Below are 139,404 nucleotides of genomic sequence, written 5' to 3'. Positions count from 1 at the left end.
GCCTCCGTGGGCAGCTGGTGGGATGGGCCGTCACCGCCTCCCTGGAGAGCCGAGAATCCAGGGAGACACCCAACGTGAGGACAATGGTGACATCCCGATGACAGTGAAGACCAGCCCTGCGGCCACCGCTCCAGCGACGGAAGCCAGGGACCCCCCCACCTCCATCCAAGCCTTTCAGACGAGATTGGGTTGACTTGAGGCTGTGGCAAGGGGGTGTTTTCCTGGCTGATATGACAACCCTTTGCACAGAGCAACCCCCAGGAATCGCCCCACAACTCCCGAGACCCACCGGCTCGTGCCTTTGGGGGCTCAGGAGAAGAGAGGCCCCCGGCACTCCGTTCACACGTGTGCGATGAGACACACCTGCCCCCCCCGCCCCCCGCGTGGCTTCTAAACACGATGCTGCAGCCCCTGAGAGGGTGCACCTGCTAGCAGCACCACCTCTGTCCCCACTGGAGTTTTCTCTGCATGCGGATGTGGCTTTCATCTGCCCGGAACCCTCAGTACCGTCCCCAGCGGTCACCTAAGGCTCATCGGATGCAGGCGGGAAAGACATAAGCCCCAGAGGTGTTTTCCCTGTTTTCTTTCTCTCACCCAGGCTGGAGTGCAGTGGTGCTATCTCAGCTCACTGCAACCTCTGCCTCCCGGGTTCAAGCGATTCTCCTGCCTCAGCCTCTCGAGTAGCTGGGACTACATGCACCTGCCACCATGCCCAGCTAATTTTTTGTATTTTTAGCAGGGGGAGGGGGTTGCACCATGTTGGCCAGGCTGGTCTTGAACTCTTGACCTCAGGTGATCCACCCGCCTTGTCCTCCCAAAGTGCTGGGATGACAGGCGTGAACCACCACACCCGGCCCCTCCCAGGTATTTATGCACCCACCGCACCCACCGTCGACAGCCCTTGGTTGAGAGAGACTCTGGAGGGTGCGGTTAATTCTGTGGTTCTCCCAACCTACCACTCGGGAGGGCTCCATCACCCAGAGAGGCCCCTACGCACACAAAGGAAGGTGGACTCGAGGTCTCCATGCTCTGAGCAAGAAAGAGAGCGGAGACACAGCTGCATACAGACCTTGCCATCCTCCTCTCCACCCTAAGCCTGCCTCCCTGTCTCGGTTCTCGGAATACACAGAGGTTTTTCCCAGCTCAGAGTCTTTGCAGACGCTGATGCTTCTTCCTGCATTGCTTTTCCCTGCGCACAGCCAGCTCCTCCTTCTTGCTTCTTTTCAGCACCTTTTTTTTTTGGAGATGGAGTCTCACTCTGTCGCCCAGGCTGGAGTACGGTGGCGCGATCTCGGCTCACTGCAACCTCCGCCTCCCGGGTTCAAGCGATTCTCCTGCCTCAGCCTCCCGAGTAGCTGGGACTACAGGCGCCTGCCACCACGCCCGGCTAATTTTTTGTATTTTTAGCAGAGAGGGGGTTGCACCATGTTGGCCAGGATGGTCTCGATCTCTTGACCTCAGGTGATCCACCCGCCTTGTCCTCCCAAAGTGCTGGGATGACTGGTGTGAGCCACCGCACGTGGCCTGCTTGTGATGAATTCTTCTGGAGAAATGAATTCACGGGGTGCTGAGATGGGGAATAACACGGGTACCAACTTTGGCTGCTCCTGGAGGTGTCTTTGAAGGGGTAATGATATTTTTAAAATGCTGAAGGGGCCAGGCACGGTGGCTCACGCCTGTAATCCCAGCACTTTGGGAGGACAAGGCGGGTGGATCACCTGAGGTCAAGAGTTCGAGACCAGCCTGACTAACATAGTGAAACCCCATCTCTACTAAAAATATAAAATTAGCCAGGCGTGGTGGCGGGTGCCTGTAATTCCAGCTACTCGGGAGGCTGAGGCAGGAGGATCACTTGAACCCGGGAGGCAGAGGTTGCAGTGAGCCGAGTTCGCCCACTGCAGTCCAGCCTGGGCAATAAGAGCAAGACCATCTCAAAAAAAAAAAAAAAAAAAAAAAGGCCAGACATAGTGGCTCACGCCTGTAATCCCAGCACTTTGGGAGGCTGAGGCGGGCGGATCACCTGAGGTCAGGAGTTCGAGACCAGCCTGACTAAGATAGTGAAACCCAGTCTCTACTAAAAATACAAAATTACCCAGGCATAGTGACACATGCCTGTAATCCCAGCTACTCAGGAGGCTGAGGCAGGAGGATGCCTTGAACCCCGGAGCAGAGGTTGCAGTGAGCCGAGTTCGCCCACTGCACTCCAGCCTAGACAGTAAGAGCAAGACTCTGTCTCAAAAAAAAAAAAAAAAAAAAATAGGCCAGGTGCGGTGGCTCATGCCTGTCATCCCAGCACTTTGGGAGGCTGAGGCGGGCAGGTCATGAGGTCGGGAGTTCAAGACCAGCCTAACTACGATAGTGAAACCGGGTCTCTACTAAAAATACAAAATTAGCCGGGCGTGGTGGTGCACACGTGTAATCCCAGCTACTCGGGAGGCTGAGGCAGGAGGATCGCTTGAACCCGGGAGGCAGAAGTTGCAGTGAGCCAAGATTGCACCATTGCACTCCAGCCTGGGCAATGAGAGCAAGACCATCTCAAAAAAAAAAAAAAAGGCCAGACATGGTAGCTCACGCCTGTAATCCCAGCACTTTGGGAGGCCGAGGCGGGCGGATCACCTGAGGTCAGGAGTTCAAGACCAGCCTAACTAAGATAGTGAAACCCAGTCTCTACTAAAAATACAAAATTAGCCGGGCGTGGTGGCAGGTGCCTGTCGTCCCAGCTACTCGGGAGGCTGAGGCAGGAGGATGCCTTGAACCTGGAAGCAGAGGTTGCCGTGAGCCAAGATCACGCCATTGCTCTCCAGCCTGGGTAACAAGAGCAAGACTCTGTCTCAACAAAAAAAAAACAAAAAGCAACTCATCACAAGCAGCAGTTAGATGCTATTTTCTTTGTCTACTCACTGCTGATCTCTGCAGTAGAGAGGAGGGAACCTCACACACCCCACCACGTACCCAGCACCCGGAACAGCATTCACAGCTCCGTGGACACTCAACAAGCGTTCACTGAAAGCCCCACTCAGCCAGGACAGGGCCGGGAGGCTGTGACAGAAAGGAGAAACAAGACGCGCATTTGGGGACAGCTCCCCAGGGGCCCATCCGTCAGCCAGGACCACTTCCAGGCTGTGTTTTTCTTCCCCGTCTCCGAGGCCGAGCAGGTGATAAATCTTTCACCGAAGCCGGGGCTTTGCAGGACGGAGCCGGCTGCCACCTACGTGGTGTGGCCCTAGGGACCCCAGGAACTCCCCACACGCTGTCCGCGTCCAGAAATCCCCCTGCCCCGCCCCAACCCGGCCGCAGGTGCCTCAAAGTCCTTCCTTTCTTCCTCAGGGTAAGAAATTAACGGCAGCTGTGAAAACACCCATTTTATCTGGGTGGCGAAATACATTAGACAGGTGCCTGCCGTTAACACCTTCGCCCCAACGAGTTTATCCGGATTCCCGTCAGGACCTGGGAGGTCTGGACAGAGAAGGCTCCGGGGTCCCAAGAACCAGGACAGACGGGAGGCGGGAGCAGGTGGGGGCTCTGAGAGTTTGCAGAGCGAAAGTTCTCTCACATGGAGGCTGCTGGTGCAGGACCTCCAGCCAGGAATGCAGGGACGCCCCTTAGACGTTCTCCGATGGCCCCTCACGAGACCCTGACATACTGGCCTGTGTGCTGTCTGCAGCATGAAAACAGTTGTTTCTATGATTATTATTATTATTATTATTATTATTATTAAGACAGACTTTTTGCTCTTGTTGCCCAGGCTGGAGTGCAATGACGTGATCTCGGCTCACTGCAACCTCCGCCTCCCGGGTTCAAGCAATTCTCCTGCCTCAGCCTCCCGAGGAGCTGGGATTGCAGGCACCTGCCACCACCACACCCAGCAAATTTTGTATTTTTAGTAGAGACAGGGTTTCTCCATGTTGGTCAGGCTGGTCTCGAGCTCCCGACCTCATGATCCACCCACCTCGGCCTCCCGAAGTGCTGGGATGACAGGCGTGAGCCACTGCGCCCGGCCTTGTTTTTATTATTTCTGAGATGGCATCCTGCTCTGTCGCCCAGGCTGGAGTGTGGTGGTGAGATCACAGCTTGCTACAGCCTCCAACTCCTGGGCTAAAGCGATCCTCCCACCTCAGCCTCCTCAGGAGCCCGGGCAACAGGCACCCGTGTCACTACGCCCAGCTAATCTGTCTTTTATGATTTTTAGAGACACGGTCTCGTTATGTTACCCAGGCTGGGGGACTCAAACTCCTGGCCTCCAGCGACCCTCGTGCCTCGGCCTCCCGTAGAGCTGGGATTGCAGGTGTGAGCCACCACGCCTGGCCCAAAACAAAATTTACAGAGCAGGACAAGCGCGGTGGCTCACGCCTGTCATCCCAGCTCTACGGGAGGCCAAGGCACGAGGGTCACTGGAGGTCAGGAGCTTGAAACCAGCCTGGCCGATGTGGTGAAACCTCATGTGTACCTAAAAAACACAAAAATTAGCCGGGTGTGGTGGTGGGCACCTGTAGTCCCATCTACTCAGGAGGCTGAGGCAGGAGAATCACTTGAACCTGGGAGGTGGAGGTTGCAGTGAGCCGAGATCACACCACTGCACTCCAGCCTGGGCGACAGAGTGAGACTACATCTCAAAAAGAAAAGGAAAAGGAAAAAGAAAGAAGGAAGGAAAGGAAGGGAAGGAAGGAAGGAAGGAAGGAAGGGAAGGAAGGGAGGGAAGGAGGGAAGGAAGGAAGGGAAGGAAGGAAGGAAGGGAAGGAAGGAAGGAAGGGAAGGAAGGAAGGAAGGGAAGGAAGGAAAGGAAGGAAAGGAAGGAAGGGAAGGAAGGGGGGAAGGGAGGGAAGGAAGGAAGGAAAGGAAGGAAGGAAGAGAAGGAAGGAAGGGAGGGAAGGAAGGAAAGGAAGGGAAGGAAAGGGAAGGAAGAGAAGGAAGGAAGGAAGGGAGGCAGGGGAGGGAAGGGAGGGAAGGAGGGAAGGAAGGGAGGGAAGGAAGGGAGGGAAGGAGGGAAGGAAGGAAGGGAAGGAAGGAAGGAAGGGAAGGAAGGAAGGAAGAGAAGGAAGGAAGGGAGGGAAGGAAGGAAGGGAAGGGAAGGAAAGGGAAGGAAGAGAAGGAAGGAAGGAAGGGAGGCAGGGGAGGGAAGGGAGGGAAGGAGGGAAGGAAGGGAGGGAAGGAAGGGAGGGAAGGAAGGGAGGGAAGGAGGGAAGGAAGGAAGGGAAGGAAGGAAGGGAGGGAAGGAAGGAAGGGAAGGAAAGGGAAGGAAGAGAAGGAAGGAAGGGAGGCAGGGGAGGGAAGGGAGGGAAGGAGGGAAGGAAGGGAGGGAAGGAAGGGAAGGAAGGGAGGGAAGGAGGGAAGGAAGGAAGGGAAGGAAGGAAGGAAGGGAAGGAAGGAAGGAAGAGAAGGAAGGAAGGGAGGGAAGGAAGGAAGGGAAGGGAAGGAAAGGGAAGGAAGAGAAGGAAGGAAGGAAGGGAGGCAGGGGAGGGAAGGGAGGGAAGGAGGGAAGGAAGGGAGGGAAGGAAGGGAGGGAAGGAAGGGAGGGAAGGAGGGAAGGAAGGAAGGGAAGGAAGGAAGGGAGGGAAGGAAGGAAGGGAAGGAAAGGGAAGGAAGAGAAGGAAGGAAGGAAGGGAGGCAGGGGAGGGAAGGGAGGGAAGGAAGGGAGGGAAGGAAGGGAGGGAAGGAAGGGAGGGAAGGAGGGAAGGAAGGAAGAGAAGGAAGGAAGGGAGGGAAGGAAGGAAGGGAAGGAAAGGGAAGGAAGAGAAGGAAGGAAGGAAGGGAGGCAGGGGAGGGAAGGGAGGGAAGGAAGGGAGGGAAGGAAGGGAGGGAAGGAAGGGAGGGAAGGAGGGAAGGAAGGAAGAGAAGGAAGGAAGGGAGGGAGGCAGGGGAGGGAAGGGAGGGAAGGAAGGGAGGGAAGGAAGGGAGGGAAGGAAGGGAGGGAAGGAAGGAAGGAAGGAAGGAAGGGAAGGAAGGGAGGGAAGGAAGGGAAGGAAGGAAGGAAAGGAAGGAAGGAAGAGAAGGAAGGAAGGGAGGGAAGGAAGGAAAGGAAGGGAAGGAAAGGGAAGGAAGAGAAGGAAGGAAGGAAGGGAGGCAGGGGAGGGAAGGGAGGGAAGGAGGGAAGGAAGGGAGGGAAGGAAGGGAAGGAAGGGAGGGAAGGAGGGAAGGAAGGAAGGGAAGGAAGGAAGGAAGGGAAGGAAGGAAGGAAGAGAAGGAAGGAAGGGAGGGAAGGAAGGAAGGGAAGGGAAGGAAAGGGAAGGAAGAGAAGGAAGGAAGGAAGGGAGGCAGGGGAGGGAAGGGAGGGAAGGAGGGAAGGAAGGGAGGGAAGGAAGGGAGGGAAGGAAGGGAGGGAAGGAGGGAAGGAAGGAAGGGAAGGAAGGAAGGGAGGGAAGGAAGGAAGGGAAGGAAAGGGAAGGAAGAGAAGGAAGGAAGGAAGGGAGGCAGGGGAGGGAAGGGAGGGAAGGAAGGGAGGGAAGGAAGGGAGGGAAGGAAGGGAGGGAAGGAGGGAAGGAAGGAAGAGAAGGAAGGAAGGGAGGGAAGGAAGGAAGGGAAGGAAAGGGAAGGAAGAGAAGGAAGGAAGGAAGGGAGGCAGGGGAGGGAAGGGAGGGAAGGAAGGGAGGGAAGGAAGGGAGGGAAGGAGGGAAGGAAGGAAGAGAAGGAAGGAAGGGAGGGAAGGAAGGAAGGGAAGGAAAGGGAAGGAAGAGAAGGAAGGAAGGAAGGGAGGCAGGGGAGGGAAGGGAGGGAAGGAAGGGAGGGAAGGAAGGGAGGGAAGGAAGGGAGGGAAGGAGGGAAGGAAGGAAGGGAAGGAAGGGAGGGAAGGAAGGAAGGGAAGGAAGGAAGGAAGAGAAGGAAGGAAGGGAGGGAAGGAAGGAAAGGAAGGGAAGGAAAGGGAAGGAAGAGAAGGAAGGAAGGAAGGGAGGCAGGGGAGGGAAGGGAGGGAAGGAGGGAAGGAAGGGAGGGAAGGAAGGGAGGGAAGGAGGGAAGGAAGGAAGGGAAGGAAGGGAGGGAAGGAGGGAAGGAAGGAAGGGAAGGAAGGAAGGGAAGGAAGGAAGGAAGGAAGAGAAGGAAGGAAGGGAGGGAAGGAAGGAAAGGAAGGGAAGGAAGGAAGGGAGGGAAGGAAGGAAGGAAGGGAGGCAGGGGAGGGAAGGGAGGGAAGGAGGGAAGGAAGGGAGGGAAGGAAGGGAGGGAAGGAGGGAAGGAAGGAAGGGAAGGAAGGAAGGGAAGGAAGGAAGGAAGAGAAGGAAGGAAGAGAAGGAAGGAAGGAAGGGAAGGAAGGGAAGGAAGGAAGAGAAGGAAGGAAGGAAGGGAGGGAAGGGAGGGAAGGAAGGAAGGGAGGCAGGGGAGGGAAGGGAGGGAAGGGAAGGAAGGAAGGAAAGAAGGAAGGAAAGGAAGGAAGGGAGGGAAGGGAAGGAAGGAAGGAAAGAAGGAAGGAAGAAGGGCTGTTTCCAAAGAGTTTTCCTGGCAAGAGAAATGCCTGTGCCACAATTTAAGTGGACAAAATTCTATCTAGAGAAGCACATCGTGTGAATAAGTTGGGATTCCCAATTTAGTAAACCTGTGAGTGTGGTCTCTCTTCTCAGGGCCGGTCATAGCGGCTTATAAAAAGAACAGAGGGGCCGGGCGCGGTGGCTCCCACCCATAATCCCAGCACTTTGGGAGGCTGAGGCAGGCGGATCACCTGAGGTCAGGAGTTCAAGACCAGCCTGGCCAACACGGTGAAACCCCGTCTCTAGTAAATATACAAAAATTAGCCGGGCGTGGTGGCAGGTGCCTGTAATCTCAGCTATTGGGAGGCTGAGGCAGGAGAATCACTTGAACCCGGGAGACGGAGGTTGTAGTGAGCTGAGATCGCACCATTGCACTCCAGCCTCGGCAACAGAGAGAGACTCATCTCAAAAAATAAAAATAAAAGTTCCATGGGGAAATGAGCCAGAATGTGTATCCCCAACTGTTCTCTAAAGACTGAGGGTATTTGTGCTGTTAGGTGTCTCAAAGTTTTCTCGAATTAATTAATTTTTTTCCTTTATCATCTTCCAGAACTTTCTGCCAGCAGCCTGTGTGCATTTCTTTTGCAAGCAGAAAGCAGCCCTTTTTTTTTAATGTTAAAATCAAAGAGCCGGTTTCTTTCTGTCTTTGTCAGGACGATGCGGTACGGTGACCGGCCCCAGGGCTGCACGGACCCCGTTTTGTGGGGACACACGTGGGCAGAGTGGCTGAGATAGGAGGGGAACAGGTGCCCTCCCTGCTGCGGTGGGCACGGGGCCTCGGGCTGGGGCTGGGAGAAGGCACTGCCACACAACGCCCTGATTATTCTATTCTGTCGCAGAGCCGTGGGCAGGACCCCCTCAGGCAGGTGACAGCCCCAGGTGAGCCCCCGTGCCTCACCTGGCATGTAGGCCGGGGAGGTGACCCCACCCGCAGGTCACAGACACGGGTGTTCTTACGGGAAGCCCAGAGCGTCCTGTGTGGCGAGGTGCCCGGGGAGGCAGCGGTGGGGGTTGGATCGGCAGAAACAAGTTGTTTTCTGAGACGCAGCCCCTGTGATGTGGGAGCCGGGCGCCCGGGGTTTGCAGACGTTTCTCGGTAATATTTGTCCAGAAGCAAGATTGAGCTCTTGGCTGGAGACCGTGAGGCCACTAAAGAGAGACCACGGATTCTGGCTGCCGGCAACGTGGCAATTAGCAGGATTTATGGTGTTTGCACGGCTCCCTGGGGTGGGATCCTCTTGGAGGCGGCCCTGGGGAGCAGCGTGGGGTCCAGATGGTGTCTCCGGCCCGGCTTCAGAACAAGCCACGTGGCGTCCGGGGGGACCCGTTGTCAGAGGCGAATGAACCAGAGTGACTCCATCTTGACTGACGGCTGATTCCTCGCCTGCAGACGTTTACGTTTAAGGGAACGAATTACGCCGGGCGTGGTGGCTCACGCCTGGAATCCCAGCGCTTTGGGAGGCCGAGGCGGGTAGATGGCTTGAGGTCAGGAGTTCGAGACCAGCCTGACCAACACGGTGAAACCCCGTCTCTACTAAAAACACAAAAATTAGCCAGGCGTGGTGGCAGGTGCCTGTAATCCCAGCTGCTCAGGAGGCTGAGGCAGGAGAATCACTTGAACCCAGGAGGTGGAGGTTGCAGTGAGCAGAGATGGCACCACTGCACTCCAGCCTGGGGACAGAGTGAGACTCCATCTCAGAAAAAAAAAAAAAAGGAAGAAAATGATCATGTTTACTGGCACGGTGGCTCACGCCTGTCATCCCAGCACTTTGGGAGGCCGAGGCGGGCGGATCACCTGAGGTTGGCAGTTCGAGGCCAGCCTGACCAACACGGAGAAACCCCGTCTCTCCTAAAAAAATACAAAATTAGCTGGGTGTGGTGGTGGGCACCTGTCATCCCAGCTACTCGGGAGGCTGAGGCAGGAGAATTGCTTGAACCCGGGAGGCGGAGGTTGAGGTGAGCTGAGATCGCACCACTGCACTCCAGCCTGGGCAACAAGAGCGAAACTCCATCTCAAAAAAAAAAAAAAGTATTTACTAAACAGACCCAGACTCAGGAGTGTCCAGGTATCTTAATATCTGGACAACAAAGGCATTTTCCTAATTTTGCTCTAAACATAATACCAATTCTCGGCCGGGCACGGTGGCTCACGCCTGTCATCCCAGCAGTTTGGGAGGCCGAGGCGGGCGGATCAGGAAGTCAGGAGTTCGAGACCAGCCTGGCCAATATGGTAAAACCTGTCTCTATTAAAAGTACAACGATTAGCCGGGTGTGGTGGCAGGTGCCTGTAGTCCCAGCTACTCAGAGGAGGCTGAGGCAGGAGAATCGCTTGAACCCGGGAGGTGGAGGTTGCAGTGAGCTGAGATCATGCCACTGCACTCCAGCCTGGGTGACAGAGCGAGACTCCGTCTCAAAAAATAATAACAATAATACTGATTCTTGCAAAGTATAGTAATTAAGAAAATTAATCCTTTATCACAAACCTTTGTAGCAGAGCACGTGTACCCATATAGACAATTCTTTCTTTTTTTTTGAGACAGAGTCTCGCTCTGTTGCCCAGGCTGGAGTGTAATGGCACGATCTCAGCTCACTGCAACCTCCGCCTCCCGGGTTCAAGTGATTCTCCTGCCTCAGTCTCCCGAGTAGCTGGGATTACAGGTGCCCACCACCACGTCCGGCTACTTTTTTGTATTTTTAGTAGAGATGGGGTTTCGCCGTGCTGGCCAGGCTGGTCTCGATCTCCTGACCTCGTGATCCACCCGCCGTGGCCTCCCAAAGTGCTGGGATGACAGGCGTGAAACACCGCGCCCGGCCCCATTTTACTTTCTAAATCAACTTGCTTTTATTTTGCACTGCAAACTTGCCGTGAATTCTTTCTTGCGCGAGATCCAGGAACCCTCTCTTGGGGTCTCAATCCGGAGACCCCAAGATGGCCTTGGCTGCCTGGTGGTCAGGGACTCAGGGGTCCACACGGGCTTTTCTGTGGCAAAAGGGGGATACGGAAGGGACGTCGTCCCTGTCAGCCTCCTGGACAGCTCAGCGTGGGCGCCTGGGGAGCCCAGAGCCCCAGCCCCACACCCACCTCCCCGCCCACCAGCTCCCTACATGCTCAGAAGCAGGAGGACGTGAGTTTGAATTTGGTGACCTATCACCCACTTGTTCTCCAAGCCCATCATCAGGGCTGGGAGCCGTAGTGCACACCTGTAATCCCAGCATTTTGGGAGGCTGTGAGTTTGAATTTGGCGACGTTATCACCCTCTTGTTCTCCAAGCCCATCATCAGGGCTGGGAGCCGTAGTGCACACCTGTAATCCCAGCACTTTGGGAGGCCGAGATGGGAGGATCGCTGGAGCCCAGAGTTTCAGAGCAGCGTGGGCAACATAGGGAGACCCTATCTCTACAGAAAATACAAAATGAGGCTGGCACGGTGGTGCATGCCTGTGGTCCCAGCCACTCGGGAGGCTGAGGCAGGAGGATCAGTTAAGCCCGAGAATTGGAGGCTGCAGTGAGCCAAGATCATGCCACTGCACCCCAGCCTGGGCAGCATAGGGAGACCCTATCTCTACAGAAAATACAAAATGAGGCTGGCACGGTGGTGCGTGCCTGTGGGCCCAGCCACTCGGGAGGCTGAGGCAGGAGGATCGCTTGAGCCCAAGGATTGGAGGCTGCAGTGAGCCAAGATCATGCCACTGCACCCCAGCCTGGGCAGCATAGGGAGACCCTATCTCTACAGAAAATACAAAATGAGGCTGGCACGGTGGTGCGTGCCTGTGGTCCCAGCCACTCGGGAGGCTGAGGCAGGAGGATCGCTTGAGCCCAAGGATTGGAGGCTGCAGTGAGCCAAGATCATGCCACTGCACCCCAGCCTGGGCAGCATAGGGAGACCCTATCTCTACAGAAAATACAAAATGAGGCTGGCACGGTGGTGCGTGCCTGTGGTCCCAGCTACTCCGGAGGCTGAGGCAGGAGGATCGCTTGAGCCCAAGGATTGGAGGCTGCAGTGAGCCAAGATCATGCCACTGCACCCCAGCCTGGGCAGCATAGGGAGACCCTATCTCTACAGAAAATACAAAATGAGGCTGGCATGGTGGTGCGTGCCTGTGGTCCCAGCCACTCGGGAGGCTGAGGCAGGAGGATCGCTTGAGCCCAAGGATTGGAGGCTGCAGTGAGCCAAGATCATGCCACTGCACCCCAGCCTGGGCAGCATAGGGAGACCCTATCTCTACAGAAAATACAAAATGAGGCTGGCACGGTGGTGCGTGCCTGTGGTCCCAGCTACTCCGGAGGCTGAGGCAGGAGGATCGCTTGAGCCCAAGGATTGGAGGCTGCAGTGAGCCAAGATCATGCCACTGCACCCCAGCCTGGGCAGCATAGGGAGACCCTATCTCTACAGAAAATACAAAATGAGGCTGGCATGGTGGTGCATGCCTGTGGTCCCAGCCACTCGGGAGGCTGAGGCAGGAGGATCGCTTGAGCCCAAGGATTGGAGGCTGCAGTGAGCCAAGATCATGCCACTGCACCCCAGCCTGGGCAGCATAGGGAGACCCTATCTCTACAGAAAATACAAAATGAGGCTGGCACGGTGGTGCGTGCCTGTGGTCCCAGCTACTCCAGAGGCTGAGGCAGGAGGATCGCTTGAGCCCAAGGATTGGAGGCTGCAGTGAGCCAAGATCATGCCACTGCACCCCAGCCTGGGCAACAGACCAAGATCCTGCCTCGAAAAAAAAGAAAAGAAAAACCACATCCTTGAAGGTGCCAGGAGGGACGTTTATTTGGACCTCAGGGAACGCTCTCTCGTCTTGGGGATCTGGGGGTGAACACGGGGGTGGGGGGATGGCTTCAGCGTGCACCTCCGTGCCAGACGCAGCCCCGGGCACACGGTGAACAGTTCCTAGTGGGTTGGTGATGAAGGCCTTTCACCAGGCCCCGTTAGTTCCTCTGAGAAGTCTCCGGGGCCCCAGGGGCAGGAACAGGCTTGAAATATTTGTGGGCTTATAACCACCTCCACGTAGCAGTCACGGCCGCCTCCCCTCCTCACCCCTCCGGCAACTCCAAATCCCTGGATTATGGAAAACAGTGTGGGTGATCTCGACTCGGAGATCTGTTAGAAATACACACATTTGGGAAGAGAGGTCAGAAAGGCAGATTTAAGAATAAAGACCTTCCCTGGGGCGGGCGGGGGTGGGGGCGGTGTAAGTGAAAGGCGGGATTTGGGCGGGCAGATACATCAAGCCCAGGTGTTCAAGATCACCATGGGCAACAGAGCAAGAGTCTGTCCCTACAAAAAAATTTAAAAATTAGCTGGGAGTGGTGGCACCTGTCTGTAGTCCCAGCTCCTGAGGAAGCTGAGGCAGGAGGATCACCTGAGCCAGGGAGGTTGAGGCTGCAGTGAGCTGAGATTGCACCACTGCACTCCAGCCTGGGCCACAGAGCAAGAGCCTGTCCCTACAAAAAAAAATTAAATATTAGCCAGGTGCGATGGTGTATGTCTGTAGTCCCAGCTCCTCAGGAGGCTGAGTTGGGAGGATCACCTGAGCCAGGGAGGTTGAGGATGCAGTAAGCTGAGATTGCACCACTGCTCTCCAGCCTGGGCCACAGAGCAAGAACCTGTCCCTACAACAAAATTAAATATTAGCCAGGTGCGATGGTGTATGTCTGTAGTCCCAGCTCCTGAGGAGGCTGAGGAGGCTGAGGTGGGAGGATCACCTGAGCCCAGGAGGTGGAGACTGCAGTGAGCTGAGATTGCACCACTGCACTCCAGCCTGGGCCACAGAGCAAGAGCCTGTCCCTACAACAAAATTAAATATTAGCCAGGTGCGATGGTGTATGTCTGTAGTCCCAGCTCCTCAGGAGGCTGAGTTGGGAGGATCACCTGAGCCAGGGAGGTTGAGGATGCAGTAAGCTGAGATTGCACCACTGCACTCCAGCCTGGGCCACAGAGCAAGAGCCTGTCCCTACAACAAAATTAAATATTAGCCAGGTGCGATGGTGTATGTCTGTAGTCCCAGCTCCTGAGGAGGCTGAGGAGGCTGAGGTGGGAGGATCACCTGAGCCCAGGAGGTGGAGACTGCAGTGAGCTGAGATTGCACCACTGCACTCCAGCCTGGGCCACAGAGCAAGAGCCTGTCCCTACAACAAAATTAAATATTAGCCAGGTGCGATGGTGTATGTCTGTAGTCCCAGCTCCTCAGGAGGCTGAGTTGGGAGGATCACCTGAGCCAGGGAGGTTGAGGCTGCAGTGAGCTGAGATTGCACCACTGCACTCCAGCCTGGGCCACAGAGCAAGAGCCTGTCCCTACAACAAAATTAAATATTAGCCAGGTGCGATGGTGTATGTCTGTAGTCCCAGCTCCTCAGGAGGCTGAGTTGGGAGGATCACCTGAGCCCGGGAGGTTGAGGATGCAGTGAGCTGAGATTGCACCACTGCACTCCAGCCTGGGCCACAGAGCAAGAGCCTGTCCCTACAACAAAATTAAATATTAGCCAGGTGCGATGGTGTATGTCTGTAGTCCCAGCTCCTCAGGAGGCTGAGTTGGGAGGATCACCTGAGCCCGGGAGGTTGAGGATGCAGTAAGCTGAGATTGCACCACTGCACTCCAGCCTGGGCCACAGAGCAAGAGCCTGTCTCTACAAAAAAAATTAAATATCGGCCAGGTGTGATGCTGTATGTCTGTAGTCCCAGCTCCTCAGGAGGCTGAGGTGGGAGGATCACCTGAGCCCAGGAGGTGGAGGCTGCAGTGAGCTGAGATTGCACCGCTGCACTCCAGCCTGGGCCACAGAGCAAGACCCTCTCTCTACAAAAAAAATTAAATATTGGCCAGGTGTGATGCTGTATGTCTGTAGTCCCAGCTCCTCAGGAGGCTGAGGTGGGAGGATCACCTGAGCCCAGGAGGTGGAGGCTGCAGTGAGCTGAGATGGCACCACTGCACTCCAGCCTGGGCCACAGAGCAAGACCCTGTCCCTACAAAAAAAATTAAATATTGGCCAGGTGTGATGCTGTATGTCTGTAGTCCCAGCTTCTCAGGAGGCTGACGTGGGAGGATCACCTGAGCCCAGGAGGTGGGGGCTGCAGTGAGCTGAGATGGCACCACTGCACTCCAGCCTGGGCCACAGAGCAAGAGCCTGTCTCTCAAAACAAGGAAGAGAAAAAGGAGGACACTGAAGGATGCTCATGCCGGGGACAAGCCCAGAACTTTGGGAGGCCGAGGCGGGCGGATCACGAGGTCAGGAGATCGAGACCATCCTGGCTAACACGGTGAAACCCCGTCTCTACTAAAAATGCAAAAAATTAGCCGGGCGTGGTGGCGGGCGCCTGTCATCCCAGCACTTTGGGAGGCCGAGGTGGGCGGATCACGAGGTCAGGAGTTCAAGACCAGCCTGGCCAACATGGTGAAACCCTGTGTCTACTAAAAATACAAAAAATTAGGCAGGCGTGGTGGTGGGCGCCTGTCATCCCAGCTACTCAGAAGGCTGAGGCAGGAGAATGGCTTGAACCAGGAGGTGGAGCTTGCAGTGATCCGAGATCACGCCACTGCACTCCAGCCTGGGCGACAGAGCGAGACTCCGTCTCAAAAACAAACTAACAAACAAAAATGGCTCACACGGTGAATTTTATGTTCTGTACATCTTACGTACCACGGTAAACGAACAGGAAAACAAGACTCGGAAAGCAGTCATCAGCCACCACGTGAAAACCACCCCTTGATCCATTTTTATAATTAATTTCAGACAGTCAGGTATTTGGTTTAAGAGCTGTGGGAGTCCACGCTACTTGGGGTGCTCGGACGCTTCATTGCAAAATAATTAGAGAAAATTGGTGACTGCTTTCATCTCTGTTTCATCTTTCAGGGTGAAAAGTGAAAATCTAGATGCTTCTGGTTCTATTCTAATGATGTTCCATATGCGGCCCCCAAGGCACAAAGCAAGCTGACTGTTTTGTACCATTTGGACTTGACTTTTTCTAAATGTCATAAGGGAAATTTAATTCCTTTTAATTAAATGTCTTTAAAAGCCCGTCCCTTTAGTCTCTGAGCTCCTCTTCTCGGTCTCTTCCCACGCTGTGGAGGGTACTTCCATTTTCAATAAATGCCTTCATTCCTTCCTTGCAAAAAATAAAAATAAAATAGGGCCAGGTGCGGTGGCTCACACCTGTCATCCCAGCACTTTGGGAGGCTGAGGCGGGCGGATCACCTGAGGTCAGGAGTTCGAGACCAGCCTGGCCAACATGGTGAAACCCCCTCTCTACTAAAAATACAAAAATTAGCCGGATGTGGTCATGCATGCCTGTAATCCCCGCTATTCAGGAGGCTGAGGCAGGAGAATTGTTTGAACTCAGGAGGTGGAGGTTGCAGTGAGCCGAGATTGCGCCATTGCACTCCAGCCTGGGCAACAGAGCGAGACTCTGTCTCAAAAAAAAAAAAAAAAAAAAAAAAAAAAAAAAAAAAGGAAAGAAAAAAGAAAAAAGGAAGAAAAGAAAATAGGGTCTTTGCAGATATAATTAACTCAAGGATCTTGAGATGAGATGATCATGAATGAGGGTGTACCCTAAATGCAATGACAGGTGACTTTCTGAGAGACAGAAGAGGAGACACAGACACAGAGGAGGAGGCCACGTGGAGACGGAGGCAGAGACTGGAGTGACGCGGCCACAAGCCCAGGGACACCTGGAGCCCCCAGGAGCTGGGAGAGGCAGGAAGGACCCTCCCCTAGAGCCTCTGGAGGGAGCGCGGCCCTGAGACACCTGCACCTCAGACTTCTGGCCTCCAGGATGGGGAGAGGATATGTTCCTGTTGCTTTGGGCCACCCTCCTGGTAGGGGCCACCCTCCTGGTAGTTCTTTGTTACAGGAGCGCCAGGAATTGAATTCCGCTGCGTTTTGCAATTGGTTAATTATTGATCTTTCTTCAAAGACTGTGATAGCTGGATTACGGAGGTGGAGCAGTTCACAAAAGACCCCCAGGCCCTGGGGGCCACCAGACACAGTATCATCCCAAGACTCTGTCTCCAGAAACAGAAGACACACACAGAAAAAATACCCACAATAGTGTACCCAGAGTCATCCCTCTCCCGAGTGCTGCATTATCCATAAATGTGTGGTTTTGAAAATTGAAGGCGGAACCGGCTGGGCACGGTGGCTCACACCTGTAATCCCAGCACTCTGGGAGGCAGAGGAGGGTGGATCACCTGAGGTCAGGAGTTCGAGACCAGCCTGACCAACATGGAGAAACCCCATTAGCCGAGCATGGTGGCACATGCCTGTAATCTCAGCACTTTGGGAGACTGAGGCAGGAGAATCACTTGAACCCGGGAGACGGAGGTTGCAATGAGCCGAGATCCCGCCACTGCACTCCAGCCTGGGCAACAAGAGTGAAACTCCGCCTCAAAAATATTAATAATAAAATAAATAAAAAATAGGCCGGGCGCGGTGGCTCACGCCTGTCATCCCAGCACTTTGGGAGGCCGAGGCGGGTGGATCACCTGAGGTCAGGAGTTCAAGAACAGCCTGGCCGACACGGCGAGACCCCATCTCCACTAAAAATACAAAAATTAGCCAGGCGTGGTGTGGGCACCTGTCATCCCAGCTACTCGGGAGGCTGAGGCAGGAGAATCCCTTGAACCCAGGAGGCGGAGGTTGCAGTGAGCCGAGATCGCACCATTGCACTCCAGCCTAGGTAACAAGAGCGAAACTCCATCTCAAAAATGATAATCATCATAATAAAATAAAAAATAAAAGGTGCCATTTCCCCTGCTCCTTTTATTTTTGACATGCTTTTCAGCATGACTGTGTGCAGCAGCCGGCCCTTGCCCTGGAGTCCAGCTGCACCTGCTCCTGCCCCAGCCCCGGCTGACCGAGGTCTGTTTATGTCTCCCCAGTATCACCCAGCAACGGGGACCTAAACACAGCTGAGCAGCAAAGACAAGGGCCCCCGGGTGGTAAACACGCAGGTCCTCTTTCCGCAGATGGCCCTGAAAAAGACCCTATGCCCCAAGGACCCGGGGTGGTGGGGGGGGTTTCTCCTCTGCTCTGCACCCCACATCCCGAGCTCTCGGGCAGCTCCGAGCTCAGCCGTGGGTCCTGGAGGAAGGAGGGAGACGCTGTGTTATGGTTCCCCGCGGGTGGGAACCAGTGCCCTTCTAATTCGGAAGGTGGCACATTCCCCAGGCCTGAAGTCATGCTGGCCTGGAGGGGGGCTTCCATCCTGTCCGGGGGGCCTGGCTGGTTTTGGAAGGGCAGGCATTGTGGAGGCTGGGACTCCCGGCTTCTCCCCAGCTTCCTTCCTCCCTGACCAGCCCATCGGAAAAGCAATTCCTCCTGCAGACCTCAGAGCTCCAGCGTCTCCGGCATCCACCCACCCCGGGCCTTTGCAAGCCACCCTGACCGCCGATGCCAAGCGGGATGTCTAAATCGGGCGCGTGCATTCCTGCCACTAAGCGTGACCCTCGGTTAATCCCTGGCAGGGGGCGGCTGTCTTGGTCGTGGAATGTGTGGACGGAATGTTGGGGCCAGGTGAGCTGTTGAAAGCTCGTCCCCGGCCCCCACCCGGACTCCGCAGCTCCATGGAGACTATTTCCAGGATGGGGGAGCGGACACAGCCCCTTTCAACCTTCGGAATTCCTGGCGGGGCCTCCCAGCTGTGCTCGCCATGCTTATTTAAATCTCGCTGATTTAAAAGAAAATCCTTTTCCATCTTCTTCTGGGTGGCTTGAGGCTGTGCCTAGGGGGGTCCATGGTCACCAGCTCTATTTTCACAAAGCATTGATTTTTTTTTTCTTTTTGAGACAGACTTTTGCTGTCACCCACGATCTCAGCTCACTGCAACCTCCGCCTCCCAGGTTCAAGCAATTCTCCTGCCTTACTCTCCCGAGTAGCTGGGATAACAGGCACACACCATCACACCTGGCTAATTTTTTTTTTTTTTGTATTTTTTTTTTAGTAGAGATGAGGTTTTGCCATACTGGCAAGGCTGGTCTTGAACTCCTGGGCTCAAGCAATCCACCGGCCTCGGCCTCCCAAAGTGCTGGGATTACAGGCAAGAGCCACTGCACCTGGCCTCTACAAACAATTTAAAAATAAAATTAGCCGAGAAGGGTGGCTCACACTCGTAGTCCCAACCACTCAGGAGGCCGATATGAGAGCATCGCTTGAGGCCAGGAGTTTGAAACCAGCCTGGACAATATTGCAAGACCCCCATCTCTCAAAAAACAAATTTAAAATTGGCCAGGCATGGTGGCGCACACCTGTAGTCCCAGCTACTCGGGAGGCTGATGCAGGAGGATTGGTGGAGCCCAGAGGGTTGACGCTGCAAGGAGCTGAGATCCCAACACTGCACTCCAGCCTGGGCAACAGAGCAAGACCTCAGCCGAAAAAATAAAGATGAGTTTGATACCGACAGTGACAGCTGTGCTCAAATTTGTGGGTTCCTAGCCCTGGAGCAGGGTTTCCATTTTTTTCTTTGAGACAGTCTCAAAAAACCAAAGAAATAAAAAAAACCTCTGAGATGGTTATATTTCAATTTCTCTGAGATACAGGGTGTATTACCTTGGAACACTATTGTTGCCAACTTGATCTCCCACCTACGGTGAACAAAACTTTGCGTTTGAATCCAAAAACAGGCTAGGCAAGTATATTGAGACATTCATAAAAGCTCTCTGAATCGGCAATGGGAGTCATTGCAACTTTATTTATTTATTTTTTTTGGAGACGGAGTCTCGCTCTGTTGCCCAGGCTGGAGTGCAGTGGTGCGATCACAGCTAACTGCAGCCTCGACCTCCTAGGCTCAGGCAATCCTCCTGCCTCAGCCTCCTGAGTGGCTGGGACTATAGGTGTGCACCGCCACAGCTGGCTAATTTTTAAGTTTTTTTTTTTTTTGAGACGGAGTCTTGCTCTGTCGCCCAGGCTGGAGTGCAGTGGTGCCATCTCAGCTCACTGCAAGCTCCGCCTCCCGGGTTCACCCCATTCTCCTGCCTCAGCCTCCTGAGTAGCTGGGACTATAGGTGTGCACCACCACAGCTGGCTAATTTTTAAGGTTTTTTTTGTTTGTTTGCTTGTTTCTTTGTTTTGAGATGGAGTCTCGCTCTGTCGTCCAGGCTGGAGTGCAGTGGCGTGATCTCGGGTCACTGCAAGCTCCGCCTCCTGGGTTCACCCCATTCTCCTGCCTCAGCCTCCCGAGTAGCTGGGACTACAGGCACCCGCCACCACGCCCAGCTAATTTTTTTTGTATTTTTAGTAGAGACGGGGTTTCACTATGTTAGCCAGGATGGTCTTGATCTCCTGACCTCGTGATCCACCCGCCTGGGCCTCCCAAAGTGCTGGGATGACAGGTGTGAGCCACCGCGCCTGGTCCCAAATTATTTATTTATTTATTTATTTATTTAGACACAGTCTCACTCTGCCACCGAGGCTGGAGTGCAATGGTGCGATCTCGGCTCACTGCAACCTCTGCCTCCAGGGTTCAAGCAATTCTCCTGCCTCAGCCTCCCGAGTAGCTGGAATTACAGGCGCCCACCACCGTGACCAGGTGATTTTTGTATTGTTAGTAGAGACGGGGTTTCACCATGTTGGCCAGGCTGGTCTCAAACTCCTGACCTCAGGTGATCCGCCCACCTCGGCCTCTCAAAGCGCTGGGATGACAGGCGTGAGCCAACATGCCTGGCCTAAAAGTAGCCGCTTTTAACACTGTAACTAAAGCAAGCTGCTTTGGGGCAGACATCAGCAACATTCTTTTTTTTTTTTTTTTGAGTCGGAGTTTCAGTCTTTGTCCCCCAGGCTGGAGTGAAATGACGCGATCTCAGCTCATTGCCACCTCGGCCTCTCGGGTTCAAGCGATTCTCCTGCCTCAGCCTCCTGAGTAGCTGGGATTACAGGCACCCGCCACCATGCCCAGGTGATTTTTGTATTTTTAGTAGAGACAGGGTTTCGCCATGTTGGCCAGGCTGGTCTCGAACTCCTGACCTCAGGTGATCTGCCCGCCTCAGCCTCCCAAAGTGCTGGGATTACAGGCACCTGCCACCATGCCCAGCTCATTTTTGTATTTTTAGTAGAGACGGGGTTTCTCCATGTTGGCCAGGCTGGTCTCGAACTCCTGACCTCAGGTGATCCGCCCGCCTCAGCCTCCCAAAGTGCTGGGATTACAGGCGTGAGCCACGGTGCTCGGCCTAAAAGTAGCTGCTTTTACCACTATGAGTAAAGCAGTTGGGCAAGTGTGGTCAGCAGATTCCCAGACATAAAATCCAGGACCCAGGCTCTTTTCCACAGCTCACCGTGGAGCCCATCGCAATGCCTGGGATCCACCTGGCCACCAGGTCCTTGCACCCCACAGTCACGACAGCTGCCCTGGGTCCCCGGGGCCGTGGAATTCTCCAGATCTGCCAGTCTCGCCTGAATTGGAGTAGCTCTTCCCAGAAAACCTCTGCAAACCCCAGCCGAGGCTCAACAGCCCGGCTGCCACGGGTGCCGAGAACCAGGCGTGCCCACGGAGGTGAGCAGGTGGGAGACAGAGCTGATGCTTGGATAGGACCCACACGTTCCTCCCGCTGAGATGTCCGAAGGCAGCCGGGTGCGGTGACTCACGCCTGTCATCCCAGCACTTTGGGAGGCCGAGGCGGGTGGATCACCCGAGGTCAGGAGTTCAAGACCAGCCTGGCCAACATGGAGAAACCCCGTTTCTACTAAAAATACAAAATTACCCAGGCATGGTGGTGGGCACCTGTAATCCCGGCTACTCAGGAGGCTGAGGCAGGAGAATCGTTTGAACCCGGGAGGCGGAGGTTGCAGTGACCCGAGATCAGGCCACTGCACTCCAGCCTGGGTGACAGAGCGAGACTCCATCTCAAAAAAAAAAAAAAAAAAAGCCTCAAGGCTCCCACTGAGTGTCCTGCTTTCAAGTTAGCTGCACCCCAGCCTGCTGCGGTGGCTCACGCCTGTCATCCCAGCACTATGGGAGGCGAAGGCGGGTGGATCACTTGAGGTCAGGAGTTTGAGACCAGACTGGCCAACATGGTGAAACCCCATCTCTACTAAAAATACAAAAATTAGCCCGGGCATGGTGGCAGGTGCCTGTCATCCCAGCTACTCAGGACGCTGAGGCAGGAGAATCGCTTGAATCGGGAGGCGGAGGTTGCAGTGAGCCAAGATCACACAGGTGCGCTCCAAGCTGGGCAACAGAAGGAGACCCTGTCTCTAAAATAAAATAAAATAAAATAAATAAAATGAAATAAAATAAATAATAATAAATTTAAATAAATTTAAATAAATAATATCTAAATGAATATATAAGTAATAAATAAATTTAAATTACAAAATTTTATTTATTATATTTATTATATATTATTTATTAAATTTATTAAATAAATTTAAATCATTTTTTAAATTAAATTATGATTTCCCTCATGACATTTAAATTTAAATGAAAATGTCATGAGGGAAATTATAACTATATTTCATTTAAAATACGTTAACAAAGCAAATGTTATCACAGAGTATTTACAACAAAGCACTTTTGGTGACTTTAAAAGCAGATTACACAAACAATATCACAGTGTTTTAGATCAAATGGGGACTACAAATGTCCGTTAAGGGTTTTGTGGGTTTTTTTTTTTTTTTCGGTACGACATTAAAACAGATTTTGTCAAGAATTATTATCTCCTCGAACAAAAAGCACATTGTCGTCTCAGGGAAAAAAAAAAAAAAACCACAATTATGCTATTCAGTTTGTGGCTACAAAGATATACTGTCATATAAAGTAATAAAAACGGGGAAAACAACATAAAATAGCAGTTAGACGGATTAAACGAGTTCATAGGAACCTGAGGAAAAGGAAGCAAAGTCCCTTTACTGAGAGCGCTTTTAGGGACGCATAATCAATACTAAAGTTTATACATCCTGCCTCAGGACTTGATTTAAAAATTCTTCTATTTATTAAATAAGTTGACGTTGTTTTGAGATGTAATGAAATGGCCGCAGCAGGTGCGGAGGCCGATTTTTGAGTGGGGCAGGTGGAGCACGGCTGGCCTTGTGCAGCCCTCTGCTGAGTGTGCGTGATTTCTACTGCAAATGCTCACTGTCAAGACACGAACCATTCCCGTTTATCTCAAAGAGGACTTATTTAATAACTCCAACATCGTGTCCTTTCGTACAATTCCAGCATTGTGTTCTTTCGTTGAAAGAAAGGACACAAAGAAGTGCAGAGGTGGCCGGGTGCGGTGGCTTATGCCTATAATCCCAGCACTTTGGGACACCGAGGTGGGTGCATCACCTGAGGTCAGGAGATCGAGACCATCCTGGGTAACACGTTGAAACCCTGTCTCTACTAAAAATACAAAAAATTAGCCAGGCATGGTGGCTGGCGTGCACCTGTAGTCCCAGCCACTCGGGAGGCTGAGGCAGGAGGATGGCGTGAACCCGGGAGGCGGAGGTTGCAGTGAGCCGAGATTGCACCACTGCACTCCAGCCTGGGCGACAGAGCGGGACTCCGCCTCAAAACACAAACAAACAAAAAAGAATACACGGTTCCATTAAACAAGCCAGCCTCTCTGAGACTCCCGGAGGTCAGCTTTGCAGGATGCTAATTTAATACAGAAGAAGGGTGAAGGGCTTATGTTTTTATAAAATATAATTTTATATATTTTCATGTTTTAAAACTTTTTATAAAATACAATTTTACATATTGTCATATGTGTAAAAATGTTTTTACAAACTATAATTTTGTTTCTATATTTTAAAATTTTTTATAAAACATAATTTTATAAACTATATTTTTTAAAAAATTTATATTGTATTTTATATATATACACACATATACACACATATATATACAGACACACATATATATACACACACACATATACACACACATACACACACACACACACACATCTGCACCCAAATTTCCCCGTTCTTTAACGATAGAAGACATGGTGGTGAGCACCTGTAATCCCAGCTACTTGGGAGACTGAGGCAGGAGAATGGCTTGAACCTGGGAGGCGGAGGTTGCAGTGAGCCAAGATCGCACCACTGCCCTCCAGCCTGGGTGATAAGAGTGAAACTCCGTCTCTTTAATATATATTAAAATGCATACATGGGCCAGGTGCAGTGGCTCACGCCTGTAATCCCAGCACTTTGGGAGGCTGAAGCAGGAGGATGGCTTAAGCCCAGGAGTTTGAGACCAGCCTGGGCAACATAGCGAGATCTCATTTCTAAAGAAATTTAAAAATTAGCTGGGTATGGTGGTGCACGCCTGTGGTCCCTGGTGCTCAGGAGGCTGAGGTGGGAGGATTGCTGGAGCCCAGGAGTTTGAGGCTGCAGTGAGCTGTGATCGTGCCATTGCACTCCAGTCTGAGTGACAGAGAAAGAGTCTGTCTCAAAAAGAAAAAAAAAAAATCTAATTTTCTGCCATGAGAAAGCAAGTTGCTATTGCAGACAGCCACCTCAATCATAGCCTAAAACAATCACGTAAGCGGCCGGGCGCGGTGGCTCAGGCCTCTAATCCCAGCACTTTGGGAGGCCGAGGCGGGCGGATCACAAGTTCAGGAGATCTTGAGACCATCCGGGCTAACATGGTGAGACCCCCTGTCTCTACTAAACATACAAAAAATTAGCCGGGCGTGGTGGTGGGTGCCTGTAGCCCCAGCTACTCTCCAGGAGGCTGAGGCAGGAGAATGGTGTGAACCCGGGAGGCGGAGCTTGCAGTCAGATGAGATGGGGCCACTGCTCTCCAGCCTGGGCGACAGAGCGAGACTCTGTCTCAAAAAAAAAAAAAAAAAACATATAAGCAAGCCTAGGAATCCCTTAGTCTTCCTTCCTATAATAGCAAAATCATACCAATTCCTCCTTCCCGCAGCTGCCCTCCAAAAATAGCGCCACTCAGCAGGCCTGCGATCGAGTGACGGGCACAGAGGTGAGCCCCACAGATGCCGTCTGTACACTTTCCACGGGATGTTTTTAGAATGTGAAAGGCCGGGAATAGCCTCTCCTGCCCACACCCACAAGGCGCCCCAGGAGAGGAAGGTCCCGCGACACGTGGTCTACCTTCTTTTATTGTTGCTTTTCATTTATTTTTATTGTTTACATTTTTGGTAGGGGCAGGGTCGTGCTAGGTGGCCCAGGTTGGTCTCGAACTCCAGGCCTCAAGCAATCCTCCTGCCTCGGCCTCCCACAGTGCTGGGATGGTGGGCATGAGCTGCCGCACCTGGTCCTATGGTCTTTCAATCCAGGGCTGAGAGGCAGTTCAGGTGGCCCCTTGGGTCTGTGTCCGTGTGTAACTGTGGCCGGGTGCGGTGGCTCACGCCTGTCATCCCAGCACTTTGGGTGGCCGAGGCGAGCGGATCACGAGGTCAGGAGTTCGAGACCAGCCTGGCCAACACGGAGAAACCCCATCTCCACTAAAAATACAAAATTAGCCGGGCGCGGTGGCTCACGCCTGTCATCCCAGCACTTTGGGTGGCCGAGGCGAGGGGATCACGAGGTCAGGAGTTCGAGACCAGCCTGGCCAACACGGAGAAACCCCATCTCCACTAAAAATACAAAATTAGCCGGGCGCGGTGGCTCACGCCTGTCATCCCAGCACTTTGGGTGGCCGAGGCGAGCGGATCACGAGGTCAGGAGTTCGAGACCAGCCTGGCCAACACGGAGAAACCCCGTCTCCACTAAAAATACAAAATTAGCCGGGCGCGGTGGCTCACGCCTGTCATCCCAGCACTTTGGGTGGCCGAGGCGAGCGGATCACGAGGTCAGGAGTTCGAGACCAGCCTGGCCAACACGGAGAAACCCCGTCTCCACTAAAAATACAAAATTAGCCGGGCGCGGTGGCTCACGCCTGTCATCCCAGCACTTTGGGTGGCCGAGGCGAGCGGATCACGAGGTCAGGAGTTCGAGACCAGCCTGGCCAACACGGAGAAACCCCGTCTCCACTAAAAATACAAAATTAGCCGGGCGCGGTGGCTCACGCCTGTCATCCCAGCACTTTGGGTGGCCGAGGCGAGCGGATCACGAGGTCAGGAGTTCGAGACCAGCCTGGCCAACACGGAGAAACCCCGTCTCCACTAAAAATACAAAATTAGCCGGGCGCGGTGGCTCACGCCTGTCATCCCAGCACTTTGGGTGGCCGAGGCGAGGGGATCACGAGGTCAGGAGTTCGAGCCCAGCCTGGCCAACATGGAGAAACCCCATCTCCACTAAAATACAAAATTGGCCAGGCGTGGTGGCTCACGCCTGTCATCCCAGCTACTTGGGAGACTGAGGCAGGAGAATGGCTTGAACCCAGGAGGTGGAGGTTGCAGTGAGCTGAGATCGCGCCACTGCACTCCAGCCTGGGCAACAAGAGTGTAACTCTGTCTCAAAAAAATTTTTTAAAAAATGCAAAAAAAGAAATCAAACTATACATAATATTGCATACAGACAGTCCCCAGCTTCCAATGGTGCAATTTAGGATTTTTTAACTTTATGCTGGAGAGAAAGCAGTATCCATTCAACAGAAAGTGTACTTGAAGGCCGGACGTGATGGCTCACGCCTGTAATCCCAGCACTTTGGGAGGCCAAGGTGGGCCGATCACTTGAGGTCAGAAGTTTGAGACCGGCCTGGCCAACACGGTGAAACCCCGTCTCTACTAAAAATACAAAAAATTAGCCGGGCGTGGCGGCGGGCGCCTGTAGTCCCAGCTGCTCGGGAGGCTGAGGCAGGAGAATGGCGTGAACCTGGGAGGCGGAGGTTGCAGTGAGCTGAGATCACGCCACTGCCCTCCAGCCTGGGCGACAGAGCGAGACTCCGTCTCAAAAAATAAGTAAATAAATAAATAAATAAAATAAAATAACAAAACAAAATAAAGTGGGTCAGAAAGGCATCTGGAGTCAATAGCCCAAGTTCTGTAACCCAGTTCTGACTCTGCCATGCGCCCCGTGGTTAGAAAATGGCACGTCAACAGAAACGTTCTCAAACCAGAGACCAAGGCGCATCTCGAGGCATCCGTCTCACTAACAACTGCGGGGACGTGGGATCTGGGGGACATCCTGTCTCTGCCACTCAGAGCGCTGCTGCGTGCAAACAGGTACAAATGCCAGCAACTCTTCGAGAGCTTCCCACGTCATGCACGGACGGGCACGACCTCTTCCTCAGCACGAACACCCACCCTATCGCATCTACCATAGTGTGCTTGCCACAGCGAAGATGATTCCATAAAACACCAACTGTGCTCTGAAACCACAGGGACCCGCGTCTTCCTGGACCCGGAAAAACGGTGCAGAAAATAGCATGTTTCTGGCTGGGCGTGGTGGCTCATGCTTCTCATCCTGGAGAAGTGTGTTTCTGGCCGGGCGCATTGGCTCACGCCTGTCATCCTGGCATTTTGGGAGGCTGAGGCGGGTGGATTGCTTGAGGTCAGCAGGTCGAGACCAGCCCGGCCAACATTATAGGTGTGAGCCACCGCCCCCAGCCTGGGACCTTATTTGGAAATAGCGTAGAGATGCTGAAACCCCTCTCTACAAAGAATACAAAATATTAGCTGGGTGTGGTGGCGGGTGCCTGTAGTCCCAGCTACTCGGGAGGCTGAGGCAGGAGAATCGCTTGAACCCGGGAGGCGGAGGTTGCGGTGAGCAGAGATAACACCACTGCCCTCCAGCCTGGGTGACAGAGCAAGACTCCATCTCAAAAAAAAAAAAAAAAGAAGAAGAAAAGAAAAAAAAAAGAGAGTTTTTGTCACGGAAACGCGTGACAGTGCCTTGAAGCTGGGAATTAAGAGTGAATTGCATAGTTGGGATTCTGTAGCCAGAAAGTCATCGCAGAGTTAATGCAGTGCCTGGCTGAGGCTTCCTGAAAGCTGCTGGTCCCTGACCTCTGGGGCACGAACAAGACATCTGAAAATAACTCGGGTTCCGTGCTGCCAAAACGGCACCCGGACGTCAGCTGTTCTCCCCGGAGGCATTCCTTCCACACACGGGTTCCTGCGGAGGACAAAGGGAGCAGATGCTGCCGGCCGAGCCGACGGCCTCTTCAGTCCTGGAGGGTGTGGGGGGCAGGAGGAGAGGGCTGCGGTGTCTGGGGCAGCCTCGTCTGGCCACTTCTCAGCAAGACGTCCCTCTGTGCTGTTGAACAACCATGTCTGGACTTTTTTTTTTTTTCTGAGACGGAGTCTCGCTTTGTCACCCAGGCTGGACTGCAATGGCTCAATCTCAGCTCACTGCAAGCTCAGCCTCCCGGGTTCACGCCATTCTCCTGCCTCGGCCTCCCGAGTAGCTGGGACTACAGGCGCCCGCCACAATGCCCGGCTATTTTTTTTTTTTTGTATTTTTAGCAGACATGGGGTTTCACCATGTTGGCCAGGATGGTCTCAAACTCCTGACCTCGTGATCCGCCCGCCTCGGCCTCACAAAGTGTGGGATGACAGGCGTGAGCCACTGCGCCCGGCCTATTTATTTTATTTTATGTGAGACAGGGTCTTGCTGTGTTGCCCAGGCTGGAATGCAATGGTGTGATCTCGGCTCACTGCAGACTTGACCTCCTGGGCTCAAGTGATCCTCCCACCTCAGCCTCCCCAGTAGCTAGGACTACAGGTGCACACCACCATGCTGGGCTAATTTTTTTTTTGGGGGGGGGTAGAGATGGCATCTCACTACGTTGCCCAGACTGGTTTCAAACTCCTGGGATCAAGCAATCCGCCTGCCTCAGCCTCCCGAGTAGCTGGGACTACAGCATGGGCCACCATGCCCAGCTAATTTTGCTTTTTGGTAGAGATGGGGTCTTGCTATGTTGCCCAGGCTCATCTCAAACTCCTAGGCTCCAGTGATCCTTTCACCTCAGCCTCCCAAAGTACTGGGATTACAGGCATGAGCCATCCGGCCTGGCTTTTTTTTTTTTTTTTTCAGATGGCATCTCGCTCTGTTGCCCAGCCTGGAGTGCAGTGGTGCAATCTCGGCTCATTGCAACCTCCGCCTCCTGGGTTCAAGCGATTCTCCTGCCTCAGCCTCCTGAGTAGCTGGGATTACAGGTGCCCGCCACCACACCCAGCTAATTTTGTATTTTTAGTAGAGACGGGGTTTCACCATGTTGGTCAGGCTGGTCTCGAACTCCTGACTTTGTGATCCGCCTGCCTCAGCCTCCCAAAGCCCAGCCCTGATTTTTGAATACTCTCTGTACTTCCCAAGTTTTCTCCAATCAGCAACTACTCCTTTTACAAAGAGGAAAAAGACAGTTTTCTGTACTACAGTGCTGTAAATCACTACCCCTGGCTATCAGAAATACGTCCTTCTGGCCGGGTGCAGTGGCTCACACCTGTAATCCCAGCACTTTGGGAGGCCGAGGTGGGCGGCTCACGAGGTCAGGAGATCGAGACTATCCTGGCTAACACGGTGAAACCCTGTCTCTACTAAAAATACAAAAAAATTAGCCGGGCGTGGTGGCGGGCACCTGTAGTCCCAGCTACTCAGGCGGCTGAGGCAGGAGAATGGCATGAACCCGGGAGGTGGAGCTTGCAGTGAGCCGAGATCGCGCCACTGCACTCCAGCCTGGGTGACAGAGCGAGACTCTGTCTCAAAAAAAAAAAAAAAGAAAATACGTCCTTCTGTCATTAAGAAAAATGTGCATTTCGGCCGGGCACGGTAACTCACGCCTGTAATCCCAGCACTGTGGGAGACCGAGGCAGGCGGATCACGAGGTCAGGAGATCGAGACCATCCTGGCTAACACAGTGAAACCCCGTCTACTAAAAATACAAACAATTAGCTGGGCCTGGTGGCGGGCGCCTGTAGTCCCAGCTACTCGGGAGGCTGAGGCAGGAGAATGGCGTGAACCCGGGAGGCGGAGCTTGCAGTGAGCTGAGATCGCGACACTGCACTCCAGCCTGGGCGACAGAGTGAGAGTCTGTCTCAAAAAAAAAAAAAAAAAAAGAAAGAAAGAAATATGTCCTTCTGTCATTAAGAAAAATGTGCATTTCACCAACTACACTCTGAGTCAAATGTAGGTCTTACGCAGAAAAAAAAACAAAAAAACAAAAAAAACACAGCTTTTACCGAAATGGGTACCCAGGCTCCATTCTCAATTTGCTTAAAATTTATGCTGAGTGAAATAAAAGAAGGCGTCTCATGTGACATGCTAAGACTTTTTGCCTCATTTCAGGTTAGGAGGAAAATCCACCCCATAGCAAAACTCCTATGTCTAATATTCTAGTTAAAGAATCACCTAGAGGCTGGCGTGGTGTCTCATGCCTGCAACATCCCAGCACTTTGGAAGACCGAGACGGGTGGATCACCTGAGGTCAGGAGTTCGAGACCAGCCCGGCCAACATGGTGAAACCCCGTCTCTACTAAAACTACAAAAATTAGCTGGGCATGCTGGTGGGTGACTGTAATCCCAGCTACTCGGGAGGCTGGGGCAGGAGAGACACTTGAACCTGGGAGGCGGAGCTTGCAGTGAGCCGAGATTGTGCCACTATACTCTAGCACAGGCGAGATAGCGAGACTCCATCTCAACAAAATAAATAAATAAAATAAAATAAAAGTGAACTGTTTCACAGTAGCTGGATTTCGTAACGGCCCAAAAGCAGAAACCACTCAAGTGTCCACCAGTGGATGGGGGGATGAGCACAATGTGGTCCACCCACATGGTGGAATAGTATGCAGCCATGAAAAGGAACGAGGCTCTGACACAGGCTGCAATGTGGATGAGGCTTGAGGATGTCACACTCACTGACAGAAGCCAGACACAAAAGGCCACATAGAGTAAGATTCCATTTCTAGAAAAGGTCCAGAACAGGCAAATCCACGGAGGCAGAAAGTGGATGGGTGGTTGCCAGGGGATGGGGACGGGGACGAATGACTGTTAATGGGGACAGGGTTTTCTTTTGGGGTGAAGAAAATGCTCCAGACCTTTTGTTGCTGTTGGTTTGTTTATTTTTGAGACCGGGTCTCGCTCTGTGGCCCAGCCTGGAGCGCAGTGGCGTGATCTCGGCTCACTGCAACCTCCGCCTCCCGGGCTCAAGCGATTCTCCTGCCTCAGCCTCCCGAGTATCTGGGATTACAGGCACCAGCCACCAAACCCAGCTAACTTTTGTATTTTTAGTAGAGACGGGGTTTCGTCATGTTGGCCGGGCTGGTCTTGAACTCCTGACCTCAGGTGATCCGCCCGCCTCGGCCTCCCAAAGTGCTGGGATGACAGGCGTGAGCCACCGTGCCCAGCGCAAGTGTTCCGGAACTAGACAGAGGTGGTGCCACGCCATTGTGGATGTTTTAAATGCCCCTGTTCACTTTAAAACGGTTCCTTTTATGTTATGTGGAATGTACCTCAATTACAAAATTAAAAACAGAGGCCTGGCACGGTCACTCATGGTGGTCATCTCTGCACTTTGGGAGGCCGAGACCAGTAGATTGCTTGAGCTCAGGAGTTCGAGACCAGCCTGGACAACATGTCAAAACCCCGTCTCTACAAAAAAAATTAGCCAGGTGTGGTGGCAGGTGCCTGTGGTCCCAGCTAATTGGGAGGCCGAGGTGGGAGGATTGCTTGAGCCTGGGAGGCGGAGGTTGCAGTGAGCTGAGATCGCACCACTGCACTCCAACCTGGTGACAGAGTGAGATCCTAGCTCAAAAAAAAAACATTGGCCGGGCGCGGTGGCTCACGCCTGTCATCCCAGCACTTCGTGAGGCTGAGGCGGGCGGATCACAAGGCTAGGAGATCGAGACCATCCTGACTAACACGGTGAAACCCTGTCTCTACTAAAAATAGAAAAAATTAGCCGGGCGTGGTGGCGGGCGCCTGTAGTCCCAGCTACTCGGGAGGCTGAGGCAGGAGAATGGCGTGAACCCGGGAGGCGGAGCTTGCAGTGAGCCGAGATCACACCACTGCACTCCAGCCTGGGCGACAGAGTGAGACTCTGTCTCAAAAAAAAAAAAAAAATTAAAAATATAAATCTTTCAAAACCCTAAACAACTGTCTACAGTGTGATGTTCTGGGTCGTGGATAAGAGGAAAGTACTTACTAAAAGGATTCAAGGCTGCGTGCGGTGGCTCACGCCTGTAATCCCAGCACTTTGGGAGGTCGAGGCAGGAGGATTGCTTGAGGCCAAGAGTTTGAGACCAGCCTGGGCAACATAGTCAGACCCCATCTCTAGAAAAAAAATTAAAAAATTAGGCAGGCATGGCGGTGCACGCCTGCAGTCTCAGCTACTCAAGAGGCTGAGGGTGGAGGATCACTTGAGCCTAGGAGGTCAAGACAGCAGCTGTGATTGTACAACCGCACTCCAGCCTGGGTAACGGAGTGAGACCCTGTCTCGGAAGGAAGAGAGAAAGAGAGAGGAAGGAAGAGAGAAAGAGAGAGGAAGGAAGAGAGAAAGAGATAGAGAGAGAAAAAGAAATCTCAGCTCCAAGCATTACCAAGAAAAATAAGAGATGGCACATAGGAAAACCTGTTTCTAATAAGCTCAAGAACAGGCCAAGTTCAATCAGAGATATGCGTGACATTTATTATTATCATGAACAACACCAAAATAGATGCAGTTAGGGGGTGATACAAAATGCTGGCCAGGCGCGGTGACTCACATCTGTAATCCCAGCACTTTTCGGAGGCCGAGACGGGCAGATCTCCTGAGGTCGGGAGTTCGAGACCAGCCTGGCCAACGCGGCAAAACCCAGTCTCTACTAAAAATATAAAAGGTAGCCGGGCGTGGTGGCAGGTGCCTGTAATCCCAGCTACTTGGGAGGCTGAGGCAGGAGAATCGCTTGAACCCGGGAGGCGGCTCCAGCCTGGGCGACAAGAGCAAAAACTACGTCTCAAAAAAAAAATAGAGAGAGAGAAAAGAAAATGCCATCTGCGTGCTCTTTGCAAACATTTCCCCATCTGCGTGCTCTTTGCAAACATTTCCCCATCTGCGTGCTCTTTGCAAACATTTCCTCCCGAAAGTCTCCTAGAATGATAAAAGCAACCACACAGCCTGGCCACCTAGAATCTGGGTCCGCTTGTTCCAGGCTCAGAATCTTTTTCCTTTCAGCCAGTCTCATCTTCCGGGCTGTCAACAGCGTGTGCAGGGCCGCAGGATTTATAGGTAATGATATATGCTTCTAATTCTCCATTACCTCCAAAGATTTCATCTTCCCCTTTTCTAAATCCTTCTTAGGAGATACTTGTCAGGTTCATCTGGCCCAGCAGCTTCTGACAAGGGGACCCCGCTCATCGCCGTCATCTCTGTGACTTCATGTAAATAGCGGCACGTGGCGGCCGCCTTTGGCCCTCGGCCCCGAATCCATTGCGGAGTCTCACTTCCATTAATTCTTAATTTGTGACCACACTTCCTTTTTTGCTCTGTGTTTAAACGGAGATGTGATTAGTAAGGTAATAGGAGAAAGCCGAGGTCCTCAGGATGCAACGTGCATTTCTGCGCCTTATAGAAAATTGGATAGGCGTCATTATTTCTTCCAGTAGCAGAGTGCATTCCGACATCTGATTGCTTGAACCGTGATATTTCCATACGCCATCCATCACCCCGGCCACGGCGGCATGCTGAATATTCAGATTAAATTGGAACTTTTTCCCTATGAATAAGGGATTTCATTCTATCCTATAAGATACACTGTCTCCGGGGAGAGGAAATTGAGTTGAAGGTTGCTGAAAATTGTATTATCCAAATACAGAGTTCTTTTCCTTATCATCAAAACCTGAAACACAGCCGTGGGGAACCAAGAGGTCAGGAGAGAATTCAATTAGAGATGAAAATGGAAAAGGGAGCATTTTTCCACTTACGTTTTATTTTGCCAAGCAGGTGGCAGCGGGCGCCGCTCGGGACAAAAGGGGCGATGTGTGAAGGGTTTTTGGTTTCTGGAAGATGGATGAGGACACAGCCTCAAGGAGTCATGAAGAGGCAGGAAAACCTCTACAGCAAATGTTCCATCCTCTCCTTTGCCGGTTTTGGAGGAGGTATCTGTGAGAGTACCTGGCCTCTTCCTGCCACAGTTACGGTGGTTTTTTTTTTTTTTTTGGAGGGAGTCTCGCTCTGTCACCCAGGCTGGAGTACAGCAGCGCGATCTCGGCTCACTGCAACCTCCGCCTCCACCGGGTTCAAGCGATTCTCCTGCCTCAGGTTCCCGAGTAGCTGGGATGACAGGTGCACGCCACCACATCTGGCTAATTTTTGGATTTTTAGTACAGATGGGGCTTCACCATATTGGCAAGGCTGGTCTCGAACTCCTGACCTTGTGATCCGCCCACCTCGGCCTCCCAAAGTGCTGGGATTATAGGAGTGAGCCACCACGCCCGGCCCACAGTTAGGGTCTAAACTGTGCACGCTGCCTGGAGTCCCCACCTCTCCTCACCTGAAATATGCACTCGGAAATGTGTTTCCAAAACCTGCAGAATGCAGACCCACGCTACTTTCCTATTTATTTATTCATTTTGAGACAGAGTCTCGCTCTGTCGCCAGGCTGGAGTGCAGGGGCACGATCTCGGCTCACTGCAATCTCCACCTCCCAGGTTCAAGCGATTCTCCTGCCTCAGCCTCCCGAGTTGCTGGGGTTACAGGTGCCCGCCACCACGCCCGGCTAATATTTGTATTTTTAGTAGAGACGGGGTTTCACCACGTTGGCCAGGCTGGTTTCAATCTCTTGACCTCGTGATCCACCCCTGTCGGCCTCCCAAAGTGCTGGGATGACACTGTCCTCGGCTGGGGATTTTTTTTTGGTTTTTTTTGTTTGTTTGTTTGTTTTGTTTGTTTGTTTTAAGTCATCCTGCGGAATGCAAGCGGCAGATATAAACTTGATCCCTCTTTGACCTCTCACTGCATGCACCTAGCTGGGAGCTTTGGGTCGGCGCAGGACCAGGGAGATCCTACTTACCAGGTGCTTCCTCTGAGGCATCTCCAGGTCTGGAGCTTTAGCGTTCGATCAACCACCCAGGTCTGCGGGGCGAAGGCCGACTGAGATCCAGAGCACGTCATACACTGGGTGAGTTTGCATTTCTGAGCAGCTGCAGGTGGGGCAGAGGCTGCAGAGGCTGTGGCCACACAGGAGACCCGGGCTCAGGTGCATGAAGGAAGGAGCTTCTCTCTCTCTACAACCGTTGTGGCTCCCTCCTTCCTCACCTCCCTGGGAAGCGCTGACCCAGCTCTTTGTTCCTGGACCTACATCCCACAGAGGAGCAGAGTCTTCTGGAATCTTCCTCGCTACTCTTCCCTCCCCATTCTCGCTTTTTATTTTTATTTTTATTTATTTTTTCGAGAGGGAATCTCACTTTGCTGTCCAGCCTGCAGTGCAATGCTGTGATCTCGGCTCACTGCAACGTCTGTCTCCTGGGTTCAAGCGATTCTCCTGCCTCAGTCTCCCAAGTAGCTGGGATTAAAGGCACCCGCCATCATGCCCAGCTAATTTTTGTATTTTTGTAAAGACGGGGTTTCACCATGTTGGCCAGGCTGGTCTCGAACTCCTGACCTCAGGTGATCTGCCTGCCTCAGCTTCCCAAAGTGCTGGGATGACAGGTGTGAGCCACCACATCTGACTAATTTTTGTATTTTTGTAGAGACGGGGTTTCACCATGTTGGCCAGGCTGGTCTCGAACTCCTGACCTCAGGTGATCCACCGCCTCAGCTTCCCAAAGTGCTGGGATAACAGGTGTGAGCCGAGATATCTGGCTGCTTTTTAAAATTTAATGCTTTTAGGGACAGAGTCTTTCATTCCTGCCTAGGCTGGAGTGCGGTGGTGAGATCTCGGCTCACTGAAGCCTCAACCTCCCAGGCTCAAACGATCCTCCCACCTCAGCCTCCCGAGTAGCTGGGACCACAGGCGCACGCCAGGATGCCGAGCTAATTTTTAAATATTCTCTAGAGATGGGGTCTCGCCATGTTGCCCAGGCTGGTCTTGACCTCCTGGGCTCAAATCCTCCTGCCTCGGCCTCCCAAAGTGCTGGGATGACAGGCGTGAGCCACCATGCCTGGCTAATTTTTGTATTTTTGTAGAGACGGGGTTTCACCATATTGGCCAGGCTGGTCTTGAACTCCTGACCTCAGGTGATCCACCGTCTCGGCCTCCCAAAGTGCTGGGATGACAGGTGTGAGCCACCATGCCTGGCTAATTTTTGAATTTTTGTAGAGACGGGGTTTCACCATGTTGGCCAGGCTGGTCTTGAACTCCTGACCTCAGGTGATCCACCGTCTCGGCCTCCCAAAGCGCTGGAATGACAGGCATGAGCCACTGCAATCTCCTGGCCTGCCCTCACCTTTCTCTCCCCAGGACAATTCTTGTGGCCACCCACCACCCCTGCAAGACGGACAGACCCGAACGGGCAGGGCGTCCATCCGGCTGTGGAGCAGCTTGGATAATTGCAGCTGGCCACATCCCAGCAAACTCTGCAACACCTCAGGCCCTGCCAGCCTTGGGGGCCCGACAGCACCTCTTTGTTCTCCCAGAGCAAAGCCTGCAAGGAGTGGGCCCCCGGGCCCCAGCGCAGACTGAAGGCGCATTCTGTTTCTGCCCTGAGTTGATTTCTGTCCTGTTGGCCCTGGGCCTCACCACACTGTGCCCCAGTAACCTGGCAGAGAAAGGCCTCTTGTGCAGGCATTCAAAGGAAACCCTTTCCCCTCAAAACCGCAGTGATGCTTCCAACAGTGACTCGCAGCTCATCGAAACACCCAGAATGAAAAGCACGTTTGTTCCTTGAAAAGACGTCTGTGTCCGATACACACTCAAACAGAGAACCGTATTAATATATTCACTTCCCTCCAGAAATCACAGCATCGCACACACACACAAACGTTTGCTTCCCAATTAGGAAAAATAACTTCACAGAATTCCTGCGTGATGGCGCTCTTCTGACCAAGTACACTCGGATTTTTATATCCAATCACGAAACACAAACTGAAATTCAAATCATTATGTACACAACACAAAACTATCATTGATGAGTGATTTAAACCGGGTGCGGTGGCTCACGCCTGTAATCCCAACGCTTTGGGAGGCAGAGACAGAGGCAAAGGCGGGAAGATTGCTTGAGGCCAGGAGTGTGAGATCAGCAAGGCCTTGTCTCTATAAACAATAAAATTAAAAATGAGCCAGGCATGGTGGCGCGTGCCTGTTGTCCCAGCTGCTTGGAAGGCTGAGGTGGGAGGATTGCTTGAGCCAGGAGATCAAGGCTGCACTGAGCTAAGATCGCAGCCTGGGTGACGGAGCAAAACCCTGTCTCGAACAAAAAGAGTTATTTAGGCCGGGCGTGGTAGCTCACGCCTGTAATCCCAGCACTTTGGGAGGCCAAGGCGGGTGGATCACTTGAGGTCAGGAGTTCGAGACCATCCTGGCTAATACGGTGAAACCCTGTCTCTACCAAAAATACAAAAATTAGCCAGGCGTGGTGGCGGGCGCCTGTAATCCCAGCTACTCGGGAGGCTGAGGCAGGAGGATCCCTTGAACCTGGGAGGCGGAGGTTACAGTGAACTGAGATCTTGCCATTGCACTCCAGCCTGGGCAACAGAGCGAGACTCCAACTCAAAAAAAAAAAAAAAAAAACTAAAAAAAGGGTTACTTTTTTTTTTTGAGACAAAGTCTGGCTCTGTTGCCCAGGCTGGAGTGCAATGGTGTGATCTCAGCTCACTGCAACCTCCACCTCCTGGGTTCAAGCAATTCTCCCGCCTCAGCCTCCCGAGTAGCTGGGACTACAGGCACACGCCACCATGCCTGGCTAATTTTTGTATTTTTAGTAGAGATAGGGGTTTCACTATGCTGGCCAGGCTGGTCTCGAACTCCTGACTTCGTGATCTGCCCGCTTCAGCCTCCCAAAGTGCTGGGATTACAGACTTGAGCCACCGCGCCCGGCCAAGAGTTACTTATTGAGTCTAGCTCGATTTATGCAGCTCAGAAGTAGGAGAACCTGGCTCATAAAAGACCTTGAAATTACTCTCTAATAGGGTGCAACACCAGGTGAAACCCTATTTTGAAAAAAAATGAACAAAAAGCGGGGCAAGATGTAAAGGAAACAGGTGCATGTGTGCCAGACAGATGATAATGCAGTGTTTTTATGGATACTGTTAAAAGCAGAAACAAAAACAACCATTGGGTAAAGTTATTTAACTAAACTCACCTCCCTGGACGTGGATGATTTTTGCAATTTTCAACGCAGTTCACGCTCATCCCTGAACACCAACGTTTAAAGGGGTCCAACTACTCCAACCTGTCTCTACTGTTTGATGAGCAAAGCTAAAGTAAACGGGGCCCTTTGGGTCCCAGGTAGCCCGCTGTTATTGAAAAGTTTGATCTTTTCCTCGCGCGCTCCCGCAGGACGCACGCTCGCTCCCGAGCTCGGCGGGCGCGCACCCCGCATGCTCGCTCGTTCCCGGTGCCTCCCACTGCGCAGGCGCACTCCCGTCCCCCAGCCCCACCCGCTCACACACCTCCCAGCCTCTGGCTTGCGCCCCGCGGGCAGCCACTGCGCATGCTCACCCGACGGGCCTCCCGAACCTCGCTCCTCCACCCGTATGCACGGCGCATGCTCCATGCGGAGGTTCCACCCTCCCCTCGCTCTGGCAGGCGCGCATTGCGCATGCTCGCATCCCCGCAGCTCTAAGACTGCCACGCCGCCATGAGCCGCGCCTCTAAAAATCCTAAACGCGGAAAGAGCTCGGGCGGTACGGACGCCACAGCCCCTCCCTCGTCCTCACCGCAGCCGCTCGGCCCCACCAAAGCCTCCTGCAAAAGCTCCGAGGGCCGCGGGGCGCGCGTGGCTAGCGGCGGCGTCGCCTCGTGATGACATCGTCGCGATGACGCGGCGCAGTGACGTGAACGCGGGCGCCCTTGTTTGGGAGCGCGGCCGGCGCGCCCGTTTTGAAGCTGCCGGGAGCAGCGCGGGCCGGACCGCGCCCCCTCCTCGGTCCCCGCGCCCCGCGAGTCCGCGCAGTTCCCGAGGCGCGGGCCCTGTTCCCCGCGCCGCGCCCCCTCAGCGGGCCGTGTTCGCATCACCGAGGTCGGTCCGGGCCGGACCGAAGCCCCCGGGGCGGGGCGGGGCGCGGGCGTCCGGGGGCGCCCCGGGCCCAGCCCCCGCCATGCCGCCCGGCAAAGTGCTGCAGCCGGTCCTGAAGATGAAGGTGGACGAGCTGTTCCTGTACTGGCTCAGCGAGGCCAGCACGCAGCGGATGCTGCAGGACTGCTTGCGCCGGATCAAGGCGCCCGGGCGGGACCAGCCGACCGCGGGGGACGGGGAGCAGCCCGGGGCCTGGCCCACAGCCCCGCTCGCCGCCCCCAGGCCCAGCGGGCTCGAACCCCCGGGAACCCCCGGGCCGGGCCCTGCGCTGCCCCTGGGCGCCGCCTCCAGCCCCAGGAACGCGCCCCACGCTCGAGGCACCCGTAGATCCGCAGGGACGAGAGTAGTAAGTTACTCTTCCTTCTGCTAACAACTGCGCAGGTGGCTCTGGTCGCATAGCGGACGTGTGGCTGCGCGGTGGAGGCTGGTGGGCGAGCGTCAGACCCCAAAACGGTTTCATATTGAGTCTGTTCCCCGCCCCGACCCCCTCCCCCACCACACACAGACAAGAAAGTCCCACGTACTGAACATTCCGTCATTGACAGTTGTTAACCTAAAAATCACACAATTTATAAAGGTAGAAAGGCTTCCTATTTTATTTTATTATTTTAATTTGTTTTAATTTTGACACAGAGTTTTGCTCTGTTGCCCAGGCTGGAGTACAATGGCGCGATCTTGGCTCACTGCAACCTCTGCCTCCCAGGTTCAAGTGATTCTCCTGCCTCAGCCTCCCGAGGAGCTGGGACTTACAGGCACGTGCCACCACGCCTGGCTAATTTTGTATTTTTAGTAGAGACTGGGTTTCCCCCATGTGGGCCAGGCTGGTCTCGAACTCCTGACCTCAAGTGATCCTCCCGTCTCGGCCTCCCAAAGTGCTGGGATTACAGACGTGAGTCACTGCGCCTGGTCCGTTTTTTATTTATTTTAAAATTCTTTGGAGACAGGGCCTTGCTCTATCTCCTAGGCTGGAGTGCAGTGGCGCAAACACAGCTGGACTTCCTGCCTCAGCCTCCCCAGTAGCTGGGATTACAGGCGTGCACCATCACGCCAGGCTAATTTTTGTTTATTTATTTATTTATTTATTTATTTTTTGCAGAGACGAGGTCTTGCTATGTTACCTAGAGTGCTCTGGAATTCCTGGGTCCAAGCAATCCTCCCGCTTCCGCCTCCCAAAATCCCACTGTATTTCTTAGAAGAAACGCCATTTATTTCATAGAAGGTGATTATACACTGCAAGTGAGAAGCGCAGCTTCTGGCTAATGTACCTGTAATCTCAGCTACCCGGGAGGCTGAGGCAGGAGAATCACTGGAACCCAGGAGGCAGAGGCTGCTCTCCAGCCTGGGCACCAGAGCAAGACTCCGTCTCAAAAAAGAAAAAGGAAACTAAAAACAAGCACTTGGAGGGAAGAAAAGATGAGACAGGAATTTATGCTGAGTGGGTTGGCCAAGCGTATATATTCAAGAAGTTATAGGAAAAGCTATGGATATTCACCAAGGGTGTCCTGACGCATGGGTATTGAACAAACATGCATGTTACCTACTCCCAAGTTCACCTTGGAGCGGAGACTTAACATGTAAATGCATTATGGTTAGGCCCCCTAGGTCAAAAGGTGAAGCAACTTTGCAGCCTCTGTCAACTGGCCAGAACCAGTCCGTGGTGAGTAGTTATCAGGATAAAGTGATTGCAATCAGTCTTTTTTTTTTTTTTTTTTTGAGACATATTCTCACTCTGTCACCCAGGCTGGGATGCAATGGTGCAATCTCAGCTCACTGCAACCTCCACCTCCCGGGTTCAAGCGATTCTCCTGCCTCAGCCTCCCGAGTAGCTGGGACTACAGGCGCCCGCCACCACGCCCGGCTAATTTTTGTATTTTTAGTAGAGGCAGGCTTTCACCATGTTGGCTAGACTGGTCTCAAACTCCTGACCTCAGGTGATCCACCCGCCTCAGCCTCTCAAAGTGCTGGGATGACAGGCGTGAGCCACCACACCTGGCCTGGAATCAGTCTTTTCCCAGTCAAAGCTGTAGTTACGGCTGGTGGAACAGAGGGGTCTGTTCATCAGGAGCTGACAGGAAGCTGCAGGTGTTTTAATATTGTTTATATTGGTCAGGCATGGTGGCTCACGCCTGTGATTCCAGCATTTGGGAGTTGGAGGCAGGCAGATCACTTGAGTTCAGGAGTTCGAGACCAGCCTGGGCGACATGGCGAAACCCCGTCTCTGCTAAAAATACACAAGTTAGCCAGGCGTGGTGGCGCACCTGCAGTCTCAGCTACTCAGGAGGCTGAAGCAGGAGAAATGCTTGAAGCTGGGAGTCGGAGATTACTGTGAGCTGAGATTGCACCACTGCTCACCAGCCTGAGCAACAGAGGAAGGCCCTGTCTCAAAAAAAAAAAAAAAAAAGTATATATATATATAGAGAGAGAGAGAGAGAGAGAGTGTCTTCTTGTGTGCGCGAGCTTGAGGCCAAGATAAGCAATAGAGAAAAAGAAAAACATCCTTTATTTACTTCTTGAAACTCAAAAACGAGTTTCTGCAGAGGTCTCTAGTGAATAACCTAAAAGGACATTTAGCTGCTGGAGAAAAAGAAATGCTTTGGCAGTTGGAACTGTAGTTTATTCTTTAAGTGTAGGCGGCGTGTGACTTAACCCTCACCTCAGGTGGCCCTTGGTCTTGTTTGCCACAGAGTCTGTTCTGTCAGTCTTACGATGTTGATTTTAACCTTTTTGCTGGTTGGTTGTGTTTAAACTGCCAAAGCAGGAGGGGTATAATGAGGTGTGTCCAAACTCCCATCTAGTCATGGCTGGGAACTTAGTTGTTTTTTTTTGTTGTTTTGTTTTTTGTTTTTTTTGAGACCGACTTTCGCTCTTCTTGCCCAGGCTGGAGTGCAATGGTGCCATCTCAGGTCACTGCAACCTCCACCTCCCAGGTTCGAGTGATTCTCCTGCCTCAGCCTCCTGAGTAGCTGAGATTACAGGCACCCACCACCACGCCTCGGTAATTTTGTATTTTTTAGTAGAGACGGGGTTTCTCCATGTTGCCAGGCTGGTCTCGAACTCCCGACCTCAGGTGATCCGCCTGCCTTGGCCTCCCAAAAAAATAAGATTACAGGTGTGAGCCACCACGCCAGCCTGAACTTAGTTTTTAAGGTTTCTCTTGGGGCCGGGCCCAGTAGCTGACGCCTGTAATCCCAGCACTTTGGGAGGCTGAAGTGGGCGGATCACTTGAGGTTATGAGTTCAAGACCAGCCTGGCCAACATGGTGAAACCCCATTTCTACTAAAAATACAAAAACTAGCCGGGCGTGGTGGCGGGCGCTTGTAAGCCCAGCTACTCGGGAGGCTGAGGCACGAGAACTGCTTGAACCGGGGAGGCAGAGGTTGCAGTGAGCCAAGATCTCGCCACTGCACTCCAGCTGGGGCGATAGAGTGAGACTCTGTCTCAAAAAAAAAAAAAAAAAAAAGGTTTCTCTGGGCCAAGAATGGGGGGTCTGTTTAGTTGGTTGTGGGCCTTCAGGTTTTACTTTTAATTTACACAGTTATAGTCCCGAGTTGGTCTCACTGTTAAGAGTTTGTTTCGAGTTCTCTAGGTTGGTTTCTGTTACCCACTTCTCGGCAATCTCTTCTGCTCAGTTTAGTTAATGAGCCTAAGGGTTTTATTCTTGCTTTATCTGGTAGTAAATCTCCAGTAATTACAAGTGGACAACAGTGTTTTTTGTCTTTTTTTTTTTTTTTTTTTGAGACAGAATCTCGCTCTGTCACCCAGGCTGGAGTGCAGTGGTGCGATCTCGGCTCACTGCAACCTCCACCTCCCGGGTTCACGCCATTCTCCTGCCTCAGCCTCCCGAGTAGCTGGGACTACAGGCGCCCGCCACCGTGCCCGGCTAATTTTTTTGTATTTTTAGTGGAGACAGGGTTTCACCGTGTTAGCCAGGATTGTCTCAATCTCCTGACCTCGTGATCCGCCTGTCTCGGCCTCCCAAAGTTATGGGATTACAGGTGTGAGCCACCGTGCCTGCCGACAGCCGTGTATTTTTAAAAATCCTTTCTGTCGTTTTATACTATGCAGTTTAAAGCGATAAAACATTGCTCCAGATGTTATAGAAACACGTATGGCTCATGCGTCTGGTGTCCCAAGAATACTACGGAAGCCTGAAATATTCAGAATGTTCCGTCGGAACTTGTTTATACCATTTGAAAATTTTCAGCTGAACACTGGCCTTCCATCAGCAGCACTAATAAGCATGTCACAAAGTGATATTTATGTAGCACCACAGTTTTCCAGCCAAAATGGACCAGCCTCTCTACTTGCTGAGTGAGAGGTGGGTGGCAATCTGAGGTGATGTCCGACGTCTTCTGATGGATCTAGAACGTTTTCCAAAAGTACGTGTCGATGAAAATGTGAACTAGAGCTGGAGGCAGCTTGGAGACCGTCTGGCTCAGGCCCTCCAGATCCCGATCCAGGAGGGGACTCAGGGCCCCAGGATGCATCTCTTGAGCTCCGGCCCAGTGCACTTTCCCAGTGAGCTGCAAAACCTGAAGCACCTTAAGAACTCTTGCCCAAATCCCTCATTTACTGAGGAGGTTGTATGTGAGAAGAGGGCCAGGACTCAAGAAGCGTGTGCTAGTAATGATGGTTCCCCTCCATGACTTGCTTTCTCAGTGGGATCGCTAATGAGCTGCCATTTTGTCCTTAAACATGTTGAATGACAGCCAGACGCTAAGGTAAATGCTTGAATTGTGTGACTTTGCAAGAATTCTCCTAGGGCTGGGACTATTGTGACTTTGCATGAGTTCTCCTAGGGCTGGGAGTATTATGACTTTGCATGAATTCTCCTAGGGCTGGGAATATTGACGGAAGGTCAGGTCTGTGCAAACGAGGCCATTTGGGTGCATGTGAGAAGATGATCTGTTCTGTAAATCAGGCAAGAAGCCTCTAACAAGTGGAAATTAAGTTCCAAAGGTGTTCAAAGCAGGGGGACATCATTTCTCTCCTGGAGAAAGTTTTGAGGAGGGAAGTGAGTAGTGGAACTTGAGAAATGCACTGAGTTTATTGGGTATAGGGGGCGGGACCAAGGGAGGCCATTCTGGGAGGGATGACGGGCAGTGTGAAAATGAGACCAGGCTCAGTCACTCACACCTGTAATCCTAGCACTTTGGGAGGCTGAGGTGGACGGATCACCTGAGGTCAGGAGTTTGAGATCAACCTGGCCAACATGGTGAAACCCCGTCTCTACTAAAAATACAAAAATTAGCTGGGTGTGGTGGTGGGCACCTGTAATCCCAGCTACTCTGGAGGCTGAGGCAGGAGAATCACTTGAACCTGGGAGGCAGAGATTGCAGTGAGCTGAAATTGTGCCACTGCACTCCAGCCTGGGTGACAAGAGTGAGACACTCTGTCTCAAAAAAAAAAAAAAAAAAAAAATGTTCAGGTCACGTTGAGGGACTGGAGTGGTCTGACCGGAGAAGCAGAAGGAAGGACGCGTGTGGACCGTGGGCGTGGCGGCCAGGGTGTGCAGGGTGCAGGATTCTGCACTTAGGAGATGGCAAGAATTTTCAAAAAGCAGTGACCTTGTTTGGGACTAAAAGTTTGCCTCAAACATGTCTACGTGTTTGGAACCTATGGCTTACTTCAGCTGAATCTCAAGAAGTGAATAACTTAGAAGGATGTGTCTGTTCATTGGGACAAAAAAGATGAGCTTGGGCTGGGCACGGTGGCTCATGCCTGTGATCCCAGCACTTTGGGAGGCCGAGGCGGGCGGATCACAAGGTCAGGAGATAGAGACCATCTTGGCTAACACAGTGAAACCCTGTCTCTACTAAAGATACAGAAAATTAGCCGGGCGTGGTGGCGCGTGCCTGTAGTCCCAGCTACTCCGGAGGCTGAGGCAGGAGAATGGCATGAACCTGGGTGGCGGAGCTTGCAGTGAGCTGAGATCGCGCCACTGCACTCCAGCCTGGGTGACAGAGCAAGACTCTGTCTCAAAAAAAAAAAAAAAAAAAAAGCTTGTTCCTGTCCATCCCATATACAGAATACGCGAGGCCACGTTAACAGTGAAGGATGCAGTTCCATGCTACAAACTCTGGCTGGGGAGGGGCGATGCTGGGGTCAGAGGAAGAGATTTTCATAAATAAAGCAACTTTTTCTCACCCACACATGTACAGAATGGAGTATGAGCTGTCAGGAGGGTTCACGCTAGGTCCATTGAACTCCCCAGCCAAGGGTGAAAGGAACGGCATGCCCATTGTGAAAACATCACGTGGTGCATCCCAAGCAGACGTAACCAGCGCTGCCGTGGCTGTTTTACGTTACCTACGCCTTCATTGTTACTGAGCAGAGAGATTGCATTCTGTGTTTGAAAGGGGTGCTTGCAGTGGCTCCTTCCCGTCTTTGGGGAAGAGAAACTGGTACAAATTAGAAAATGTGAGCATTGGCCGGGTGCAGTGGCTCAATCCCAGCACTTTGGGAGGCCGAGGAGGGAGGATCCCTTGAGGCCAGGAGTTTGAGCCCAGCCTGGGCAACATAGCGAGACTCCCCCATCTCTGTAAAATAGTAAAATCAGCCAGGCATGATGGTTCATGCCTGAAGTCCCAGCTGCTTGTGAGGCTGAGGCAGGAGGATCCCAGGAGTTCCAGGCTGCAGTGAGCTATGTTTGTGCCAGTGCACTCCCGCCGGGGCAACAAAGTGAGACCCTGTCTCTAAAAAAAAAAAAAAGAAAAACGCCAGTATCAGTGGGCTGATGCTGCAAGCCAGGGTGCTTCTGCTAGGGGGGACCCTAAATGCATCTTTAAAGTAAGTTCTTACAAGGGGAAGTAAGAACCTCATGTGGATGAGCTGCTTTTTTTTTTTTTTTTTTGAGATGGAGTTTCGCTCTTGTGGCCCAGGCTGCAGTGCAATGACGCGATTTCGGCTCACTACAACCTCCACCTCCTGCAGTTCAAGTGAGTCTCCTGCCTCAGCCTCCCGAGTAGCTGGGATTACAGGCACCCGCCACCACGCCCGGCTAATTTTGTATTTTTAGTAGAGATGGGGTTTCACTATGCTGGTCAGGCTGGTCTTGAACTCCTGACCTCAGGTGATCCAGCCCCCTCAGCTTCCCGAGTAGCTGGGATGACAGGCGCCTGCCACCACGCCCGGCTAATTTTGTATTTTTAGTAGAGATGGGGTTTCACTATGTTGGTCAGGCTGGTCTCGAACTCCTGACCTCAGGTGATCCACCCCCCCCCCACCCTCAGCTTCCCGAGTAGCTGGGATGACAGGCACCGACCACCACGCCCGGCTAATTTTGTATTTTTAGTAGAGATGGGGTTTCACTATGCTGGTCAGGCTGGTCTTGAACTCCTGACCTCAGGTGATCCAGCCCCCTCAGCTTCCCGAGTAGCTGGGATGACAGGCGCCTGCCACCATGCCTAGCTAATTTTGTATTTTTAGTAGAGATGGGGTTTCACTATGTTGGACAGGCTGGTCTTGAACTCCTGACCTCAGGTGATCCACCCGCCCCAGCCTCCCAGAGTGCTGGGATGACAGACGAGGGCAACCACACCCGGCCAGTACTGCACGATTTTGATTGCATTTCCCTGCGGCCTGGTGACGCCGAGGAATTTTCAGGTGCTTATTGGCCATTCATGTGGTTCCCACTGTCAAGCGTCTGTTCAGGTTGTGTGTTTGCTTTTTAAATTGGGTTATGTTATCACTGAGTTGCGAGAGCTGTTTCCATACAACTGTTCGCAAGTCCTTGGTAAGACAGTGTGGTGTGTGCATATTTCTCTCGAGTCCGGCTTGCTTTTTGTTTTCTTCAGTGTCTCAAAGTGCAAAAGTGTTTAGTTTTTCAACTTTTTTCTTTTATGACTCTTATTTTTTGTGTCTTATTACAAAATGTTTGCATACCTCAAGGTGTCAAAGATTTTCTCCTATTTATCTTGAGAAAGCAGTGTGGTTTTAGGTTTGCGTTTCGGCCTGTGATCCAGTTCAGGTCAGTTTTTCTGCGTGGTATGAGGTGAGGTATCTGGATGACCCCAGCACCGTATATTGAACAGTCTTTTCTCCCCCCGTGGAATTGTGTTGTTGAAAGTCAGTTGAGTACGTACGTCTGTTTTATTATTATTTCCATCCCATTGCTGTATGTGCATCCCCTCACCTTCATGGCACTTTCCAGATTAGTGTAACTTTCTAGCAAATTTTGAAAGCAGATACTGTGAGTCCAAGCCTGTTCTTTAAAAATTGCTTTCCAGCAAGAAAAGCCTGTTGGAATTTTGATTGGGATTGCTTTGAATCTGTGGATCAATTTAGGATAATTGATTCCTTAACAGTATTTTCCAATCCACAAACAAAGGACTTTCCATTCATTTAGGTTTTGTTCAGCAATGTTGTGTACTTCCCCGGGTACACCTCTTGCACCTCCTTGATTAAGTTTCTATCTGTTTATTTAGTTCTTCTCTAATTTCTGGAAGCTACTCAGTTTTGGTGTCCACCTAACCTGTGATTTTTATCAGACCGGGTGCCAGCATTCTAGAACATTAGAACAGGGTATTTAGAGATAAACACAGGCATGCGTGTGCATCACACACACAGGTGCATACACACAAACACACAGGTGCATACACAGGTGCATATGCACAAACACACAGGTGCATACACACATACATAGGTGCATACACACAGGTGCATACACAGGTACATACACACACATAGGTGCATACACACACATAGGTGCATACATAGGTGCATACACACACAGGTCCATACACACACACAGGTGCATACACACACATACACACATAGGTGCGTACACACACATAGGTGCATACACACACCCAGGTCCATACACACACACAGGTGCATACACACACATACACACATAGGTGCATACACACACAGGTCCATACACATACACAGGTGCATACACACACATACACAGGTACATACACACACATACACACATAGGTGCATACACACACAGGTCCATACACATACACAGGTGCACACACACACATACACACATAGGCGCATACACACATACATAGATGCATACACACACACAGGTGCGTGTACATACAGGTGTGCTTATCTTAACGTTTCATTAGAAGTTCTTAACAAACATGTTGTAAGACAAAAGCACCCAGAACCCGCAGGGCAGGAGCTCAGGGTTTCTGAAGGTTTCGTGCGGGAGCCCTGAGCTTGCCCAGGGACTGTAGCTTTTGCACAGGTGCGTGCCTGTCTGTGTTCAGTTCTCACTGCGTTTGTAACAACGACCTATTCACGTTTTCGTAGTGGGCACCGATGAGAGTCTCGTTGTGAGGAGGAAGGAACGTGTCCAGAACCCTTCTTGGAACCTCCGAGAATCTGCAACCATGGAAACTGTGTAAAGAGCTTCATCCCTCCCTCCCCTTCTGTTGACAGAGAGAACCATGCCGTCTCCTGAGCTGAGGTGGACGGGTTTTGAATCTGCTGGAGCCTGTCCTCTCGGGGCCTTTGAAACAGGGAGGAGGCCGTGCTCTGCAGACGGCGCCTGCAGGGCGAGGACAGGATTCTGGGCCATCTTCCTGTCTCATGGGCTTGCCTGTTACTAGCTATGCTTTTAGCTTTGGATGTTCAGAAAAACATTTTCTCACAAAGGGCAGGTTGCCTTCGTAAGCCTTTCAAATCTAGGATTTCAGAAAAGCCATTATGTTTGCTCATGGAAGACACATTTTTATCCTAAAACAAGCCGTCTGAACAAATGTATGTTTAGTGAGAATGAAAAGTGAAGAGATTTTTATGAAAATTTGCATAAAGGTCTTCTGGGCATTTTAGGAACCTTTAGAGGTTGATGGTACGATTGTGTCCCGACGGGAGAAGGACGGTGGAGATTTAGGTGCCGTGAGGGGCTTCATCGGCCCAGATGGCAATGTTGTCTCTTCAGAGTAGGAATTTGGGGGGAACAGGCTGAAAACAGGCCTCGCAGATTCCGTGCTGGCCTGTGGTGCAAAAACAGTGCTGTGATGGCCCCGTCCCTGTACACAGTAGAGTATAGACAGCCCCATGGCGGCCCCACTGGGTGTGGACGGCCCATCCCTGTACACAGTAGTGTATAGACAGCCCCATGGTGGCCCCACTGTGGACGGCCCGTCCCTGTACACAGTAGAGTATAGACAGCCCCATGGCGGCCCCACTGGGTGTGGACGGCCCGTCCCTGTACACAGTAGTGTATAGACAGCCCCATGGCGGCCCCACTGTGGATGGCCCGTCCCTGTACACAGCAGAGTATAGACAGCCCCATGGTGGCCCCACTGTGGATGGCCCGTCCCTGTACACAGTAGTGTATAAACAGCCCCGTGGTGGTCCTGTCAAGTGTGGACGGCCCCGTCCCTGTACACGGTAGTGGATAGCCCCGTGGGGGCTCCGTCGAGTGTGGACAGCCCTGTCCCTCCCCCATGCGGTGTAGACAGCCCTGTGGCTGCACTGGGGGCAGGTGGTGCGGGTTCTGCATCGGGACAGGATGTAGGGGCTCCAGGGAGGCAGTGGGGCTGCATCCAGAGGTGGTTTGAGGGCTGCAGGTCAGAGTCTTTAAATCTCTGTGTGTGTGTGTGCACGTCAGGATTTTGAGGCTGTTTTCCAAAAGTCTTTTTTTTTTTTTTTTTTCCTTTTTGAGACGAAGTCTCGCTCTTGTCCCCCAGGCTGCAGTGCAGTGGCGCGATCTCGGCTCACTGCAACCTCTGCCTTCCGAGTTCAAGCGATTCTTCTCCCTCAGCCTCCCAAGTAGCTGGGATGACAGGCACCCGCCACCATGCCCAGCTAATTTTGTATTTTTAATAGAGACAGGGTTTCACCATGTTGGCCTGGCTGGTCTCAAACTCCTGACCTCATGATCTGCCTGCCTTGACCTCCCAAAGTGCTGGGATTACAGGCATGAGCCACTGTGCCTGGCTGTGTTCCAAAAGTCTTGTACGGAAAGAGGAAATCTGGCAGTAAAGTCCGCAGGGGTGTGTGTCACCCGCCGTGGCAGGACAGGGTGTGTGTCACCCGGCGTGGCAGGACAGGGCGTGTGTCACCCGGCGTGGCAGGACAGAGCGTGTTGCCTGAGTGTGAGGATCGTGCCTCCGTTGGCTCGCTTCCCCCGCATTTTGGGTTTGATATTTGACTTTCGGAGGGAGATCACAGGAGGTTGGCTCCCAATCTGGTTCCCCTAGCTGCGTTTGGGAGGCCGACCGTGTGTAGTGCTGATCTGAACTGAAGGGGCGGCACCTCTGCCCTGTGAGTTTGCGCCCCGCATCGTGGGTGACTGGGCGGCACCTCTGTCTTGTGAGTTTGCGCCCCGCATCGTGGGTGACGGGGCGGCACCTCTGCCCTGTGAGTTTGCGCCCCGCATGTGGGTCACTGGGCGGCACCTCTGCCCTGTGAGTTTGCGCCCCGCATGTGGGTGACTGGATGACACCTCTGCCGTGTGAGTTTGCGCCCCGCATCGTGGGTTATTGGGTGCACTTGTTTAAATCGTCTCCTGGTGGTTTGAGCACATTCCCTCTGGTGCTGTCTTAAAGCTTCCGTTTGGAGACTTACAGGGGGTCAGAGGCCGACTTCTGAATCCTCAAGGACAGTAAGGAAGTGAGAAGGATGGAGGGATCCGGGGATGGCTGGAGAAGGGAAGGAGGTGGAAGAGAAGGAAGTGTAGAGGGGCGTACCCCTAAGAAGAGTTGGAAGGGGCCTTGCGGGTGGGGGGCCGTGGTGGGCGTCAGAGGTGGTGTGGAAGGTTGCAGGAGAAGAAAGGGCCAGGCTGAGATGGCTGCAGACTGCTGGCTCCAAGTCTAGGACACTCGGAAAAAGGAAAACGATGGAGACAGGAAACAGATCGGGGCTTGCGGGGGTTGGGTGCGTTAGTGCCACACAGACGTTTTTCAGGGCAGGGAAACTCCTCTGCGTGACCCCACAGTGGTAGATCCGTGTCATCCTGCGTTTTTCCAGACTCAACAGAGCGTGCGGCAGCGGGAGAGCCCAGTGCACGCTGTTGACTCGGGGTGATAGTGACCCGTCCAAGGAGGTTCATTGACTGTAACAGATGCAGGCGGTCACGCAGGACCTTCCTGATCGGGGACCCGGGAGGCTTTCTGCTGACAGCGTTCAGCCTGGCAGGGATGTGGCCAGTTTCTGACCCTCAGCCCGAAGGTATCCTGTCTCCTTCCCGGTGAGATCAAGGTGCAGGCCCCCGGAATGTCAGCTCACCCTCATTTAAAGTTGCCCGTCCCCCTTTTCCACCGCCCCTCTTTTCTTGTTCTAAATACGATTGCAAACAAGCGCAGTTATCACAGTGAGCAGTGGCAGAGAAGACGAGATCCTGGATGCCCACTGCAGCTTAGCTGTATTCTAGAAACTCCTGAAGTCTGGGGAGGGGCGGAGATGCCGGCGCGCTTTGATGCCGGGCTGCCGGGATGGCTGGGCTGCCGTGCGTGTTTGTGGAGGCGCAGCTGCACCTGGCGTGCCCTGTGCTCTGGAGGGGCGAGCCGGAGCCGGCACCGAGCCTGCAGCCAGCTCTGGTGTTGTCGTGGGGGGGGGGGACCTCACTTCTCGCGGGGAGCGCCTTCGCCTGGGTCCCCGAGGCCGTCCCCAGGCTCTCCTCTCGGGGACCTGTTGATGCGCGCTCCGCCCAGGCTCTCCTCTCGGGGACCTGTTGATGCGCGCTCCAGGGCGAGCCACGTGACGGCTGCCGCGGTGCAGAAAGCGCCCCCTTGCCCGGCCGGACGGCCCAGCCGAACGGGGAGAGGAGAGAAGAGGACCGGAGGGAGCGGAGGGCAGTGCGGGGAGCGGAGAAGGAGGAGAGGAGAGCAGCGCCGGGAGCAGCCGGGTCTGCACAGTCGCGGGTCGGGAGAGGCGGCCGCCCCCACCCCCGGCGCCATGCGCCCTCCTCAGCCTGAGGAATGCGCGCGGCGCGGGCCCCGGCCCCAGAGCGCCTGGCGGACGACGCATGGAGCGCGCTGAGCCCGGGCCACGCCTGCAGCGCCCCGCCAGACCCGGCCCGGCCCTGCCCCGAGAGCGCGGCGCCCGGCCCGGCCCGCGGAGAGCCCTGCGCGCCGACGGCATGCGACTCCGCGAGCGCTCGCTGCGCCAGGACCCCGACTTGCGCCAGGAGCTGGCCTCGCTGGCCCGCGGCTGCGACTTCGTGCTGCCCTCTCGGTTCAAGAAGCGGCTGAAGGCCTTCCAGCAGGTCAGCCCCGCGCGCCCCGCGGCTGCCCGACACCGGGCGAGGCCTCCCGGCCCGGCGAGCCCTGCCCTCCCGGCCCCGCGAGCCCTGCCCTCCCGGCCCCGCGTAGGCCCCCGCTCGCCGCTGCTGGCCGTGCACCCGTTGTTGCGTGGCGGGGCCCAAACGCCAGATTTTCAGGGCCAGTTGTGGGCGCAGGGGACCCGCTCGGGCCGCACGCCGCCGAAAACCGGGTGCTGCTCTGTGGGAAGCGGTGCCAAGCTTGTTAGGAAAACCGGGCTTTGAAAAGAGCACTCGCTCCTTTCCCGGGAGTTTTGGCTGTGAGTGCGCGCCTTGCTGTGATCAACCAAGGGGGCTGAGAGCCGTCAGCGCCTGGGAGTGTTCGCTGCAGACAGATTTTTAATTTAAATATACCTTGCATTGCTGGTAATAAACATCGGGAAACTCCTTCACCCTTCGTAAAGGCGTCGGGTGGGTGAAACTTTCCCGGCGTTATTGCAATACCCAGCATTCCTTCCCACTGGCTAACTTAAGAGTCGGTTGAGATATCACTCACATACCGGACTATTTATGCAGCGTGGTTTTATTCAGTAACTCAGTGGCTTTGAAATTTATTTATTTATATTTATATTTATATTTATTTGAGACGAAGCCTCTCTGTTGCCCAGGCTGGAGTGCAGCGGCGCTATCTCGGCTCACTGCAACGTCCACCTCCTGGGTTCAAGTGATTTTCCTGCCTCAGCCTCCCGAGTAGCTGGGATTACAGGCGTGCACCACGACGCCCGGCTAATTTTTGCATTTTTAGTAGGGACGGGGTTTCACCATGTTGGCCAGGCTGGTCTTGAACTCCTGACCTCAGGTGATCGCCCACCTGGGCCTTCCAAAGTGCTGGGAATAGGGGCATGAGCCTCCGCCCCAGCTGGCTTTGAAATTTAATCTCAGTTCTCAAAAGTGCTCAGGGAAGTAAAATTTGTGTCTGTACCCCGTGTATATTGTATGAGTTAGTTTTACGAGTACCATGTGATTTAAACGTGTAAGAGTCTTCCGGTGACAATCCCGGTATAATTTGAGAATTTAGGGTTTGGCTGCGGCCGAATCTGATCCGAATCTCATCCAGACAGGGTGTGCGTGGCGGGCGCCTCACACCCACGTGGTACATCAGACGCGCTTTTCAAACTCAGTTCCAGGAGTCTGGAAAGAGTGGCCTAACATCAAGCTGAACCAAGGCATCCTGCTTGAAGGGGGAGGAAGACCCACTTCTTTCTGTTGATATTTTAATTGAAATTTTTTCCGTAAGATCTCACATCAAGTTTTGCACTCCTTCGGAGTTTTTGACCTCTGTCTTCCAGGTTTTGACATTTTGCCTGTAAGTGGGTGAGGGCGAGGCTGGTTTCTTTAAAATCCTCTTAACCTGCGAAGAGTGAGATCAGCCTCGTGCGGGATTTGCTCTAGATGGTGGGAGGTGCTGGGAGGTGCTGGGCGGTGCCAGCTCGCTGGTCGCAGAGTCAATGAGGTGATTAGCTCGCACGTGGCTGGATGAGGAAGCCCTTCAGCCCTGCAGTGGGGCCCTGGCTCTTCTGTGGGGGGCTGTGGTGATGATGCACCTGTGAGGACTGTTTATTTTTAAAAAGTCAGTTTCTGGGAAATCATGAATTCCGTTTACAGAAGTTTGCTTCATTTTACAGAAAATAGGTTTCCACGTTTTTAGGGAGTTAGGACAGACGTGTGAAATGCGTGTTGTCTGAGGGGTGGTGGAGGAATTACAGGCGTATTTTGGGGTATTTGTGGGGGTGGTGCTGGGGGAGAAGGGGACGTTTCCTGGCTGCTTTCACTCCGCGCGTGAGTGTGGGCTCTGTCTGTTGGGTCCACCCCACTTGGACACACCCTCAGGGTTGTCAGGGAGCACCCGTGTTGGAACCACTGGACGTGTTGGGGTGCTGCACCTCCGCCTTCGGAGGCTCCCGGCCGGGCAGCACGGTACTGTTTTCAGGGGTCCTCTGACGGGCACGGCCTTCCACGGCCAACGTTGGCCGCACCCATGAGCCCCTGGCGGGTGCTCCTGAGCTTGATCTTCTGACTGTGCGACGTCCCGCCTGGGCTTCTGTTCCCACTAACCCCCTGGTGGGTGCTGCCTGCCCAGGTGGTGAACCCAAGCTCCTCCTCCTCCCTGCCACTGCCCACTTCCCTGTCACCGGCATCCCTGACAAACCAAACTCGGGGGGTGGGGGGGTTCAGCGACCGCCGGCCTTGGGAACGGAACAGCATGCGTTCACGCCGTGGGTCCGGGGAGGCTCCCGTGTGACGATAGCGTGTTACACGTACTCACGCCGTGGGTCCGGGGAGGCTCCCGTGTGACGATAGCGTGTTACACGTACTCACGCCGTGGGTCCGGGGAGGCTCCCGTGTGACGATAGCGTGTTACACGTACTCTCGCCGTGGGTCCGGGGAGGCTCCCGTGTGACGATAGCGTGTTACACGTACTCACGCCGTGGGTCCGGGGAGGCTCCCGTGTGACGATAGCGTGTTACACGTACTCTCGCCGTGGGTCCGGGGAGGCTCCCGTGTGACGATGGCGTGTTACACGTACTCACGCCGTGGGTCCGGGTAGGCTCCCGTGTGACGATGGCGTGTTACACGTACTCTCGCCGTGGGTCCGGGGAGGCTCCCGTGTGATGATGGCGTGTTACACGGCTCATGCTCTCACTGTAGGACCCAGCATATACCTGGAGTGGGGCCGTGCAGCTGCTTGGCTGAGCTCTTCTTGCTGGAGCCACTGCCTGCGCCTCCTGCCCAGGGATTCTCGGCAACAGCAGGACAGCTCAGACCTTGTTCCCAGCCCAGGACAGCTGTGCTGCCTAGCCTGGCCCTCCCCGCCTGGGGAGTGACCCTCCCGCTCCCCACACACTGACTCAGCACACAGACGCCCCTCTTCACCTGTCCTGGTCACACAGACACTGTCCAGCGTCCCCACGGGGTCCTTCGGGTGGACGCACAGACCCTGCACAGCACCACGCACGGCTGAAAGTGCCGTCCCCTACGCGTCAGCCCCACTGTACTTGGAACTGACTTCAGTGTGGTGACAGCCTGGGCTCTGGGCGTCCCTGACGCACCTCCTGCTCTCACCGCCAGGGCATGTGCCGTTCCCCTCCCACGGCCAGTGCTCACCAAAACCCTTGCAGCCTTTGGTTTGGCCAGGACGCTGCCCAGGATGCCACTCCCTGGGCAGTGGCAGGGAGAAGGCAGGGCTTGGGTTCCCCACCTGGCAGGGAGCTGCAGCAAGGGGGGTTAAGGGGAAACAGAAGCCCGGGTGGGAACGTCCACACAGAAGACCAAGCTCAGGAGCATCCGCAAGGGGCTTGTGGACGCAGGGAGGGTGCCAGATCCTCCCCTCGCTGTGTTGCGCGGCATCCACCGTCACCCGTTGGCTGGTGGACAGAATGATCCCCACGTTCCCCAGCCCAGCCTTCTGAGCTCTGTGGAGACTCACGCCTCGCTGCAGCCGTGGGTGCAGGCCCAGCCGACGTCTGTCAGCATCCGTTGAGGCCGGGTTGCTCGGCTGCAGTCGTGTCTGAGTGAATGTTAGCCCACGTGAGCTCTGGCCAACTCAGACACCTGGACCTGCTGCGTTTCTGTGTCGACCCCTCCACACCAGTTCTCCCTCTTTGCTAGAGAGGGGATTTTTAAACCCACACGCGGGGCCTCTCATCTCCGTGTTCGGCTCCTCTGTGTAAACACCGACCTTTTTGACTCCTGTGTTTAGCCGTCCAGCGTGTGGTTTGCAGGTGTAGCTGGCAGCCCTCTACCAGCCCTCTCAGAGGGTCCCTGGGAGTCGAGTGCTGGGCCGACAAGAAAGCTCAGAGCTTGCAGCAGGCCCTGCCTTCCAGGGGGTGGCCATCATCTGGGTGGGCGAGGGGCTCAGCTGGAATCCATGAGTGTGGGTCCCAGCCAAACCCCCCGTCCCTGATTCCATACCACAGCCTCCCGTGCTTCCGCCTCCCGCTGCAGAGTGGGGGCCGCTGCAGAGCGGGGGCTCCTGGGGGCATGGCTGTGCGTTGCAGCCTGTACTGAGCGTGCCTTCCGCCGGCCCCCTGCTGCTCCGGCACCTCCTCTGTGGCTTTGATCGTGGTGTCCGGTCCTGCTGCCGTTGGGGCGAGGGTCATTTCTGCTGGTCACCGCGCCCTGCCTGCTGTGCGCAGCCTCTGCACACGCGGGGGTCTGCCCGAGGCCGGTGTCGCGAGAGGATGTGTCACGGTGCACGTGGCCCGTGTTCTCAGGGTACACTCACCTGCACCCATCAAGCGCATGCACTTCTACGCAAAAACAGGCAGCCTCAGTGTCAGGCTCAGCCTTTGTTTTTGGTCGTATATGGACGTGTTTTGCAAAACTGTGGGTGTACTCTGGAAGGGCGACACATGTATCTGTGACTTCTGGAATTGTGATGAGTCAGGGAGCTGCCTTCTCGGTGCCCTCAACAGAAATAGCTTGTTGGGAGGCAGGGTGTCGCCTTTATCAGTGTGCTTTGGGTGACGGGCGCTTTTTTAAAGTACACGTACCGAGGAGGATTTAAAGTGGATGGCCTGGCCCCCACAGGCCCCTCTGGTTTGTCTGAACTTTTTAATGAACAGGCGGCTGGCTTTAGAATTCTTCCACACACACACAGCTGTTTTTGCTCCTTCCGTGTTTACCGTAGATGCCTGGCCTCACCGGCTATGTTCGGGGCAGGGCAGCAGTCCCTGTGATTCCTTGAGAACCCCCTGAGACCTGCTGCTCGGCCCGAGAGGTGGCCAGTTCCCAAGTGAGCTGTGTGTGTTGAAAAGAATGTGTGCTCTGCAGCTGTGCTGGGGCCGAGTCTATTTCTGTCCATGAGATTAAACTTGTAAATCTCCCGTGCCCGCATGGGGTGGTTGTGTTGTTTGTTCCGTCTCTCGTCTATTAGTGCCCGGGGTGGGTGGGCCCAGCTTCCCCCCGTCGGTGCCCATGGTGGGTGGTCCCGGCCTTCCCCCCGTCGGTGCCCAAGGTGGGTGGTCCCGGCCGTCCCCGTGTCAGTGCCCAGGGTGGGTGGTCCCGGCCTTCCCCGTGTCAGTGCCCAGGGTGGGTAGTCCCGGCCTTCCCCGTGTCAGTGCCCAGGTTGGGTGGTCCCGGCCTTCCCCGTGTCAGTGCCCAGGGTAGGTGGTCCCGGCCTTCCCCGTGTCAGTGCCCAGGTTGGGTGGTCCCGGCCTTCCCCGTGTCAGTGCCCAGTGTGGGTGGTCCCGGCCTTCCCCGTGTCAGTGCCCAGGTTGGGTGGTCCCGGCCTTCCCCGTGTCAGTGCCCGGGGTGGGTGGTCCCGGCCTTCCCCGTGTCAGTGCCCGGGGTGGGTGGTCCCGGCCTTCCCCGTGTGAGTGCCCGGGGTGGGTGGTCCCGGCCTTCCCCGTGTCAGTGCCCGGGGTGGGTGGTCCCGGCCTTCCCCGTGTGAGTGCCCGGGGTGGGTGGTCCCGGCCTTCTCCGTGTCTGTGCCCGGGGTGGGTGGTCCCGGCCTTCCCCGTGTCGGTGCCCGGGGTGGGTGGTCCCGGCCTTCCCCGTGTCAGTGCCCAGGGTGGGTGGTCCCGGCCTTCCCCGTGTGAGTGCCCGGGGTGGGTGGTCCCGGCCTTCTCCGTGTCTGTGCCCGGGATGGGTGGTCCCGGCCTTCCCCGTGTCGGTGCCCGGGGTGGGTGGTCCCGGCCTTCCCCGTGTCGGTGCCCGGGGTGGGTGGTCCCGGCCTTCCCCGTGTCTGTGCCCTGGTTGGGTGGTCCCGGCCTTCCCCGTGTCTGTGCCCTGGTTGGGTGGTCCCGGCCTTCTCCGTGTCTGTGCCCGGGGTATTGTGGTCCCGGCCTTCCCCATGTCAGTGCCCTGGGTGGGTGGTCCCAGCCTTCTCCGTGTCGGTGCCCAGGTTGGGTGGTCCCGGCCTTCCCCGTGTCGGTGCCCAGGTTGGGTGGTCCCGGCCTTCCCCATGTCAGTGCCCTGGGTGGGTGGTCCCAGCCTTCTCCGTGTCAGTGCCCTGGGTGGGTGGTCCCAGCCTTCTCCGTGTCGGTGCCCGGGGTGGGTGGTCCCGGCCTTCCCCGTGTCGGTGCCCGGGGTGGGGGGTCCCGGCCTTCCCCGTGTCAGTGCCCTGGGTGGGTGGTCCCAGCCTTCTCCGTGTCGGTGCCCAGGTTGGGTGGTCCCGGCCTTCCCCGTGTCAGTGCCCAGGTTGGGTGGTCCCGGCCTTCCCCGTGTCAGTGCCCTGGGTGGGTGGTCCCGGCCTTCTCCGCGTCGGTGCCCGGGGTGGGTGTTCCCGGCCTTCCCCGCGTCGGTGCCCGGGGTGGGTGGTCCCGGCCTTCCCCGCGTCGGTGCCCGGGGTGGGTGGTCCCGGCCTTCCCCGCGTCGGTGCCCGGGGTGGGTGGTCCCGGCCTTCCCCGTGTCTGTGCCCGGGGTGGGTGGTCCCGGCCTTCTCCGTGTCTGTGCCCAGGGTGGGTGGGCTCCACCTTTCCTGGCGGGCTGAGTTTGTGTCCAGTCGTGTTTACTTGATCAGTGCTGAGGCTGCGTTGTCAGGCATGGATAAAGTTAGCGTCATCCTGTCTTCCCCTGACTGACATCTTCAGCGTTCCTTGGTGGCCTGTTTGTCTCCAGGTCTGTCCATCACCTTGTGTCACTTCATGGATGTTAATACAGCGACACCAGCTTTCTCTACTGTCTGCCTGCTCTTTTTCCATCTCAAAAAAAAATGTGTAGCCTCTGGGTCCTTAAGTCACATATATCTCCTGTGTCTTTCTGTCCTCTGTGTCTCCCGTATACGTGAATGCTGTTTTCTTTCTGCAGTCAGACCTTGGTCTTGGAACTAGAGCAATCGGTGCATTGAGGTCGATGTTGCCTGCTCATCCATGTGATGGACCGTGACCCTCTCATCCTGCACCTCTGTCTCCTGCTCTTTTTCAGCTCAGTCGCCTTTTCTCTCGTTTGGAGTACACGCTTTCTACTAGCTCACTATTTATCCTACAGATGTCAACGGCTGGCCGGGCACGGGGCCTCACACCTCTGATCCCAGCACCTTGGGAGGCTGAGGCAGGAGAATCGCTGGAGGCCAGGAGTTCAAGACCAGCCGGGGCAACATAGCGAGACCCCCTCTCATTAAAGAAAAAAAAAAAAGCAACGTCGACTAAATTTTTCAAAGCCCAATATTAATCGGTATCTTTTCCTCCAACTCACAAACCGTCTCACACTCATCCAGTCACCATGTCACTGACAGGCTGTTGTATTGACTTTTTTTTTTAATTGAGCATACGTTGTTTTCACTGATTTATGTTTTTTAAATTGAACATACATTGTTATCACTGATTTATGTGGTCAGCTGCCGAGGTTTTCCCACTCATTACCGCTGACCTGCCCTTCATCCCTTCTTTCAATTCCAACCTTACCTTTGTGAGCTCTTGGCTTCTCCCTGCTGCGTTTCCTCAGCTTTTGCCCCATAGAATGTCTGTTAATGGGGTGCACACTCTCTGTAAATTTGGGGCTAAAAATGTCCAAGTATTCATCTCACTTTTTTTTTTTTTTGAGACAGAGTCTCACTCTGTCACCCAGGCTGGAGGACAGTGGTGCGACCTCAGCTCACCGCACCCTCCGCCTCCCGGGTTTAAGCGATTCTCCTGCCTCAGCCTCTCAAGTAGCAGGGATTACAGGCATGCGCCACCACACCTGGTTAATTGTTTGTTTTGCTTTGAGACAGAGTCTCACTCTGTCGCCCAGGCTGGAGTGCAGTAGTGTGATCTCAGCTCACTGTAACCTCTGCCTCCCGGGTTTAAGCGATTCTCCTGCCTCAGCCTCTCAAGTAGCAGGGATTACAGGCATGTGCCACCACACCCGGCTAATTTTTTTGATACTCTTTTTGTTTTTTGTTTTCTGTTTTTTTGTTTGTTTTTTAGTAGAGATGAAGTTTTGCCATGTTGCCCAGGCTGGTCTTGAACTCCTCAGCTCAGACAGTCTGTCCCCCTCAGCCTCCTTTCAAAGCGCCAGGATTGCAGGCATGAGCCACTGCGCCCGGCCGGTTCGAGGGTTTTCGCATCATCCTGGTGATGTGAGTTTGGTTTGCAAACCTGCAGGAGAGTCGGCTGTAGCCGTCAGTTCTCGAGGGAGAACTCCCCCCTGCCCAGCTCGTACCAGCAGCTCCAGGTGAAGGCTGCAACTTTCCTTTCATTCCTGGGGCCGGAGGCACGCTGGGGATTTACTTGGAGCTCATTCTTCCCACTGAAGGTGACGCGTTCTGGGAGCTTCCCCGGAGGACCCTGCGTTTTGCCTCCTCTTCCTCAGAGTTCTGCGAGGCTGTGAGAGATTTCGGGTGAGCCCGCTCGGCCCACGCTTCTGAAGGCAGAGCCTGTTCAGGCTCCACGGGCTTTCCCGGGTTCTTCCTTCCAGGCAGCTGTGGCCTGAGGTGTCCTCCTTTCCTGCCAGCCTGTGGGCGCCGTCTAGAAGACGTTTGTCAACTATTCTGTCCAGGGTTCTTGGCAGTTTTCAGCAGGAAGGTTGGTTTGTGTACCCAGGTCATTGCTATATTGCCAAACACAGGAACCCGAGAGCTCACTGCAGAATATTCGCGGGGTCAGTTCCGTACCCCAAATAGCAGAGCTGTGTGAACCCAGCGTGATGAAGGGGGAAGAGCCGCAGGCTCCGCAGTGGGACCCCCGCAGCGAGAGATGGGAAGGCGCCGCTGTGGGAATGTGTTGTGGGCTCAGGGAGATGCACTGTGGGATGGGGGGCTCGGGGAGATGCACTGTGGGATGGCGGGCAGGGGGAGATGCACTGCGGGATAGTGGGCTCGGGGAGATGCACTGCGGGATCGCGGGCTCGGGGAGATGCACTGCGGGATGGGGGGCTCGGGGAGATGCACTGCGGGATGGGGGGCTCGGGGAGATGCACTGCGGGATGGGGGGCTCGGGGAGATGCACTGCGGGATCGCGGGCTCGGGGAGATGCACTGCGGGATGGCGGGCTCGGGGAGATGCACTGCGGGATGGCGGGCTCGGGGAGATGCACTGCGGGATCGCGGGCTCGGGGAGATGCACTGCGGGATCGCGGGCTCGGGGAGATGCACTGCGGGATGGCGGGCTCGGGGAGATGCACTGCGGGATGGCGGGCTCGGGGAGATGCACTGCGGGATGGCGGGCTCGGGGAGATGCACTGCGGGATCGCGGGCTCGGGGAGATGCACTGCGGGATCGCGGGCTCGGGGAGATGCACTGCGGGATCGCGGGCTCGGGGAGATGCACTGCGGGATCGCGGGCTCGGGGAGATGCACTGCGGGATCGCGGGCTCGGGGAGATGCACTGCGGGATGGGGGGCTCGGGGAGATGCACTGCGGGATCGTGGGCTCGGGGAGATGCACTGCGGGATGGGGGGCTCGGGGAGATGCACTGCGGGATGGGCTCGGGGAGATGCACTGCGGGATCGCGGGCTCGGGGAGATGCACTGCGGGATGGCGGGCTCGGGGAGATGCACTGCGGGATGGCGGGCTCGGGGAGATGCACTGCGGGATGGGGGGCTCGGGGAGATGCACTGCGGGATGGGGGGCTCGGGGAGATGCACTGCGGGATGGGGGGCTCGGGGAGATGCACTGCGGGATCGCGGGCTCGGGGAGATGCACTGCGGGATCGCGGGCTCGGGGAGATGCACTGCGGGATCGCGGGCTCGGGGAGATGCACTGCGGGATGGGGGGCTCGGGGAGATGCACTGCGGGATGGGGGGCTCGGGGAGATGCACTGCGGGATGGGGGGCTCGGGGAGATGCACTACGGGATGGGGGGCTCGGGGAGATGCACTGTGGGATGGGGGGCTCGGGGAGATGCACTGTGGGATCGCGGGCTCGGGGAGATGCACTGCGGGATGGGGGGCTCGGGGAGATGCACTGCGGGATCGCGGGCTCGGGGAGATGCACTGCGGGATGGGGGGCTCGGGGAGATGCACTGCGGGATCGCGGGCTCGGGGAGATGCACTGCGGGATGGCGGGCTCGGGGAGATGCACTGCGGGATCGCGGGCTCGGGGAGATGCACTGTGGGATAGTGGGCTCGGGGAGATGCAGGGACCTCCTGCCCCAGGACACAGAGGTCACGTCCTGAATCACAGGGAAGGGGTGTGCCCTTCAGGTAAAGCTGTGCTGAAGGAGCACTCAGTCGGCAGCTACTGTGGGAAGCCTGCTCTGCCCCAGGTTATGGAGGCAGCCTCTGTTCCTCCTAGATGGGGATCAGAGAAAAACAACTGAGTCTCACCGTGGGTGAGGGTCCTGTAGGGACAGCAGGGTGGGGACAGTTGGGGCGCTGACTGTGGGACCCCTGTGACCTGCGGTGAGGGTCCTGTGGGAGTGGCAGGGTGGGGACAGTTGGGGCGCTGTCGGTGGGACCCTTGTGACCTGGGGTGAGGATCCTGTGGGAGTGGCTGGGTGGGCTGTTTTCTCTGTGAGGACACTGGAGCTTGGACCCAGTCCTGGATTGATCCAGGCAGTCAGGATTGTGGGTGCAAAGGCCCTGAGCTGTGGTCCATTGGTATGGGGACTTTGTCTTTGGACCCCTCCTCCATGGCAGTTGGTTGAGGAGGACACAGTCCCGTCCTCTGAGTAGTTGATGGAGGAGGAGGACGCAGCCCCATTCCCTAGGTAGTTGGTCAAGGAGGACACAGCCCGTCCCCTGGGTAGTTGATGGAGGAGGACGCAGCCCGTCCCCTGGGTAGTTGATGGAGGAGGACGCAGCCCTGTCCCCTGGGTAGTTGATGGAGGAGGACACAGCCCTGTCCCCTGGGTAGTTGATGGAGGAGGAGGATGCAGCCCGTCCCCTGGGTAGTTGATGGAGGAGGAGGATGCAGCCCGTCCCCTGGGTAGTTGATGGAGGAGGAGGACACAGCCCGTCCCCTGGGTAGTTGATGGAGGAGGACGCAGCCCGTCCCCTGGGTAGTTGATGGAGGAGGAGGACGTAGCCCGTCCCCTGGGTAGTTGATGGAGGAGGACGCAGCCCCGTCCCCTGGGTAGTTGATGGAGGAGGAGGACGCAGCCCCGTCCCCTGGGTAGTTGATGGAGGAGGAGGACGCAGCCCGTCCCCTGGGTAGTTGATGGAGGAGGACGCAGCCCTGTCCCCTGGGTAGTTGATGGAGGAGGACGCAGCGGGTTCCCTGGGTAGTTGATGGAGGAGGACACAGCACTGTCCCCTGGGTAGTTGATGGAGGAGGACACAGCCCGTCCCCTGGGTAGTTGATGGAGGAGGACACAGCCTGTCCCCTGGGTAGTTGATGGAGGAGGACACAGCCCCGTCCCCTGGGTAGTTGATGGAGGAGGACGCAGCCCCGTCCCCTGGGTAGTTGATGGAGGAGGAGGATGCAGCCCCATCCCCTGGGTAGTTGATGGAGGAGGACACAGCCCCGTCCCCTGGGTAGTTGATGGAGGAGGACGCAGCCCTGTTCCCTGGGTAGTTGATGGAGGAGGACACAGCACTGTCCCCTGGGTAGTTGATGGAGGAGGACGCAGCCCTGTCCCCTGGGTAGTTGATGGAGGAGGAGGACGCAGCCCCGTCCCCTGGGTAGTTGATGGAGGAGGAGGACGCAGCCCCGTCCCCTGGGTAGTTGATGGAGGAGGAGGACGCAGCCCCGTCCCCTGGGTAGTTGATGGAGAAGGACGCAGCCCCGTCCCCTGGGTAGTTGATGGAGGAGGATGCAGCCCCGTCCCCTGGGTAGTTGATGGAGGAGGACGCAGCCCTGTCCCCTGGGTAGTTGATGGAGGAGGAGGACGCAGCCCTGTCCCCTGGGTAGTTGATGGAGGAGGAGGACGCAGCCCTGTCCCCTGGGTAGTTGATGGAGGAGGACACAGCACTGTCCCCTGGGTAGTTGATGGAGGAGGACACAGCCCGTTCGCTGGGTAGTTGATGGAGGAGGAGGACGCAGCCCTGTCCCCTGGGTAGTTGATGGAGGAGGAGGACGCAGCCCTGTCCCCTGGGTAGTTGATGGAGGAGGACACAGCACTGTCCCCTGGGTAGTTGATGGAGGAGGACACAGCCCGTTCGCTGGGTAGTTGATGGAGGAGGAGGACGCAGCCCTGTCCCCTGGGTAGTTGATGGAGGAGGAGGACGCAGCCCTGTCCCCTGGGTAGTTGATGGAGGAGGAGGACGCAGCCCTGTTCCCTGGGTAGTTGATGGAGGAGGACACAGCACTGTCCCCTGGGTAGTTGATGGAGGAGGACACAGCCCTGTCCCCTGGGTAGTTGATGGAGGAGGAGGACACAGCCCGTTCGCTGGGTAGTTGATGGAGGAGGAGGACGCAGCCCTGTCCCCTGGGTAGTTGATGGAGGAGGAGGACGCAGCCCTGTCCCCTGGGTAGTTGATGGAGGAGGAGGACGCAGCCCGGTCCCCTGGGTAGTTGATGGAGGAGGAGGACGCAGCCCTGTTCCCTGGGTAGTTGATGGAGGAGGACACAGCCCGTCCCCTGGGTAGTTGATGGAGGAGGACGCAGCCCGTCCCCTGGGTAGTTGATGGAGGAGGAGGACACAGCCCCGTCCCCTGGGTAGTTGATGGAGGAGGATGCAGCCCTGTTCCCTGGGTAGTTGATGGAGGAGGATGCAGCCCTGTTCCCTGGGTAGTTGATGGAGGAGGAGGACACAGTCCTGTCCCCTGGGTAGTTGATGGAGGAGGACGCAGACCCGTTCCCTGGGTAGTTGATGGAGGAGGACGCAGCCCCGTCCCCTGGGTAGTTGATGGAGGAGGACGCAGCCCCGTCCCCTGGGTAGTTGATGGAGGAGGAGGACACAGCCCGTCCCCTGGGTAGTTGATGGAGGAGGACGCAGCCCTGTCCCCTGGGTAGTTGATGGAGGAGGACGCAGCCCGTCCCCTGGGTAGTTGATGGAGGAGGAGGATGCAGCCCTGTCCCCTGGGTAGTTGATGGAGGAGGACACAGCCCCGTTCCCTGGGTAGTTGATGGAGGAGGACGCAGCCCCGTCCCCTGGGTAGTTGATGGAGGAGGACGCAGCCCCGTCCCCTGGGTAGTTGATGGAGGAGGACGCAGCCCCGTCCCCTGGGTAGTTGATGGAGGAGGACGCAGCCCCGTTCCCTGGGTAGTTGATGGAGGAGGACGCAGCCCCGTCCCCTGGGTAGTTGATGGAGGAGGACACAGCCCCGTCCCCTGGGTAGTTGATGGAGGAGGAGGACACAGCCCGTCCCCTGGGTAGTTGATGGAGGAGGACACAGCCCCGTTCCCTGGGTAGTTGATGGAGAAGGACACAGCCCCGTCCCCTGGGTAGTTGATGGAGGAGGATGCAGCCCCGTCCCCTGGGTAGTTGATGGAGCAGAAGGATGCAGCCCCGTTCCCTGGGTAGTTGATGGAGGAGGAGGACGCAGCCCCGTCCCCTGGGTAGTTGATGGAGGAGGAGGACGCAGCCCTGTCCCCTGGGTAGTTGATGGAGGAGGACGCAGCCCCGTCCCCTGGGTAGTTGATGGAGGAGGACACAGCCCATCCCCTGGGTAGTTGATGGAGGAGGACGCAGCCCCGTCCCCTGGGTAGTTGATGGAGGAGGACGCAGCGGGTTCCCTGGGTAGTTGATGGAGGAGGACGCAGCCCCGTCCCCTGGGTAGTTGATGGAGGAGGACGCAGCCCTGTCCCCTGGGTAGTTGATGGAGGAGGACGCAGCCCGTCCCCTGGGTAGTTGATGGAGGAGGACACAGCCCGTCCCCTGGGTAGTTGATGGAGGAGGACACAGCCCGTCCCCTGGGTAGTTGATGGAGGACGACGCAGCCCTGTCCCCTGGGTAGTTGATGGAGGAGGAGGATGCAGCCCGTCCCCTGGGTAGTTGATGGAGGAGCAGGACGCAGCCCTGTCCCCTGGGTAGTTGATGGAGGAGGACACAGCCCGTTCCCTGGGTAGTTGATGGAGGAGGACACAGCCCGTTCACTGGGTAGTTGATGGAGGAGGACGCAGCCCTGTCCCCTGGGTAGTTGATGGAGGAGGAGGACGCAGCCCTGTCCCCTGGGTAGTTGATGGAGGAGGAGGACGCAGCCCTGTTCCCTGGGTAGTTGATGGAGGAGGACGCAGCCTGTTCCCTGGGTAGTTGATGGAGGAGGACACAGCCCGTTCCCTGGGTAGTTGATGGGGGAGGATGCAGCCCGTCCCCTGGGTAGTTGATGGAGGAGGACGCAGCCCGTTCCCTGGGTAGTTGATGGAGGAGGAGGACGCAGCCCCGTCCCCTGGGTAGTTGATGGAGGAGGGCGCAGTACGGTTGCTGATCCCGTTAACTGTTTCAGGCGGTGTTTTAACGTCACAGAATGAGATCGAATGTCCACCTCGCAGGTTGTGTAGAGATGCAAGCAGGAGACTCTTGAGTGAGTGTTCTGGGGCCTGCGGATATACTGGGTTAGGGGAGTGCTGGTGCTGAGTTGGGCCAAGAGCCCGTGGGCGTGGGCTGTGCACCGGGTGAGGGGCTGAGGCGTGTCCGCAGCAGTACCTGGTGGTCGACCCCTTCTTCTGGCTGTGTGGTTGCCTGCCCTGCCTCTGCCTCTCAGAATGTGAGTCTTCCGGGCTCCAGGGACAGGGTTGCCTGTGGACGGCACCTGTGCCTCTCCACGTCTGAGCTCTCAGGCGTCTGGGGTGCGCGGCTGCCCTTTTCCCCAGGTCCGTGCCAGGTGCGGTGGGGTCAGTGGTGTGGCGCATGGGAATCGGGAGTGGATCCTCGCTGGGCTCTCAGGCGCCTCGGGCACGTAGCTGCCTTTGTCCCCAGGCCCCTGCTCGGTGTGGTGGGGGCTCAGTGGCGCAGAGCAGCCACCCAGAGTGGGGTCCGTGGCAGCATGGTGTGGCCTCCTGGGTGGAGGTGGCCCCTGCAGTGGAGTACGTGTGTGGTCCCCCGCAGGGATTGCAGTGTGTCCTCTCCCAGCTGGGATCAGGTGGCCTCAGCACCGTCGGCCCTAGAGAGGCCCCGTGTATTGTCCGGGTGAAGAAGGCGTTCGATGCTCCCAGGTTCTAACTGAGCGCTGTCTGTCGACTCTTCAGGTTCAGACGCGGAAAGAAGAGCCTCTGCCCCCGGCTACGAGCCAAAGCATTCCGACCTTCTACTTCCCCAGAGGACGCCCGCAGGACTCCGTCAACGTGGATGCCGTCATCAGCAAGATCGAGAGCACCTTCGCCCGGTTCCCCCACGAGAGGGCCACCATGGACGACATGGGCCTGGTGGCCAAGGTGCGTGTCAAGCGTGGGACGTGGAGCAGCCGAGGTGGTACCGCGGGCATGTGAGGGTGAGGCCGAGCGGCCGAAGCGGGTGCATGTCACACGAGTGTGAATGAGGCCGAGTGGCCGAGGTGAGTGCGTGTCACACGAGCGTGAGGCAGAGCGGCCGAGGCAGGTGGGTGTCACACGAGTGTGAGTGAGGCGGCGTGGCCGAGGAGGGTGCGTGTCACACGTGTGCGGGAGCGGCCCAGGTTTTCTCTGAGGTTATAGTTGTGGTCTGAGGTTTGCTGTCTGGTTGCTGCTGTGTGAATTCTTAAGCATCTGAAACCCGAGTGGGAATTCCGTCTGCATTCTCATCCTGAGGCTGTGAAGAGCGCAGACCCGCCCTGTGCCACCCTCCCCTTCTCTCCCCTCTGGGGCCAGTGGCGCCAGCTCTCGTGGCTCTCGGAGGCCGTTCTGCACCCTCCTGGCCTTGCCCCTTTCTGCCCGAGGAGCGGCCATCCCAGGCTGGGCAGCTGTGGACCCCTGTCTCCCGGCAGCAGCCCCATGGGCCCATTTCTAGACTCACCCTGAGTGCTGCAGCGCGGCGTGCATCATTCGCCGCCTGCTTTCCTTCTCAGCTGCATGCTTTCCAGGCTGACCGCGTGAACGCCCGCAGATGGAGCACGCTCAGTTTAGTGTCTGTGCGTTACCAAGGCAAGGCCTACACCAGATGCGTGTCTGGACCCCTGGTGGGCGGTTGTGTTTCCAGGGACCTGTGCCTGCATCTCCAGCCTCCTGCCCTCCAGGTGGAGTCGCTGGCCAGCGGATGCTCCCACTCCTCCAGGTCAGAGCCCCAGAGCCTCGGTGCACGGTACATGTGAGCCCCTCAGGGTGAGACCCCTGCCCCCCAGCACTCTTGCAGCTGTGAAGGGGGTCCTCGGGAGTGAGCAGGTTTTTGTTTTTTGGGTTTGCTTGTTTGAGACAAAGTCTTGCTCTGTCGCCCAGGCTGGAGTGCAGTGGTGTAATCTCGGCTCACTGCAACCTCCACCTTCTGGGTTCAAGTGATTCTCCTGCCGCAGCCTCCCAAGTAGCTGGGACTATAGGCATGCACCACCATGCCTGGCTAATTTTTATATTTTTAGTAGAGATGGGGTTTCACCATATTGGCCAGGCTGGTCTTGAACTCCTGACTTCAAGTAATCCGCCTGCCTCGGCCTCCCAAAGTGCTGGGATTACAGGCGTGAGCCACTGCACCTGGCCGGTTTTTGTTTTTTTAACTTATTAATACAGTCTATTAAATGAGTTGGTTTGGGGATGTTAAACCAACCTTCCATTCCTGGCATAAATTCCTCATGGTCGCTGTGTCTCATCTTTTTTATATGTTGCTGGATTCCAATAATTTTGCAACTGGATTCACAGAGAAGACAGTGTTTGGTAGTTTTTTTGTGAGTCCTTTGTCTGGTTTTGGTTTTAGGGCAATACGGGTCTGAAAGAACACATTAAGAAGTGTCCCCGCCCTTTTTCTATTAGGGATTGTGTTTTTAAAGTATTTTAAAAAGTTTTGTTTTATAAATATGTAAAAACCTCCATGGTTACAAAGTGAACACTAACAAACCAGACACATTCAGGTAAGTCCAGGTTCTGTCCCTGTCTGTGCTGTTTCTACCTGGAGGTAATAGTTTCCATAGCTTTGGTTTATCCTCTTATTGTTATTTTAGCTTTTAATATGAGCAATTACGTACAAATATGTGTATGAGGATGAACATACATACTTCTTGCAGTTCTTAGAGAAAAATTAGCATGCTGTTGTACACTTGGATATTTGTTTTTGCTAAGTCACTCGGTATTTGTAGAGGTGTCCCTGTCTTGTACGGCAGTGTGGGGCCATGAAAGGACCAGATAAGTGACAACCATGCAAAACCATCTTCCAGTAAAAATTAGGATCATTCTATAATCATTTTTGTTGAAATATTAGAAACTTTCTTACAGTCGGTTGCAAACATGTAGTGAATGAAAAGAACTAATATTTACCTAGTATGCTGTCATTTAAAACACCAGAAACATTAAGAATTGTTTTATCTCTCAGTAAAAACTTGCCAAAAGTAGTTACAGCAGTGCCATCTCCTTGTCCCGTGTGGAGCGAGCACCTGCTCCGTGCCCTGGCAGACTCTCTCGACTTTACACGCCTTGCTCAGCTTCCGTGTTTTATGCTTGGTGCTCTTGAAGTTGTGGGGCATCTCTGAGAGTTCCTTCACTGGGAGGTCTCTTTGCTGGCATTCCGTCTGCTGGGACACCTTCATCCTTTTCAGTACAGCCTCCGTTGTGTGGAGAACTCACCCCCGCGGAGTGCGCCCGGCCCCACCCACAGGGTCTCTGCGAGCCTCCCGGTGGGTCAGTCACCTCTTTTGCAGCTCACGTGCTGCGTCCGCTTGGGTCCTACAAAGCCGCTCGCGCAACGCAGTGAGGTTCCTGCACGGGACCCATGTATTCCCCTCAGTGCTTCCCCGCCACGGCGCCCCACCCCGCCACGCGGTGCTTCCCCGCCAGGGCGCCCTTCCCCACGATGCTTCCCCGCCGCAGCGCCCCTCCCCACGCGGTGCTTCATCCCCACGGTGCTTCCCCTCCACGGCGCCCCCCACAGCACCCCCCCCCCGCAGTGCTTCCCCGCCACGGCGCCCCCCCCCCCACACGGTGCTTCCCCGCCACAGCGCCCCTCCCACGCGGTGCTTCATCCCCACGGTGCTTCCCCTCCACGGCGCCCCCCCCACCCCCCGTGGTGCCGCCCCCCACAGCACCCCCCCCCGCAGTGCTTCCCCGCCACGGCGCCCCCCCCCACACGGTGCTTCCCCGCCACAGCGCCCCTCCCACGCGGTGCTTCACCCCCACAGCGCCCCCCCACACGGTGCTTCCCCGCCACGGCGCCCCCCCCCACCGTGGTGCCGCCCCCACAGCGGCCCCCCCCCCGCCGCGGTGCTTCCCCGCCTCGGCACCTGGTTCTCACGTGCGCGCTTCATGTCGTTTTCCTTCCAGGACTCAGTTCTCGGTGTCACCTCGCTTCCACGCACAGCGGCACTGGCCTTGGTGGCCGTCTAAGGTAGTGAGGCTTTAAGACTTGAAAGAACCTGGTCCGTTGGCTGGATGTCACATTTGGTGGTAAAAAGCAAGTTTTGTCGTTGTCTTCGATGCCCCAGAGAAGCAGGGTGACCTGGGTGTGACCCAGCGGGGCAGGGGAGAGCTCTGAGACTGAAGTTGTGTCGCTTGCAGTGTCTGCACCGCTGGGAGTCCGAGAGACACCTCCACAGGCCCCACTGTGCCTGCACGCACCGACCCGGCCCTGCAGGCGGAGAGCATGGTGCTCGGGCACCCACCGTGACTGTGGGCAGAGGCCAGCAGGGTGTGCACTGTCGCCACTTAATCCACCTGCGCTGTGGCGGCAGAACGCTGTGAGCGTCCAGCGTGTGTGGGGGCCGCAGGCAAACTTCAGCTTCCCCGAAAGGCTGCTGAGTCTGTCTCGGTGGCGCCCAGCTCGCCGCCATGTGCAGATGTCCGTCCACGTCTCCATCGTGTGCCTTTGGGACGGTTTTCTGTGAGCCGGGCCCCCGGCCCAGGGGACGAACGAGTAGGGGTGGCATCATCATCACGCTTCCCTGCGTGAGGCCCGCGCCGTTTCGAGTTCTTCCCGTCGCGTGAGTGACTGAGTGACGGCCTGGAGTCACAGCTCCACACGCGTGTTGTCAGGCGGGTGGACTTTGGCCGGCGGCTGCTTGAGAACTCATGTCTGAGGGGACTTTGAGTTTGATGAGGGGCGTCCCGCCGTGGATCTTAGCCGTGGCCGTGCAGTGAGGTCCGTGTGTGCCTTCTCCTGGCCCGGTTCTTCCTGTCTGTGTGAGTCAGGGCTGATCTCATACATCACTTCCTCCCTTTCATCATTTTCACTCCTCTGTGTTTTCTCTGAAGCCGTTTGAAACAGAGTCATCAGCTCCTTCACCTCCACCAAACTCCACCCCCTCAGCTGCCCCCACAGGAAAACACACTTTTCTCATTGTTAATTTCCTTCAAACGTTGTTGGCTAATTCAAGGTTTTCATTTATGGAGACTATTTTGATGATTTACATTTTTTCTAAAAATTTTTTGCATAACTTAGAAATTTCTTGCTCTAAAGCTTTTCCTTGTCTTGTACGATTTACAAAATCTTGATCGTATCTGCATCATATATAGACACTTTCTTGACAGAATCATTTATTCCTGGTTCCTTTCTTGATCCGTCATGCTACACACTAACGTTTATCTCTTTCAATAAGCACCTGTCAGTGTTACAGATTATTTCAGTTCTTTCCCTCATGAATTTCTACGGTCATCTTTTTTACATACACTTCCTTCTGTCATTTTTTTTAGTTTATTGAATAGTTTTTTGTTTTGTCAGCTGTATTGTCATATAATTACACACCCTAAGATTCACCAATTTTAAGTGTACAATTTGATCCGTTTTGGTAAAGCACACACCTGGGTATCCATCCTCATAGGCAGGACCGGCCGTTTGTCACCTGCCGCGGGTGTCCCGCGTGCCTCCTTTTGCGCCTCCTTTTCCGCCTCATCAGTCCCCTCTTTTCTCCCTGGCCCGGGCCAGCCGCAGATGTGCTTCCGGTCGCTGTAGCTTTGCCTCTCTTAGAATTTCACATGAGGACTCTTGGAGCATTTTGTCTGTGGTTTCTCACTTCTTCCTGGCAGCATCTTTATTTTAAATTTTATTTTGAATGGACAAGTAATATTTGTGTATACAGGGTACAGCAAGATGTTTCGCTATGTGTGTGTTGAGGACTGATTAAGTCCTGTGGTGTGGATAGTGTGGGGCTATAGCTGTGTGGCTGGCCGGGGCATGGTGTCTGTGGGGTTCACTGTGTGTCTGGTGGGGTGTGGATACTGTGGAGCTCGCGTGTGGCTGGCCAGGGCATGGTTACTGTGGGGCTCGCCGTGTGGCTGGCTGGGGCGTGGTGTCTGTGGGGTTCACTGTGTGTCTGGCGGGGTGTGGTTACCATGGGGCTGGCGGGGTGTGCATACTGTGGAGCTCACTCACGTGTGGCTGGCCGGGGCGTGGTTACTGTGGAGCTTGCGTGTGTCTGGCGGGGTGTGGATACTGTGGGGCTCGCTGTGTGTCCCTGGCCGTATGGGCAGTTTCTTTTCTATCACTGAGTAGCTTCTGCTGTGTGTGTGCTCCATCTCTCCCCTGTTCCAGGGTTGATAGACGTCTGGTTGCTTTGGTTTTTGCTTCTTGTGAGTAAAGCTGCTGTGTGTCTGTGCACTGATTTACGCAGACATGCTTGCATTTTCCTGAGGTGATTAATACCGCAGAGGTGAGCTCTGCCTCATCTGGTGGCCACATGTTTAGTTTTGTAAGAAGCTATAAAACTGCTTCCAGGGCCCAGGAGTGGTGGCTCACTCCACTAATCCCAGCACTTCGGGAGGCTGAGGTAGGCAGATCACCTGAGGTCAGGAGTTCGAGGCCAGCCTGGCCAACATGATGAAACCCCATCTCTACTAAAAATACAAAAATTAGCCAGGTATGCTGGCGGGCGCCTGTCATTCCAGCTACTCGGGAGGCTGAGACAGGAAAATCGCTTGAACCCAGGAGGTGGAGGTTGCAGTGAGCCAAGATCGCACCGCTGCACTCCAGCCTGGGCGACTGAGCAAGACTGTGTCTCTAGGCAAAAAAACAAAAAAAACAAAAAAACCTGCTTCCGGGGTGGCCCTGAGTGACGCGTTTCCAGGCAGCAGCGTTGACCCCTGCGGGCACGTGGCCACACGCTTTGCCTTTAGCCGTTCTGCGTGTGTGCAGGCGTCCTGTCCTGGCTGCGCTCCTCATTTCCCTGATGTACGTGTTGACCACCTTACGTGTTTCTTTCTCATCAGTTTGCCTTTTTTTCATTTCGGGGCAGCTGTGTTGAGATATAACTGATGTGGGATGCATGGTGCGTGTGGAAGGTACAGTTCAATGAGCTTTGACGTCCGTACCCACCCATGAAACTATCCACAGCACCAAGACAATAGGCGTCCCTGCATCCTTGCGCTTGAGCGGGCACGTGCGCTGGACTTTTCTCTGCTGCTTTCTGACGCGCACCTGCCCTCATCCCACACTACCTCAGGCCTCCTTTCTGTCAATATGGATTAGCCGGAATTTTCTGGAATTTTATGTAAACAGAATCAGACAGCAGGCACTTTTTTTATTATGGTAAAATTCACATAACAGAATTCACCACCGTAACCATTTGGAGCACAGAACTCGGAGACGTTTGTTGCATATACAGCACGGTGTTCCATGTGCGTGTGTGGAGGGCCGGATCGCGTGGTGTTCCGTGTGCGTGTGCAGTTCCACTTCCGGCTTTCTGGGGAACCTGCACGCTGTCTTCCCGAGTGGCTGCGCCGTTGTTCGTTCCCACCGTGTGAATTTTAGAGCCGGCCCCTCCGTTGCTATGACAGCCTGCTGGGATTGCATCGGCATCCTGTTGACTCTAGATGAACTTGGAAGAATCTCGACCATATTGAGGCTTCCGTCTCATGAACGCGGTCCAGCTCTCCCTTATTTCAGGCATCTTTCACTTCTTTCAGTACGCCTCGTAGTTTGGTCTTGTTCACGGTTCATCACATTGATACCCAAGCATTTCCTGTTTCTGATGACACTGTACGTGGTATTTTTTTACTTTAATATGATTGTCAATTGTGAATGTTGAGAAGCACTGTTAGGTTTTATATGTGGACTTTGCATTTTCTGACCAAGTTTAACTCAGTCATCGGCTCTACCGGCTCAACCTTTAAGTCCGGCAGAGTCTCTAACGCACGGTCAGGTCATCTTCAGGTGAGCACAGTTCAGCCCTTCTCTTCTCGTCTGCATCTGTGTCTCCTCCCTGACTTTCTGTACACAGGCTCGGCCCCCCAGTGCAGTGCTGGAAAGCCGTGGAGAGCACGCCCCTTCCTGCCTCGGGCTCAAGTCGTCCCTGACGCAGCGGCCCTGCCTGGCGTCCTTCATCAGACTCAGGAGGCCCCTTCCCTTTTGGTTTCTTGTTTGCTGGGAGCTCTTGTTTTTTTTTTGAGACAGGTTCTCATTCTGCCCCCGGGCTGGAGTGCAGTGGTATGATCTCAGCTCACTGCAGCCTCGACCTCCTGGGCTCCAGTGATCCACCCACCTCAGCCCTCCCGAGTAGCCGTGACTACTGGCACCACACCTGGCTGATTTTCTCTTTTTTAGTAGAGACAGTGTTCTGCTATGTTGCCCAGGCTGGTCTGGAACTCCTGGGCTGGAAGGGTCCTCTTGCCTCAGCCTCTCAAAGTGCTGGGGTGATGACAGGCATGAGCCACCACGCCTGGCCTCAGTTTACTTTTTAAAATTATAGAAGTGCCTTGAAGTTTGTCTGGGATGCTAGATGTGTATTTCTGCGTGTATTGAGGGGGCAGTGAGGTTTTCCTTTGGTCCTGTAAAACGTGAATGGACCTGACTGACGTCTGAGTGTGAAGGCAGCCCTGGTCCTTGGGTGAGCTCCCGGTCCCTGTTCCACCGCAGCGTGTCACGCTTCTTCTGTGCATCAGCTGTGCATTGCCCGGCCACGCAGGGGTTGCGTCTGCGGTCATGAAGTACTGGTCTTGACCTGACTGACGTCTGAGCGTGAAGGCAGCCCCGGTGTTTGGGTGAGCCCCTGGTCCCTGGGTGAGCCCCCGGTCTCTGGGCGAGCCCCTGGTCTTTGGGTGAGCCCCCGGTCTTTGGTTGAGCCCCTGGTCCCTGGGTGAGCCCCGGTCTTTGGGTGAGCCCCCGGTCTTTGGGTAAGCCCCTGGTGTTTGGGTGAGCCCCCGGTCTTTGGGCGAGCCCCCGGTCTTTGGGCGAGCCCCTGGTCCCTGGGTGAGCCCCGGTCTTTGGGTGAGCCCCCGGTCTTTGGGTGAGCCCCCGGTGTTTGGGTGAGCCCCCGGTCTTTGGGCGAGCCCCTGGTCCCTGGGTGAGCCCCGGTCTTTGGGTGAGCCCCCGGTCCCTGGGTGAGCCCCGGTCTTTGGGTGAGCCCCCGGTCTTTGGGTGAGCCCCCGGTGTTTGGGTGAGCCCCCGGTCTTTGGGCGAGCCCCCGGTCTTTGGGTGACCCCCCGGTCTTTGGGCGAGCCCCTGGTCCCTGGGTGAGCCCCGGTCTTTGGGTGAGCCCCCAGCCCCCAGTCCCTGGTCCACCACATGTTGTCACACTTCTCCTATGTGTTGGGTCCACATTGCCAGGCCTCGCAGGGGTTGCATCTGCGCTCGGAAGGACTGGCTTGCGGTCTCCTTTTCTTGTGATAGCTTGGTCTGGTTTAGCATCGGGGGGATGCTGGCCTTGGAGAGTTGCTTGGAAAATGTCCTTTAGAATTCACTTTTCTGGAGCCATTTGTTTAGAATGGGTGTTATTTTTATTTGAAAGTTTGGTAGAATTCATCAGTGAAGCCATTTGGGACAGAGTTTTCTCTGTGGGAAGGTTTTTAACGACAGCATGAATTGTCTCAATAAACACAGGCTGTCTGTGTCATCTTTTCTCTTTTTTTTTTTTTTTGGAGACAGAGTCTTGCTCTGTCACCCAGGCTGGAGTGCAATGGCACCATCTCACCTCACTGCAACCTCCACCTCCTGGGTTCAAGCAATTCTCCTGCCTCAGCCTCCTGAGTAGCTGGGATGACAGGCATGCGCCACTACGCCCGGCTAATTTGTGTATTTTTAGGAGAGACGGGGTTTCACCATGTTGGCCATGCTGGTCTCGAACTCTTGACCTCAGGTGATCCACCCGCCTTGGTGTCTCAAAGTGCTGGGATGACAGGCGTGAGCCACCGCGCCCGGCCACTGCCACCCACTTTTAGACCATCGGATCTCACAAGAACTCAGGATTACGAGAGCAGCAAGGGGGCTGTCCACCCTCATCACCCAGTCACCCCCCAGCAGAGCCCTGCTCCAACACTCAGGATCACAGTTTCCCGTGAGACTTGGGTGGGGGCTCCGAGCCACAGCCCACCACTGGTTCAATTGACCCTGAGGACTCCTCCGGCTCCGCGACGTCACTCGCTCACGTAGCTCGGCCGCGTTTTCACATCTTTACGTGTCTGCAGCTCGTCCTCTTGTCCCGTCACCCGCCGAGGAACGCGTGCTGAACTTGCCGGCCGTGGTTGTGGCGTGCTCCTTTCTCCTCTCACACCCGTCGGTCGGTGTTGGCGTGCCCTGTGTGACTGTAGACGCTTGGGACTTTGTCTGCCTCGCGAGTCCCCCTCAGCAGCACCATCACGCGGGCCTTGGGGCCGGCGGTGTTTCCTGCTCAGGGAGCTACTCTGAGGTCAGCAGAGCCATAGTGGAATAGGGTTCAGCAGTACACGGGTAGACGATCCACACAGAGCAAGGTGTGTGAGTCCCACACCCGTGGGCTGAGCGAGGGAAGCCAGGTCTAAAAGTCTGCAGATGGCCGGGTCCCGTTGCCGTGTCCTGGAAAAGGTGAACCGGAGCCACGGGGAGGAGGCCTGGGGGCTGTTGCCGTAGCGGGGTGCAGAGGGGCGGAAGGGACTGTCAGGGCTGGCGGCCTCGTTCTCTGTCCTGGCCGTGCAGGTGGGCGTGCCGCTGCGTTGCCGGGCCCCACAAGGAGTCGGTCTTTCTGTGTGTCGATCACGAAAAGACTTTTAAAAGTCAGATCAGGGTATCTGATGTTTTATTCCCTTTCCAATAAGGATTTTGTAACATTCAGGTAAAACTGCTTTCCTTTGTATCTTTTGCATTTTAGAGTTGATTATCTCCATTTACTTTAGGATTATTTTAAATTATGAGCTAATTCATTTGGAGGTAATTTTCGGGTTTGGTGTGGTGGGGGTACTGTGTGCCCGGCACTCTCCCGCTCAGTTCTCATCCCCCAGACGCCGGGGGTGCAGCTGTCTCTGGTTGCAGTGTCATCACTGTAGTCCCAGCACTTTGAGAGGCCAAGGCGGGAGGATGGCTTGCGGCCAAGGGTTCCAGACCAGCCTCGGCAACATAGTGAGACTTCACTGTAGAAATTTAAAAAATTACCCAGGCATGATAGCGCACACCTGTGGTCCCAGCTACTTGGGAGGCTGAGGTGGGAGGATTGCTTGAGCCCGTGAAGTTGAGACTGCACTGAGCTGTGATCACACACTGCACTCCAGCCTGAGCAACAGCAAGACCGCGTCTCGAAAAACAAATAAAATAAACAATGGATCACGCTGTGATCACACACTGCACTCCAGCCTCCAGGTCTGGACACATGAGACGCTATAGCCTGCACGGCTGGATAGATCTGATGCTCCATCCCTGCCACTGGGTCATGACGGTGTGTCTTGCACGCGGTGAGGAGCACAGATGTGAAGGCTCACACATCCCCCCATCCCTGGGTGTTGAGCGCTTGCGGTTTGAAACCTGCACGGCCTGTGAGCCAGAATGGTCTCATGAGGTCAAAAGCGTGGGACTAGCAGCAGTCCGAGGGCCCGGTGCTGCACCCGGCTCGTTCCCTCCCACCGCACCGGGACGCCCTTCCAGGTGGCCAGGGCTGAGCTCCGTCAGGATCCTCATCACGGGAGCCGGCACGTGCCTGTGCGTCCTGCGGGGCCTGGCCCCTCCAGCTGCACATGGCTGCCTTGGAGTCATCCACAGGTGCGCCAGCCGGAGAGCATCCTTTCCCATAGCCGCAGTGCAATCCCCGCTGTGGCGCGCAGCCCCCTCCGCAGTCCCCCACGCCCCCCGTGGTCACTCCCGCCCTGCACCTGTCAGGACGACTCTGCCACAGTTTATTCCTCCAGTCCCCGCTCTGGCGTCCGGCTCCTCTCGCCTGGGGCACCGTGAACCAAGCAGCCGACGTCCCCATCCGTGCAGGCTCTCACGGGCACGGGCCCTCTTCCCACTGGTGTGCTTCTGGGAGGACGGATGCCCTGGCCGGGCCACGGGGCTTTATGCTCAGCCGCCCCGTGGGCCGCTTTCCCGGCAGCCGCGCGGCGTCCCAGTTCCCCCAGCGACGCAGAGGACACCCAGCTGCCTGGCAGCCTCGCGGGACCTGGCGTCTTCAGTCCTTCTTGTCTCAGCCGCGCGTGTCATGTTCTTGTTGCCACCTCTCCGTGCCCCGTGAACCCCGCCCTCGCCAGTGCCAGCACTGGGCGCTTCCCCTTGTCTACGGCCGCCGTGCACCCCTCTCCGGAGGGCAGCGCATGTCCAGACTCGGTCGTGTTCGGGCCTGTTTCTCACTGATGCTTAAAATTCTGCCTCTGAGTCCCTCGTCAGAATCTCGCCTGGCAGAGACATTTCTCCCTCTGTGTCATGTCCTGTCATGGTGTTCACCGTGCCGGTAGCTGACCCTGAGTCCCGTGCTGGGGCGGTGCAGCGGTGCTCTCTTCCTTCAGGGAGTGTACGTGTGGCCCGTGAAAGAAACCTTGGCCGCGGCAGAGCCGGGCAGCGTCCCTCGTTTCCTTCCAGGAGGGCCGCTGTTTGGCCTTTCACCCTTCGGGCTGGGATCCCCTGGTATTCAGTTTGTGTGAAGTGTCTTTGCCTGTGGATATTCCACGGGGCTGTGTCCCGACTCACTTCCTTCCCTTGCTCCCTTAGGCCACCGGTGCCTGATGGAGACTGACTGAGTCTTCATTACTCTGACTTTACAGGAAGGGTTGAAACCGGGCGGTGGGACTTATATCCACCAACTTGGTCCCCCTGTGAGTTCTTTTGTGTTCCCTGGTAAGTTTTCACATAAGCCTGTCCGTGTATACTACTAACCCCAAAACAACAGGCCCTCGGTGCATGTGGATGGGGATTGCCGGACTCTGGGTGGGGATGGCGTGGACTCTGGGTCAACAGAGTCGTCTGGAGGAAATCGCAGTTTGTGAACTCAGCAGTGAGGTCCACCTCACCACATTGAGGTCGTCTTTGATTTCACCCAGCCGTGCCCTGCAGTTTGCTTTGTAGACACTGTGTGTGATTTTGGTTCCATTTTTTCGTAGTTTGATTTTTCATGCTCTTGATAGATGGCATTATTGAAGATTTTATTTTTAGTTGTTTGTTGCCAGTATATTGGAATAATTTATTTTTGCATATAGTCCTTGGATCCAGCAACTTTGCTGAAGATACTTATTAATTCCCGTATTTGGTAAGCGTTTGGATTGTCTACACAGTGTGTTGCTTGTGAATTATGATGGTCCTGCCTCTTCTTACCCGTCGTCGTATCTTTCAGTCTTTCCCTTGCCTGCTGCCCTGGCTCGGCTGTCCAGGCGGCCTTGGTGGTGACACTGTCCTCTTGTTCCCAGCACAGGGAGGAAGTGTTCGTGTGTCATCGCTGTCTGAGCAGCTGGGGTGTTTCGTAGAGGCCCTTTGTCTGAGCATTCAGGCTGCTGTCACGAAACACCATAGCCCGGGCAGCTCGTCACCAGCAAGACATTTACTGTTCACAGGTCTGCAGGCTGGAAGATCTCGGTGTGGCAGAGTGGTGCCTGGTTCATCGACGGCGCCTTCCCGCTGCGTCCTCACGGGGTGGAAGGGGTGAGGGAGAGCTCTCTGGGGTCCCTCAGAAGGGGACTCATCGCATTCATGAGGCCCCACCTCCCAACACCATCGCCTCGGGGGAGAGGATTTCAGCACGTGGATCTTGGGGACCCAGGCATTCAGGCCATAGCACCCTTTATGAGAAGAAGAGTGTCCCTCCTGATTCTGGTTTCCTGGTCTATTATCATTATTAGATATTCTTGTTCTATTATTGCCGAGTTGGACTTGCTACTGTGTGTTCTGTGTGGGATTTCTGCCTCTGCTCTCCAGTGATAACTGGCCTGTGACTTCCTGTGTCCCTGACCGCGTCCAGGCTGTGCCAGCCTCGGAACAGGCACTGGGAAACGCCCCTCATTTTTCTTCTCCAGGGGAACGCATGTGTGATTTCTTCCTTCAATGTTTGGTCGACTCATGGGAGCAGCCTTTGGGGGCTGGAATTTTCTTGGTGGGACAGTTTTAAATTATGGACACAATTTCTTGCAGAAACAGCTCTTTCAGATTTTCTATTGTAGTTTATTTTTTGACTTGTTCATCAGGGAGTCTGTTTCAGCAGTCATCTGACTTATAGGCATAAAGTGATTCATGAGCATCCACTATCTGATGTTTGTAGGATCTGTAGTTACAGCTGACATGGCTAATCTGTGTTTGCTCTTTTTTTTTTTTTTTTTTTTTGAGACAGAGTCTCTCTCTGTCACCCAGGCTGGAGTGCAGTGGTGTGATCTCGGCTCACTGCAACCTCCACCTCCCAGGATCAAGTGATTCTCCTGCCTCAGCCTCCCGAGTAGGTGGGATTACAGGCGCCTGCCACCATGCCAGGCTAATTTTTGTGTTTTTAGTAGAGACGAGGTTTCACCATGTTGGCCAGGCTGGTCTCGAACTCCTGACCTCAGGTGATCCACCCCCCTCAGCCTCCTAAAGTGCTGGGATTACAGGCATGAGCCACCGAGTCCAGCCAGGGTTAAGTAATTTTTAAGAAATCTTTCAAATCATCGAGTTTTGATTTTGTTGATTTTCTGCTACTATTTACTTTGCGTTCCATCTCTGGCATGTATTTGTTCCTTTGGGGTAGAAGTGTAGACGATCGATTTTAAACTTTCCTTCCTCACGCGTGTATTTAAGGCTGTGAACCTGCCATGGGTCGCTGCTGTAGGTGCGTCGCACACATTCCATGAGATGTTTCTGTCGACGTCCGATTCACCGCGTTGCCTGGCTGACGGGGCCATTTATTCCCGTACTTACTGGTTCTTAGTACATGCCGCTTGATTTCCAGACGCTGGGGATGCAGCCGCCTCTGGTTACAGTGCCCACGCGTGGTCTGTGGTCAGGGGAGACTGCGTGCCCGGCACTCCCACGCTCAGCTCTCATGACTGTTTGAAGGCTGAGCAAAAGCCACGTTGAGTTTGCAGACGCCCGGACAGGCCTCACTGAGCGTGCAGTGTCTTTCTGCAGCAGAGGGTGTCTGGGCGGCGTCGGTCAGGCGCGAGGTACGCAGCAGGAGCGCCGGCGTCCAGGCCCCGCTGACTGCCCACTCCTGCCCTCTCTGCCCCAGGCCTGCGGCTGCCCCCTCTACTGGAAGGGGCCGCTCTTCTATGGCGCCGGCGGGGAGCGCACGGGCTCCGTGTCCGTCCACAAGTTCGTCGCCATGTGGAGAAAGTGAGTCCTGGGCTGGGCAGGGGGCTGTGTCGGGAGGGCGGAGGCGTCCCCGGGTCCCTGTGGTGCCAGGACGGGTGCCCCCTGAGGCTGCCGCAGTGAGAGGAGAAACCCTTGTACGGGCACAGGCCTGGCCGTCGTGTGTGGCCACCTGCCACGCACCACGTGGAACACCACACACGTGTTCCACCCTGCGTCTGCGGGGTCGAAAGCCACCCCCCGTGAGGGTGGCGCCCAGTCATCCTGTCCTTCCAGAATCCTCCAGAACTGCCACGACGACGCGGCCAAGTTCGTCCATCTGCTCATGAGCCCCGGCTGCAACTACCTGGTGCAGGAGGACTTTGTCCCCTTCTTGCAGGTGAGAGCCCGCGTCTACACCACAGGCCTTATCCCTCATGGGAGGGCCGGCGTCTACACCACACGCCTCATCCCTCACGGGAGGGTCCGCGTCTACACCGCACACCTCATGGGAGGGCCCGCGTCTACACCACATGCCTCATCACTCACGGGAGGGCCCGCGTCTACACCGCATGCCTCATGGGAGGGCCGGCGTCTACACCACACGCCTCATCCCTCACGGGAGGGCCGGCGTCTACACCACACACCTCATGGGAGGGCCCGCGTCTACACCGCATGCCTCATGGGAGGGCCCGCATCTACACCACACGCCTCATCCCTCACGGGAGGGTCCGCGTCTACACCACATGCCTCATCCCTCACGGGAGGGCCGGCGTCTACACCGCACACCTCACGGGAGGGCCCGCGTCTACACCACATGCCTCATCACTCACGGGAGGGCCGGCGTCTACACCACATGCCTCATCCCTCATGGGAACGTCCGCGTCTACACCACACACCTCATCGCTCACGGGAGGGCCCACGTCTACACCACATGCCTCATCCCTCACGGGAGGGCCGGCGTCTACACTGCACACCTCACGGGAGGGCCGGCGTCTACACCACACACCTCACCGCTCACGGGAGGGCCGGCGTCTACACCACACACCTCATCGCTCACGGGAGGGCTGGCGTCTACACCACATGCCTCATCCCTCACGGGAGGGCCGGCGTCTACACCGCACACCTCACGGGAGGGCCGGTGTCTACACCACATGCCTCATCCCTCACGGGAGGGCCGGCGTCTACACCACATGCCTCATCCCTCACGGGAGGGCCAGCGTCTACACCACATGCCTTATCCCTCACGGGAGGGCCCGCATCTACACGGCACGCCTCACGGGAGGGCCCGCATCTACACCACATGCCTCATCCCTCACGGGAGGGCCGGCGTCTACACCACATGCCTCATCCCTCACGGGAGGGCCGGCGTCTACACCGCACGCCTCATCCCTCATGGGAACGTCCGCGTCTACACCACACACCTCATCGCTCACGGGAGGGCCGGCGTCTACACCACATGCCTCATCCCTCACGGGAGGGCCCGCGTCTACACCGCACGCCTCACGGGAGGGCCGGCGTCTACACCATATGCCTCATCACTCACGGGAGGGCCCGCGTCTACACCATATGCCTTATCCCTCACGGGAGGGCCCGCATCTACACCACACACCTCATGGGAGGGCCCGCGTCTACACCGCACACCTCATCGCTCACGGGAGGGTCCGCGTCTGCAGCGTCCACACTGCACACCTCACGGGAGGGCCGGTGTCTACACCACGCGCCTCCTGTCTTCCCACCCGCAGGACGTGGTGAACACGCACCCGGGGCTGTCGTTCCTGAAGGAGGCGTCCGAGTTCCACTCGCGCTACATCACCACGGTGGGTCCCCAGCGGAGGGGCCGTCGGTTCCAGCGCGGGGCGCGGGTGTTTCTGCAGCGGCCGCCGCGGGGCTTCTGCGGACGGGGCGGGTGGGGCCCGGGGGTCCTGAGCTTCCGGAGGAGGCGGCCGCGCTCTGGGAGAGTCTCCACCCGCCCGGTAGCCCGGTGTTGGGGGGACTCTGGTTTTCCGGGGTGGCCGCGCCCCCTTCCCACCTGTCCTGGGCCCGTGTAGCTCCGGGGCGTCCCGGCCAGACCCTCCCCGCTTTCCGCGGCCTGGGGCGGCGCCTCCCGCAGGGCCCTTCCCGCTGCCCCCGCCTGTGCCCTGGCGGGCCCCGTGCGGCTGAGACCAAGGGCGCGCCCCTCTCCCGGCTCCCGGTCTCCGTGCGGGGCGAGGCTCCTGGGGGTCTGCACACCCACCGCACTGACGGCGCCCCCGCAGGTCATCCAGCGGATCTTCTACGCCGTGAACCGGTCCTGGTCCGGCAGGATCACCTGCGCCGAGCTGCGGAAGAGCTCCTTCCTGCAGGTGCGGAGCGGCCCCCTGCCCCCTGCCCCCTGCCCCCTGCCTTGTCCCTACCCTTCCTACCTCCACTCCCTTCCCTTCCCCCTCCCTCCTTCCCCCTCCCTCCTCCCCCCTCCCTCCTCCCCCTCCCTCCTCCCCCCTCCCTCCTCCCCTCCCTCCCCCTCTCCCACCCCCACCCCCACCCCCACCTCCACCGCGCTCCCAGCCCACCCCCAGGCCTGTGAGCACTGGAACCCCGCCGCCTGCGGTTGGGGGTCCACGGTTGATCTAGGAGGCGGGTGGGGCCGTACTGGGCACCACCCTGAGGGGGAGCCGAGCCCTGACTCCCCCAGAGCTGCCCCCCACCCCCACACCCGTTTAGGGAGCCGCCCCCATGCTGGAGCTCCCCCCACCGCAGAGTTGCCCCCACTCGGAGCGCCCCCTTGCCCCAGCTGCCCAGTCCCCCCCACCCACGGAGCCGCCCCGACCCTCCCAGCCTTCCCTGCCCCGCCCGCAGCCAGGCGGACTTGGGGCGTCCCCGCAGAGGCCCCGCGCTCAGGCCGCCTGGGTCCCTTGGCAGAATGTGGCGCTGCTGGAGGAGGAGGAGGACATCAACCAGCTGACCGAATTCTTCTCGTACGAGCATTTCTACGTCATCTACTGCAAGTTCTGGGAGCTGGACACGGACCACGACCTGCTCATCGACGCGGACGACCTGGCGCGGCACAATGACCACGGTGCGCGGGGGCACAGGGGCGGGCGGGCCGCGCGGACACCGAGCACACCCTTCTCTCAAGGCCTGCGGGTCTGCAGCTGCCTCTCCTCCCGCACTCCCCGCTCTGTGTCTGCAGCTGCCTCTCCTTCCCCACTCGCTGCCCGGTATCTGGGTCCCCGCGTACGCCTCTGCCCGAGGCCTCTGCCTGCCGGCGTCTACAGGGTCAGTGTGGGCCGCTGGTCCTGAAGCTCCTGGCCCGAGGGCCAGCAGCGCTGTGGGGCTTCCTTGTTAACACCCGAGCAAGGGCGGGCAGACCACACGCCTTCCCTCAGGAGCTCCAGGTTGCAGCCCCCAAGGCCTGGAGCAGTTTCCATCCAATCCCGGACTAGGTGGCGCCCCAGGCTTAGCGGTCGTTCAAATATTTCCGCGGGAGCCGGTGCCGCCCAGGTGTCCTCAAAGCAGCCACCGCCTCCCGGCCCCTCTAAGAGTCATCCACACTTGCAGGAACTCAAAGCGGCCTGTGGCCTGTAGGGCTTGAGTTTTCTAAAGGATTCTTTTAAGTGTGCTTTTTACCCCAAAAAACCATATGACCAAGACTGTTACCGAATTGCGGTGGCATCTGTTGTGTGTGGTCGACTCATATACGCCTGGTTCCCTGAACGTGAGCGGCACCCGTCTGCGTCTCCCGGGGCTGGTCCTGGGTCGCGTGGCCGCAGTAGATCCCTGCGTCGGACGCGCACCTGAGCAGACGTAGCATTCCCTGGATTTGTCCTGCGCTCAGTTCAGGGAGCCACCTGCGCCCTGGGCCCCTAACTAGCCACGAGGAGAGCACAGCTCCACAGCGCCGGCCCGTGTGGCCTGAGCCAGCACCTGCACAGCTGGGAATCGGCCCAGAACCAGGCGCTCACTGTCCCTGTGAACCCCCGGCCCGGCCCGGCCCCAGCTTTCCGCGTTCCTCTGGAGCCCACTCTCGGTCCCAGGGCAGGATGCCGTGTGCGGCCGGGCTGCGCTGTTTCTCACGCACTGCGGCCTGAAGCGGGGGGCGGCACCTTGGCTCGTGCGTCCCAGGGACACCGGTGACCGCAGGGATGGCCGCCCAGGCTGCGGGACCTTCTTGTGGCGGCCCGAGCTGACGGCGACGGTGCTTTCACTCCTGCCTCTCATTGGTGAGGTCTCCCTCCCGCCTCCCGTTGCTGAGGTCTCCCTCCCTCCTCCCGTTGCTGAGGTCTCCCTCCCTCCTCCCGTTGCTGAGCTCTCACTCCCGCCTCCGGTTGCTGAGCTCTCACTCCCGCCTCCCGTTGCTGAGGTCTCCCTCCCGCCTCCCGTTGCTGAGGTCTCACTCCCGCCTCCCGTTGCTGAGGTCTCACTCCCGCCTCCCGTTGCTGAGGTCTCCCTCTCGCCTCTCCTTGGTGAGGTCTCCCTCCCGCCTCCCGTTGCTGAGGTCTCCCTCCCTCCTCCCGTTGCTGAGGTCTCACTCCCGCCTCTCCTTGGTGAGGTCTCCCTCCCTCCTCCCGTTGCTGAGGTCTCCCTCCCTCCTCCCGTTGCTGAGCTCTCACTCCCGCCTCCGGTTGCTGAGCTCTCCCTCCCGCCTCCCGTTGCTGAGGTCTCACTCCCGCCTCCCGTTGCTGAGGTCTCACTCCCGCCTCTCCTTGGTGAGGTCTCCCTCCCTCCTCCCGTTGCTGAGGTCTCCCTCCCTCCTCCCGTTGCTGAGCTCTCACTCCCGCCTCCCGTTGCTGAGGTCTCACTCCCGCCTCCCGTTGCTGAGGTCTCCCTCCCGCCTCCCGTTGGCGAGGTCTCACTCCCGCCTCTCCTTGGTGAGGTCTCCCTCCCGCCCCGTTGCTGAGGTCTCACTCCCGCCTCCCCTTGGTGAGGTCTCCCTCCCGCCTCCCGTTGCTGAGGTCTCACTCCCGCCTCTCCTTGGTGAGGTCTCCCTCCCGCCTCCCGTTGCTGAGGTCTCACTCCCGCCTCCCGTTGCTGAGGTCTCCCTCCCTCCTCCCGTTGCTGAGGTCTCCCTCCCGCCTCCCGTTGCTGAGGTCTCACTCCCGCCTCTCCTTGGTGAGGTCTCACTCCCGCCTCTCCTTGGTGAGGTCTCACTCCCGCCTCCCGTTGCTGAGGTCTCACTCCCGCCTCCCGTTGCTGAGGTCTCCCTCCCGCCTCCCGTTGCTGAGGTCTCACTCCCGCCTCCCGTTGGTGAGGTCTCCCTCCCGCCTCCCGTTGCTGAGGTCTCACTCCCGCCTCCCGTTGCTGAGGTCTCACTCCCGCCTCTCCTTGGTGAGGTCTCCCTCCCGCCTCCCGTTGGTGAGGTCTCACTCCCGCCTCCCGTTGCTGAGGTCTCACTCCCGCCTCTCCTTGGTGAGGTCTTCCTCCCGCCTCTCCTTGGTGAGGTCTCACTCCCGCCTCCCGTTGCTGAGGTCTCACTCCCGCCCCGTTGGTGAGGTTCCACTCCCACCTCCTGTTGGTGAGGTCTCCCTCCCGCCTCTCCTTGGTGAGGTCTCCCTCCCGCCTCCCGTTGGTGGGGTCTCACTCCCGCCTCCCGTTGCTGAGGTCTCACTCCCGCCTCCCGTTGCTGAGGTCTCACTCCCGCGTCCCGTTGCTGAGGTCTCACTCCCGCCTCCCGTTGCTGAGGTCTCACTCCCGCCTCCCGTTGCTGAGGTCTCACTCCCGCCTCTCCTTGGTGAGGTCTCACTCCCGCCTCCCGTTGGTGAGGTCTCCCTCCCGCCTCCCGTTGCTGAGGTCTCACTCCCGCCTCCCGTTGGTGAGGTCTCACTCCCGCCTCCCGTTGGTGAGGTCTCCCTCCCGCCTCCCGTTGGTGAGGTCTCCCTCCCGCCTCTCCTTGCTGAGGTCTCCCTCCCGCCTCCCGTTGCTGAGGTCTCACTCCCGCCTCCCGTTGCTGAGGTCTCACTCCCGCCTCCCGTTGCTGAGCTCTCCCTCCCGCCTCCCGTTGCTGAGGTCTCACTCCCGCCTCCCGTTGGTGAGGTCTCACTCCCGCCTCCCGTTGCTGAGGTCTCACTCCCGCCTCCCGTTGCTGAGGTCTCACTCCCGCCTCCCGTTGCTGAGGTCTCACTCCCGCCTCTCCTTGGTGAGGTCTCACTCCCGCCTCCCGTTGGTGAGGTCTCCCTCCCGCCTCCCGTTGGCGAGGTCTCACTCCCGCCTCTCCTTGGTGAGGTCTCCCTCCCGCCCCGTTGCTGAGGTCTCACTCCCTCCTCCCGTTGCTGAGGTCTCCCTCCCGCCTCCCGTTGCTGAGGTCTCACTCCCGCCTCCCGTTGCTGAGGTCTCCCTCCCGCCTCCCGTTGCTGAGCTCTCACTCCCGCCTCCGGTTGCTGAGCTCTCCCTCCCGCCTCCCGTTGCTGAGGTCTCCCTCCCGCCTCCCGTTGCTGAGGTCTCACTCCCGCCTCCCGTTGCTGAGGTCTCCCTCCCGCCTCCCGTTGCTGAGGTCTCACTCCCGCCTCCCGTTGCTGAGGTCTCCCTCTCGCCTCTCCTTGGTGAGGTCTCCCTCCCGCCTCCCGTTGCTGAGGTCTCCCTCCCTCCTCCCGTTGCTGAGGTCTCCCTCCCTCCTCCCGTTGCTGAGCTCTCACTCCCGCCTCCGGTTGCTGAGCTCTCCCTCCCGCCTCCCGTTGCTGAGGTCTCCCTCCCGCCTCCCGTTGCTGAGGTCTCACTCCCGCCTCCCGTTGCTGAGGTCTCACTCCCGCCTCTCCTTGGTGAGGTCTCACTCCCTCCTCCCGTTGCTGAGGTCTCCCTCCCTCCTCCCGTTGCTGAGCTCTCACTCCCGCCTCCCGTTGCTGAGGTCTCACTCCCGCCTCCCGTTGCTGAGGTCTCACTCCCGCCTCTCCTTGGTGAGGTCTCCCTCCCTCCTCCCGTTGCTGAGGTCTCCCTCCCTCCTCCCGTTGCTGAGGTCTCACTCCCGCCTCCCGTTGCTGAGCTCTCCCTCCCGCCTCCCGTTGCTGAGGTCTTCCTCCCGCCTCCCGTTGCTGAGGTCTCACTCCCGCCTCCCGTTGCTGAGGTCTCACTCCCGCCTCTCCTTGGTGAGGTCTCACTCCCTCCTCCCGTTGCTGAGGTCTCCCTCCCTCCTCCCGTTGCTGAGCTCTCACTCCCGCCTCCCGTTGCTGAGGTCTCACTCCCGCCTCCCGTTGCTGAGGTCTCACTCCCGCCTCTCCTTGGTGAGGTCTCCCTCCCGCCTCCCGTTGCTGAGGTCTCCCTCCCTCCTCCCGTTGCTGAGGTCTCCCTCCCTCCTCCCGTTGCTGAGCTCTCACTCCCGCCTCCGGTTGCTGAGCTCTCACTCCCGCCTCCCGTTGCTGAGGTCTCACTCCCGCCTCCCGTTGCTGAGGTCTCCCTCCCTCCTCCCGTTGCTGAGGTCTCACTCCCGCCTCTCCTTGGTGAGGTCTCCCTCCCTCCTCCCGTTGCTGAGGTCTCCCTCCCTCCTCCCGTTGCTGAGCTCTCACTCCCGCCTCCCGTTGCTGAGCTCTCACTCCCGCCTCCGGTTGCTGAGCTCTCCCTCCCGCCTCCCGTTGCTGAGGTCTCACTCCCGCCTCCCGTTGCTGAGGTCTCCCTCCCGCCTCTCCTTGCTGAGGTCTCACTCCCGCCTCCCGTTGGTGAGGTCTCCCTCCCGCCTCCCGTTGGTGAGGTCTCACTCCCTCCTCCCGTTGCTGAGGTCTCCCTCCCGCCTCCCGTTGCTGAGGTCTCACTCCCGCCTCCCGTTGCTGAGCTCTCCCTCCCGCCTCCCGTTGCTGAGGTCTCCCTCCCGCCTCCCGTTGCTGAGGTCTCCCTCCCGCCTCCCGTTGCTGAGGTCTCACTCCCGCCTCCCGTTGCTGAGGTCTCACTCCCGCCTCTCCTTGGTGAGGTCTCACTCCCTCCTCCCGTTGCTGAGGTCTCACTCCCGCCTCCCGTTGCTGAGGTCTCACTCCCGCCTCTCCTTGGTGAGGTCTCACTCCCGCCTCCCGTTGCTGAGGTCTCACTCCCGCCTCCCGTTGGTGAGGTCTCACTCCCGCCTCCCGTTGGTGAGGTCTCCCTCCCGCCTCCCGTTGGTGAGGTCTCCCTCCCTCCTCCCGTTGCTGAGGTCTCCCTCCCTCCTCCCGTTGCTGAGCTCTCACTCCCGCCTCCCGTTGCTGAGGTCTCACTCCCGCCTCCCGTTGCTGAGGTCTCCCTCCCGCCTCCCGTTGCTGAGGTCTCACTCCCGCCTCCCGTTGCTGAGGTCTCACTCCCGCCTCCCGTTGCTGAGGTCTCACTCCCGCCTCCCGTTGCTGAGGTCTCCCTCCCGCCTCCCGTTGCTGAGGTCTCACTCCCGCCTCCCGTTGCTGAGGTCTCACTCCCGCCTCTCCTTGGTGAGGTCTCCCTCCCGCCTCCCGTTGCTGAGGTCTCACTCCCGCCTCTCCTTGGTGAGGTCTCCCTCCCGCCTCCCGTTGGTGAGGTCTCCCTCCCGCCTCCCGTTGGCGAGGTCTCACTCCCGCCTCTCCTTGGTGAGGTCTCCCTCCCGCCCCGTTGCTGAGGTCTCACTCCCTCCTCCCGTTGCTGAGGTCTCCCTCCCGCCTCCCGTTGCTGAGGTCTCACTCCCGCCTCCCGTTGCTGAGGTCTCCCTCCCTCCTCCCGTTGCTGAGGTCTCACTCCCGCCTCCCGTTGCTGAGGTCTCACTCCCGCTTCTCCTTGGTGAGGTCTCACTCCCGCCTCTCCTTGGTGAGGTCTCACTCCCGCCTCCCGTTGCTGAGGTCTCACTCCCGCCTCCCGTTGCTGAGGTCTCCCTCCCTCCTCCCGTTGCTGAGGTCTCACTCCCGCCTCCCGTTGCTGAGGTCTCACTCCCGCCTCTCCTTGCTGAGGTCTCACTCCCGCCTCCCGTTGCTGAGGTCTCACTCCCGCCTCCCGTTGCTGAGGTCTCCCTCCCGCCTCCCGTTGCTGAGGTCTCCCTCCCGCCTCCCGTTGGTGAGGTCTCACTCCCGCCTCCCGTTGCTGAGGTCTCACTCCCGCCTCTCCTTGGTGAGGTCTCCCTCCCGCCTCCCGTTGGTGAGGTCTCCCTCCCGCCTCCCGTTGGTGAGGTCTCCCTCCCGCCTCCCGTTGGTGAGGTCTCCCTCCCGCCTCCCGTTGGTGAGGTCTCCCTCCCGCCTCCCGTTGGTGAGGTCTCCCTCCCGCCTCCCGTTGGTGAGGTCTCCCTCCCGCCTCCCGTTGGTGAGGTCTCCCTCCCGCCTCCCGTTGGTGAGGTCTCACTCCCGCCTCCCGTTGGTGAGGTCTCACTCCCGCCTCCCGTTGGTGAGGTCTCACTCCCGCCTCCCGTTGGTGAGGTCTCACTCCCGCCTCCCGTTGGTGAGGTCTCACTCCCGCCTCCCGTTGGTGAGGTCTCCCTCCCGCCTCTCCTTGGTGAGGTCTCCCTCCCGCCTCCCGTTGCTGAGGTCTCACTCCCGCCTCCCGTTGCTGAGGTCTCACTCCCGCCTCTCCTTGCTGAGGTCTCACTCCCGCCTCCCGTTGGTGAGGTCTCACTCCCGCCTCCCGTTGGTGAGGTCTCCCTCCCGCCTCCCGTTGCTGAGGTCTCCCTCCCGCCTCCCGTTGCTGAGGTCTCACTCCCGCCTCCCGTTGCTGAGGTCTCACTCCCGCCTCCCGTTGCTGAGGTCTCACTCCCGCCTCTCCTTGCTGAGGTCTCCCTCCCGCCTCCCGTTGCTGAGGTCTCACTCCCGCCTCCCGTTGCTGAGGTCTCACTCCCGCCTCCCGTTGCTGAGGTCTCACTCCCGCCTCCCGTTGCTGAGGTCTCACTCCCGCCTCCCGTTGCTGAGGTCTCACTCCCGCCTCTCCTTGGTGAGGTCTCCCTCCCGCCTCCCGTTGGTGAGGTCTCACTCCCGCCTCCCGTTGGTGAGGTCTCCCTCCCGCCTCCCGTTGCTGAGGTCTCCCTCCCGCCTCCCGTTGGTGAGGTCTCCCTCCCGCCTCCCGTTGCTGAGGTCTCCCTCCCGCCTCCCGTTGGTGAGGTCTCCCTCCCGCCTCCCGTTGCTGAGGTCTCCCTCCCGCCTCCCGTTGCTGAGGTCTCCCTCCCGCCTCCCGTTGGTGAGGTCTCCCTCCCGCCTCCCGTTGCTGAGGTCTCCCTCCCGCCTCCCGTTGCTGAGGTCTCCCTCCCGCCTCCCGTTGCTGAGGTCTCCCTCCCGCCTCCCGTTGCTGAGGTCTCCCTCCCGCCTCCCGTTGCTGAGGTCTCACTCCCGCCTCCCGTTGCTGAGGTCTCACTCCCGCCTCCCGTTGCTGAGGTCTCCCTCCCGCCTCCCGTTGCTGAGGTCTCCCTCCCGCCTCCCGTTGCTGAGGTCTCACTCCCGCCTCCCGTTGCTGAGGTCTCACTCCCGCCTCCCGTTGCTGAGGTCTCCCTCCCGCCTCCCGTTGCTGAGGTCTCCCTCCCGCCTCCCGTTGCTGAGGTCTCACTCCCGCCTCCCGTTGCTGAGGTCTCACTCCCGCCTCTCCTTGCTGAGGTCTCACTCCCGCCTCCCGTTGGTGAGGTCTCACTCCCGCCTCCCGTTGGTGAGGTCTCCCTCCCGCCTCCCGTTGGTGAGGTCTCACTCCCGCCTCTCCTTGGTGAGGTCTCCCTCCCGCCTCCCGTTGCTGAGGTCTCCCTCCCGCCTCCCGTTGCTGAGGTCTCCCTCCCGCCTCCCGTTGCTGAGGTCTCACTCCCGCCTCCCGTTGCTGAGGTCTCACTCCCGCCTCCCGTTGCTGAGGTCTCACTCCCGCCTCCCGTTGGTGAGGTCTCCCTCCCGCCTCCCGTTGGTGAGGTCTCCCTCCCTCCTCCCGTTGCTGAGGTCTCCCTCCCTCCTCCCGTTGCTGAGCTCTCACTCCCGCCTCCCGTTGCTGAGGTCTCACTCCCGCCTCCCGTTGCTGAGGTCTCCCTCCCGCCTCCCGTTGCTGAGGTCTCACTCCCGCCTCCCGTTGCTGAGGTCTCACTCCCGCCTCCCGTTGCTGAGGTCTCCCTCCCGCCTCCCGTTGCTGAGGTCTCCCTCCCGCCTCCCGTTGCTGAGGTCTCACTCCCGCCTCCCGTTGCTGAGGTCTCACTCCCGCCTCCCGTTGCTGAGGTCTCCCTCCCGCCTCCCGTTGCTGAGGTCTCACTCCCGCCTCTCCTTGGTGAGGTCTCCCTCCCGCCTCCCGTTGCTGAGGTCTCACTCCCGCCTCTCGTTGCTGAGGTCTCACTCCCGCCTCCCGTTGCTGAGGTCTCACTCCCGCCTCCCGTTGCTGAGGTCTCCCTCCCTCCTCCCGTTGCTGAGGTCTCACTCCCGCCTCCCGTTGCTGAGGTCTCACTCCCGCCTCTCCTTGGTGAGGTCTCACTCCCGCCTCCCTTTGCTGAGGTCTCACTCCCGCCTCCCGTTGCTGAGGTCTCCCTCCCGCCTCCCGTTGGTGAGGTCTCACTCCCGCCTCCCGTTGCTGAGGTCTCACTCCCGCCTCCCGTTGCTGAGGTCTCCCTCCCGCCTCCCGTTGCTGAGGTCTCCCTCCCGCCTCCCGTTGCTGAGGTCTCACTCCCGCCTCCCGTTGCTGAGGTCTCACTCCCGCCTCCCGTTGCTGAGGTCTCCCTCCCGCCTCCCGTTGCTGAGGTCTCCCTCCCGCCTCCCGTTGCTGAGGTCTCACTCCCGCCTCCCGTTGCTGAGGTCTCACTCCCGCCTCTCCTTGCTGAGGTCTCACTCCCGCCTCCCGTTGGTGAGGTCTCACTCCCGCCTCCCGTTGGTGAGGTCTCCCTCCCGCCTCCCGTTGGTGAGGTCTCACTCCCGCCTCTCCTTGGTGAGGTCTCCCTCCCGCCTCCCGTTGCTGAGGTCTCCCTCCCGCCTCCCGTTGCTGAGGTCTCCCTCCCGCCTCCCGTTGCTGAGGTCTCACTCCCGCCTCCCGTTGCTGAGGTCTCACTCCCGCCTCCCGTTGCTGAGGTCTCACTCCCGCCTCTCCTTGGTGAGGTCTCCCTCCCGCCTCCCGTTGCTGAGGTCTCACTCCCGCCTCTCGTTGCTGAGGTCTCACTCCCGCCTCCCGTTGCTGAGGTCTCACTCCCGCCTCCCGTTGCTGAGGTCTCACTCCCGCCTCTCCTTGGTGAGGTCTCCCTCCCGCCTCCCGTTGCTGAGGTCTCACTCCCGCCTCCCGTTGCTGAGGTCTCACTCCCGCCTCCCGTTGGTGAGGTCTCACTCCCGCCCCGTTGGTGAGGTTCCACTCCCACCTCCTGTTGGTGAGGTCTCCCTCCCGCCCCGTTGGTGAGGTTTCAGTCCCGCCCCGTTGGTGAGGTTTCACTCCCGCCCCGTTGGTGAGGTCTCCCTCCCGCCCCGTTGGTGAGGTTTCAGTCCCGCCCCGTTGGTGAGGTTTCACTCCCGCCCCGTTAGTGAGGTCTCACTCCCGCCCCGTTGGTGAACCTTTGTTTGAAACGTGTTTGTTTCCGTGATCACACTGGAGGTCTCTCTCTCCGTCTAAAAGCTGAACCTTTGAGGCCTGAATATTCTGCTCTTTGCAAGTCGGTCTTGGAGCCGCGGTCACCTTTGCACTCTGTGGATTTCATGCTGGACTTGGCTGTGCTCGACGGGAAAGCGTGGTGGGCCCCTAGGATGGGCCGTGCAGGGGCATTGGGGCCCCGGGGCTCTCCCAGACCCAGGCGTCCTCTCAGCTTTTCGGTCCCCACCGCATCCAGTCTCGGCTCTGGGGGGTGGTGACGTCGGGGCCGAGGCACGGTGCGGGCTGCCCATCAACCGCATTCCTTTCCAGCCATTTCTACCAAGATGATAGACAGGATCTTCTCAGGAGCAGTCACACGGTACGTACCGCTCAGGCGCCTGACGGCAGCCATTGCCCCTGCAAGGACCCCGGTCCCCCTCCTCATCGTTGCCTGACATGAGCTTTTTGTGTCCCGACAGCGAGTGGTTGTCACCCCAGGCCCTGGCGAGGGGGGCACGTGTCTCTGTCACGTGAATCCCTAGTTGGGGGGGGGGGGTGGCACAAGACTGTCACGCGAGGTCTGAGGAAGGGTGTGGCCCAGGCCCCAGGTCGGGGGTTCTTGTCGGGCGCTGGGCCTGAGTGAGCAGTAACGAAGGTGCACTCCTGACCCCGCCTGGATCTGGGGAAAACCCTCTGGCCACGGGGCCTCCACCTCCTCCCCGGAGGGGCAGGAGGAGGGGCAGGAGGAGGGCAGGAGGAGGGCAGGAGGAGGGCAGGAGGAGGGCCGGGCCCGGGGGGCTCCCCTCACCGAGGCGCGTGGACAGGGGCTCCTTTCCTGTGAAGCTCTCCCTGACATGCATTTTCGTCTCTCCATCCTGGCTTTGGATCTAGAGGCAGAAAAGTGCAGAAGGAAGGGAAGATCAGCTATGCCGACTTTGTCTGGTTTTTGATCTCTGAGGAAGACAAAAAAACACCGACCAGGTGGGTTCCTGCTGCGGCATGCGTTTGTCCCAGTGGAGGGGCCGGGAGCCGCCCATGTGACATGTGTCCCCAGGCGGATGCCTGCATGTCCGGTGGGGGCTGCATGGCACAGGGGGACGCGTGCACACCTGGTGGGGGCTGCACAGCACAGGGGGACGCGTGCACGCCCGGTGGGGGCTGCAGGGGACGGGGACACGTGCGCGCCCGGTGGGGGCTGCAGGGGGCAGGGGGCAGGGGGCAGGAGATGCGTGCGCGCCCGGTGGGGGCTGCAAGGCACAGGGGGGACGCGTGCACCCCCGGTGGGGGGCTGCCCCAGGGGCTGCAGGTCACGGGCTGGGAGGGCCCAGGGCAGGGGCTGACAGAGCTCGCCGTGCCGCAGCATCGAGTACTGGTTCCGCTGCATGGACCTGGACGGGGACGGCGCCCTGTCCATGTTCGAGCTCGAGTACTTCTACGAGGAGCAGTGCCGAAGGCTGGACAGCATGGCCATCGAGGCCCTGCCCTTCCAGGACTGCCTCTGCCAGATGCTGGACCTGGTCAAGCCGAGGACTGAAGGTGATGCCCCGTGAGGGCACGGCCCAGGGTGAGGGGACGGACGGGCGAGAGGACGGCCCAGGGAGAGGGGACAGACGGGAGGGAGGACGGCCCAGGGTGAGGGGACGGACGGGCGAGGGGACGGCCCAGGGAGAGGGGACGGACAGGAGGGGGGACGGCCCAGGGTGAGGGGACGGACGGGAGGGGGGAGGGCCCAGGGAGAGGGGACGGACGGGAGGGGGGACGGACGGGAGGGGGGACGGCCTAGGGTGACGGGACGGACGGGATGGGGGACGGCCCACGGTGAGGGGACGGACGGGAGGGAGGACGGACCAGGGTGAGGGGACGTCCCTGTGAGGCGCTGTCCCTGCTGCGGGGGGACACTGGGAAAGGGCCGCTCCTACTGAGTTTGTGAGGAGGGCCAGCACCACAGGTGCCTAGTCTCACAGTGCAAGAACCTCCTATTCGGGGCATCGACACCCCCCGAGGGGTGACCTGGAGAACCTAGGGCCGGAGCTCACTGGGGACGTTGGCACTGGGCTGAGGGAGCAGTTGCCACGTTCGTGCTGATGCCGCACAAGGCGGTCCTCCCCTCTCACCCCCCCATCTCCTCCCCTCTCACCCACCCCCGTCTCCTCCCCTCTCACCCACCCCCGTCTCCTCCCCTCTCACCCACCCCCGTCTCCTCCCCTCTCACCCACCCCCGTCTCCTCCCCTCTCACCCACCCCCGTCTCCTCCCCTCTCACCCACCCCCGTCTCCTCCCCTCTCACCCACCCCCGTCTCCTCCCCTCTCACCCACCCCCGTCTCCTCCCCTCTCACCCACCCCCGTCTCCTCCCCTCTCACCCACCCCCGTCTCCTCCCCTCTCACCCACCCCCGTCTCCTCCCCTCTCACCCACCCCCGTCTCCTCCCCTCTCACCCACCCCCGTCTCCTCCCCTCTCACCCACCCCCGTCTCCTCCCCTCTCACCCACCCCCGTCTCCTCCCCTCTCACCCACCCCCGTCTCCTCCCCTCTCACCCACCCCCGTCTCCTCCCCTCTCACCCACCCCCGTCTCCTCCCCTCTCACCCACCCCCGTCTCCTCCCCTCTCACCCACCCCCGTCTCCTCCCCTCTCACCCACCCCCGTCTCCTCCCCTCTCACCCACCCCCGTCTCCTCCCCTCTCACCCACCCCCGTCTCCTCCCCTCTCACCCACCCCCGTCTCCTCCCCTCTCACCCACCCCCGTCTCCTCCCCTCTCACCCACCCCCGTCTCCTCCCCTCTCACCCACCCCCGTCTCCTCCCCTCTCACCCACCCCCGTCTCCTCCCCTCTCACCCACCCCCGTCTCCTCCCCTCTCACCCACCCCCGTCTCCTCCCCTCTCACCCACCCCCGTCTCCTCCCCTCTCACCCACCCCCGTCTCCTCCCCTCTCACCCACCCCCGTCTCCTCCCCTCTCACCCACCCCCGTCTCCTCCCCTCTCACCCACCCCCGTCTCCTCCCCTCTCACCCACCCCCGTCTCCTCCCCTCTCACCCACCCCCGTCTCCTCCCCTCTCACCCACCCCCGTCTCCTCCCCTCTCACCCACCCCCGTCTCCTCCCCTCTCACCCACCCCCGTCTCCTCCCCTCTCACCCACCCCCGTCTCCTCCCCTCTCACCCACCCCCGTCTCCTCCCCTCTCACCCACCCCCGTCTCCTCCCCTCTCACCCACCCCCGTCTCCTCCCCTCTCACCCACCCCCGTCTCCTCCCCTCTCACCCACCCCCGTCTCCTCCCCTCTCACCCCCCCCGTCTCCTCCCCTCTCACCCCCCCGTCTCCTCCCCTCTCACCCCCCCCCGTCTCCTCCCCTCTCACCCCCCGTCTCCTCCCCTCTCACCCCCCCGTCTCCTCCCCTCTCACCCCCCCGTCTCCTCCCCTCTCACCCCCCAGTCTCCTCCCCTCTCACCCCCCAGTCTCCTCCCCTCTCACCCCCCACCCCCCAGTCTCCTCCCCTCTCACCCCCCACCCCCCAGTCTCCTCCCCTCTCACCCCCCACCCCCCGGCTCCTCCCCTCTCACCCCCCACCCCCCGGCTCCTCCCCTCTCACCCCCCACCCCCCGGCTCCTCCCCTCTCACCCCCCCCGGCTCCTCCCCTCTCACTCCCCCCGGCTCCTCCCCTCACCCCTGTTCCCCCCACACCATCGCCCCAGCTCCTCCCACACCATCGCCCCAGCTCCTCCCACACCATCGCCCCAGCTCCTCCCACCCACCCCCGTGCCCTCTAAGGCAAAGGGGAGCCCCACCGTCCACGCCGCCTGGCTTCCTTCTGCATCTCAGAATCCAGCTCTGGGACTTTAACTTTGGAAATGGCTCTGAGGCCCGGGCACCGCCCTGCAGCCCTGCCCCTCCCTGGCCATGGGGCTCCTCCTGCTGCTCAGTGTCCCCGGGACACCCTCTGGCCTCCGCCTGCACGGGGAGCTCCGTTCTCTGTAATTTCAGATCCAGGAGCACCCCTGCTGGCCGCGCCTCCCTGCGCCATGTCCCAGTCCACGCGTCCTTGGGGCACCGGTGCCCCTCGTCGCCTCCGCATCACGGCCTCCCACGCCTCCGTCCCCACCCAGAACCGGGACACTCGCGTGTCCGCCTTTCACGTCAAACATGTGACGTGAGAGCCCGGAGCTTCGTGCCGCGTCCTTAAGCACGTGTGACAGGACGCGCGCACCCCACACCCAGGCCCCGAAGGTGAGACCGGGCTCACGCGCCTTGGACGCACTCCCCTCCCCGCAGGGAAGATCACGCTGCAGGACCTGAAGCGCTGCAAGCTGGCCAACGTCTTCTTCGACACCTTCTTCAACATCGAGAAGTACCTCGACCACGAGCAGAAAGAGCAGATCTCCCTGCTCAGGGTGAGTGCGGCGGGCACGCGGGCCGGGCCGCGCCACGCCGTGTATGTAACCCGTGTGCTTCCTCCAGGACGGTGACGGCGGCGGCCCCGAGCTCTCGGACTGGGAGAAGTACGCGGCCGAGGAGTACGACATCCTAGTGGCCGAGGACACCGCGGGAGAGCCCTGGGAGGACGGGTGAGTGGGGGGACGGGTGAGTGTGGGGGACGGGTGAGTGTGGGGGACGGGTGAGTGTGGGGGACGGGTGAGTGTGGGGGACGGGTGAGTGTGCAGCCGGGGGATGCGGGGCCAGTCAGGTGGGGTGCACGGACACAGAGGGGCGGGGTGAGACCTGACACGGGGCCGGTGAGGTAAGGACAGCCGATGACAGGGCCGGGCCTCGGTGCAGTCTGCCCGTCATTCCCCGCGTGGGGTTCTGTGATCCTGGGCGTGAGGCTTTGCACATCAGGCCCAGCACGGGGAAGCCGAGTCGAGACATGTTTTGCCGACGACGTCTGTCCTTATCCCACGGCTGGCACCTGCTGGGCAGGCTGCAGGGCCCGTGGCCATTCCAGCCCCCGCTTCGGCCTTCCAGCCTCGGAGGCTCCGAGAGGCCCTGGGCTGGTTGCTTTGTCACGGAGCGTGAGGGTTCTTTGTGTCTTCAGGATACAAACCCTTTATTTGCGACGTGTTCGCCTTTTTCCCAGTTTGTGACGTGTGTTTTCACCCCCTCTTCACGTGGTGTTTCAGAGATGTTCTGAATTTGGAGGAGGAGACACTGACTGGTTATTTTTACAGCAGTGTTTCTGGTGTCATATCTAAGAATTCATTTCTGAATCCAAAGCCACAAAGATTTTCCTCTGCGATGTTTTGCGTTTTGGTCTGAGGTCCGCTTGAGTAACCTTCCCTGTGGGGTGTGAAGCTCGGATTGAGGTTCCCCTTGTGGTATGTGGGTGTCCGGGTGTCCGACTGTCCCAGCATCAGCTTTGCAGGCCGCAGCGTTGCCTCGGCGTCGTGACTGTGCCGTGTGCGGGCTCCGTTCCGGAACCTTTCTCCGTCCCACTGCTGCACGCGTCTGTCCGTTCCCGCGGCAGAGCTGGCTGCGGTGAGAAGCCTCCGACTTGGACGCTGTGTGGAACTGTCGGGGCCATTCTGGTGTTGGGCTGCCTGTGTGTGAATCTTAGACTCAGCCCGTCCTTGCTGTGCCGTCCTGTGGGAACGTGTGTTGGACTCTGACGTGGTGGCGAGCGCTGGTCCCGTGACCACGTGGACTGTGGCCCCCACCGGCCTCCCGTGGTGCACGCTGGAGCGATGTGGTCACTTTTGCCATCCTGTGCTGAGCTTCTCAGTTCTGCTTCTGTCCCGTGCTACGTTGGCTATTCTGGTTTCTTTGCCTTTGAAAACACATAAGAATAAGCTCCTTCTGGCCGGGCGCGGTGCCTCACGCCTGTCATCCCAGCACTTTGGGAGGCCGAGGCGGGTGGATCACGAGGTCAGGAGATCGAGACCATCCTGGCCAACATGGTGAAACCCCGTCTCTACTAAACAAAAAAAAATTAGCCAGGCGTGGTGGTGGGCGCCTGTAGTCCCAGCTACTCGGGAGGCTGAGGCAGGAGAATGGCGTGAATCTGGGAGGTGGAGCTTGCAGTGAGCCGAGATCGCGCCACCACACTCCAGCCTGGGTGACAGAGCGAGACTCCGTCTCAAAAAAAAAAAGCCAGGGATGGTGGCACACGTCTGTAATCCCAGCTACTCGGGAGGTGGAGGTTGCAGTGAGCCAAGATCGCGCCACTGCACTCCAGCCTGGGCAATGAGAGCGAAACTCCATTTCCAAAACAAAAACAAAAACAAAAAATCTGAACGTTTGAGTGAGATCTCGCCCAGTGAATGGATCCCTGTGGGCCCAGCTGCCGTCTTCATAGCCGCGGGAGGCCCAGTCCACGGGCGCCGTCCGTGTCTCTCGGCAGGATTTTTGTAGCTTTCCGTGTACGCTTGATGAGAATGTTGTGAGACTTCTGAGTGTTTCCTGACGTTTTCCTGTCGTCAACGGTGCTTTTAAGGTTCCCGTTTCCAGTTGTTTGTTGGTAGCATATAGAATTTATTGACCTTGTGTTTTGCACCTTCATGAAACGCACTTACTGGATCTCAAAGCTCTGTCGGTTCTTTGGGGTTTTCTGTGTGGACAGGCCATGTCTGTCAGTGGGTCCGTCTCTCGTCTTCCTTTTCACCTCTCTGTGTACGTTACTTTCTTTTCACCTCTCTGTGTACGTTACTGTCTTTTCACTCCTCTGTGTACGTTACTTCCTTTTCACCTCTGTGTACGTTACTTCCTTTTCACCCCTCTGTGTACGTTACTTCCTTTTCACTCCTCTGTGTATGTTACTTCCTTTTCACCCCTCTGTGTACGTTACTTCCTTTCTCTTGCCCGCTGCACGGCCTGGAACCCGCAGGGAGATGTGGTGGATGTCAGGGCAGACCACGGCCAGCCTTGAGTGAGCCCTGCTGGTTTGTGTGCCGTCCTCGTTCCCAGTCCTGGGGGACGTCTCCCCTCACGCAGTGGTAAGCACACTCATTGGCGGGGATCTTCTCCCTGTTCCTGGTCTGCGGGGGCTTTCTCACAGTGAGGGCCGAATTTCTCAGATGCTTTCGCTCCGTGGTTCCTCTGTGTGTCCATACAGTGAGTTACACCGAGTCATTTTCAGCCAGCCTCGTGTTCCCAGGATAGACCTCGCCGAGTCATATGTTATCCTCACATATTACTGGATTCTCTTTGCAGAGATTATCTGGAGTATTTTATTATTTTTTTTGAGACAGGGTCTTGCTCTGTCACCCAGGCTAGAGGCCGGTGGCGTGATGTCAGCTCACTGCAGCCTCAACCTCCTGGGCTCAAGTGGTCCCCCACCCTCGGCCCCCTGAGCACCTGGGACTACAGGACTGTGCCTCCACGCCCAGCTAATTTTTCGGTTTTTTAGAGACAGAGTCTTGCCATGTTGCCCGGGCTGGTCTCAAACTCCGGGGCTCACGTGATCCTCCCACCTCGGCCTCCCAAAGTGCTGGGATTGCAGGCGTGAGTCACCGCGCCCGGCCAGCGGCTTTTCTCGGTCTGGCTTTGGTATCAGAGTAATGCTGGCTCATGGAATGGGGGGCAGTATTCTCTCCCTTAGTTTCTGGAAGAGTTTGTATAGAGGACCTGTTACTTCTTCCCTAAATGTCTGGTAGAATTCACCAGTGACCCCGAGTGGGCCTGGTTTTCTTTGTTTGTTTTTGTTTTTTTGAGATGGAGTCTCACTCTGTCACCCAGGCTGGAGTTCAATGGCGCAATCTTGGCTCACTGCAACCTCCGCCTCCTGGGTTCAAGCAATGCTCCTGCCTCAGCCTCCCGAGTAGCTGGGATTACTGGCATGCGCCACCACGCCTGGCTAATTTTTGTATTTTTAGTAGAGATGCAGTTTCTCCATGTTGGCCAGGCTGGTCTCGAACTCCCGACCTCAGGTGATCCACCCGCCTCGGCCTCCCACAGTGCTGGGATTACAGGCACACGCCACCACACCAGGATAATTTTTGTATTTTTAGTAGAGACGGGGTTTCCCCAGCGTGGCCAGGCTGGTCTCGAACTCCCGACCTCAGGTGATCCTCCCGCCTCGGCCTCTCACAGTGCCGGGGCCTGGGTTTTTATTGTTTACAGTAAACCACGTTTCGAGTGTGCTGCTTGGTGAGCTTTGACATACGTCCGTATCCACAGAGCCGTGACCACCATCAGGATAACACGTGTCTCCGTCTCCTCCTGCCCCCAGAACTGTAGGTAGGCGGCATTTTCTTGAGTTAGTGGAATTGGCCAGGGAAGCCACTGCTGAGAGGTTTTTCACTGAAATCCAGTGACCTTATCAGAAACTGGCTGAAGTCATCTCTCTTCGTTGGTTTTTTTTTTTTTGGAGGCAGGGTCTGGCTGTGTCACGCAGGCTGGAGGGCATTGGCGCAATCTCAGCTCGCTGCAGCCTCCACCTGCTGGGCTTAAGGAATCCTCGCACCTGAGCCCCCCGAGTGGCTGAGATTACAGGCACGCACCACCACACCCGGCTACTTTTCTGTATTTTTTTTTAGAGATGGGGTTTCGCCGTGTTGCCTAGGTTGGTCTCGGATGCCTGAGCTCGAGGGTTCTCCCCGCCTCGGTCCCCCAACGTGCTGGAATTACAGGCGTGAGCCCCCGCCCAGCCTTGAGTGAGCTTTGCGGGTTTGTGTGTTTCAGAAACTTGCCCGTTCCCATCAGTGGGTTATCGTTGGTATTTCCTGTTCGTGACTCTGATGTCTGCAGAATCCAGTGATAGCGTCTCTCACGCTCCTGATACTGACTTTGTGTGTGATCAGTGAGGCGAGGGGCTGACAAGGTTCACTCCTCTTCCCAGGGAACCACGGGTGTTTCTCCCCTTTGTTCTGCTGTTTTCCTTGAGTATCTTCAGGCAGCGACGTGGGCCATGGACACCACAGCCCATGGCCTTCTCATTTTGGTGCAGCTCAAAATACTTTCTGGTTACCGTTGGGTTCCCGACCCATGGGTTCCATGGACGTGCATTTTAATCCCTGCTACCCCATCAGCCGCCCCGTCCGATTCCTGCCAAGCAGCCCAGGGCCCCCACGGCCCACCCCCACGGCCGTCTGTCCTGTGTGTCCGTCCTCCTCGTGGTCATTGTGTGCACCGTGGCTCTGACCTGGCAGCCAACCTCTGGGTCCCCACAACTTCCCAGTCTCTGCCTTCTCCTGTCGGACACCCTAAGGCAGCCGTGGCCCCCAGACCTAGCCTGGATGGGTGTGCGCCTGTCCCCACCACCATCTGTCACCTCTGCTCCCCACCTGACCAGAGTCCACCCCCACCGCTGCCCAGCTTTGTGTCTGCTGCACAGCCAGCAGCATGCTGGGGTCGACTGCCTTCACCATGTCCACACCTGCTCCGGCAGTGGGAGCTCAGGTCCGTGGGGGTGACCATGGGGAGGTCAGTGCCGGGCTGTGGGGGGCATCTTGGAAAGCAGAGGTGTCCCCACAGGATCTCTGAGAGTCTGTGTGGTCTGTGGCCGCGCTGGGTTCCCCGGAGCAGCGCCCGATGTCACTGCGGAGACCTTAAGGGAAGGCGCGCGTCCAGTCCTCGCACTGCTGCGTGTTCTGGTCAGAACGGAAGTGGTGGCCTCCACTAGGAGCTTCTGTGCTTTGGGAGAATGTGTCTAAACTGTGGTCCCGTGTGGACACCATGACCCAATTGTGTAAACACAGGCCCCGTGCAGCTCGGAGGCTGCCCTCTGAGAGTCGCCGTCATATCGCTTTGGGGAAAAGGCGCGCCCGCCTGGGTCCTCTGTGTGTAGCTCACGCCTGGGGCTCCGTCCCATCCTGGGTGGGTTTTCACCTGCACCGCAGGCCCCTACCCCGGGAGCATTCGTGGAGCCGGCGTCCTCAGCCAGGAGCGCGTTGCTGGCTCAGCGGCTGGAGCTTGAGGTCGGCTCAGGGGACTGTCTCGTGCTGGAGGTTGGCCGCCGAGCAGCCTGCATTTCCCGGAAAACATGACCCGCTCCGTGCCGCTGGCCACGTCTTCACCATCCCCTCGTTGCAGGTTCGAGGCCGAGCTCAGCCCTGTGGAGCAGAAGCTGAGTGCGCTGCGGTCCCCGCTGGCCCAGAGGCCCTTCTTCGAGGCGCCCTCACCACTGGGCGCCGTGGACCTGTACGAGTACGCGTGCGGGGACGAGGCCCTGGAGCCACTGTGACACCGCCCGCGAGAACGCCGCCGCGGGGCCGCTCCCCACGTGCCACCACCGGGACGCCGCGGCTCGTGTAAAAACTGCTGTGGAAAATGAGTGCGTGTGTACGGAATGATAAATTTTTATTTATTCACAGAAGCGTGTTGATGGCCGCCGTGGGTTCGTGGCCGGACCTGCCCAGACCTCTGTGCCCGGGGGACACGTAGGGCCGCTCGTGAATGGGACGGGTTCCCACACGGACACCCTCGGCACTTGCCGTTCCCGGCCTGGGTTCCGGGGCCTGCGTCTGTGGAAAGGGTCTGTGTGGGCACAACGGTGACCGGCGGCTCCCGGGCGCCTCTGGACGGGAGCCTCCGCCACAGGCTGTGTGAATGTTTTGTGTAAACGTACAAAAGCGTTTCTGGCGATCACGCTTGTATGTTTGAATGAACGTTTGGAGGATTTTCAGCCATGGGCTCGGCTCCCTCAGCCACAGCGTGGCTCCGTCCGGGATTTACAAGTGTCGGTGCTGGATGGGGACCGCGACCACGCCGGACGCCTCGGGGTGCAGCCTGGGCCTCTCTGCGGGGCCCCCTCCCCAGCCAGGGGGACCCCACCCTCGGGCCGTTCCCTCCCGGAGCCACGGACCCAGGCCCCGTTCCACAAACAACCCCAGAAGGAAGGAGCCCGCGCCAGAGTGGGGACGTCCACACCTGGGGGACACCTAAATGAGGGGGTTCGGAGGCCCCACCAGGAGGAGCCCCGTGTGCAGGGGAGGCCACGAGCCCCCCCCAGGGGCACCCAACACGGATGAGCCCAGGCCCAGCTCTGCTCCCTCTGCAGGCAGGGGAGGGTCACAGGTGGTGACCATGGGAACAACCCCCTGTCCTCACACAAGACAAAACGCTCCCCCAGGAAACGGAGGTGGCAGCGTCCACGCGGCAGGGCAGCCCTGTGCCCTTGGGGAGGGCAGGGCAGGGCCAAGCCGGGACCACCCCGAGAGCAGCACACACACCCCGTTCATCCACCGGCAGCCGTCGCTGTGAAGGAGATGGACAGACAGGGTGGTCCCGTGACCCCTGAGGAGAGACTGCGGGGGCTCCAGGTGGTGGGTAGACGAGGCAGCACCTCCCAGGGGAATGCCGCTGCCCCCAAGGTGTCCTCAGTGTCACCAGGTGCTCCCCTGAATTCCCGGACGCCCCCACCTGGGTCTGCGAAGTGTCAGGACCCCCCCAACAAAAGGGCAGGTGCAGGGCAGGAGAGTCTGTGGCTGCCGCAGGGAAATGACACTGGGAGCCACGGCCCGCAGGGCCCACCCTGCCCCGAGCTCCGGGGAGCCTGTCTGGGAGACCATGTCCGCCCGCCCCCCCCCACCACACACAACCTATGAGCCGGAGCCCATGGTCATGGGAGGGGCCAGAAGTGGGGGGTTCACCTCTGACCGGCGCCTTCAGCCTCCCACAATGACACTGGGAGCCCCCCAATTAGGGTTCAAGGCTGGGACATGAGAGGCCTCCCTGGGGCCGTGAAAGACAGCGTCCCCCACCCACGTCGCTGTTGAGGCCCCTGCACAGCCCCTGAGCATCCTCCGACATCCCTATACCCACTGCATTCCCCCAAGCGCCCCGTCCTTCCCCAGCCACAACCCCAGATGCCCTGGGCAGTGCCGGGGCCAGGCGTGCACACCCACACCTTTGCCGGAGAAGTGGGGGGTCCTGTCGGGGGCCCTCGTGGACGGCGGCGCTGCGGGGAGGCCCAGAGCCCAGCAGTCGTGCCCTCCACCTGTTCTGGGGGTCCATTCCCCCGAGAGCTCACGTGTGCAGGGGGCCAGGGACCCCACAAAACAAGCACTCGGGGCACCCTGACCGTGGCCAGCGTCCCGCCAGAAGCCGGGATGTTCCACGGCTCGGCACCTCACCCTCTGTGAATGACAATCGTGGGTCCCCCGCATTTCGTGGCCGTCACCCCTTGGAGATCCCCGAGAAGGGACGCAGCCCACCCCTCCCCTCCCTCACGGGGTGCCATCGTGTCAGACCCAAGAGTGTTCACAGGGGCAGCCCCAGGTTCACCCAGGAGCAGCAGCATGAGCTCTGTTCCGGGAGGACCAGGAAAGGTGACGGCCACTCCCCAGCAATGGTGCCAGCCACAGCCCTGAGGTCCCTGGGCACCTCCTCATGGGACAAGACACAGCTGCTCAAGGTGCAGCAGGGGTGACGGGCGCCACAGGCTCCCAGCACCGGCACCAGACCGGCATCCACAGCGCTGTCCTGAGGGGCGGCAGGGACGGGCACGGCAAGACAGGCTCCCCAGAATAAGGGGACCCAGCCTGGTGGGGGGACGGGGCCTGGAGAGCCATGAGACGGGGGAGACAGAGGAGATGGAGAGATGGGGGAGAACTGGGGGGCATCGGATACAGGGATGAGGCAGAGCCGGACCCAGCCGTGGCCTGCAGCCCTGAGGTCCCGGGGCACCTCCTCGTGGGACAGGACACAGCTCCTCGACGTGGAGCGGGGGTGACGGGCACCACAGTTTCCCAGCACTGGCACCGAGAGCCCCGCCCAGAACAAGGGGGGACCCAGCCTGCGGAGGGACGGGGCCTGGACAGCCATGAGACGGAGGAGACGGAGAAGGGAGAGATGGAGGAAATGGAGACGGGCAAGACGGAGGGGACGGGGGAGACGGAAGAGAAGGGAGTTCGGGGGAGAGTTGGGGGAGAACTGGCGGGCATCAGATGCAGGAATGAGGCAGAGCCAGACCCAGCCGCGCCCAGCAGTTCCTAGAGGAGACACGGCTCCCGGGGGAGCGGGAGGCCTTTATGACTCAGAGCCGGGGAAGGAGCAGAGGCCGGAGGTCGTCCCCAGCACGGTGCCCACGGGCCGCCCTGCCCAGGCCGAGGGGTCGGACCCCACACGGCACAGAAGCCCCGTCTGCTGCAGCCCCGAGACACACATCCTGTGGCTGACAGCCATGCGGCCCCTCGGCCGGCGCAGACCCCACGTGGCACAAACGGCCCTGCTGGGTCTCAAGCCTGCAGACAAGGCCACTCACCCGGCAAGACGCTGCTGCGTGGCTACAGCAGGGGCCTCGAACCACGTTCCCCATGACCCACGGGCAGACCCTGGCAGGGCAGGGATCCCTCCACCCCGGCACCGTGTAGAAGTCACAGCTCCCCCAGCCTTGGCTGCCGCACACGCCACTCAGGGCCTGGGGAGCAGCCGTTCGGGTCTCAGTGGCACAGCGGCCCCAGGACGCGTCTGCGCAGCTCCTGGGCGGGGGCCGCCCCGGGTCTTCCTCACGGGGGCCTGGCCGTCGGCTGCAGCCTCCCCCGGCCCCGTGTCCTCACCATGGCGTAGCTGTCTCCACCCTGGTATCAGCTCCCACAGCAGCCCCGGCCGCCACGAGTGGGTCTGACCATGAGTGGGTCCTGACCACAAGGCGGGGGTCCTGCCCGCCTCTGCCCCAGAGAACAGCCCCTCTGCGGGGACAGGGCCACCCCATCTCCCTAGCGCGGCGCTGCCTGACCTCACGGAGCAGGCATGGGGGGGACGAGGCCCTGTTGGGGGGGACGACCCCAGCGGTGCAGGGACAGGAGGTCCCGCTTGGACATAGACGCCCGCAGGCCTCCCCACAACACGGCTTCTAGACCCAGTCCCTCAGCCCCCAGCACAGGTCCTTGCCCTGCAACCAAGACGGGCCTGAGCGGTACCTACGGCCGACAGCCCCTCCCACAGGTGCGCCCACAGGGACGCAGCGGCCCCGCCCACAGGTGCGCCCACAGGGGGACGCAGCGGCCCCGCCCACAGGTGCGCCCACAGGGGGACGCAGCGGCCCCGCCCACAGGTGCGCCCACAGGGGGACGCAGCAGCCCCTCCCCCAGGTCACAGAGGCCCCCGAGCTCCCGTCCTCCTCGCCAGGGCCTCGGCCCCCAGGCACTCACACAAACCTTGCAGGAGACTCAGAGAAGTGGGGCTTAGGGAGGCAGCCCCCTAGCTATAGCGATTCCAGAAAGGCAGACTCTATGCTGTGCCTGTTTTCTGTTTGTCACCCAGGCTGGAGTGCAGTGGCGCGATCTCGGCTCACTTCAGCCTCTGCTTTCTGGGTTCAAGCCATTCTCCTGCCTCAGCCTCCCGAGTAGCTGGGATCACAGGTGCCCTCCACCACACCCGGCTAATTTTTCTATTTTCAGTTGAGACGGGGTTTCTCCGTGTTGGCCAGGATGGTCTCAAACAACTGACCTCAAGTGATCCACCCGCCTCAGCCTCCCAAAATGCTGGGATGACAGATGTGAGCCACCGCGCCTCGCTTTTTTAATAGAAAACTGGGGTCCCACTAGGCAAGGTGGCTCACGCCTGTCATCCCAGCACTTTGGGAGGCCGAGGCGGGTGGATCCCCTGAGGTCAGGAGATCGAGACCAGCCTGGCTAACATGGTGAAACCCCGTCTCTACTAAAAATACAAAAAATTAGCCAGGCGTGGTGGCGGGCCGCTGTAATCCCAGCTACTCGGGAGGCTGAGGCAGGAGAATGGCGTGAACCCGGGAGGTGGAGGTTGCAGTGAGCTGAGATCTCACCACTGCACTCCAGCCTGGGCGACAGAGCGAGACTCTGTCTCTAAATAAATAAATAAATGTGCCACGGAAACCTGCCCCGTCCTCACCTCACCCAATGTCAGAGTCAGGGACACAGGGCATGGCCCACAGGGTAGGATGACAGGATGTCCACCCGGGCCCTGACCCTCCTGACCGCCCCTCATCTGGGGGTACCCTGACCTTTTAGGACTATGAGGTGCCCTGAACACCAGGGATGTGGGGTTCCCCAATCCTTTAGGACTACGGGGTACTCTAAACATGACAGCCAGGGGGTACCCTGACCCTTTAGGACTATAGGGTGCCCAGAACATGACGGCTGGAGGGTACCCCAACCTTTTAGGGCTGTGGGACACACTGACTTCTTAAGTCTACAGCTGGGCCTACAGGAGTCCAGGGGACGCCAGGCCTATGTGGGGAGGGGGCAGAGGCAGAAAAGTGAAGGGGGAGGTGCAGGGCATCGGCTGTCCCTGCCCTGAAGGGAGGGATGGGGCCAGTCAGGTAGGCGTGCGGCCAGGACCACCCAAGGACTCAAGGGAGAGATGGGACGGGGAGAGAGCAAGGGGGGGACGGGGAGAGAGGAAGGGGGGGACGGGGAGAGAGGAGGGGGGGACGGGGAGAGAGGAAGGGGGGCACGGGGAGAGAGGAAGGGGGGGACGGGGAGAGAGGAAGGGGGGGACGGGGAGAGAGGAAGGGGGGGACGGGCAGAGAGGAAGGGGGGGACGGGGAGAGAGGAAGGGGGGGACGGGGAGAGAGGAAGGGGGGGACGGGGAGAGAGGAAGGGGGGGACGGGGAGAGAGGAAGGGGGGGACGGGGAGAGGAAGGGGGGACGGGGAGAGAGGAAGGGGGGACGGGGAGAGAGGAAGGGGGGACGGGGAGAGAGGAAGGGGGGGACGGGGAGAGAGGAAGGGGGGAACAGGACAGAGGGGGCGGGAACAGGACAGAGGGGGCGGGAACAGGACAGAGGGGGCGGGAACAGGACAGAGGGGGCGGGGACAGGTGCCAGAACCAGGGTCACACGTGGAAGGCCAGGACCCTGGGTCAGGAGGGGGCGCGAAGACCCGGGGTGACACGTGGGACGGCCTCCTGACTGGAGCGTGGCCTTCAGTCGCGCTGTCACCAGCCTGTGGGACCCCCGGGGTGCAGAGAGGGAGCCAAGCCTCGGGGGCCCAGCCCGGATGCTGCCGACTCCCATTGTCCAGCCTCGCCGAGAGCCCACTGACGTCATCACTCCACAGCGCTCCCATCCCGGGATTCCGGGGCCTGTGCAGGAGAAACGCAGGTGCAGGGCCTCGTCCCCACACACCGCTGGCATCTGTGCTCCACAACCAAACTCCTAGAGCCGTCATCATCCCTGGGCTGCAGCGCCGGCCGGCGACGACTCCCTGACCACCTCGCTGGGGTCACGTGTCCCCGTGGGTAGAAAATCCAGTGACGGATGTAGACAAAGAGCCCTCTGCACGCCTGGAAGCCCAGCGCCTTCGGAGGCCGAGGTGGGGGGATCACGTGAGCTCAGGGGTTTGAGACCAGCCTGGGCAACGTGGCGAAACCTCGTCTCTAGGAAAAATTTAACAAGCAGACGGACACGGTGGTGCACACCTGTGATCCCAGCTACTCGGGAGGCTGAGGCAGGAGAATGGCGTGAACCCGGGAGGCAGAGGTTGCACTGAGCCGAGATCGCGCCACTGCACTCCAGCCTGGGTGACAGAGCAAGACCCTGTTTAAAAAAAAAAACAAAAAAAACCCATTTAGCCATTTGCATGATGAGGACCAAGAGAATAAAAATGAAAAGAAATCTCAGCAACTCACTCTCCAATTCCTGTAGGAAAATGAAATGAGAAACATACGCACGTAAAGTATTTAGTATTTCCTGCAGTTTAAGAAATAGAATCCGGGGCCGGGCGAGGTGGCTCACGCCTGTCATCCCAGCACTTTGGGAGGCTGAGGCAGGTGGATCACCTGAGGTCAGGAGTTCGAGACCAACATGACCAACGTGGCAAAACCCGGTCTCTACTAAAAAATACAAAAATTAGCTGGGCGTGATGGCAGGTGCCTGTAAATCCCAGCTACTCGGGAGGCTGAGGCAGGAGAATCGCTTGAACCCGGAAGGTGGAGGTTGCGGTGAGCCGAGATCCCGCCACTGCACTCCAGCCTGGGCAACAAGAGCAAAACTCTGTCCCCCCAAAACAAAAAACAAAAAAAAAAAGAAAAAAAAGAAAAACAAACTTGCAAACCTGTTATAAAACAGCCACCCCCTGGCTGGGCGCTGTGGCTCATGCCTGTAATCCCAGCACTTTGGGAGGCCGAGGCGGGTGGATCACCTGAGGTCAGGAGTTTGAGACCAGCCTGGCCAACATGGGGAAACCTCGTCTCTACTAAAAATACAAACATTTGCCTGGCCTGGTGGCAGCTGCCTGTAATCCCAGCTACTCAGGAGGCTGAGGCAGAAGAATCGCTTGAATACAGGAGACGGAGGTTGCAGTGAGCCAAGATCGTGCCACTGCCCTCCAGCCTGGGCAACAAGAGCGAAACTCTGTCTGGGGGGAAAAAAAAAAAAAGGAAAGCAGCAGAGATCTATGTCCAGCGAGAAGCTCCCAACAGAGACCACGCACCCTGGAAACATCCGCTCCTATGAGGTTTTTAGACAGAGGGTCTCACTGTTGCCCCAGCTGCCAGTGCAGGGGCGCAATCACAGCTCACAGCAGCGTTAGCCTCCTAGACTCAGGCGATCCTCCTGCCTCAGCCTCCCTAGTAGCTGGAAGGACAGGTGCCCCACCACCAGGCCCGGCTAATTTTTAAAAGTTTCTCAGGGCCAGGCACCGTGGCTCACGCCTGTCATCCCAGCACTTTGGGAGGCTGAGGCGGGCGGATCACCTGAGGTCAGGAGTTCAAGACCAGCCTGGCCAACATGGTGAAACCCCGTCTCTACTAAAAATACAGAATTTAGCCAGGCGTGGTGGCGGGTGCCTGTAATGCAAGCTACTCGGGAGGCTGAGGCAGGAGAATCGCTTAAACCCGGGAGGCGGAGGTTTCCGTGAGCTGAGATCACGCCACTACAGTCCAGCCTGGGTGACAGAGCGAGACTCTGTCTCAAAAAAAAAAAAAAAAAAAAAGAAAAAAAAAATCTTAGAGAAGAGGGTCTCGCTATGCTGGCCAGGCTGGTCTCGAACCCCTGGGCTGAGGCAACCCTCCTGCGTTGGTATCCCACAGTGCTGGGACGACAGGCCTGAGCCACCGCGCCCGGCCATCTATGGCTTTTTATCCCCAACGTAAGGCAAGGAAGAGGCACAGCTCAGGAGCGAGCTGAGTCGACGCCAGATGGCGCCCAGGTCCCGAGCCAGCTGTGTCTGCAATGCGGCCACCTGCACGTCCTCTCTCATTCCAGAGCTCACCCTCCGGAGCCATCACCCCGCAACACGCAGGGCTCACCCTCCCAAGGGCCCCTGGCAGGGTCAGGGCTTGCGTGGTGGTCCGTGGACTCGCGTACCGACCCTCCTTCTGCGCGGCCTCCTGAAGCCCTTGGATGGCTCAGAGGGCACGGGGACCAGGTACTAAAGGATAATGATGGCTACACACACGTCTCTGAGGTCACCACCTGGGGACGCCCTCATTCCATCTCTCAGTCTATGAACCGGGAAGACACAGCCCGGGAGACTGACGGCTACACAGACACACACACACACATACACACACACACACACACACACGTCCGTGAGCTCACCACCTGGGGACGCCCTCATTCCGTCTCTCAGTCTATGAACAGGGAAGACGGAGCCCAAGAGATTGACGGCTACACACACACACACACACACACACACACATACACACACACACACGTCCGTGAGCTCACCACCTGGGGACGCCCTCATTCCATCTCTCAGTCTATTAACAGGGAAGACGGAGCCCAAGAGATTGACGGCTACACACACACACACACACACACACACACACACACACACCCATCCCTGAGCTCAACACCTGGGGACGCCCTCATTCCATCTCTCAGTCTATGAACCAGGAAGACGCAGCCCGGGAGACTGACGGCTACACAGACACACACACACACACACACACACACACACACACACACACACACGTCCGTGAGCTCACCACCTGGGGACGCCCTCATTCCGTCTCTCAGTCTATCAACAGGGAAGACGGAGCCCAAGAGATTGACGGCTACACACACACACACACACACACACACACACACACGTCGCTGAGCTCACCACCTGGGGACACCCTCATTCCGTCTCTCAGTCTATCAACAGGGAAGACGGAGCCCGGGCGACTGACGGCTACACAGACAGACACACACACACACACACACACACACACACACACACCCCCATCCCTGAGCTCACCACCTGGGGACGCTCTCATTCCGTCTCTCAGTCTATGAACAGGGAAGACGGAGCCCGGGAGACTGACGGCTACACAGAGACACACACAAACATACACACACACAAACATACAAACATACACACACACAAACATACACACACACACACACACACGTCCCTGAGCTCACCACCTGGGGACGCTCTCATTCCGTCTCTCAGTCTATGAACAGGGAAGACGGAGCCCAAGAGATTGACGGCTACACACACACACACACACACACACGTGTCCCTGAGCTCACCACCTGGGGACACCCTCATTCCGTCTCTCAGTCTATGAACAGGGAAGACGGAGCCCGGGAGACTGACGGCTACACAGAGACACACACAAACATACACACACACAAACATACAAACATACACATACACACACACACACACACGCACACACGTCCCTGACCTCACCACCTGGGGACGCCCTCATTCCGTCTCTCAGTCTATCAACAGGGAAGACGGAGCCCGGGCGACTGACGGCTACACACAGACACAGACACACACACACACACACGTCCCTGACCTCACCACCTGGGGACGCCCTCATTCTGTCTCTCAGTCTATCAACAGGGTAGACGGAGCCCGGGAGACTGACGGCTACACACACACACACACACACACACACACACACACGTCCCTGAGCTCACCACCTGGGGACGCTCTCATTCCGTCTCTCAGTCTATTAACAGGGAAGATGGAGCCCAAGAGATTGACGGCTACAGACACAGAGACAGACACACACACACACACACACACACACACACGTCCCTCAGCTCACCACCTGGGGACGCCCAATGTTCCTCCCCCAGCACCTTCGAAGCTCTCATTCCGTCTCAGTCTATTAACAGGGAAGACGGAGCGCAGGAGAGGCCTCCGTCCCGCGCTGCCCCGGCGAATCTGGGTCCCGATTCTGAGTTCGGTGTGTTAGAAATAATAGGCTATGTGCCCCCTTAAAGCTGAATATAGCTAACCCCATTTACCCAGGCTTTGCACGTCACAATTCCACTCGTGGTGTAGCTGGGACCACAGGCACCCACACACCACACCCAGCTAATTTTTAATTTTTTTTTTTTTTTGTAGATACGGGTTCTTACCATGTTGTCCATGCTGGTGTCAAACTCCCGGGCTCAAGCAATCCTCCCACCTCAGCCTCCCGAGTAGCTGGGACCACAGAAGGTCCATCCCACACCCCCACCCCACCGTCAAGCTCTCGCTTTATGGCCCAGGCTGGAGTGCAGTGGTACAATCTCTGCTCACTGCAACCTCCACCTCCCAGGTTCAAGCAATTCTCCTACCTCAGCCTCTGGAGTAGCTGGGACTACAGGTGTGTGCCACCACGCCCAGCTAATTTTTGCACATTTAGTAGAGTCAGTGTTTCTCCATGTCGGTCAGGCTGGTCTCGAACTCCTGACCTCAGGTGATCCACCCACCTCGGCCTCCCAAAGTGCTGGAATGACAGGCGTGAGCCACCGTGCCTGATCTCAGACACCTTTTGGTGCTTCTTGTTTGAGATGGGGTCTCTGTCACCCAGGCTGGAGCGCAGTGCTGCAATCTAAGCTCACTGCAGCCTCCACCTCCTGGGCTCAGGTGATCCTCCCACCTCAGCCTCCTGAGTAGCTGGGACCACAGGCACCCACGACAACGCCTGGCTATTTTTTTTTTTTTTTTTTTTGTAGATACAGGTTCTTACCATGTTGCCCATGCTGGTGTCAAACTCCTGGGCTCAAGCAATCTTCCCACCTCAGCGTCCCGAGTGGCTGGGACCACAGGCACCGACCACCACGCCAGACTAAAAATTTTTTTTTGGGGGGGGTAGAGAAGGGGTCTTACCATGTTGCCCAGGCTGGTATCAAACTCCTGGGCTCAAGCGATCTTCCCACCTCAGCCTCCCGACATGTAAACGGTGGCTACATTTCTGCACAATCCCCGCGGTCTCCCCCATTCTGTTTTACAACTACTCCCACATAAAGTAACGTAGAAAGGCGAGCCCCGTTATTCCCTTAGAAGGTAGACTGGAGCTTGCAGGACGCTGTAGGATAAACATTCAGAGGCCAACTGAGATAAAACGAAACACCCAGGTGATTTTAAGCTAATCAAGAGCCCCTTTCACGTGGGTGACTTTAAACTAATCAAGAGCGTCTTTCACGCAGGTGATTTTAAACTAATCACGTTCTCCCTTCACAGAACTAAAAAGGGAGGTTAATTTACACAAACGCGCAGGCTACAGCCACCCGTCCTGCCTAGGGACTTAGGGCCAAAAATGCCACCTGTCACACCTCCAATCCAGGCGCTGCAGGGCTGTTAGGAGGGGAATCAGCAGCTGGGATACCCCGATCCTACAAGGAGGGGGGTTAGCAACCCCTCCTGAAATACCAAAAAGGCCACGGCTTCCTGCAGACGCTTAAAGAACATGCCAATCACAACCGATTTCCTGAAAAACGCAAGAAATCCTGGTGAGGGCTGGGGTTGCAGGACGCTCTGCACACCACGGGTAACAGTTTTGGGGGAGCTTCTCTGAGACCGGCTGCCTCTTACTGTCCCCTGGACCAGGGGGGCGCCGCTCTCATCCTCCTGGCATCTCCCAGGCCCCTGCCCCACTCAGAGCTCCACCGCGGGGGCTCCCGAGGCTGGACTCAGACCCGCTGGATCCCATCCAGGCCCCCCCAAGGCAGCAGTGGAGAACCTCAAGGCTGGACTCCAGCCCCTAATGTAGACTCAGGGACCCCTGGGATGGATGGGTTCGAACCCCCAAAGCTGACTTCAGGACCCTCAGAGCTGGACTCCACCCTCCAAGGCAGCATTCGGGACCCTCACGGCTGGACTCGAGGCCCACGGCAGACATGAAGACCCCTGGGAGGCGTCCGGGACCCCCAGAACTGGATTTGAGGCCCCCAGGCAGATGTGGGGGCCCCTGGGCGGTGGTCAGGACTCCTGGGGCTGGACCCAACCCCCAAGGCAGACGACGAGAACCCCCGGGCGGCATCCGGGACCCCCAGGGCTGGACTCAAGCCCCCAAGGCTAGACTTGGGGACCCACCTGGGCGGCGACCAGGACCCCCAGAACAGGTCTCAAGCCCCAAAGGCAGACATGGGGGCTCCTCCGCGACGTCCGGGACCCCCAGGGCTGGACTCAAGCCCCCAAGGCTAGACACGGTGACTCCGGGGTGGCGTCCGAGACTCCCACGGGGGAACTCCAGTCTCCAAGGTAGACATGAGGACCCCCAGGCGGCATCGGGGACCCTCACAGCGGGAATGGAGGCCCCAAGGCAGACGTGAGGACCCCCGGGCGGCATCAGGGAACCCCAGGGCGGGACTCGAGCCCCCAAGGCAGACGCGGGGACGCCGAGGCGGCGTCCAGGACCCCCAGGGCGGGACTCGAGCCCCCAAGGCAGACGCGGGGATGCCGAGGCGGCGTCCAGGACCCCCAGGGCGGGACTCGGGCCCCCAAGGCCGACGCGGGGACGCCGAGGCAGCGTCCAGGACCCCCAGGGCTGGACTCGAGCCCCCAAAGCAGACATGGGGACCCCCTGGGTGGCGTCCGGGACCCTCAGAGCTGGACTCGAGCCCCCAGGGCAGACATGGGGACTCCTGGGCGGCTTCCGGTACCCCCACGGCGGCTCTCCAGGTTCCAGGGCAGACGTGGAGACCCCTGGGCGACGTCACGGACGCCCAGGGCGGGACTCGAGCCCCCAAGGCAGACGTAGGGACCCCTGGGCGCCGTTCTCGATCCCTGGGGCTGGAGTCAAGCCCCCGAGGCGGCGTTCCGGACCCTCGCAATCAGACCTGGACTCCACCCAGCGCGGAACGGGGTAGGACGGGAGCGACGACGAGGTGAGTGAAGGCAGCGCGGCCGCCGCCGCCGAGGCTCGGGATCCTGGCGCCTACCCGGCCGGCGGCTGCACCGCGGGATAGGTCGGCCAGGAGCCGCCCACGCCGAACAAGAAGCGGCCCGGCCCCGCCTCCCCCGCCCGCAGCGCGTGCCAATCACCAGCCCCTGATGCGGGGCGACCAATGAGGAGCACGCCCTACCGGGGCGCGGCGCTAGGGAGCCCGCCTCGGCCGCACGCCAATCACCAGCACGTGACAAGGGATGACCAATGAGGAGCACGCCCTATGCTGGGTAGAGGCGCTGGTGAGCACGCCCCAGCTGCACGCCAATCACTAGCACGTGACGCGGGATGACCAATGAGGAGCACGGCCTGTGCCGGGGAGAGGCGCTGGTGAGCCAGCCCCGGCCGCACGCCAATCACGAGCACGTGATGCGGAGCGGCCTGTGGGCAGCCCCCGCCCCAACGCTCAGCCTCCAGACGCGCCATGTGGGCTCTGCGGGCCGCCGTACGCCCGGGGCTGCGGCTCTCCCGCGTGGGCCGCGGCCGCTCGGCTCCGCGGGTAGCCGCGCCGTCCTGCCCCGCGCGCGCGCTCGCCGCTGTCGGCCGCAGGAGCCCCGGGAATCTGGAGGGGCCGTGGGGCGGAGGGCGGGGTCTGCGGGCGGACGGCGGCCGAAGCCGCACGGGAGACGACGAGGAGGAGCCGGAAGATGCGGACGAGAACGCCGAGGAGGAGCTGCTGCGGGGAGAGCCTCTGCTGCCGGCGGGGACCCAGCGCGTGTGTCTGGTTCACCCTGACGTCAAGTGGGGCCCGGGGAAGCCGCAGATGACTCGAGGTGACCGCGGCAGGGCTTTCGGGGGAGAAACAGGAGCTGGAGACCTGGGGGCGGGGCTCTGAGGGGAGGGGGCTCATAGGTGGAGACTCAGGGGCGGGGCTCTGAAGGGACGATCTCATAGGTGGAGATTCAGGGGCGGGGTTCTGTGGGGAGACTGTCATAGGTGGAGGCGCAAGGGCGGGGCTCTGCGGGAAGGATTTCAAAGGTGGAGATTCAGGGGCGGGACTCGGGAGAATCATAGGTGGCGACGCAAGGGCGGGGCTCTGGGGAGGCTCATAGGTAGAGATTCAGGGACGGGGCTCTGACCTGAGAATCTCATAGGTGGAGACCCAGAGCGGGGCTCTGAGGGGAAGAGCTCAGGTGGCGACGTAGGGGCGGGGCTTCAGGGGGCCAGGCTCTAAGGAGAGGATCTGATGGTTGGAGATGCCCCGGCGTGGCGCTGAGGGGCGGGGCTCTGAGGGGAAGAGCTTATGGATGGTGATGCGGGGGCGGGGCTCTGAAGGGAGGATCTCATAGGTGGAGGTGCATGGGCGGGGTTCGGGGGAGGAGCCCATGGGTGAAAGGGCGGGGCTTATGGGGAAGAGGGGAGGATGTCATCGGTGGAGGTGCGTGGGCGGGGCTTCGGGGGAGGGGCCTATGGGGTAAAAGCGCGGGGGCGGAGCTTATGGGGTGGGGTGGGGTCCGTGGGGTGGGGTGGGGTGGGGTGGGGTGGGCTGGGCTGGGCCGGGGCGGTTCTAGCCGATGGGACCTACGTTTCTCTTGCTCTGGGTTAGAGGTAGGCACGGTGTGCTTGAGGTCAGGGAAGGGAGGGCGTCCAGCGGACCAATCTGTGTCTAGTCCCCACCCCACCCCACCCCACCCCACCCCACCGCACACCACCCCCCCACCCCCCAGGAGGAAATGCAAATGAATAGGTCGCTCGCTGCACGTGCCAGAGTCTCAAAAACGTTGATTTTTCCCTTGGAAGCTCCTGTAGTGGATGAGTGGTTTTTCTTTACGGGTGTTTTCCAAAATGGTCAATTCCTGGAACAGATGAAGCCCCAAACTGCTCAGAACAGCGCGCAGACCTCTTGCCTCTCTACTCCCCAAACCTGCCCGTGGTTCCTCAGTAATCCCTGAGCACCCACAGCTCCCGGGTTCCCTGCTGCGCCCGCCTGGAGCCCAAATTCCATGTAAGGCAGGGTCGCCCTCGTGTCCCGCTGTGGCTCCGGCGTCCTTCCCCCGTCAGATTCCTACTTAGAGGCCCTGGGGGGACGGAGTCATATCGGGGGACAAACGGCGGCTCAAGGTGCCTTCTCCGGGGAGATTGTCTCAAGGGCAGGAGGAGGCCTCCCCGGGCAGGTGTGGACGGGGGCCCCGGGCCTACCCCGAAGGGAAGCATCTCTCACGGTGGCCCTTGTGTCCCCGCAGCCGAGTGGCAGGTGGCGGAGGCCACAGCGCTGGTGCACACGCTGGACGGCTGGTCCGTGGTGCAGACAATGGTCGTGTCCACCAAAACGCCGGACAGGAAGCTCATCTTTGGCAAAGGGAACTTTGAGCACCTGACAGGTGGGTCCGTCCAGACCTGCTCCTTCCCCAAACCTCCTTTCCTGTCCGCTGCTACAGAAAACATCCAACCGAGACATGCTGAAGTACGGGGGTCTTGCGGGGCCAGAGGGGAAGCGGCCTCTCGGATTGCCCAGGTAAGCTGGGAGCACACGCCAGTAGGAGTCGGAGGACGGTGAGGCTTTATCTGTGTCGAGATTCACACCAGGCCCTGGAGAGGCTTAAACTGGTAAAGATTAGGTCGGGGCAGTTTATAGAGTCCAACAAACAGGGTAGGCAGTGGACCGGCTGTAACCCCACCTGCCCCTGCAGGCCCCAGCCAAATCCTCCTTCTGGGTGCCCCCCCACCCCACCCCACCAGCAGTCTCTTAGGGTGGGGTCCAGCATGGGATCCTTGCGCTTCCCGGGTTTCTGACCATCCCGCTTACGGTAGAGTTAGGAAGACGCTACTCACTTGCCCAGGTGGGGGTCGGCTGCCCTGGGTCACCTGCCCAGGTGGGGGTCAGCTTTCCTGCCTGACTCAAATGCATCTCACCCCTGCTGGGATGTCTTCACCGTGTGTGTGTATGTGTGTGTGTGTGTGTGTGTCCCCAATGGGATGTGTCCACGGTGCATGTGTGTCTGTGTCCCTGTCGGGATGTGTTATGCTGTGTTTGTGTCTGTCTGTGTGTGTGTTCCACCAGCTGTGTTCTCCGTGCATGTGTGTCTGTCCCTGTCAGGATGTGTTACTGTGTGTGTCTCTGTGTGTGTCTCTGTGTGTGTGTCTGCACATGTCTGTGTCTGTCCCTGTTGGGATGTGTTTACTGAGTGTGTCTGTGTGTGTGTCTGTGTGTCTGTCCCTGTCGGGATGTGTTTACTGTGTGTGTGTCTGCGTGTGTATGTGTTTGTGTCCCTGTCGGGATGTGTTCGCCGTATGCATGTCTATGTCTGTGAGACACACACCCCTAGAGACACACCTCCCACGCTGACTTCCTGGATCCCGGGTCTCGTGCTCAGGAAGTCGGGGACGCCTGTGAACTGAGCTCTCCGCGGTGCATCCCACAAAGGGTATCGTGGGCTCATCCCACAGTCCACGGGACTGGACGGCCAGCCTCTGACGGGACCCCCTCTTTCTGTTAGAAAAGATCCGAGGGTCTCCAGACATCACGTGCGTCTTCCTGAACGTGGAGAGGATGGCTGCCCCGACCAAGGTACCACAGGATGTGGCTTGCTGTGTTTGTCCCCGCACTCCACGCGATGAAGGAGGGGACGCCACGGCGTCCGGCCAGGCGGGGTACAGATGGGGACAGATGGGGACACGGTGGGGTTAAGGCATTAGAGATGTCCTCCTTCCTGTCACCTTGGCCACCAGGGCCTGGCCTTCCCCCGTGGCTTCTCAGTTGCTCTCTCCTTTTGCAGAAAGAACTAGAAGCCGCCTGGGGCGTGGAGGTGTTTGACCGCTTCACGGTCGTCCTGCACATCTTCCGCTGCAACGCCCGCACGAAGGAGGCCCGGCTTCAGGTGGCCCTGGCGGAGATCCCGCTGCACAGGTATCGTGGGGCCCCGGGGCCGCGCCAAGCGTCACGCCCACTCCCGGAACCCCTCCGTTCTGTAGTCACCTGTAGGGCGTTCTGGGGGTGCGTGAGGAAGAAAAGCACCATGGGGGCCGGGCGCGGTGGCTCACGCCTGTCATCCCAGCACTTTGGGAGGCCGAGGCGGGCGGATCACGAGGTCAGGAGATCAAGACCATCCTGGCCAACATGGTGAAACCCCGTCTCTACTAAAAATACAAGAAAAACATTAGCCAGGCGTGGTGGCGGGCGCCTGTAATCCCAGCTACTCGGGAGGCTGAGGCACGAGAATGGCGTGAACCCCAGAGGTGGAGCTTGCAGTGAGCTGAGATTGTGCCATTACACTCCAGCCTGGGTGACAGAGCGAGACTCCGTCTTAAAAAAAAAAAAAAAAAGAAAAGAAAAGCACCGTGTGGGCTCTCTCTCCGGGGCCCGTTGCCCCCACTGCCTGCCCCCGGCTCCCCACTAGGCAGGTCCCCTCGGCCCGGGACACGCGTCACTCACAGCGTCTGAGCTACACACGGAGCGGGGCCGCAACAGCAGCTCCTCCCTTCGGCCCAGAGGCCCAGCTCCGTGCCCCCTTCACCTTCACCTCGACCTCTGCCGGGAGGGAGACAGCGTCCGCAGAGACCGAGCCACTCCCATTCCCACACCAGGTCGAACTTGAAAAGGGACGTCGCCCACCTGTACCGAGGAGTCGGCTCGCGCTACATCATGGGGTCAGGTAACTCGGGCCGGGCGCGGCGTCCCAGGGGGTCCTCGGAATGCGGTTGTCAGCGGCAGCCACCCTTCCTCAGCCCTGGAAGATTCCAACAGGGTGGGGTCCAGCTGGGGTCTCCGTCTCCTGGTAGCATTTGAGGACATAGGAGACCCTCAGCCCTGGAAGATTCCAACAGGGTGGGGGCTGTCTGGGGGCTCCGTCTGGTAGCATTTGAGGACATAGGAGATGGTGGTGGTTTTTGGAGGTTTTTCCTAAATCAGTAGCCACAAACTGGGGATTTAAACAGCACAGATCTATGCTCTCCCCTCCTGGACACGAAAACTCTGAGATCAAGGTGAGGACAGGGCTGTGCTCCCTCCAGGGGCTCCTTCTGCCTCTCCCAGCTCCTGGGGGCTGCAGGCATCCCTGGGCTTGTGGCCGCGTCACTGCAGTCTCTGCCTCCGTCTCCACGTGGCCTTCTCCTCTGTGTCTGTGTCTCCTCTTCTGTCTCTTACAAGGACACATGTCATTGCATTTATGGCCCGCCCTAATCCAGAATCATCGCATCTCTAGATACTTCACTTATGACAAACACCCTATTTTCAAATAAGGTCCCATGGACCAGTTCTGGGAATTAGGATGTGGACAGATCTTTTAGGAGGACTACAGTTCAATCCACTACACTTGTATCCACTTCCCTCTGGAGGCTCTAGGGCAGGGTCCTTCCTGCCTCTCACAGCTCCTGGGGGCTCCAGGCGTCCCAGGCTTGTGGCCTCGTCACTCCAGTCTCTGCTTCTTAGAAGGACACAAGTCGTTGCCTCAGGGCCCACCCTAACTTAGGGTGATATCTCGAGACCCTACAAAGACCATATTTCCAAATCAGGTCCCATTCCCAGGTTCTGGGACTTCGGATGTGAAAGGGGCCCCTCTGCGCCCGCTCACGATGACGTCCCGGGCCGTGTCCCGCTCGGAGGCCTCCGTAGTGATCTGGCCTTTACTCTCTCCCCGAGTCACGGGAAGCCCACGTTGACCTCACGGGGTGGACACCCGGAGGCGAGATCCCGTTCCGCTGAGCAGAGCCCTTTCTCATGGAACAGGACGTGTCGGGGCCACTGCTGGGGAAAGCAGCCGGGCCCCCCGATGCTGGAGCGGGAGCAGGCCCCGGGCCCCCGCAGCCCCTCCGCGGCACCGCCCGCACTCGTGCCTTTCCCGGCGTGGCTCACCGCCTTACCATCTCGGGTGTTTTTTAGGAGAATCCTTCATGCAGCTGCAGCAGCGTCTCCTGAGAGAGAAGGAGGCCAAGATCAGGAAGGCCCTGGACAGGCTTCGCAAGAAGAGGCACCTGCTCCGCCGGCAGCGGACGAGGCGGGAGTTCCCCATGATCTCCGTGGTGGGGTACACCAACTGCGGTGAGCACGCGCCCGGGGGGAGGGGCCTTCCGCGGTCTCCATGTGGGGTACACCGGTGAGGACTCGCCCGGGGGAGGGCAGGGGGTCCCTGTCGTCTCAGCGGTGCCGTACGACAGCTGCGGTGAGCACGTGCCCAGGAGAGGGGGTTCCCATGGTCGCCGTGTGGGGTACACCAGCTGCTGTGAGAGCTCACCCAGGAGACGGGTTTCCTGTGGTCTCTGTGTGGGGTACAGCAGCCATGGTGAGGATGTCATCTACCCCATCCTCCCATCCAGAGCTTTACCACCCTGTCTATACCACAACCTCCCCTCCACCCACACCATCCTCCTGTCTAGACCATCCCCACTGCCCCAGCTATACCACCACCCCGTCTACACAATCCACCCATCTATACCATCACCTCTCCTCTGTCTACACCATCCTCCTGTCTACACCAGCACCACTGCCCCATCTATACCACCACCCCGTCTATACAATCCACCCATCTGTCTACACCATCGCCTCTCCTCTGTCTACACCATCCTCCTGTCTACACCAGCACCACTGCCCCATCTATACCACCACCCCATCTACACAATCCACCCATCTACACCATCGCCTCTCCTCTGTCTACACCATCCTCCTGTCTACACCAGCACCACTGCCCCATCTATACCACCACCCCGTCTACACAATCCACCCATCTACACCATCGCCTCTCCTCTGTCTACACCATCCTCCTGTCTACACCAGCACCACTGCCCCATCTATACCACCACCCCGTCTATACAATCCACCCATCTGTCTACACCATCGCCTCTCCTCTGTCTACACCATCCTCCTGTCTACACCACCACTGCCCCATCTATACCACCACCCCGTCTACACAATCCACCCATCTACACCATCGCCTCTCCTCTGTCTACACCATCCTCCTGTCTACACCAGCACCACTGCCCCATCTATACCACCACCCCGTCTACACAATCCACCCATCTACACCATCGCCTCTCCTCTGTCTACACCATCCTCCTGTCTACACCAGCACCACTGCCCCATCTATACCACCACCCCGTCTACACAATCCACCCATCTACACCATCGCCTCTCCTCTGTCTACACCATCCTTCTGTCAACACCGGCACCACTGCCCCATCTATACCACCACCCCGTCTACACAATCCACCCATCTACACCATCGCCTCTCCTCTGTCTACACCATCCTTCTGTCAACACCAGCACCACTGCCCCATCTATACCACCACCCCGTCTACACAATCCACCCATCTACACCATCACCTCTCCTCTGTCTACACCATCCTCCTGTCTACACCAGCACCACTGCCCCATCTATACCACCACCCCGTCTACACAATCCACCCATCTACACCATCGCCTCTCCTCTGTCTACACCATCCTTCTGTCAACACCGGCACCACTGCCCCATCTATACCACCACCCCGTCTACACAATCCACCCATCTACACCATCACCTCTCCTCTGTCTACACCATCCTCCTGTCTACACCAGCACCACTGCCCCATCTATACCACCACCCCGTCTACACAATCCACCCATCTACACCATCGCCTCTCCTCTGTCTACACCATCCTTCTGTCAACACCGGCACCACTGCCGTATCTATATCCACCCATCTACACCATCACCTCCCCTGTGTCTACACCATCCTCCCATCCACACCAGCACCACCACCCCATCTACACCATCCCACCGTCTACACCATTGCCAAATCTACACAGACGACCTCACTCCCATCCACGCCTTCACACGCACACCCGTCTACACCACCATCTCCCCCGTGTCCGCACGGCGGCCCCGCTCCATCGGCCCGAGAACAGCGACGGTGGCTTTGTCCCACGCGTCGTGTCTGGCCCGGGGTGCCCGAGGAGCTCAGGGACCGTGTAGCCCGGGGTGCGGCCCCCCAGAGGGTGCTGTGGTCTCCATTTGGAGGGCCTGGCTGCGGCGCTAGGAGTTGGGACGCAAGGGTCTCTGCAGCGCCCTGACCTCCACGCCCTCCTAGGAAAGACCACGCTGATCAAGGCGCTGACGGGCGATGCCGCCATCCAGCCGCGGGACCAGCTGTTTGCCACGCTGGACGTCACGGCCCACGCGGGCACGCTGCCCTCACGCATGACCGTCCTGTACGTGGACACCATCGGCTTCCTCTCCCAGCTGCCGCACGGCCTCATCGAGTCCTTCTCCGCCACCCTGGAAGACGTGGCCCACTCGGTGAGCGTGGGACGGCCGGGGATCGGGTGCTCGGACACCCACTCGGCACGGGGGCCGGGCGCTCGGACACACACAAAGCCAGGGGCTGGGCCCTCAGACACCCACACAACTCAGGGCCGGAACAACAACTGCCTCCTGGGGCTCAGACTTAGTGTCCCCCAAGCCTCCCACGTCCCCGGGCGAGAGGCTGAGCGGTTGCCCCAGCCTCACCGACACTCAGGGCCGTGTTCTTGCCGCCGTGAGCCCGTGTAGAAATAGGAAGTCGGCCGTCAGTCCTCTCCCGGCTTATGTGCCTGAACACATAAGCGTGTTCCCGGGTGCACCTGCTCCACGTCACAGACCCCTGACAGACAGTGAGAGTGACCGTTCGTGTCACAGACGTGCGGGCAGCGGCGGACACAGCACGGTGATGCCTGAGGATCGATGAACACCGAGACCCTGGAAACACCTGTGGGGTCCTGAGGCTGTCACTGCAAAAGGGGCCACAAATGGGGGCCAGAAACCACAGGAACCAACTCTACCACAGTTCCAGAAAGCGGGAGCTCACCACAGACTCTAGGGGAGGGTCCTTCCTGCCTCTCCCAGCTCCTGGGGGCTCCAGGCATCCCTGGGCTTGAGGCCGCATCACTCCAGTCTCTGCCTCTGTCTGTGGCCTTCTTCTCTGTGTCTGTGTCTCCTCTTCTGTCTCTTAGAAGGACAGTAGTCATTAGATTTATGGTCCACCCTAATCTAGGATGATCTCATTTCCAGATCTTCCAGTTAATCACTTCTGCAGAGACCCTGTTTCCAAATATTGTCCCATTCACAGGTTCCAGATGATCAATACATGGACAGGTCTTTTGTTGGGGGGGCCACAGTTCAGTTCACTTCAGTTGGATCCAGTTCCTTCTGAAGATTCTAGGGGAGGGTCCTTCCTGCCTCTCCCAGCTCCTGGGGGCTCCAGGCGTCCCTGGGCTTGAAGCCGCATCACTCCAGTCTCTGCCTCCGTCTCCACGTGGCCTTCTCTGTGTCTGTGTCTCCTAGGACACCTGTCATTGCATTTAGGGGCCACCTAGATAAATCCAGGGTAACCTCATCTTAACTCCATCTGCAAAAACTCCATTTCCAAGCAAGGTCCCCTTCTCTTCTGTGTCTGCCCCACATCTCTCTGTCATAAACATACCGGTCGGTCGTTGGATTTAAGGCCCACTCTGCTCCACCGCGACCTCATCTTCACCAGCTGCGTCCGCAGAGATCTTAATTCTGGGTAGGGTCCCACTCTGAGGCTGCTGGTGGATGTGGATTTGCGGGCGGGGTGCTGTTCGGCTCCGGAACTGCCCCCGGCCCTAGGGTGCTGAGTGAGCTGCACACTCTGTCCGTACCGTAGACTTTCCAAGTGCATGAAGAGCACGGGGAAATATTGTCAAGCAACAAGGCAGGAAAACAAGGTGTGAGATTGTCACATTCAGGCTACAGCTTGGTTTTTTGCCCTGAGGGAGAAGCAGCAAATGTCCCAAAGAACGGACGCGGCTGCCACCTCCTTGAGGAGATGGGACTGAACCCCGCCCGGAGCCTGGACTCCACCTTTGACTCCTCCCGACAATAAATTATGGACCGGGTGCGGTGGCTCACGCCTGCAATCCCAGCACTTTGGGAGATTGAGGCGGGTGGATCACTTCAGGTCAGGAGATCGAGACCACGGCGAAATCCCATCTCTACTAAAAATATAAAAAATTAGCCAGGCGTGGTGGCGGGTGTCTGTAGTCCCAGCTACTCAGAGAGGCTGAGGCAGGAGAATGGCTGAACCCGGGAGGCGGAGTTTGCAGTGAGCTGAGATCACACCACTGCACTCCAGCCTGGGTGACAGAGCGAGACTCGTCTCAAAAAAAAAAAAAAGAGTCTAAAACTTTCCTGGGATGAAATTATTTTTTTTGTTTTTGTTTTTCTTCTTTAGAGACAGGGTCTCGCTCTGTCACCCAGACTGAACTGCAGTGGTGTGATCTCGGCTCACTGCAGCCTCGACCTCCTGGGCTCGAGTGATCCTCCCACCTCAGCCTCCTGAGTAGCTGGGACCACAGACACGCACAACCAGGCCGTGGCTAATTTTTGTACTTTCTGTAGAAACGGTCTCACTCTCTTGCCCAGGCTGGTCTCAAACTTCTGGGCTCAAGCCACCTCCCAAAGTGCCTGAGTTACAGGAAAAATATTATTTGTATTAAGTGCATCCAAACAAACAAAAAGTAGACGTGGATACCCTGGTAGTGTAAGTCGGAGAATTACACACGGCTTTTTTTTTCCCTGTGTTTTTCAAATTTTGTGTAAGGAGCCTGCCTGTAAGATTTTTTTTGAACGTGAGAAAAAAAGCATCCTTTCAAGAGGAAATAATTCCGCTGTTAAAAAACATTTCACAGGAGGATGAAGCCGCCCTAAAGCTTTGAATGAAGACCCCCTGGGTGGGTGGGTGGTGGTTGGGTGCTCATATATGGCACCCCCTTGCGTGTGGGTCTGGGGGTGCCTGTGGCTTGGAAGGTTGGGTAAGTGCAGCCGGGTGGGCTCGCGTCCACTGTTAGTCCAGGAGCCCCCGTCCTGGGGTGTCCGAGGGGCCTGCACACAGGCGTACCTCCCACGCCCAGCCTGTCGTTGGGAGCTCGTGTGAGCCCCTCTCCTGGGCCTGTCTGCAAGCTTGGGGTCGGGGACCAGAGGCTCCGCAGCTCTGACCCCACGGCCCGGCCCACAGGATCTCATCCTGCACGTGAGGGACGTCAGCCACCCCGAGGCGGAGCTCCAGAAATGCAGCGTTCTGTCCACGCTGCGTGGCCTGCAGCTGCCCGCCCCGCTCCTGAACTCCATGGTGGAGGTTCACAACAAGGTGGACCTCGTGCCCGGGTGAGTCCGGCCCTGGGGTCCGCAAGCGTCTCCTTCCCCTGCACGCGCTGGAGCCGGGTGGGGAGATGCCCCGTCTCCTTGTGTGAACCGCAGCGGTGGCAGCCAGGACACAGGGAGTGGCCCCAGACTGTGCCCCGTGGGCAGTGGACTCCTGGGGACCCTGATTTCGTCCGGCCGCCCCGACGCTGAGCGGGGCCTGTGACATCCCCACCCTTGCAGGTACAGCCCCACGGAACCGAACGTCGTGCCCGTGTCTGCCCTGCGGGGCCACGGGCTCCAGGAGCTGAAAGCTGAGCTCGATGCGGCGGTTTTGAAGGCGACGGGGAGACAGATCCTCACTCTCCGTGTGAGGCTTGCAGGGGCGCAGCTCAGGTGAGCGGCCTGCAGGGGCAGGAGACGGGATGGTGCTCTGGATGCCTGTCTCTGGCTCTGAAACGGGCTCTTCGTGGGTGCAGAAGGAGCTGTGAGATCCCCGAGAGCTTTAGGATGTACAGACGAGATGAATGGGTTTGCATCAAATGTATATTTGTGACTGTGCATACAAGAGGTGCCTAATCTGCGCTTGAGAGTCAAAATGTACATTTCTGACTGTGCATACAACAGGTGCCTAATCTGTGCTGACACTCAAAATGTACATTTCTGACTGTGGATACAACAGGTGCCTAATTATGCTGACGGTGAAAATGTACATTTCTGACCATACAACAGGTGCCTAATCTGTGCTTGACAGCCAAAATGTACATTTCTGTGCATACAACAGGTGCCTAATCTGCACTGACAGTCAAAATGTACATTTCTGACTGTGCATACAACAGTTGCCTAATCGGTGCTGACAGTCAAAATGTACATTTCTGACTGCATACAACAGGTGCCTAATCTGTGCTTGACAGTCAAAATACATTTCTGACTGCATACAACAGTTGCCTAATCTGTGCTTGACAGTCAAAATGTACATTTCTGACTGGATACCACAGGTGCCTAATCTGTGCTGACAGTCAAAATGTACATTTCTGACTGTGCATACAACAGGTGCCTAATCTGTGCTGACACTCAAAATGTACATTTCTGACTGTGGGTATAACAGGTGCCTAATTATGCTGACAGTGAAAATGTACATTTCTGACCATACAACAAGTGCCTAATCTGTGCTTAACAGCCAAAATGTACATTTCTGTGCATACAACAGGTGCCTAATCTGCACTGACAGTCAAAATGTACATTTCTGACTGTGGATACAACAGGTGCCTAATCTGTGCTGACAGTCAAGGGGTACATTTCTGACTGTCCATACAACAGGTGCCTAATCTGTGCTGACAGTCACTGTACATTTCTGACTGCATACAACAGGTGCCTAATCTGTGCTGACACTCAAAATGTACATTTCTGACTGCATACAATAGGTGCCTAATCTGCGCTGACAGTCAAAATACATTTCTGATTGTGCATACAACAGGTGCCTAATCTGTGCTTGACAGTCAAAATGTACATTTCTGACTGCGTACAACAGGTGCCTAATCTGCGCTGACAGTCAAAATGTACATTTCTGACTGTGCATACAACAGGTGCCTAATCTGCGCTGACAGTGAAAATGTACATTTCTGACTGTGCATATAACAGGTGCCTAATCTGTGCTGACAGTCAAAATGTACATTTCTGAGTTTGCATACAATAGGTGCCTAATCTGCGCTGACAGTGAAAATGTACATTTCTGACTGTGCATATAACAGGTGCCTAATCTGTGCTGACAGTCAAAATGTACATTTCTGACTGTGCATAGAACAGGTGCCTAATCTGTGCTGACAGTCAAAATACATTTCTGACTGCATACAACAGGTGCCTAATCTGTGCTTGACAGTCAAAATACATTTCTGACTGTGGATACAACAGGTGCCTAATCTGTGCTGACAGTCAAAATGTACATTTCTGACTGCATACAGCAGGTGCCTAATCTGCGCTGACAGTCAAAAATGTACATTTCTGACTGCATACAGCAGGTGCCTAATCTGCGCTGACAGTCAAAATGTACATTTCTGACTCTGCATACAACAGGTGCCTAATCTGTGCTGCCAGGCAAGGGGTACAGGTCTCCCTACCAATAAGAAAGCAAGCTCCAGCTGGATGCCGTGGCACAGGCCTGTAACCCCAAGACTTTGGGAGGCCGAGGCAGGAGGATTGCTTGAGCTGAGAGGAGTTTGAGGCCAGGCTGGGCAACATAGTGAGACCCCATCTCTACAAAGAATAAAAAATTACCACCCCAGGTGGGGTGGCTCACACCTGTAATCCCAACACGTTGGGAGGCCAAGGTGGGCGGACCACAAGGTCAGGAGATCGAGACCAGCCTGGCTAACACGGTGAAACCCTGTCTCTAATAAAAATACAAAAAATTAGCCGGGCGCGGTGGTGGGCACCTGTAGTCCCAGCTACTCGGGAGGCTAAGGCCGGAGAATTGCTGGAACCCAGGAGGCCGATGTTGCAGTGAGCCAAGATTGCGCCACTGCACCCCAGCCTGGCGACAGAGCGAGACTGTCTCAAAAAAAAATAATAATAATAAAAAGCCGGGCGCGGTGGCTCACGCCTGTCATCCCAGCACTTTGGGAGGCCGAGGCGGGTGGATGACAAGGTCAGGAGATTGAGACCCATCCTGGCTAACACGGTGAAACCCGGTCTCTACTAAAAACACAAAAAATTAGCCAGGTGTGGTGGCGGGCACCTGTAGTCCCAGCTACTCGGGAGGCTGAGGCAGGAGAATCGCTTGAACCCGGGAGGTGGAGCTTGCAGTGAGCTGAGATCGCGCCACTGCACTCCAGCCTGGGCGACAGAGCGAGACTCCGTCTCAAAAAAAAAAAAACAAAAGGAAACAGGACGGTCTGATGAATTGTTTGAGCTAAGCTCTTTTTAGCGTAATTATTTATCATGAAACTAACCAAATACTTACGGGTTCTGCTTGTCTCCATACAACGCGCATCTGTGCCCAGCTGGCTGTATAAGGAGGCCACAGTTCAGGAGGTGGACGTGATCCCTGAGGACGGGGCGGCCGACGTGAGGGTCATCATCAGCAACTCAGCCTACGGCAAATTCCGGAAGCTCTTTCCAGGATGAACAGACGCCCACAGAGGCCTGCAGAGTGGGGGCATTGCTGCCTGGGGAGCTGAGGCGTTACCGCTGTGTTGGGGGCAGCTTGGTGTCAGGTGCAGCTTGGTGTCAGGTGCAGCAGGGTCCTCCTTGTCTGGTTCTGCACCCGTCTCGCTCCCAGCCATTTGCTGGGATGACCGTGCAGGCCGGTGACATGGCCGCACCTGCCCCAAAGCGGGCCGCCCGAGCGTCCACTCCAAGCCTGAGCATCCACACAATTCCAGTGGGCCCTCGGTGCCTGCTGTGAACTGCTTTCCCTCGGAATGTTTCCGTAACGGGACATTAAACCTTTGTTTTTACCTCCGTGAGCAGCATTTCCAGTTCCTCCTGCACCTGCCGTGAGCCGTGGCCCTGGTGGGCACCGACGGCCCCTCCGCCCGGCTGTCTGTGTTCACAGATGGTCTCGGTTCCCATGGTGGTGTCGGGGAAATGATGAAAAATCAGGTTTCCCGGCAGCACAGAGAACCCTTCCACAAAAGTAGAAGGGAAAGCAAATAGTTTTACTAAAGAAGCAGCTTCAAACCAGACCATGAGGCCGGGCGCGGTGGCTCACGCCTGTAATCCCAGCACTTTGGGAGGCTGAGGTGGGTGGATCACGAGGTCAGGAGATCCAGACCATCCTGGCTAACATGATGAAACCCCGTCTCTGCTAAAAATACAAAAAAATTAGCTGGGCGTGGTGGCGGGCGCCTGTAGTCCCAGCTACTCGGGAGGCTGAGGCAGGAGGATGGCATGAACCCGGGAGGCAGACCTTGCAGTGAGCCGAGATCGCGCCACTGCACTCCAACCTGGGCGACAGAGCGAGACTCCGTCTCAAAACAAACAAACCAGACCGTGATGTGTCACAGACCATCCGCTAAGAGATGCAGAGAGAGAATTTCACCTGCGTGTGGCCAGGCTGTGCAGCCGTTACACGCACATTAGCCGTCTCCATCAACGGGAAAACAAAATGCCTCGTATGTTTTGAGACAGAATCTCGCTGTCACCCAGGCTGGAGTACAGTGGTGCGATCTCAGTTCACTGCAAGCTCCGTCTCCTGGGATCAGCCATTCTCCTGCCTCAACCTCCCAAGTAGCTGGGATTACAGGCGCCCGCCACCACGCCCGGCTAATTTTTTGTATTTTTAGTAGAGATGGGGTTTCAGCATGTCGGTCAGGCTGGTCTCAAACTCCTGACCTCAGGTGATCCACCCAACTTGGCCTCCCAAAGTGCTGGGAGTACAGGCGTGAGCCACTGTGCCCGGCCTGAATTAACTTTTTCTTTTTTTTTTTAGACGGAGTGTCACTCTGTCATCCAGGCTGGAGTGCAGCGGTGCGGTCTCGGCTCACTGCAAGCTCCACCTCCTGGGTTCACACCATTCTCCTGCCTCAGCCTCTCGAGTAGCTGGGACTACAGGCCCCCACCACCATGCCCGGCTAATTTTTTTATATTTTTAATATTTTTATATATTTATAATTTATATATTATTTTTGTATATTTAGTAATTTTTTGTATTTTCACCATGTCGGTCAGGCTGGTCTCGAACTCTTGACCTTGTGATCCGCCCACCTTGGCCTCCCAAAGTGCTGGGATTACAGGCGTGAGCCACCGCACCCGGCCTCCTGAATTAACATTTTCTAAAGATGCCTCCGGCGTGCTATCCTGAAAGCTGCCAGAGGTGTCTTGGCTGCATTGGTGGTAATAAAATTCATACTCATATTTGACTTTAATGATGTTCATTTATTTAAACGATCTGTATGAATTCGGTGATTTTGTGGATACGCTCCTGACAGACAAGGATTCACAGCCGACGGAAGTCAGGGAGGCTTCCTGCAAATTCTTCATCTCCGTGGGGCCTGCCCGAGCCCTGATCCTGCAGAGCTGTGGGGCTGAGGTAGCCGCCGGTTGTGGTCCAGCACTGCGTCTTTCTGGATGCGGGGCACCTTCATTTCACCGTAGCAACCGGGTACCAAAAGTAGAAGCGGATTTTTGGAAAATGAGTCATGAGGTCCCAAAAAGAACCTATTGCAACATGGACTCCATAACGTTCTTGAGGATCATCCTGAGAAACTGATGTCTCTCGTTAGACAAAGAAATGCACGATTTGCTTGGGAAAGGGGAGTAAAAATGGTGCTGGCATCCATTGGCTGGCTGGGAACTTGAACCAGCAGCTCCAACAAGCGACATGTAGAAAATCAGGTATACGCCGGGCGCGGTGGCTCACGCCTGTCATGCCAGCACTTCGGGAGGCCAAGGCGGGAGGATCACCTGAGGTCAGGAGATCGAGACCAGCCTGGCCAACATGGTGAAACCCCGTCTCTGCTAAAAACACAAAAATTATCCGGGTGTGGTGGCAGGCACCTGCAATCCCAGCTACTTGGGAGGCTGAGGCAGGAGAATTTGCTGGAACCCGGGAGGTGGAGGTTGCAGTGAGCCAGGATCACACCACTACACTCCAGCCTCGGCAACGAGAGCGAAACTTCGTCTCAAAACATAAATAAAAATACAAATACAAAATTAACCAGGCACGGTGGCACGCGCTTGTAATCTCAGCTCCTCGGGAGGCTGAGGCAGGAGAATCACTTGAACCCGGGAGGCAGAGGTTGCAGTGAGCTGAGATCGTGCCATCATTGCACTCCAGCCTGAACAACAAGAGGGAAAATCCATCTCAAAAAAAAAAAAAAAAAAAGTATTTGCAGGATCTGCGTCTGAAACTAGGACCGTTCACGCTTCAGAGGCAGAAAGAAACCTGTGCAGAAAACCTGTGTGCGAGTCTCCCACGCGGACTGGGGGCGCCTTCCGTGGGGTGGGGTCTCCCTTGTACCTGTAGGACTTTAATTCACAGAGGTGACCGGGACTAGCACAGAGAGACCACTGAAAGAAGAAATTACTCCTGACCCTTCCCGAGAGAAGAGGCTGCCACACCACGCCGGGCACAAGCGGATACCTGGGTTTGGCTCGGGAGGCAGGAATGAACGAGGGAATAGCCCAGGCCACAGCCTTCAAGGGGCTTCCGCAGAACGGGGCAGCAGGACTAGGGAACGGCTGAGGATTGACAACTTTTGAACACTTCAGCAGGACTCTGGGCTGGGGGGCTGGCTCTACAGGGCTGGGACCCAGCCAGGAATGATTTAGGGCCAGGGAAATACTGGCTTGAGGCCAGGTGGCCAGGTGCGGTGGCTCACGCCTGTGATCCCAGCACTTTGGGAGGCCAATGCGGATGGATCACCTGAGGTCGGGAGTTCAAGACCAGCCTGGGCAACATGGTGAAACCCCATCTCTGCTAAAAATACAAAAATCAGCCAGGCGTGGTGGCAGGCGCCTGTAATCCCAGCTACTCAGGAGGCTGAGGCACAAGAATTGCTTGAACCTGGGAGGCAGAGGTTGCAGTGAGCTGAGACTGCGCCACTGCACTCCAACCTGGGCGACAGAGCGAGACTCCATCTCAAACATAATACTCCTACTACTACTACTAAATAATTAGCTGGGCATGGTGGCGTACACCTATACTCCCAGTTACTTGGGAAGCTGAGGCGGGAGGATTGCTTCAGCCCAGGCGTTGAAGGTTACAGTGAGCTATGACTGTGCCCCTACTACACACCAGCCTGAGCAACAGAGCCAGACCCCATCTCTACCAAAAAAAACAATTAGCTGTGGGTGTGGTGGCTGACGCCTGAGGTCCTGGCTGTGGCAGAGGTTGAGGTGTGAGGATCAGTTGAGCCCAGGAGTTTGAGACCACCCTGGACAACATAGCCAGACCACGTCTCTACAAAAAAATAAAATTACCTGGGCATGGTGGTGCCTGCCTGTGATCCTGGCTACTCTGGAAGCTAAGGTGGGAGGATCACTGGAGCCCAGGAATTTGAGACCAGACTGTGCAACGTGGTGAAACCCTGAGTCTACCAAAAATACAAAAATTAGCCAGCAGTGGGGGTGCGTCCCTGGAGTCCCAGCTACACGGGAGGCTGAGCTGAGAGGATCGCTTGAGCCCAGGAGGTTGAGGCTGCAGCGAGCTATGACTGTACCACTGCCCTCCAGCCTGGGTGACAGAGTAAGACCCTGTCCCTAAACATAATTTAAAGAAATATCGGCGGCTGGGCACAGTGGCTTACGCCTGTCATCCCAGCACTTTGGGAGGTCGAGGCGGGCAGATCACCTGAGTTCGGAAGCTTGAGACCGGCCTGACCAACGCGGAGAAACCCCGTCTCTACTAAAAATACGAAATTAGCCGGGCGTGGTGGCACATGCCTGTCATCCCAGCTACTCGGGAGGCGGAGGCAGCAGAATTGCTTGAACCTGGGAGGCGGAGGTTGCGGTGAGCCGAGATCTCGCCATTGCACTCCAGCCTGGGCGACAGAGTGAGACTCCTTCTCAAAAAAAAGTATATATATACACATATATATACACATACACACACACGTATATATGTATACATGTGTGTATATACACGCATACATGCATACACACATACATGTATATACATGCATACACACATACATGTATACATACACGTATACAGGTATGTACACATATATACACACATATACACATGTATAAACACATATACATACATATATACACAGATATATACACATATATACACACACACATACACACAGACACATAAACACACACATATATATACACACATATATATCTATAGGCTTGGTGTGAGAACTAGCCGAGGGGTTGGCTGACAGGGGAGGCCGGTTCCTAAGTGGTCTGTCACTGTGTTTAGTAATTAGTGAGCTGTGGGAGGACAGTGTCTCCCTGGGTCTGTAAGGGCTCCAGACGCCACAGCAAGGAGAATACAGAAATAAGAAAACATATTATGGGCTGCCATGGTGGTTCTTGACTGTCATCCCAGCACTTTGGGGGGCTGAGGTGGGAGGATCACTTGAGGCCAGGAGTTCAAGACCAACCTGGCCAACATAGAGAGACCCCATCTTTTTTTTTTTTGAGATGGAGTCTCGCTCTGTCGCCCAGGCTGGAGTGCAGTGGCGCGATCTCAGCTCACTGCAACCTCCACCTCCCGGGTTCACGCCATTCTCCTGCCTCAGCCTCCTGAGTAGCTGGGACTACAGGTACCCATCACGCACCCAGCTAATTTTTGTGTTTTTAGTAGAGACGGGGTTTCACCATGTTGGTCAGGCTGGTCTCGAACTCCTGACCTCATGATCCACCCACCTTGGCCTCCCAAAGTGCTGGGATGACAGGCGTGAGTCACTGCGCACCTGGCTGTTTTTTTTTCTTTTGAGATGGAGTCTCGGTCTATCATTCAGACTGGAGTGCAGTGGCACGATGTCAGCTCAATGCAACCTCCACCTCCTGGCTTCAAGCAGTTCTCCTGCCTGAGCCTCCCGAGTAACTGGGACTACAGGCGCTGCCACACACCCAGCTAACTTTTGTATTTTTAGTAGAGACGGGGTTTCACCATGTTGGCCAGGCTGCTCTCAACCTCCTGACTTCATGATCCACCCACCTCGGCCTCCCAAAGTGCTGGGAAGACAGGCGAAGTCACCACGCCCAGCCACCCCATCTCTATTTTAAAGAAAAAGAAAACGTATTATCATCGGTCCTATGATCACCAATATTTGGCCCAAAGTCACAATACTTGGAAAGTCGGGGGTGAAACTGCAGCCGCCGCGCCCCGAACTTCAGAAGGGTCCCGTCAGCACCACAGCAGCTTCTGATTGAGCGCGATGACGTCACTGACGAAGCCGTCTGCGCCGATGAAGTCCCCCGCGATGATGTTGGTGCACCGTGAACCCGGCCCCGGGCACTGCTCTCGGACCCACGCGCTGAGCCGCGGAAGGTTGGGCAGCGTCATCTTCTCCAGGGACTCGGACGGGTGCGCCAGAACGTACTGCAGGTTCTCCGTGAGGTTGATGCCAGCCACGAACAACCCTCCTGCAGCGGTGAGGGTGGGGAGAGGTTACATGGTCACGGGCCTCACCTGCCTGTTTCTCCCTCCTAGTCACGTTATTAGAGGTTCACATCTCAGGAATCAAGACTTGAAAGCACCATGTCCAACCAGGAAATTAGGTGAACTTTGCTTATAAAGCGTGGTGGGCTGCAGACAACCCCAAAGATGCTCACGTCGTAACACCGTGTGGGAGACAGAATAATGGCCCCAAAGATGTCCACATCCTAATCCCCATGTGGGAGACAGAATAACAGCCCCAAAGATGTCCACGTCCTAATCCCCATGAGGTAGACAGAATAATGGCCCCAAAGATGTCCACGTCCTAATTCCATGTGGGAGACAGAATAATGGCCCCAAAGATGTCCACGTCCTAATTCCATGTGGGAGACAGAATAATGGCCCCAAAGATGTCCACGTCCTAATTCCATGTGGGAGACAGAATAATGGCCCCAAAGATGTCCATGTCCTAATCCCCATGTGGGAGACAGAATAATATGGCCCCAAAGATGTCCACGTCCTAATTCCATGTGGGAGACAGAATAATGGCCCCAAAGATGTCCACGTCCTAATTCCATGTGGGAGACAGAATAATGGCCCCAAAGATGTCCATGTCCTAATCCCCATGTGGGAGACAGAATAATATGGCCCCAAAGATGTCCACGTCCTAATCCCCACGTGGTACACGGAATAATGGCCCCAAAGATGTCCACATCCTAATTCCATGTGGGAGACAGAATAATGGCCCCAAAGATGTCCACGTCCTAATTCCATGTGGGAGACAGAATAACAGCCCCAAAGATGTCCACGTCCTAATCCCCACGTGGTACACGGAATAATGGCCCCAAAGATGTCCACATCCTAATTCCATGTGGGAGACAGAATAATGGCCCCAAAGATGTCCACGTCCTAATTCCATGTGGGAGACAGAATAATGGCCCCAAAGATGTCCATGTCCTAATCCCCATGTGGGAGACAGAATAATATGGCCCCAAAGATGTCCACATCCTAATCCCCACGTGGTACACGGAATAATGGCCCCAAAGATGTCCACATCCTAATCCCCATGTGGGAGACAGAATAATGGCCCCAAACATGTCCACATCCTAATCCCCATGTGGGAGACAGAATAATGGCCCCAAAGATGTCCATGTCCTAATCCCCATGTGGGAGACAGAATAATATGGCCCCAAAGATGTCCACATCCTAATCCCCACGTGGTACACGGAATAATGGCCCCAAAGATGTCCACATCCTAATCCCCATGTGGGAGACAGAATAATGGCCCCAAACATGTCCACATCCTAATCCCCATGTGGGAGACAGAATAATGGCCCCAAAGATGTCCACGTCCTAATCCCCATGTGGGAGACAGAATCATGGCCCCAAAGATGTCCACATCCTAATCCCCATGTGGGAGACAGAATAATGGCCCCAAAGATGTCCACGTCCTAATCCCCATGTGGGAGACAGAATAATATGGCCCCAAAGATGTCCACGTCCTAATCCCCATGTGGGAGACAGAATCATGGCCCCAAAGATGTCCACATCCTAATCCCCATGTGGGAGACAGAATAATGGCCCCAAAGATGTCCACGTCCTAATCCCCATGTGGGAGACAGAATAATATGGCCCCAAAGATGTCCACATCCTAATCCCCACGTGGTACACGGAATAATGGCCCCAAAGATGTCCACATCCTAATCCCCATGTGGGAGACAGAATAATGGCCCCAAACATGTCCACATCCTAATCCCCATGTGGGAGACAGAATAATGGCCCCAAAGATGTCCATGTCCTAATCCCCATGTGGGAGACAGAATAATATGGCCCCAAAGATGTCCATGTCCTAATCCCCATGTGGGAGACAGAATCATGGCCCCAAACATGTCCACATCCTAATCCCCATGTGGGAGACAGAATAATGGCCCCAAAGATGTCCACGTCCTAATCCCCATGTGGGAGACAGAATCATGGCCCCAAAGATGTCCACATCCTAATCCCCATGTGGGAGACAGAATAATGGCCCCAAAGATGTCCACGTCCTAATCCCCATGTGGGAGACAGAATAATATGGCCCCAAAGATGTCCACGTCCTAATCCCCATGTGGGAGACAGAATCATGGCCCCAAAGATGTCCACATCCTAATCCCCATGTGGGAGACAGAATAATGGCCCCAAAGATGTCCACGTCCTAATCCCCATGTGGGAGACAGAATAATATGGCCCCAAAGATGTCCACATCCTAATCCCCACGTGGTACACGGAATAATGGCCCCAAAGATGTCCACATCCTAATCCCCATGTGGGAGACAGAATAATGGCCCCAAACATGTCCACATCCTAATCCCCATGTGGGAGACAGAATAATGGCCCCAAAGATGTCCATGTCCTAATCCCCATGTGGGAGACAGAATAATATGGCCCCAAAGATGTCCATGTCCTAATCCCCATGTGGGAGACAGAATCATGGCCCCAAACATGTCCACATCCTAATCCCCATGTGGGAGACAGAATAATGGCCCCAAAGATGTCCATGTCCTAATCCCCATGTGGGAGACAGAATAATATGGCCCCAAAGATGTCCACGTCCTAATCCCCATGTGGGAGACAGAATCATGGCCCCAAAGATGTCCACATCCTAATCCCCATGTGGGAGACAGAATAATGGCCCCAAAGATGTCCACGTCCTAATCCCCATGTGGGAGACAGAATAATGGCCCCAAAGATGTCCACGTCCTAATCCCCATGTGGGAGACAGAATAATGGCCCCAAAGATGTCCACGTCCTAATCCCCATGTGGGAGACAGAATAATGGCCCCAAAGATGTCCACATCCTAATCCCCACGTGGTACAGGGAATAATGGCCCCAAAGATGTCCACATCCTAATCCTCATGTGGGAGACAGAATAATGGCCCCAAAGATGTCCACATCCTAATCCCCACGTGGTACAGGGAATAATGGCCCCAAAGATGTCCACGTCCTAATCCCCATGAGGTAGACAGGATAATGGCCCCAAAGATGTCCACGTCCTAATCCCATGTGGGAGACAGAATAATATGGCCCCAAACATGTCCACATTCTTATCCCCCATGTGATAGACAGGAAGAATGCTGTTG

At 57.4% G+C, this 139,404-nt stretch overlaps 3 protein-coding genes and 1 long non-coding RNA gene across 22 annotated transcripts in view; 2 read left to right on the top strand and 2 right to left on the bottom strand.

Moving 5' to 3' along the window:
• Nucleotides 1-32,215: 32,215 nt before the first annotated feature.
• On the bottom strand, nt 32,216-37,697 carry LOC112207101 (uncharacterized). The gene is made up of 3 exons (XR_002941572.3): nt 37,484-37,697; nt 34,255-34,411; nt 32,216-33,081 (listed from the first exon to the last, which is right to left on the bottom strand). It is a non-coding gene; the product is annotated as an uncharacterized LOC112207101 (long non-coding RNA).
• Nucleotides 37,698-38,012: 315 nt separating this feature from the next.
• On the top strand, nt 38,013-103,762 carry LOC112207609 (serine/threonine-protein phosphatase 2A regulatory subunit B'' subunit beta). 4 transcript variants are annotated; one of them, XM_054677035.2, is made up of 13 exons: nt 38,013-38,765; nt 66,574-66,759; nt 80,787-80,890; nt 81,143-81,245; nt 82,591-82,665; nt 83,104-83,190; nt 83,747-83,903; nt 93,557-93,605; nt 94,118-94,207; nt 94,587-94,762; nt 97,498-97,616; nt 97,684-97,790; nt 103,189-103,762. In XM_054677035.2, exons 1-13 carry the CDS (start codon nt 38,160-38,162, stop codon nt 103,337-103,339), a joined length of 2,010 nt encoding a protein of 669 aa, XP_054533010.1. In that variant the 5' UTR covers nt 38,013-38,159; the 3' UTR covers nt 103,340-103,762. The 4 variants fall into 4 exon arrangements, with proteins under 4 accessions (XP_054533010.1, XP_054533011.1, XP_054533012.1 ...); XM_054677036.2 differs by having other exon boundaries at nt 38,101-38,765; nt 103,470-103,662; XM_054677037.2 differs by lacking the exon at nt 38,013-38,765 and adding an exon at nt 51,272-51,590 and having other exon boundaries at nt 103,189-103,467.
• A 12,777-nt stretch (nt 103,763-116,539) lies between these two features.
• Nucleotides 116,540-130,690, top strand: LOC107971128 (putative GTP-binding protein 6). The gene is made up of 10 exons (XM_054676960.2): nt 116,540-116,952; nt 118,363-118,500; nt 119,617-119,687; nt 119,896-120,026; nt 120,704-120,771; nt 121,998-122,156; nt 124,177-124,385; nt 127,102-127,250; nt 127,470-127,622; nt 130,226-130,690. Exons 1-10 carry the CDS (start codon nt 116,604-116,606, stop codon nt 130,347-130,349), a joined length of 1,551 nt encoding a protein of 516 aa, XP_054532935.1. The 5' UTR covers nt 116,540-116,603; the 3' UTR covers nt 130,350-130,690.
• Nucleotides 130,691-132,080: 1,390 nt separating this feature from the next.
• The window catches only part of LOC104004678 (PI-PLC X domain-containing protein 1), a 21,503-nt gene continuing 14,179 nt past the window's right edge, over nt 132,081-139,404 (bottom strand). For 5 of the 16 annotated variants that reach the window (XM_054676962.2, XM_054676964.2, XM_054676961.1 and 2 more), the window contains one exon: nt 132,081-136,271. In XM_054676962.2, the coding sequence (XP_054532937.1) occupies nt 136,033-136,271 (239 nt within the window). In that variant the 3' untranslated portion in view covers nt 132,081-136,032. The remainder of the gene's footprint in view (nt 136,272-139,404) is intronic. The other 11 variants (XM_063804371.1, XM_063804377.1, XM_063804370.1 and 8 more) reach the window with 8 other exon arrangements.

This window comes from Pan troglodytes, chromosome X (genome assembly GCF_028858775.2).
Source record: "Pan troglodytes isolate AG18354 chromosome X, NHGRI_mPanTro3-v2.0_pri, whole genome shotgun sequence".
Taxonomy (NCBI): Eukaryota; Metazoa; Chordata; class Mammalia; order Primates; family Hominidae; genus Pan; species Pan troglodytes.
Note: the sequence above shows the minus strand (reverse complement) of the source record. Positions and strands in the feature narration are given on the sequence as shown.

What these genes read in the sequence shown, in the direction of transcription:
- LOC112207609 (XM_054677035.2), top strand. Translation starts at nt 38,160, where the DNA reads ATGACGCGGCGCAGTGACGTGAACGCGGGCGCCCTTGTTTGGGAGCGC. An exon ending in GATCCGCAGGGACGAGAGTA is followed by an intron (nt 38,766 to 66,573) that starts GTAAGTTACTCT and finishes TCGACTCTTCAG; the next exon opens with GTTCAGACGCGGAAAGAAGA. An exon ending in AGCAGATCTCCCTGCTCAGG is followed by an intron (nt 97,617 to 97,683) that starts GTGAGTGCGGCG and finishes TGCTTCCTCCAG; the next exon opens with GACGGTGACGGCGGCGGCCC.
- LOC107971128 (XM_054676960.2), top strand. Translation starts at nt 116,604, where the DNA reads ATGTGGGCTCTGCGGGCCGCCGTACGCCCGGGGCTGCGGCTCTCCCGC. An exon ending in GCGGAGATCCCGCTGCACAG is followed by an intron (nt 120,027 to 120,703) that starts GTATCGTGGGGC and finishes TTCCCACACCAG; the next exon opens with GTCGAACTTGAAAAGGGACG. An exon ending in AAGGTGGACCTCGTGCCCGG is followed by an intron (nt 127,251 to 127,469) that starts GTGAGTCCGGCC and finishes CCACCCTTGCAG; the next exon opens with GTACAGCCCCACGGAACCGA.